The following is a 144,179-nucleotide window of genomic DNA, read 5'->3' as shown; positions in this document are numbered from 1 at the left end:
CTAGGCTACAGTCCCCATTCATTCAATCAGCAATACTCTTGGTGTTGCTATGATAGTATTCTGTAGATGCAATTCAAGTCTACAATCAGTAGATTTTGAGTAAGGGTGGGTCTAATATAATCAGTTGAATGGCTTTGAAAGCAGAGCTCAGGCTTCCAAGAAAAGGGGGAAAATTCTGCATATTTTCTTAATATATATCTCAGGAGAGATTCCTGAGATTCCTTCTGCTCCTCTGGTTGAATCCTGATGGATACAATTCCATTTATGAAAACCCACATTTAAAAATCTTGCTAATGAGGGCTGGGATTGTGGCTCAGTGGTAGAGTGCTTGCCTAGCATGTGTGAGGCACTGTGTTCAAATCTAAGAACTGCATATAAATAAATGAATAAAATAAAGATATATCAACATCTAAAAAATGGTTTTAATGTTAGTAAAAGTTGGCACAGTTCTGTCATATTGCACCACTATTTAGCATATATTGAAAAGATACTTTTAAAAATGATTGATTAGTTACAATCTGTGACTATTTAAGTGTATGAAATAGAGTATCCTCGAATTTAGTATTCTAATGTTTCTCTGAATAATGGAAATATGACCTCATGAAAATTGATGAGACCTTTTTCTATTATCAAAAATTATGTCAGCTTCAGGGGGCATCAGCATGATATATAAAATGTCTAACCTGAGAGTTGTGATAACCATATGCTTTTACTGAAACAACACTTGATCTGAGATGACATTCATTGTTGTTCTTTGGTGGTACAAGCAGCTGATGAAAGTGTGAAGTATAGTTTATAACTGAAAAATTTTTAAAAATCAGCTGATCTATAGCACAGTTATACTACCCATCTTTTAGGCAGGGTCATTTTTGATATTCACAAATCATTATAATTTAATGTAAAAGTTTATAAAAAGATAAGAATAATGATTGAATAAAAACATGATTTTAAAAAAACAATCCTAGAAAACTGTTATGTGCATTTATGAATATGTCAAAATCAGCACCAATATTAGGTATAACTAAAATACACTAATAAATTTTAAAAATATATGCCAAAAAATTTGATCCTAAATACCTGTTGCTGATATCCTTTCTAACTATAACAAGACAAATCCCTGCAATAATGGGAGAGTGTTATGGTCCACTGTCTTCATTGATAGACTCTGAATTTGTGGACTCAACCAACCACAGATAGAAAATATGTAAAGGAAAAGAACTGTGGCTATACTGAGTATGTACAGACTTTTTTTTTTCTTGTGTCTCCTATAAAATACAGTATATCGACTACGCATAACATGTGCATTGTGTACATTTACATTTTACATTATCTAAAGGTGAATTAAAGCATACTAGACTGTATGTGTAGGTTACATGTAAATTCTTTGTCACTTTATATAAGGGGCCTGAGCATCCATGGATGTGGATATCTGTGGGGTCTTCTGCCTGAGAAAACCTATATGTGCCCCATGGATCTTTCTTTGAATACAGATCATCCCTCTAATGCTATGTCTATGTAAACAGGTACCTTTTTCTTCATGTGAACACATTTCACCCTTTCTGTATAATTTGGCAAGTAGAGTTTTTCTCTTTTTTTTTTACTTAAATCTTGAGAACTTGGCCTATGTGAAAGTTTCCCTGCAGCCCCCTGAAAGTTAACAAATGTTGAGAACTTTAAAGGAGTCTGATAAAACAGACATAGGCAATTTAGCCTTGAACACTTAACAAGGAGCAAAAGAAGTACAGAAAACATGCCAATTCCCTTCCTACCTCCCGTGTACATTTTGTATGTTGAAGGCAAACATCAGCTAAATTTTGAAGCAAGGTGAAACAAACAGAAAATTAGATTTCTGGTACTGTTTCTTCCATTAAGGCTAATTATATGTCGATTCAAAACTAAGGCATATTTTAATTGGTGTTGAAACTCCATAAGGAAATTAAAGCACATTTACTTTTAATAAGTGATTTTAATTTCCTTATACTAAAATAAAATTGAATTAAAACTCATTGCAGAGACCAAGGCTTAGCCAACTTTGTTGGAATTCATAAGGGATATGAAGAAAGAGAATTCTTAAGTTAATCTATACCTTCATCATGAAACACTGGGTTATAAGCAAAAGAAACAACTTCAACCATATTAAGCAAAAAAAGATTTCACTTTAAGAATATTCAAGTATGTCACAGAACTAGGTAGTCTAAAGAGTCCAAATCCTAGTCAATTCCTATCTCTACTTCCTCTGGAACAGACACAGTTTCTGTCTTCCTCATTCTTTTCTTCTTCCACAAAGGGAGTTCCCCGTGTCTGCATTCACATGATCTCCATTTGTTTGTTTTACCTGTTCGTTCAGCTTAAAATACCAACAGAGACTTTCACAAGGGTCTCTAAACTCCAGTTCTCAATGGCTGTCATCTTAGTCGGACTCTATCTCAGTCCACCTTAGTTCTACTTTTGGCCACCACCCACCCCCTGCCCACTCACACACAGCAGGGGCCATGGCACTGGATTTTTCAAGAACTTGGAGAGTTTCCAGAGATGGAAATGTCAGCTAGACAGGCAGCTTCAGAGGTGCCCACCACACCTTCCTATCCAGTGAAAAGTAAATAAGGCCATAATCTCTGGATTAGGGAACACTTACATCCTGGCTGCCTGAGAAATTTTGATCTGTACTCATTTTTACACTGGAAATTGAGTACAGATCAAAATTTCTCAGTTTCACTTCCAAAGTGATCCATGTTTGGATGAACCATACAGATACAGCAGGTACCTGCCAGAACCAAACAAATTCTTTATTTCAAGGTGGCGATGTTGACAGCATGGTAGGTAAACTGCTATGGGGCTCATGACGACTTCCTATTGAAACTCTATATAATCTATAAATAAATATGTAAGAGGATGAATTTTATAGTTAAAGACCTGAAAATAAGTAAAGCTGCCATAAATGGCACAAGAAAGATATGAGATTTACAGAAACAAAGTATTTCAGGGGCAGGTGGATTCAAATAGCAAAATAGTTGGGAACCAAATCTCACTGCACAAGGGTCTACTGACATCAAGGTACCCATCTTTTTTTGAGCCCATCACTCCTTATAGAGGCTCTTGGACCTATTATCACAGCAGAACCAGGCTTTGGGAAGACAAGCAGGAACCAGCCCCCTCCAATGTCCTTCTCAAAGCTGCTCCTGTGGAACTACCTCTTTCCTCCCTTCCCTGCAGTCTGACTCCATCTGTCTTATGTCTTTGTTAGCCTTCTGGAGAGAATACAAGAGGTCCACTCATCCATGGCCAGAAGCTAATTTTGACATCGTATGCATGTGATAAAACTACAAGAATAGAGAAACATACCATCTTGGTGAGACTTCTGTCAGTCGAGACTCTTGGCTCTACATGACATCAACCTGAATTGTATAGTTACCCAAAATAAGAAAAATGTATTTTAGGAATACAGTATATAAAATCAATTAGAGGTATCTTTTACAATAGCAACAGGGTCTATTATCTAAAGATCAAGTGATATACAAATGGAAATTTTGAAAAGTTCTCATCTCTAGTCTCTGGAAAGTCAAGCTCTCTCCTATGATGAACTGGCTCCCTTGGTGTGCTGGAGAATATGGCAATGGACACTTGCCAGATGAGACACCTCACCCATAACCAGAGAGAAATGATTTACATTCTCTCCAGGCCCCCAATCTCAAATGCTCTAGGGGTCAACTATAATTGCTCCTATATGTATCAGGCGCTTATACTTGCACTATCAACTATAGCTTAATGTGAAAGCTATAAGAACATGGTAGCTGCCATTTTGTCCACCATGATTGCATTAGAGGTAAAGAATAAGGCATAAGGAGTATTTTTCCCCAAAATGTTCTTTTGGCTTTACAAGGTGGGAAGGCACTGGTAGACACTGTTATGTAAGTCCTTGTGACACAGAAAAAGAAAAGCTTGAACTTAGAATAGAAGCAAAGGTCAGAAAATAAAAGTGAACACACACACACACACACACACACACACACACACACACACACACATTAATTCCTGAGTGGGACATGATAGAGCCTGATGCAGTCAGTCACTATGGTACTTGTCCCTGCAGGCTATCACCACTGGCCTGGAAAACCAGACCAGCATTTCTGGAGTAAGCAGAATGGAAGACCTCTTAGCTCAGGGCTTCCCAAGATTCTCCAGGCCCTGAGCAATGTCAAAGACAAACACTTGGGCATGACCCAGCATGCACATTCCTCAATTGGTCCTATCAAATTCTCCTCCTGAGCAAATGAAAATATATCATTCTTTCAACAAAACCTTAGCAAAAAGAAGTTGTTTTTAGACACAAAAATTGATACTGGACCTATGGAAGTCACAACACTTGAGCATATAAACGGGTGGTCACCGTCTGTGATCTCAGGCTCACCTGGGCATTCTAGTCCTGAGCAGTCATTTACAGGTTCCAGAACAAATGATCACATTTTTCTTTAAAGGTCCTCTTCTCTTTCCACCTACCCCCCCCCACACACACATCTAGATACACATTACTTCCTCCCCTGTAAACTAGATATTTTGAATTGCTAATGGTAGAATTTTAGGCACTGTAGGTGGCACATAATGAATCCCTTTCAAATATAGAAGGATGGACCTGCTAATGAGGGATTCTTCATAGGTTAAAAGAAGGAATTATTTCGAAGAAGCCCAGAGGAATTCTAGCCTTCAAAGCTGCATTTTTCACCCTGTAGATAGTCATTAGGCCCCATGAACAGAAATTTAAAATCATAAGACCCCAGGAGATAATGGGGATATCTAATTTACTGAAGTCAAAATGCCTAGGCTATTTTTATGATATTATACTGCAGTTAATAAGGTGAACAAAAGATTCATTTAACCCATGAATTTCTAAGATATGGACCCATGTGTGCTAAGACTCCCTTTCAACCGTAACTTAAGCTTTTCAGGAGCCCCTGTTGAGAAATAGGAAACGTCTGTGTCATACTGGATATCTCAGAGTCATAGCTCAGGTGCTAGGCGTTTTAAAATGAATATTTTGGTTTCCATAAAAATATTCCTGATTATTCCCATTTTTCAAGTTACTTCTCGAGCAAGCCACAGCACTTTCTTAGGCTGGTTTCTTGACACAGAAATACACATCGCTCATCCTCCAACACAGACAGCCTCATCAGATGGCACTGTCTACATAGCATCTGGTTATAGAGTAACATCTGTTGGCTTCGGTCTTTTAGATTTCCTTTCAGGACCCTTGGGATCATAAATACATGCTTCGACATCAGGATTCTGCATAGGTATTCTTTTAATGTTTCTTATACAGGGAATCAGGTAGATATAGAAAGAGAAATAATTGCATATGTCTATCTTCCTTTCCTCAAAATTACAAGACTTCTCTGGAAGTAGTCTGAATTTCTGTTAATTAGCATGGTGGTTGCAGTTACAGAGGAGTACCACCAGATGGCGAAAAGGCAAAAATCACCCGAATCTAGACAATAAAAGAAGGTTCTTTGAGTACATTCTTTTGCCATTGAATAACCTTGGTTGGGAACACCTGGGTGAGTTGGACCCTATGACATTGGCTGGACAGTAAAACCATTGGACCTTGGCTTCAAACCATTCCATGAATATCTTCTCACTGCTCTCAAGCAAGGCCCTCTCAGTAAAAGAGAGTTTTGAACTATTCCTCAATGTGAAATGATTGGCCATGACAGGGTAATGGTATCCAGAATGTTAGCAATGAGTTCAGTAATTATTTAGAGGACTCCAAAGGGTAGGTTAGTGTGGTATATAGTATATAGAAAACTCCAGCCTCTGGAATAGTATGATTTAAAATCTCTGGAAAAAAAGGTGCTTCTCAAAGATCCCATTTCCATGTTAAATCATTCTCTCATCTGGACTTTTGGCTTTATAACTAATTCTGATCTGTTATTGGAAATGAAGTTTCTCTCATTTCTCCGCAATAACTGGAGGCTTTTAAAAAAAATAGCTTTTGTAATCATTTGCAAGGCTCCTGTTATGACATCTAGCACCACTCTTCTATATCAGATGCATTAACATATTCATGTTTTGTGTATATAATTTTATAGATCCATTACGGGGCAGAAAATGATTCTGGAGATCTATTTGAATCACATGCCATTTGAATCACAAACTTAAATAATATTGCTATTCAAAATTTGTATTGAATATGTTTTATTTCAGCTTTAAAAGTACATAGCATTTGATTTAAGTGGAATATAAAAAGGGGAATATGCTATTCTGTTATATCTCTGATAATATATTTGAAAGCAGATTTTAAATTTTTCTTATTTCTTTAATTTGGCAAGTGAATTTCATGCTGGTTTGTTCAAATCAGTGCTGATTTATAAAAGTTGACAAAAGGGCTAGTGAATCTATTTTCATTCTTGGAAAAATATAAAAGAGGAGCAGAAACTGAGCAGTCACCAAGAATAATCCTGTCAGGTAACCTTTAAAATTTTTTCTGCTTTGGCATAGAATCATATTAGCTCGATTCAGTGTAAAATATTGATGATAATAATATTAACAATAGCTAATACTTGCTAGCTGACAGATGTGGTGCTAAATCATTTAATATTCTCAGGGATGCCTTGAGTCATAGGTAAAGTAACTGAGGATTACAGGTTCTTTATTAAGTAATTTGCATATGACTTCAATGTTTCTTTTCCTAACACTTAAGCTTATTACTTTAGAAATTTTTAGAAAAGTGACTTATCAGCTCTTTCACAATTATACATGGATTAAAATTGGTTTTGCAATCTCTTGTTGAGTAAACACAGCATTTCAGAGTAGTCACAAATTGCTGAACATAAAATATATCCAAGTAAAGTTAAAATTTGAATATTTAATTTGAAAAAATTTGGAAACTTTGGTATAGGCCGTGAAGACATAAGTTTAAATAAAGGAGTATTGATTTGTGAAAATGTCTCCAAATTCCCATAGTCTCTACTAAGCATGTTAAAATTATATAGCTCTCCACAGTACTTTTCTGCTCTACAAGAATAGAAAAAAACTATAGCTTCCTCTTAACAACAAACTAAAAATAGAAAGATTCCAACTTATATATTAGATTTTACAAGGTAAAATGGATTATCTTTTCTTTCTTATGTTCTTTTTTGTTGTTGTTTTACTTTTGAAGATATTGTCTCCAATGTAGCTTGCATATTTACTTCTTACAAAATCTATTTGCTAGGAATTTTCAGATTCTAAAACAACTTCTTGATTTCTGAATATTCACTTTTTTGTGAGTGTAGTGTATTATTTCACCTCCTAAGATATGAGCTTTATCAAGATTTTCTTCAATTTACTGTATTATCTCTGTTTGCTTCAAGTTTCTTTCACAAGGTTATTTTGATATAAATCCTTGATATTAGAAGCTTTACTCAAATGTCTGGTAAGCATTGTTCTCAACTCACATGTTAAGTATGTTTAGTGTTTTATTCCTTTCAATGTGTTTATTAGTGCATTATAGTTATGCATGATAGTGAGGTTCATTTTGACATAATCATACCTGCATGGAATATAACTTGCTCCATTTCAGTTTTATTCTACTTTATTATATTTGCTTTCCATATTTTATTTATTGTTTATTTAAATTGGTACTTTGCAGATATACATAAAAGGTTAGGTTCTCTGTGGCATATTCATATGCATACATAGCATTATTTGGTCAATTTCATTCCCCAGTTTCTGCCTTTTCCCATCCCTCCTCCCATTCTCTCTATTTCCTTCCTCTACTCCATCGATTTCCTTTTTTTTCTTTTTCTTTTTTTATTGGTTGCTCAAAACATTACAATGTTCTTGACATATCATATTTCATACATTTGATTCAAGGTGGTTATGAACTCCCATTTTTTTACCACGTGTACAGATTGCAGAATCACATCAGTTACACATCCATGTTTATACATACTGCCATACTAGTGTCTGTTGTATTCTGCTGCCCTTCCTATCCTCTACTGTCCCCCCTTCTGTCCCCTCCCCTCCACTCCTCTCTCTACCCCATCTACTGTAATTCATTTCTCTCTCTTGTTTTTTTTCCCCTTTCCCCTCACCTCCTCTTATATGTAATTTTGTATAACAAAGAGGGTCTCCTTCCATTTCCATACAATTCCCCTTCTCTCTCCCATTCCCTCCCACCTCTCGTCCCTGTTTAATGGTAATCTTCTTCTCATGGTCTTCCTCCCTGCTCTGTTTTGAGTTGCCCTCCTTATATCAAAGAAGACATTCAACATTTGTTTTTTAGGGATTGGCTAGCTTCACTTAGCATAATCTGCTCTAATGCCATCCATTTCCCTGAAAATGCCATGATTTTTTTTAAGGCTGAGTAATATTCTATTGTGTATAAATGCCACTTTTTTATCCATTCATCTACTGAAGGGTATCTAGGTTGGTTCCACAGTCTAGCTATTGTGAATTGTGCTGCTATGAGCATTGGTGTAGCTGTATCCTTATAGTACGCTCTTTTTAGGTCTTTGGGGAATACTCCAATAAGGGGAATAGCTGGGTCGAATGGTGGTTCCATTCCCAGCTTTCCCAGGAATCTCCATACTGCTTTCCATATTGGCCGCACCAATTTGCAGTACCACCAGCAATGTACAAGTGTACCCTTTTCCCCACATCCTCGCCAGTACTTGTTGTTGTTTGACTTCATAATGGCTTCCATTCTTACTGGAATGAGATGGTATCTTAGAGTGGTTTTAATTTGCATTTCTCTGATTGCTAGAGATGGTGAGCATTTTTTCCTGTATTTGTTGATTAATTGTATATCTTTCTCTGAGAAGTGTCTGTTCAGGTCCTTGGCCCATTTGTTGATTGGGTTATTTGTTTACTTATTGTTTAATTTTTTGAGTTCTTTGTATACTCTGGATATTAGGGCCCTATCTGAAGTATGAGGAGTAAAAATTTGTTCCCAGGATGTAGGCTCCCTATTTACCTCTCTTAACCTCTCTTATTGTTTCTCTTGCTGACAAAAAAAAAAAAAAAAACTTTTTAGTTTGAGTATGTCCCATTTGTTGGTTCTTGATTTTAACTCTTGTGCTATAGTTCTCCTATTAAGGAATTTGGAGCCTGACCTCAGAAGATGGAGATGAGAGCCAATTTTTTCTTCTATCAGATGCAGAGTTTCTGGTTTGATACCTAGTTAATTTTTGTGCATGGCGAGAGAAAGGGATTCAGTTTCATTTTGTTGCATATGGATTTCCAGTTTTCCCAGCACCATTTGTTGAAGATGGTATCCTTTTTCCATTGCATGTTTTTAGCACCTTTGTCTAATATAAGGTAGTTGTAATTTTGTGGACTGGTCTCTGTGTCCTCTATTCTGTACCATTGGTCCACCCACCTGTTTTGGTACCAGTACCATGCTGTTTTTGTTACTATTGCTCTGTAGTATAGTTTGAGGTCTGGTATCGCTATACTGCCTGATTCACACTTCCTGCTTAGAATTGCTTTTACTATTCTGGGTCTTTTATTTTTCCAGATGAATTTCATTATTACTTTATCTATTTCTACAAGAAATGCCATTGGAATTTTGATTGGCATTGTATTAAACCTACAGAGTACTTTTGGTAATATCGCCATTTGATGATGTTAGTTCTGCCTATCCATGAATAGGGTATATCTTTCCATCTTCTAAGATCTTCTTCTATTTCTCTCTTTAGGGTTCTGTAGTTTTCATTGTATAAATCTTTCATCTCTTTTGTTAAGTTGATTCCCAAGTATTTTTTGCTTTTTAGGATATTGTGAATGGGGTGGTTGTCCTCATTTCCATTTCAGAGGATTCGTCGTTGATGTACAGGAATGCCTTTGATTTATGCGTGTTGATTTTATATCCTGCCACTTTGCTGAATTCATTTACTAGCTCTAGAAATTTCTTTGTAGAACCTTTTGGGTCTTCTAGGTACAAGATCATGTCATCCGCAAATAGTGCCAATTTAAGTTCTTCTTTTCCTATCTTTATGCCTTTAATTTCTTTTGTCTAATTGCTCTGGCCAGTGTTTCGAGAACTATGTTGAATAGAAGTAGTGAGAGAGGGCATCCCTGTCTTGTTCCAGATTTTAGAGAGAATGCCTTCAATTTTTCTCCATTTAGAATGATGCTAGCCTGAGGCTTAGCATAGATAGTTTTTACAATGTTGAGGTAACTCCCTGTTATCCCTAGTTTTTCTAATGTTTTGAACATAAAGGGATGCTATACTTTGTTGCATGCTTTTTCTGTGTCTACCAAGATGATCATATGGTTCTTATCTTTAAGTCTATTGATGTCGTGAATTACATTTATTGATTTCCATATATTGAACCAGCCTTGCATCCCAGGGATGAATCCTACTTGATCATGGTGCACAATTTTTTTGATATGTTTTTGTATCCAATTTTCCAGAACTTTATTGAGGATTTTTGCATCTAGGTTCATTAGAGATATTGGTCTGTAGTTTTCTTTCTTTGAGGTGTCTTTTTCTGGTTTCGGAATCAGGGTGATGTTGGCCTCATAGAATGAATTTGGAAGAGCTCCCTCTTTTTCAATTTCCTGAAATAACTTGAAAAGTATTGGTAATAGTTCTTACTTAAAGGTTTTGTAAAATACCGCTGTATACCCATCTGGTCCTGGGCTTTTCTTGGTTGGTAGTCTTTTGATGGCTTCTTCTATTTCCTCCATTGATATTGATCTGTTTATGTTGTGTGTATCCTCCTGACTCAATCTGAGCAAATCATATGACTTAAGAAATTTATCGATGTCTTCACTATCTTCTATTTTATTGGAATATAGTGTTTTAAAATAATTTCTAATTATCTTCTGTATTTCTGTAGTGTCTGTTGTAATATTGCCTTTTTCATCCCGTACACTAGTAATTTGAGTTCGCTCTCTTCTTCTTTTTGTTAGCACGGCTAAGGGTCTGTTGATCTTATTTATTTTTTCAAAGAGCCAACTTTTAGTTTTGTCAATTTTTTCAATTGTATCTTGTTTCAATTTCATTGATTTCAACTCTGATTTTAATTATTTCTTGCCTTCTGCTACATTTGCTATTGTTTTGCTCTTCTTTTTCTAGGATTTTGAGAAGAAGTGTGAGATCATTTATTTGTTAGTTTTTTCTTTTTTTTTTTTAAGGAATGAACTCCAGGCAATGAATTTCCCTCTTAAAACTGCTTTCATTGTGTCCCATAGATTCCGATATGTTGTGCCTGTATTTTCATGTATCTCTAAGAATTTTTTGATTTTCTCCTTTATGTCTTCTGTAACCCATTGATCATTCAGTAACATATTGTTCATTTTCAAAGTGATGTAGGATTTTTCCTTCCTTCTTTTATCGTTGATTTCCAGGTTTATTCCATTATGATCAGATAAGATGCATGGTATTATTTCCACATCTTTATAATTGCCTTATGGCTTAATATATGGTCTATTTTTGAGATGGATCCATGTGCTGCTGAGAAAAAAAGTATATCCACTTGATGATGGTTAATATATTATTCTATATATGTCAGTTAAGTCTAGGTTATTAATTGTGTTATTGAGTTCTATAGTTTCTTTATTCAACTTTTTTTTTTTGGAAGATCTGTCCAATGGGGAGAGAGGTGTGTTGAAGTCACCCATAATTATTGTGTTGTGGTCTATTTGACTCTTGAACTTGAGGGGAGTTTGTTTTATGAATGTAGCTGCACCATTGTTTGGTGCATAAATATTGATAATTGTTATGTCTTGTTGGTGAATGGTTCCCTTTAACAGTATATAGTGTCCTTCCTTATCACTTTTGATTAACTTAGGCTTGAAGTCAATTTTATTCAATATAAGGATGGCCACTCCAGCTTGTTTCCGAGGACCATGTGAGTGGTATGATTTTTCCCAACCTTTCACCTTCAGCCTGTGTATGTCTTTTCCAATCAGATGAGTCTCCTGAAGGCAGCATATTGTTGGATCTGTTTTTTGAATTCAGGTTACCAGCCTATGTGGCTTTATTGGTGAGTTTAAGCCATTAACGTTTAGAGTTACTATTGATATATGGTTTGTACTTCTAGTCATGTTTGTTTGTTTATTTATTTATTTATTTATTTATTTTCAATTTGGTTTGTTTTTCCCTCTTTGATTAGTTTCCCCCCCTTGCTTTACTGAGGTACTTCCCACTGTTGGTTTTGGTTGTTGTTTTTCATTTCCTCTTCGTGTAGTGTTTTGCCTAAGATGCTTTGCAGTGCTGGTTTTCTGGCTGTGAATTCTTTTAACTTTTGTTTATCATGGAAGATTTTTATTTCATTGTCAAACCTGAAGCTCAGTTTTGCTGGATACAATATTCTTGGTTTGCATGCATTATCTTTCAGCATTTGAAAAACATTATACCAGGATCTTCTCACTTTCAGTGTCTGTGGTGAGAAATCTTCTGTTAACCTAATTGGTTTACCCCAAAATGTAATCTGCCTCCTTTCTCTTGTAGCTTTTAATATTCTATCCTTGTTCTGTATGTTGGATATCTTCATAACAATGTGTCTTGGAGTTGGTCTATTGAGATTCTGTATGTTCGGTGTCCTGTAGGCTTCTAGGATTTTTAAATCCGTTTCATTTTTCATGTCTGGAAAGTTTTCTAAAGTTATTTCATTTAACAGATTGCTAATTCCTTAGGTTTGGACCTCTATACCTTCCTCTCTCCCAATGACTCTTAAATTTTTTTTAATGATATCCCTTATCTCTTGGATGTTTTGCTTATGATTTCTTACCAAAATTTCTGAGTTGACTAGACTCTTTTTGAGATGATATATTTTGTCTTCATTGTCTGATGATCTGACTTCTACTTAGTCTACTCTACTGGTGATACTTTCATTTGATTTTTTAATTTGGTTTATACTTTCCTTCATTTCTAGGATTTCTGTTTGTTTTTTTTTATAACCTCTATATCCCTGTAGAGTTGGTCATTTGATTTTTTAATTTGTTTGTGTAATTCATTGTCGAAGTGTTCTTTCATTACTTGCATTTGCTGTCTAATGATCTCTTTAAGATTCCATTCCATCTGAGTCAGGTATGCCTTGAGTTCTTTATTTGACCATTTTTCTGATGCATGTAGCATCTCTTGTAAATTTAAGCTGACCTGCACTGTTTGTGTTCCTTTTCTTCCTTTTTTCATGGTGCTCATGTTTCTTTCCAGCTCCGTTTGACTGCTGTGTTATTATTTTCTCCTGTAAATTTGTTTTGGTTTTGTATAGCTCTGAGATCTCTTCTTTGTGTTGGGAGACAATGTTTAGAGAGGTTTGGTTTAATTGTGATTTAAAGTAGATTCATTAGTTTCATTAAAGGCCTAAAGATTTTGATGTCATATAGAGAATTAAGGTTTTAACTTAGGATTTTATGTTAAGGTCGGGAGATGTGATGGTGTGGAGTTAGTATATCTTAGCTTCTTTAGGGGGTTGCTCAAATGCAAGTGGATATTAACAAGAGAATAGATAGGAGTATGTGGGGGTAGCTAAGGACTTAGGAGGACTGTAGACCGTCTTCCAACATTCACCTATTTGCATTTCGTAAATTACACCTCATCGGAGTGATCATGCTCAGGAGGAAAGATAGGGAAAAGGTAAGGAAGAAAATAAAAAAAGAGAAAGGGAGAGAAGAAAGAAAATAAAAGAAAAAGAAGAAATGATAAAAAATAATAATAAAATAAAGTAAAATAAAAATTAAAATTAAGAAAAAAAAATGCACTCTTAGGCATACTTCGCTTCCAGTAGATGGAGCTGTGCTTTTAGGACCAAGATTTTGCCCTCGGGGTGTAGGAAACAATCCCTATGAGATGGCTCCCCCCCCCCACCTGGTGTCTCTCCAATCCTGTTCACTTAGGGCTGTTCCTGGCCTGTAGCCTCCTCACTTCTCCCGCCAGCCAGGCCTTCCCCAGTGTGGTACCTATCCACAGTTCAAGCTACACTCTGGGCCTGCAGTTTCCTGGATGAGGAGCATGAGAATTGGGAACCAGAACCCTATTCTTTGGATTCCCTCTGATAGCCACACCCCCAGAGGCAGGTTTTGTTTTCACAGTTGGTGGGAGGGGGGAGTTGGAGGTCAGGTGTCTTTACCTTTCCCCATGCCTCTGATATTCACACCCACTCTGATATTCAAGCCCCCGGAGAGCCAGGAAGAGATTTTATGCGATTTCCCCGCTGTATGGCAGAGAGGATGAGTGTCACACACCTGTTCTATTGCTGAACTTGCTGCGATGGGGTTGGATCTGTCAGAAGCTGGCAATGGTGACGTCAGCTCCCCAATATGGTGGCCACTGGCTTCCTCGGTGGGGTGTCCGATGTGGAGGGCAGATCTGGACCGTTTCTCTCCCCCGTCTCAACCCCAGAACTCAGCCTAGAGCACTGTGAGGGCACAATTGGCAGGACCCCACAGAATCCGTAGCACCATTTCTCTGTGTTGCTAGCGCATTGGTGCGCAGGCTCCGGCTGCAGGGCAGGCCACCGATCAGTCAGCCTGAATCTCCAGGCGCACGGTTCACGATCATTGATCCTCAGGTGCTGAAATTCTTCCTCTAGGTTTCAGTGCACCCCAATTTTGCTGGACATTCCTAACAAGATAGCTTCCAGCGGTTCTAAACTCGCTAATCACCTGCGCAGTGATGCGGGACAGGGGGGTGTCGCACTCCATTTGTCGCCATCGCCCTGTTTCGTGTTTATTGAAGTATATCATCAGAGAGAAAGTATGTAAATAATAAGATTACAAATTAAAAATTAAATGTTCTATAGTAACAATTTATTGTAACCACTACCAAAATAAAAAGGTAAACTATTAACATCCCAATCACTAGAGCTTTCCTATCATTCTAGAGCTAATCACTGTGTAGTCTCCTAACACTACCTATTACTTTTTTAAAATATATATATATATATATATATATATATATAAATATATATATATATATATAATAGAATTATGCAGAATATGTTATTTTATGTCCAGCTACTTTTCCAAAGTTGGTGGCATTTCTTCACATTATAGCATACAACTTTAATTATTTATTATAATTGTGATAGTATTCAATTCTACTGCTGATATTCATTTGGTTTCTAATTTGAATAATGCACCTAGGAACATGTTTATATTTAAGTTTACATGTGGTTATCTGTACATGTATACTTACATATGGATCATTGGTTATGCAAATGCTTTACCTCTCTAAGTAATGCCCCCAAATTTCCCCAAGTTTTACTTTTCACAAGCTGTTTATAAGACTTCTAAACTTTCTACATTCTCAACAAATTTGGCATTAATTATCTTTTTTATACTATTGCTATGACTTACACGTCCTTGAAAATTAATGATTTGAGGCTCATCTCATATATGGCCATTTGGTATCTCCTTTTGTGAAGCAAAGAGTTCAGAATTATGTCTTTCTTTTTCTATTTTTTGGAAGAGAATGTATGAATGTGATGCTAATAGAGAAGCTGATTTATAAAACATTTTTAAATTACAATTCAATTTATTTAACAACTAATCAGCTTCTAAAATTTTTCAATTATTTAGATTCAGATTTGGTAAGCTATGGATGTTCTGTCTGGAATTTTTTAACTTCTAAGTTTTTAAGTTTATTTGTAATTTTATCATTTTAATATGCAATAAAATTATAAGCTCATCATTTTCATTAATATTAACTTTTATCCTTTTCCTTATCACTGTGACTTTATTGAAATTATCAATTTTTCCCCCCAAATGAATTTCAGTTTAGTTTACTAGTGGGCTTGTTTTCTATGTAACCATATTCTCATATTTATATCATTTTCTGTCTTCTATTTTCCATCAGTTCTGTTGCTATATTTCTACTTCTTGAGATGAAACAGTAGGTGAATGCTCTCTACTTAACTTCTTTTTAATATCTGCATTTATGTTAAAAGTTTCTTTAATCTTGGTTTTGGATGCATCTCACAAATCCCAATGTAGATTTTTCCTTAATTCAGTGCCAAATATTTTCTAATTTTTATTGTAATATCTTCATTCACTCATGGATTACTTAGAATATATATTCTTTCTAACTTCCAAACATATGGAGTTTCACTAGTTATCTTTTGGTTATTAATTATCACCTTAATTCTACTATATTCAAAGAATATAATCTATACAACTGAAATCCTTTCAAATTTGTGGAGACAGTGTGGTTGACCACATGGCCAATTTTTATAAATATTCCTTGCATACTTATGATGAAATTATATTCTAAAGTTATCATGAGTGATGTTCATGGTATGTTAGTTGGGCCAAGTTTATTAATGATGTTAAAATCTCTATTCTTAGAAATTATTTCATCCACTTGTTCTTTTATGTACTAAGAAGGATTACATTTTTCCATTAGTTTTCTTAATTTTTGTTTGTTTTCAGATTGGGTTTTTTTTTTTTGCAATAATTTTCTGGTAGAATAAATCCTTTAACATTATCTAATATCTCTCTGTACTTCAAAAATTTTGATTTTATTTCCACTTTTTCTGATATTATTATAAAAACAGCTTCATTTATGGTTGTATTTATGTGGTGTCACATCTTTTCATGAGATGACTTCCAGGTTTTTGTATGCCTATATTTAAAGCATAACTCTAAAAGTCAGTATATAGTTCAGTCTTGTAAATTTTTAATCTTATCTGATGAACTTTGATTATGGATGCTTATTCTATTACATACAATGTAGTATAGTAAATAATACATTTAGAATTAAGACTTACATCTTACTATTAGCATTTTATTTTCTTATAATTTCTATGGTTCTTTGCTTCTCCTTTTGTTGACTCTCTGTTGGGTTAGATGTTTGCTTCATTATACCTTTCCCTATTTACTAGTTATTTTAAAACCATTATTTCAGTGTTTGAGATTTCTTCAAGTCGAGTTTTGCTGTATCAAGTCTCAGATGAATTAGTCCTTTTACCACTGACCAAATAATGCAAAGATGTTAAAAATATTTAACTCCAAATATCCTCATCCTGTATCATATGCTTTTGGTCTAGCATATCTTAAACCAACAAAATGTTATGAGATTTTTATAGCACCAATATTATTTTATTGTTATTAATCTAATTGCTTTTTCTATTGCTCATTTTTCTTCAAAATTTCCTTTTGAATAGGCTTGCTGGTAAAAATTCTTTTCCCTTATGTTTTTCTTAATAATGCTTCATTTTACCTTTATTTTGGGGGAAAGGTCAGTATTTTTCTGCAAAGAATCAATGCTAAATATTTTAGACTTTTAGCTATTCAATTTCCCCACTATGGTATAAAGCACTCATACAGAACAAGTTCATGAATGAGCACAACTATGTTTGTTAGCAAAAGACTTGGCTTATAATTAAAAGGACCTGTGAATCATAGTTTAGTAAACTTTTGATAGGAAAAAGAAATACTAAATACAACATTTTAGGTCAGGGAAGATTTTATTTTTATTTATTTATTTATTTTGAACATTTTGAAAATGCTATTCTATTGTCTTCAAACTTTTATTGTTTTAGTGCAAAAGTAGCTATTTATCTTATTGGTAAACAATAAGCTTTTTTTTTTCCTTTCTGAGCTGGATGAAGACATTCTCCTCCCCATTGTATTTCTGCAGTTTTACTATAATAGTCCTAGGTTTTGTCTTGTTTTATTGATGGTTTTAGGTTTTCTGTTTTATTTTTTTTGTGTGTTTTCTCTTTAAAGTTATTTGGATTTGTAGACGTTCTTAAACCTGTAGTCTGATGTCGTTTATCATTTTTTGGAACATTTTGTCCATTATCTCTTCAAATATCACCTTTGTTATTTACTCCCCTCCCCTTTTAATCTGGTACATCAATTACCCATGTTTTTGATGGTTTTATTATATTACACATCTCATGTGTATTTTTATCTATTGCCCACCTTTGTTTCTCTTTCATTCATTTCCTTAGGTATATCTACACTTTTGTTAAATTACTTTTTGGTTTTTCAGTTTAGATTATTTTATAATTCAGTTTTCTACAATTTATCTTGTTTTACAACTTCCATTGTCTTCATAACTTATTAATCTTTATTTTATTTTCAGCAGCATATGTATTTTTTTAACATTGAAAAACTAGCTCATGTTATTCCATTATTGCTTTTCCTGTGGTCTGTTTCTATTCTCAGTTGTTTCTCTTGGTTTCCTACCATTTGATCTTATCTCTTCCTATAATTCAAGATATTTTATTTACTAAATTACAATATTAATTTGAGGCTATGAATGATAATATTATTTTCCTGGTAGAACTTAACAAATGCTTTCAGAAGGCTAATCTAGTTATATTAGCAACGACAGGTCAACTTCATCCAAGTAAGGATGGGGATGATTTGAGGATGTGCTTTAGTCGATTCAGGGACTGAACTATTTGTAGTTTGCTCTTATTTCTAAGATATACCCTTTTTCCAAACGAAAGTGCCACATTTTCTTTTGGGGGAGGTTTAAGTTTAAACTTTATTTCCCTAAAACTCTGACTCTAATGGAAGCTCTTTATTATCCCAGCCACTATTTTCACAAGTTTTCTAGAGTAGGAGCCAGCAAACTGTGGCCCTTCATTCAAGCCTGGTTTTTATAAATAAAATTTCATTGCAACACTGCTATGCCCATTCATTTACACACTATTTATTGCTGCTTTTAATACTGTAATGGCAGAGTTCATTAGTGGTGGCAGTGATCATATGGCCAAATATCATCTACTCTCTGGTCCTTTATAGAAAAAGTGGCAAGTCTCTGAGGAAAATGTCCAAAAGTTCTGAAAACCTTTCTTGACCTTCACAATCTAAGTAGCTCTCCGATGCATTCAAAGAGAATTTTTAAACATTTTCCCTAGCTTTTACAGTTGTTCTCAGTAGGGAATTTGTTCCAAAACAAGTAGTCCAGCATTACTAAAAACAGGATACCTGCCAGCTGTATATAAGTTTGACGTACCAAAAGCCAAATGGTTTTATTGTGTCATAATAAATGATATGAGGCTGCTGGACTCGTGAACTCATTAATTGTCTGGAGGATCCTTCATTAGCAGGTCCTCAGACCATGATGGTCTAGAGGGCTCATCTTTTGAACTAGTAAAGAAAACTGTACCTTTTCTCAAAGAGTTAATTTCTATGTCCTGCTTAGGAACAGAGCTGGGGGAAACTGGAGATTGTGAAGAATTCTAAAGTCCTATCCGTCAATGTCTAACTGATGTCTCAGTTCCAAGGTCATGCTTCACGTCTGCTCTCAGGTGTCCTGCGTAGTCCCACACTCCCAAGATGCACCTCCCTACCCAGAAAACTGTAGTTTCTGTTAATACAGAAAAGGGTTCATTGTCTGGCTTGAAATGGGACATCAGAGGAGTAATTTCTCCTTACTAAGACTAAGAATATTCTACTTTTAATCCTATCCTACTCCCCACTTTCTGAGATTATGGCTAAGTTAAAGTTTTAAGCTTTTCTGAAATTTCATAGGCAGTTGTGAACTTTCTTCATTCTCTTACAGCCATTACCTTGCCATTTATTCCAATATCAAAATTTCTGCATTCCCAATATCAAAATTTTTTTTGGTGGGGGGGCTACTGGGGCTGGAACTCAAGGGCACTCAATCACTGAACCACATTCTTAGCCCTTTTAAGTATTTTATTTAGAGACAGGGTCTCACTGAGTTGCCTAACACCTCACTTTGGCTGAGACTGGATTTGAACTTGCAATCCTCCTGCCTCAGCCTCCTGAGCTGCTAGGATTACAGGCGTTGTCTGGACACTCTTTACCTTTAGCTCTCTTTGGATTTATGCTTGCTTTTTTATTATTATTTCAGTAACTTTCCTGAGTAAACATATGTTTATTTAAGCATGTTTGACTGGAAGCTTCTAAATCTTTACAGTGAATGTCATATGTCTTAAAATAAATCATTACAATTCCATTAGTAATAAACTGTTAATTGCTTCTGTAATTCAAGCAGTAATAAAGCAAACCCTGCTTCTCTGTAGCCATAGTAATAATTACAGGTAAACATTGGGCTTAAAATTATCTTAAAAACTAAGTAAAAAATAAAATGAAAAACTTATATAAATAATGACTTCCTTCATATTTTTTGTTTCTTAAACCAAATTAGGTTTCTATTGCCATACAACAAATTACCACAAATTTTGAAACTTAAAACAGTACGCATTTGTTATCTTGCAATTTTTGTAGGTCAGGCACGTAGATGTGGCGTAGCTGTTTCCTGTCCTTAAAGGTCTCACCGACCGAGCTACAATCTGGGGATCTTCTTGGGGCTACAATGTCATCAGAGTTTCAGTGGGGGAAGATTTCACATCAGAACTCTTTCAGGTGCTTGGCAAAATTTATTTCCTTGGAGCTGCAAGACAGAGGACTTAATATCTTGCTAAAGGGTATTCTCAGCTAATGTAGGCACTTCTCCCTTTTTTGCCACATGGGCTTCTCCAACAAAGCTACTTATTTCATGACAAATTGCTTCTTCAAACCCAAGGACAGGAAAATGCTCCAGTGGGTCTTCTATCAACATAGAATCTTAGAGAATGTGGCAATTATGGGAGTGGCAGCCTATCACTTTTGATATCCTTTTGTTCCAAAGCAAATCACAGGGGACAGGATTATACAAGAGCATGAACACTAAGAAGTGCAGATCAAGGGAGACACATCTGAAAGTTTGGCCACCATATCAAGGTTAAGAGAATCAGAATAATGTATTCTACTATTCTTATAATGCTTTGTGCTTTTAAAATGTCTCCATATACATATGTGTGTGTTTTTTTTTTTAATGTATGTCTCGGATGTGTCAATTGAAGCTTAAGCTGTGTTTAGTCTAGAACTCAGAGTTTTCCATGTAACCTCAGAGCACTGGGGGGGCAGGACCCTCAGGGAGCCATTTATATTCAGGATGAAAGAGCCTCCAGGTAAAGAAGAGGCACAGAGTTTGGATCAAAGACAACTGGGCAGCACTAAGATGGCATGATTTTAAAAATAGCAGAGCAATGTCAAACAAACTGTACCATACCTTTAGGACCTAATAAAAAAAAAACTTACAGAATTTCAACAAAAATTGAAGAAAAAAATAAAAGCTTTTTCTTAAAATTTCTTTGGGCCACTACAGTGTGAGGCATCAACAACATTGGTGGTAGTGCTTCAGGTGCCACCATTAGGACACTACCTGTACTGGTGGCTACTCCCCTACTCCCTGGTTTTAGGAATCAGTGCCTCTGAGAAGCCCTTTGTGCCCTCAGTCTTGGATGTCAACACCCTTCATGGAGATGTGCACAGCCATAATAATAGCCTGACTTTGGTGGGTCCGAACATCACCTGCTGATTATCTACCAAAGCAGGTATCAAAGACAAGACAACCTAAGGGAGGAGAGAAAAATGGCTGACTGCATAGAGTAAACCCAGACCCTCAATTTTGGTACAAACTTAAAAATTAGAGAATAGCTCCAAAATACTCTTTGGAAAGAATTTAAGGAAAATTACAGCCCTCAAATTATGATAGATTAATGTAACAGAAAAAGAAATGTGATTTAATATCTTATTTTTATCCTTTCTGCTAATATTCTTGAAAAAAAAATATATTGTGTGTGAATAATCTCAATTACTGCTTAAAGACACACTGTGAGGTCAATATTGTTACTCCCATTCTCACCAGACAGATGAGAAAATAAAGTCCAGACAGAGCAAGGAAATTGTTCCATGAAACAAAGCTGTTAAGTGGCTGACCTAATAAGTGTTACCCATATATAATTTCTCTAGTCATAGCTGCTGAGACTGAACTGAGGATCATTGTCCCATGCAGCCCTGGGCCAGCCATACCAAATAAAACTGCCAAGAAAGCATAGTAACTGGCTTTCTCCATTCTCCTGGCCTAGACTTTCATTTCCCTGTTTCCTCACTTATTAAATCCCACCTATTTCAGTTGCTTGTCTTAAGTAAGACCCAATTCTTCTCCGAAGGATTCCTTCAATATAATATAGCAGGGTTCATCTTTTCTTTAGAGAAAACATCTTAAAAATATTACATTTTCAAAGACATTAGTACCTTCTTCCTCACAGCTAGCCTTTAAAATTGGAAGCAATAAATTCATAAATACATTGTATATATGAATAAAGTAAGGCTCAGAGCACTTCGTGGACTTGTCCCGCATGCCCTGGCTCAAGGTCATTGGTCTCAAACTTTGGAGTGAATCAGGATGATGGAGGAGACCTGCAGTGGAGCCTGAGAATACACATTTGTAATACAGTCCCAGATAAGGCTGGTATTTATGCTGACAATCTACATAACTCTATTTATTTTTTTTATTTGTATTTCTTGTATTTCTTAGAAAAAAAAAGAAAATCTTCATAAAATGAGAGTCAAGTGTTTCTGGTTTCAATATAAATATTTGCCTGAGAGAAAAGCAAAGATATTTATGAATCTTATATTTTTATATTTTCTTTAGATTAACTCATCTGATTGTCTTCTTGTGGTCTTAGCACAACAGAATTTTTCCTTACAAGATGTTCTGAACAGGTGGTTTTTAGTGAGAAGAGAGAATGTAGAAATAAAGACCATCCAATGAGAACAGAGACCCTTTGTTCCACAGCTTGCTATAAAGTAAGACAAGAGCAACCACCACTGAACTTTGGCAGAGATTCAAAGGCAGTCAGGGCAGCAGAAGGGCTGTAGAGTAGGAGAAAGTTTTAGGCATGCTGTGATTTAGGTCATCAATATGACAGCACTGGAGTCACTAGAGTCAGGCTAACTGGAAGCAGAACATCTTCTGTAGTTGGCTTGAGGATCGTACTGAGCTTCCTCTGGTTGGTGCTGAATTGGAAACAAAGGCAAAAGAAAAAGAAAAAACTGTTGACTAAATCCCAACCTTTCGGGGCCAATTCTGAAGAGGTTATGACTGGCTGGCTTCTTGTGATGGTTGCTGCAAAGGTCAGGATTCTATTTATTATATAGGGGCCAGTTATTGTCTGCCTACAGGAATGCTCCCAAGGATCTAAGCTAGAAGAGGCAGTCTCTAATTTCAGGGATAACTTATCTGCTAGGAAAACTAGGTCTAGCCATCAAAGGTGATGCTATTTTAGTGGCCCACAAAAATGCTCTACTGTCTTTCGAAATCAGAAGGAAAAAAAAATGAACTTCTAGGTTAAAAATATTTTAATGCATACTACCAGTATTTATGCCTTTATGTTAATTTAGTGTCATAAGACTATAAACGAGGACTATAGTATGGTAAAGGTGGTTTGGCAGTGGGAGGAAATCAGGAGGCTTGTAAGGAAGAAGTTTATTATATGAAGGGTCATCTTAGACCAGGCAGGGTCACAAGGAAAAGCATCAGTATTGGTTAGAAGGCAGGAAGGAGCCAAGTGGCCTTGAGTGTGGGACTAGGGGGGGGGGGTGTCAATAGACTAAAGCCTTTGTTGGGGTTTCCATAAAAAAAGGAAAGACTCTATAAACTATTTAGACTTGTTCCCTAGTTCTCTAGTTGACTGACACTTGGCTCTCAGATAATTTAGGGTAAGAGCAATATTTGCTCTTGTGTGAAAGACAGATAAGAAGGTCAAGGAGATTGCTTGGTTTCCATATGAAAGGCATGCTTTCATGGACAAATTCATTATCTTTAGTAATTAGCCAGTCCCTGGAGAGGGAGTCTTTCCACAAGCTTTCAATGCCTGAGCACCAAGAATACAGAACACAGAAAAATATGGTTAATACAGTTTGGCCCTGCGATGAATGGATGCCTAATAAGCATGCAGAATTTAAGAAAATAACATTAAAAATCCAGTTATTAAATATAATTTAAAATAATTTTTGTGGATAAAAAAAATCCCTGAAAATTAGGATACAGTCTTTTCTGGCCGGACCTGAAATCTAGACAGGATTCTGTTTTGCACAGGGCTTGAATGAGGAGTGAAATGTCAATATCCAAGCAGACAGAACTGTATGAACTGACATCACAAGTAACCCCTGTCTCCCCAGACTCAGATAACTGAAATGAGTTCTTTATTTGTTTTGTTGTTCTCCTTGTAGTACTCAGCCCTAGTTCTTAGCTTTAGCATGTAAACACTGATTCCCTGGACTCTACATATTTCTAGTTTTCAAATTTCTTTCTTAAAGCCATTTCTGACATTTATCTCAGCATCATTGCCTTGATCTGTTAACCACAAGACACTGAGAACAAAAAATATTTCTGTTTGTCTTGCTTAAAAAAAAAAAAAGAACCTGAAACTTTCTGAACTTGTATTTATAACTTCCCAAACTACTCGACAAATAACATTTACCATTCCAATGACAATAAGGGAATCCAATTTTGATTGCATCCTTTATTGTTTTTATTAACTATTATTCACTAATATAGTTAGAAGTATATAATATAAACAAGCATAGTAGAGGACTATTTTTGAAATGTTTCCTATTTTATTATGCATTTTTTTCATCTAACTTAAATCTTATTTTCAATATGGGATTTATCTAGTCTTTCTGTTTCATCCAACATCAAATATCAGTTTTAAAGTTTAAGGTACTCTGAAAATCTTCAGTTCAGACACTGTACTTTATTGTGGTCACAAAGCTTTAGTTACTGGTTTAGGGCTTGAAAGTTACCAAATTCTCTTTCTGTCTTAAAGAAAAAATATGTCAAGTTATATTTCTTTACTCTGCAAGCCTGAGGGAATATTTGTTTTCAGACAAGTGGCTTGGCTTGGAGTTTACCCTTTAGATATTCAAATGAACACTGTACTATATTTCTATTTCTCACTTTTTAGCTTCTTTCTCAGAAACTCTCAGTAGGTCAACAGTACGCGGTCACCAGGTTTTGGAGAAGATACTTGAATATTATAAATGTTCTTGAAGTTTTAAGATGATCAGCATCACTATGTAGAAAGGATTATTGATTTCTATAAGGAGTTTGGAGTTTAAAATTAAACTAGTGGGACAGGGGGTGGAATGAAGAAAGGAGGAATAAAGATTCTAATGACTTTACCTTGGTAATGGGTTCAAGATCTATCATTGGGAAAAAAAAAATGAGTAAGATTCTTGTCTTCATCAAAAATTCCTTTCAGGGGTTGTGGCTCAATGGTAGAGTGCTTACCTAGCACATGTGAGGCACCACATAAAACAAATAAATAAATAAAGTTAAAAAATTTCTTTCATATAGTGTCTGAAATCACAGAAAGAGAGAGAAGTGTGGCTGGGTAGTGGGTGAGGGAGATGAGAGACCAGTGTTGTAGATTCTATTGATGGTTCTCTGATACCTTACCTCTGGTTATTTGTTGCTGATAAAACCTTGATCTTGTCCAGAGAGGTAGTGACCTGCCTGAAGTGCTGAATCCTGGCCACTCTGGGCCAACTGTAACAAGCTTGTTCTCTCTAAGGCTTCCTGGGATTGGCCACCTGAGTCCCCCTGGTTTGAAGAGGATGCCTGCAAGAGGGCTAGAAGAGAAGTTTTGCTTTCTAGGTAATTAACAGGGTCAGGAACAGTGACAGTTTACTCCTTTCTTATCACCAACCATTGTTCTGCTTTGGATGTGAACACAATGTTCAGGGTCTCCATGGTTATATACAATTATAAAAAAGACTTTTCTACTACGGATACCTTTATAAGTCAGGGTTATTTTAACTGGCATCCAGATGTGTTCCTCATTACCAAAATGCAGCCCTATCTCAATTCAGTTAAATTACCCACATCTATACTGGGCTTTGGGATAACATTTTTAATTAAGAAAGTTTTACTGCTTCAAAATCTTTGAAAGCACCTGACAACACAACATCTAAGTTCTTCCAGATTTGCTTATCCATGACTCAGTGCTCCAACAAAGGCAACTCAAAGAAGTACTGAAAAGCCATTAATTACTACATTGTCTCCAGATGGGCAAAAGGAAGAGTGACTTCAGGTAGAGGTGGGGGCCTGGCGTCAGGGTGTACTGGGGGGAGGAATATAGAATGCTGAGGAAGTGGGGACTCAATGTATGGGCTTTTAAAAAAATTTGAGGGTGAAGAAAAAGAGAAAATGGTACAGGGCTAGTTCAGGGGGAAGCACAGTGAATGGAAACAAGCATGGATAGGGAAGGAAGAAAGGATCAAGGAAGCAAGATCCAGCCACAAGGTATTCTAGATGCTCTAGTCCTTGAAAACACTACCAATATTTTAGAAACCAAAACACATCAAATAAAAAAAGAAACCTATGTAGATAGAGGCTGAGTAGATGAGATATTACTTTTTAAAATTTTTTTTGTAGTTGTAGATGGACAGCCTGCCTTCATTTTATTTATTTATTTTTTAATGTGGTGCTGAGGATCAAACCCGGTGCCTCACACACCCTAGGAAAGTGCTCTACCACTGAGCCACAACCCCAGATCTGAGATATCACATATTTTTAACACCACAAAAATGCAGACATAACTTTGGAACATTTCTATAAAGTTTTCAAGATAAAGAGAGAATTTTTAAAAAGCTTTTCCCCAGACACCATCATGAATGTCTGTGACCCCAACTACTCAGCAATCTGGGGCAGAAGGATTCCAAGTTCAAAGTTAACCTCTGCAACTCAGAGGAATCCAGTCTCAAAATTAAAATATCAAAAGGACTGAATGTATAGCTCTGTTCTAGAGTGTTCTGGATTTAATCCCTCCCAAGTCCCACCACACACCCTCAAAATAACCTTTTCAAAAAACCCACACTATCATTTTATGTAGGCATAGTTTCTAATAAAAATATCTAATAATATGTCCTTAAAATCCTCTTTTAAGATATTTTGGACTTGCTTTCTATAAGCAAACTGTAGAAACTGCAAGTACTATTTTTCTCCCTGAAACCTCTGCAGGGTTAGCAATGCACTGAAGTTTGATTAAAAGGACAGTTCATGCAAACATAAATCCCTTAAAATATTTAGAGCACACAAGTTTCAACCCATCTTGTATTTATAAGACAACATTCTAAAATGAATACCTCTTAAGAAAGGAGGCTATTAGGTTGAGCAATGTCTTCTCTTCCCAATAGAGTATTAGACAAACTGAATATATAAATCTACTTTATGTTGCTGTATCAATGGCTGATGTTCAATGGACTTTTGGTATTAGGACTATAAATATCTGACAATGGAATGAACATCATGCAGAAGGAAATTGACTATAGCCGCAGAAGGTGCTCTGAATAGGCCTCCATGGAATTATCTGCTTAATCTTTGCTATTTTGTTTTGTCTTTGTTCCTTTTGAGAGTGCAGTTATTTTCCTTATATAGTTGGTGGGTGGTTTAGAAGGACATTAAGAGTGAGCTTGTGTTCTCATTGTGCCCACTGAGTGTTATCAAGCCTGTTGTGAAAGCTCACGTGTGATGTTGAAATCTATTAAAAATGTTAAAACAATCACAGTGAAGCCAACATTTACAATCCTCCTACTTTCCCAGTCAAACTTCCCCACAGATCTCCCTGTTAGGTCTTGGAGGTTACGGATAATTGACCAGAATATACAAACTCACTGTTTTCTCTTTTGTGTTCTCTCTCCTTTATCCTTCTCTCTGCATTTAATTTCTCCTTTGATTGTGGAAGGAAATGTTTTCAATCACCTGACACAGGTTGAAGTTTAAAAAGTATAAAGCTGGAATTTAAATCCTCAGCAGCGAACTTCTCATGATCATTGGCTATGGGGGTGAAGGTATTTCAACTTATTTTTGTTTTGTTTTGTTTTTGTTTTTTATCCTATTCCAACCAGTCATCAGAGAGCAATGTTACATTCTACTTGTGTACACATGGAAAACTGTAAAAAATTACCGAAGATAAAAGTGATCCAGTTTTACATCATGAAGTACCAGTGTGACATGCCCTGGGGAGAGGACAGTAGAACATGGAGCCAAAGAAAAGCTCCGGGGTGGAGATAGGACTTGTGTAGGACAATGTGGACCATAGAAGTAGATGGCAGAAGAACCCTGTTTCTTCCCTATAGATTGTTGGCCAGTTTAAATTGCCATCACAATTATAAAAGGAGAGAGGCTGTCACCAAAGAATGGCTTGCTTTTTAAGAGCCATCATGGTTTAATGAAAGGATCTAAAATGGGGACTGTGCTGGGTGGAAAGAGGGCTAGGAAATTACTAAAATATCTTGCCAAATTTTATAAAAATAAGCATTCCCCCCTCAAAAAAAAAATAAAATACCATGAAAAAGGATGTTCATTTCCAAGTATAGGGAAGTCAAAGGTCATTGCTCGGATGGAATTCAATCTCCTCTACTCAAGACATATTATTATAGGGCTCTCAAGGGTAGAGCAAGAGACGTGTTTCAAGGCAGCAGGCAAAAAGAACACCTAAGGGTGTCCCAATTTACCTGACAACAGACTCTTTAAAGGTCAGGAGAGAGTGGTATGAGATTTTTTTCAATACTAAAGGGGAAAAAAAGTCAACCAAGAATACTGTACAGGGCTGGGGTTGTGTCTCAATGGTAGAGCATTTGCCTGCCATGCATAAGGCACTGGGTTGGATTCTCAGTACCACATAAAAATAAATAAATAAATAAAGGTATTGTGTCCATCTACAATGAAAATTAAAAAAAAAAAAAAAGGAATACTGCACAAAGCAAAGCTGTCCTTCAGAAGTGCAAGAAAGAAAGATAAAGGCCTTCCTAGACAAACAAAAGCTGAGAGAATATGTCTGCTCCAGACCAGACTTACAAGAAATGCTAAAAGGAGTTAGTATGTTAAAAGATAGATAATATGGAAAGATGCAAAGGACATTAATTGGAAGAAATGGGAGTGCAAACAGAAAGCATTTTTTTTAGTATATTTTCATTCTCTTTTATGTGTATGTATGTGTGACCTTTCTTATCTTTAAAATCACATTAAGTTACTATCATTCCAAAATAGCTTATGACAATGAAAACATGTTTTTATGTGCTTAAGGTAACCACAAAACAAATCTATAATGGACAAACTAAAAATAACAAACAAGGAATCAAAACACACTACTGGAAAAAAAATCACTTAACCACAAAGAAGAAGACAAGAGAGGGAAGGACAAAAAGAAAAAAAAAATTAAAATAGAACTAAAAAAAGAATAAATTACACAATGACTGTAGTAAGACCTTAGCTATTGGTAATTAACTTATATGCAAGTGGATTAAACTCCCCAACTAAAAGACATAGAGTAAAGGAATGAATAAAAAACAAAACTTAACTATATGCTGCTTACAAAAAACTAACTTCTCCTCTAAGGTCACACATAGGCTGAAAGTAAATGGTTGTGGTATGATTTTTCCATGCAAAGTTAATCAAAAGGGAAGCAGAAGTAAGCACACTTATATTAGGTAAATCAGACTTGAAATCAAACATAGAAAGTGGGCACAAGGATGTTCATTACATGATAATAAAATGGTCAATTCAGCAAGAGAAAATAAAAGATATAAATAATATATGCATCTAATATTAAAGCACACAAAAATATAAAGCAAGAATTAATACATCTAATTGGAGGAATAGACTCCAATCTAATAATATTAAGGTAATTTCACACCCTACTTTGAGTAGTAAACCAATTATTCTGGGAAGAAAATTTAAAAATGGCAAGCTTAAGTTGCACTCTAGACCAAATAGCCCTAGCAGTTAACTAACAAAACAATCCATCCGCCAGCTGCAAAACACAACATTCTTATCAACAGCACATGGAATCATTCTTCAAGATAGATCACATGAAAGGCCACATTATTGTACCTGACTTTAAACAAAGTACACTCTACTACAAAGCCATAGTCATCAAAATGTCATGGTATTGGCCCAAAACAAACAAACAAAACTACAACAACCACCCTACTCAAGCACACATAGCAATGAAACACAACACAAAGTCTTGAAGTAAACCTAAACATCTAGAGCCAACTGATTTTCAAAAAAAAATCCCAAGAATATACTCTGGAGAAATAACAATCTTTTTAATAAATGGTACTTTTAAAAAAGAATATTTTCCCTCCAGGGAAGGAGATAATCAACCAAATACTGTTTGAGAAAATGTGATATAATTACATTCTCTTCCCTCATCTCTCTTTTACAGAGTTTAGGAAATTAAGGTCCAACAGAGTGAGTTCTTTTCATATTGTCAGACATAATGAGTAACTGTTCCTGGATCACTTCTAAAGAACTCTTGTTTGGTTGATGTACTAACAACCTCATCTAAAAAACCTGATGTGGTGGAGGTCTGCTACTGGTCATTGCATTAAATTCTTAGGACTGCTGTAACAAAGTAACACACATTGGATAGCTTGAAACCACAGAAGTGGATTCTTCCACAATTGCTGTTATGCTTTGAATAAGAAGTGTACCCCCAAAGACTTACATGTTAAAGCCTTGAATCCCCCATGCAGCAATATTCAGAGGTAGGACTTTTGGAAAGTTATTGGATCATGAGTATTTTATTTCACCAGTGGAATTATCCATGGACAGCTGAGTGGACTGCTGAAAATGATAAAGGCTGTGGGGATTGGGACTTAGCTGGAGGAAGGTCACAGGAAGCATGACCTGGAAGGGTATTCCTTTTCCTCCACCCTTTCCTCTTTCTCTCTCTGCTACCCAGCAGTGCTGTGAGTTGAAAAGCTTTCCTCTTCTATCTTTACACAGTGATGCTCTGCCTTGCTTCAAGTTCAAAGCAATGAAACCCACTGACCTTCTACTAAAAGTTCTGAAACCATGAGTAAAAAATAAATATTTTCTCCTCTAAGTTGCTTAAGCCAGGCATTTTGGTCAAACTGACTAACAGAATTTACAGGGACCAAAAGTCTAAAATCAAGGTGTCCGTGGGGCCGTGATACTCCTGTGACTCAGGGAAAAAAATTCTTCCTTGCTTCTTTCTAGCTTCTGGTGGTAGCTATTTATCCTAGTAATTCCTTAACTTGAGGAACATCACTCCAATCCCTGTCTCTTGGCATTTTTCCTGTGTGTCTTTGGGTTTACATGGTATATTTCCCTCTTATAATAGGAACACTAGTCCTACTGTGTTAAAGCCCACCCTAATCCCCTCAGCTGCAAAGACTACAGATCTAATTAGGTCACATTCACAAATATGGGGAGCTAGGAATTGAACAAATCTTTTAGGGAAACAAAATTAATTCATAAAGTTGCTCACCATTTTTCTCCCTAAAATAACTGCTTCCTTCTAGTTTTGTACAGCTATCATTCCAAAAATAAATGAATTCATCTTACTTAAACTCCATCAGTCGAGTTTCAAGTCAATCATTTTTCAATCATCCGGAATTCTCAGGGAGTAGGATGTGCCATTGTTCTACATTTTGAACTGTAGCCAAACTGGAAATAGTCTTAAATGGGTTCTGGGATTTGGACTTTGAATCATTGATAACTATTCTCTTGGACCTCCACATATCTGACATCTGACATAAATAAAAAACCACATTTTTTTCTGGCTTGTTTAAGGGCATATCTTGGGGAGCAAAGTCAAAACCTTCCTGAGAGAAAGATATATTACACCTATTGCTTTTCCCATCTGCAAAGCTGGCCATACTGTCATAAAAGAAAATTAGAGTGTTCTGTCATTATTTCTTCTTCCTATGACCAACTTCACTATTACCCAATTCTCTTTGCTTGGGAACGCAGAGTGAAACACAAAGTATGACATTTTGCTTAAAATGTAAGTCTGCCCAATTTTTATGTACTATTTCCTTAGATGATACCTACTTTGATCCTCTTGGATAAATGGATACTTTCATCCTGTTTTACCTTGATAAGAAACTTCATGGTTCTCATGGGAAATAACAAATTTTAAACAATCCTGATCCACAGAAAGGATCCATCACTTTAGCTTATCCCTTTGTTAATTTCCCCTGAAAATCTCTTAAAACCATTTGTTGAACTGCAGCAGAAACTAATATAAAGGTGGGGCATTAAAACTTTGAAGACAGAACAAGTAAACTAAATAGGTGAGTTGCCTAATTGGTCTGTAAATCTTCTTTTCTTCCTTTTTTTCTTCCAAAGTCTTTACACAATAATTCATCAAATTTTTAAAACAACAGTGGAGGTGAATAGGGGAGGAACTACTACCCCATTTAAATAAGGAGGCAGTGGTAGAATCAAAGCTTGGGTACAGGCAGGACAGCAAGGACTCTTTTGTCCTAGTCATCAAGGTTGGTCCTCTCGATGGGACCAGCTCCTAGAGGAGAAGTCCTCTGCACCCACTACAGCCAACTGCCAATATCTATATTTTCTCCAGGCTTGGATTCCAGGACAGTGCTTTACCAACTATGGGATAAGACTCATACTAAGTCATAAAAAATAGACTAAAAACAAAAAGGACATAAAGTGAAAGTTAAGAATCCATTTAATATATATATATATATATATATATATATATATATAGAGAGAGAGAGAGAGAGAGAGAGAGAGAGAGACCATTTTTCTATTTTAACACTATAACATAAATGCCATATGTTGATACATTAGCTATCTTTAATTAGAGGAGTGAATCTCACCCTTACGCTGAGTGACATGTCATTTTTACCCACAGCTGATGTTGACCTTACAAAGAATGATATTCTGTTATTTAATTCAGAAAGAACAGAATTTTATTCACTAAATCTTATGACCTACAAGTTTTCTTGAAACATTTGGGTTATCTAGAAGGACATTAGTAGCTTGTCACGGTGTGTGACATTAGCCTATGCACATGGCTGAGTGTGAAGGAGTCCTGCTAAATTTGGTTTGAAAGGCAGTCTGAAGTACTTAGCTTCCCCTTGGCATCCACCCTTCTGGTACTAGATTGCTTCTGAGAGCAAGTTTCACTCTCTTGACGGTAAAGACATTCTGTCCACCTTCTCCTTCTAGGCTTCATTTTCTACAAATGACATGGTATTGACTTCTACATGTGCCTCCTTCCATGGCTTTAATTCCATTTTATCTTCTTCCTCATTCTTCTTGGCAACCTTTGAAATGATTCCATTCAACACATTTCTGGCAACTAACTCCTGAGGCTCATGGACTGTCATTAAGTTACTGGACACTCGGTTTTGGCTGTATGTTTGGATAATGGCTATTAACAGATGTCTGAAACCGATCTGTCTGAAATTTTTATACCACTTTGCATTTTTCAAACCCTGCGTGTACAAGAGTTACCTTTGGCTCTTGGTTCTATTTGATTTTTCAAGATTCAAAACTAAATGAAGCATTAGCAACCTGAACAAACATGAGTTTGACTTTTGCAAGTATGCAGAGCTGTTCCCTGTGTGTACATCAAAACCTGAACCAAATATTAGCAATCAAGTGACACAGACACTTTAATAAACATAGCTATGTATATAAAGCATAGTAAAATCGTAAATTGGTATTGATCTCACGGGAAATTTTGTTCAAAACAAGAAAAATAGTGGAATCAAGTTTAGCGAGAAAAATCCCAGGATGATTATTGGACATTGAATGGATAAAACACTTGTTTGTTTTTATTACTTTTATTTTTTTTTTCTTAGAGTAAGTCCAGATTCCCTAAAAAGTCCCTCTATATTTTCAGTTGTTCTTGCCTTACACTCCTCTAAATCTATTGTTACATGGCCAAGTACACTGAACTTCTTCATTTTCTCCATTACAATATCCTTTCTTTACACTGATTGTTCTAATCTGCCTAAATGTTTTGACCTCTGTCTTTACAGTTTTATTTTTTCTGCTCATGCTTAAGATCTCACTTAATAGTAAGTTCCTCCCAAAAGCTCTCTCTGTGAGTACCACGTCCCCTTCCCCACACTCACAATAACCTTCTGCCCCCAACACACACTTAACACAGGGTCTTGTGAGTCTCTGGCTTGTCTCTTACTCCCTTTCTTACCCCTGGACCTCCCTTTCTTACACAACACACATACAAGTTCACTGCTGGATACTCAGACAATACTTCATGATTATTGACTAAGTGAAGGAAATCTGAATAATCGTGAAAGTAGGGAAAAAAATGATTGCCCAAAGCAGAAAAGCTTTAAATATCCTATTTCATTGAGTCCATAACTTCACTTTTTAAATGTAATATTTGACGAGACCACAGAATTTGATCTCCAGCTCTGATTTCTTAAAGTTTGTAATTATAAATTCATTCTCCCCATCTAACTTTAATTAGATGCCTAATTTTAATGTGAACACATCCAGACTCACCTGAGATCTTTTCCCTCTCTGGCACTCACACAGGAGAAACCAATCTCTAAGCAAGCTTATGTCCAAAGCCTGGGATCATCTTTGACCCTTCCCTTTCTCGTATCCCCAACATCGAATGCATCAGTAAATCTTCTTAAACCTGCCTTTAAAATACATTCTCTCCAAAATGTGACAGTTTCTCAAGATTTCCAAGCTACCACCTCCCACTATCATTTTTACAACCATCTCCTAACTGGTCTTCCTGCTTTCATTCTTGTCTATCTCTGGTTTACTCTCTCTGAATCAGAGTGACCGACCTCATAAAACACAAGGTAATCCATGACCTTCTTTGCTCACTATCATCCAAAGGCTTCACATCTCAGGGAGCACTGACTACCTTTTGGTAACTGCTGGACATGGGCAATCTAGCTCCTCTAGCTTCCTGCCTTCTCCTCTACGCTCTCTCTCTCCTTTCCCCAACTCCAGCAACATTGGTACCCTTCCTGCTCCTTCAGTGAATTCCACCACAGGGCCCTGGCTGGTTACACAATCCTCCCAGGAATGGTCTTTACTCAGACTTCACACTCCCTCATTTCCTTCAACCCTTTACTTAAATACTTTCTCTGGGAGGCCTTTCTGCACCACTGTTTGAAAAGCTGCCACTGGCATTGACATTGCCTTCTTATCATTTTTTTTATGTAGTAATTTTTGCCTTCTAATACATCACTTTTTTTATTATTATTATTTCTTTTGCTTCCCATTTCTCTCTCCCAATGGAGTATAAATTCCATGGGTCAGGAACTGTTGTCTCCTTTATTCACTACTGTGTTCCTAGTTTCTAGAGCATACTTAGTACTTAATAAGCATTCAATGGTATTTATTTTTAAAATGTGTGAAACTCTAAGAATAAAACTTTCTGCATGCCTGCAAAAAATTCATAGTGATTAAAAAAAAAAAAACAACTCTACAGAAAGGCTTTTATTTTTCCCAATGAGACAACAGATATTTTTAGAGTATCACATTCTAATATTTCTACAAATGGAATGTATTTTAACTTTTAAAATATATGTTCAGTGCAACCTCCAGGTAGCAGGTGACCTATGAAAGACACGAGCTGGAATCCAATGTTTACCAGGAAAATTCTGTCTAATCAAGTTGAACAAATCTTTTGCCCTTAAATTTCAGTATCTCAGACCTAGGAATTTTTTTATAATGTAAATTGCTCCCCATTTTCCCACATAATTCTCTATCAAGGGAAATTTTTGTGGATTTTTTGCATCCTTCATATTTTCTAACATCCCTGAAATTCTAGATTCCCTAATTCTAAGGCAGGTATCTTTATACGCAAGAAGTTCAACTGTGAATCAATAGTAATACTTTCTTTTTTTTTTCTGGGCAATAGCTTAAAAAAAGGATTTCTCCAGTCCCCTTGAATGGGAAACAAGTGTTGCCTGGCCAGAGGTGTGCTGGGCCATGGCTGGTAATGGGAGAAGCCAAAATTCTCAAGGCAAGATGAGCTTAAAGTGAATTGTCAGGGACCAATAGCTCAAAAAACAGACACTACCTGCAGTACTCACTCCCCACTTCTCAGTGTTGAAACCCCATTAAAGAAACCACTAGAGCATTGGCATAAATATTTCAAATAGAAGTTTATGGGAAAATGGGACTTTTTTTTTCTTTTAAATAGGCCTGGAAACTTGGCATTTGATGAAGCCCTAGGTAGATGATAAAATCCAAGATATTTGTCTATGCAATTTTCTGGGAGAGGATTTTCTTGCTTTATTTTGTTTAAGCCATATTACTATTTTAAGATCTTTAAGATCCATACAGTTAGTGTCCAGTAGATTTACTGAATTTATAACCACAGAATCAATCTCTTCTGATTTTGTTTCCAAGTATTTTCCAAGTTTTAAACAACAGGCTTTAAATTGGCCTATATAACATGCAGGTAGAGTCATTAAAGAATTCAACCTTTGATAAATCCTTTGTCGCCACCGGTAGCAAGAAAAACACTATAAATTGAACAGAAATTCATCATTTTGCTATTTACACAATAATGGGCTTAGTCGTCATTAGAGAAAGACCCTCAAGGGCCCACGTGAGTGTGATTGCAAGTAAGTTTCTGACCCTGAGGTAAGGCCCACGCAGAGCAGCCAGGCCAAGCTACCTTCCTCTTCTGAAGTGCTGAGATCCGCCTTGCCCAATGCCACACAAATGCAAATGTTGTTGTCTGCAATCCTGTTGCTGGATGTCTCCCTCTTCCAAATAGTCCTGTACTCTACAGAAACAGTGCCTTGCCTACCACCTGTGGGAAAGCAAGGAGACAGGGGGAAGTAAAGGTGAGCTTGTAAAGTCAAAATGATGACTTCAATTTGGATATGTATGCCTCTTGTGCCCGGAGATTTATTCTTCCTTCAGGGCACTGCAGTAAATATTTATTTCCTCCAAGGTAGGCCACAAATTAAATTGGGGTGACCCAGGTGAAGTTTTGTATTGCAAGGAAGGAAACAGAGAACATTCTCCTGGTGCACTTCCTCATTAGAGAAGTTACCATTCTCCCTAAAGCTTCTCATCTGTTGCACGATTCCAGAACCAAACTTATAAAAGGACCCTGTTGTGACTCCCAGGGCTTTCCTATGCCCAACCCCATCCTGCACCAGATGCCCCAGTGCAGGGATGAGGGTGAGCATTGATAGACAGGACTTTGCCAAGGTCATGGCTGCCAAGTCAAGAACACCTTTCCCTTCTGAACTAAAGGTTTTTAATCCAGGGGTTCGTTTATTTTCCAGGATTGCAGGAAACTCCTGGTACTTCTTGTCCTTTCCCCATTTGCTCTCATTTTCTGTTTCTTCGGCTTCCTTTTTGTTTTTCTTTTCATTTTATTTGTTTGCTGCCTTCCAGTCAGCTCCTCATTGAGGCTGTTTTTTAGGGCTGACTTGGGAAGAAAATATTTAAAGCTTGAATAGATTCATAATTTTTTTCAATAAACATGATATCATAATATGATAGTCACTGCCGATAGGAAGGGGAGCATTTTAAAGTGCCATATGCCTATTGTTGGGTATACCTCTGTGGGAAAAGTCAATAAAATGTCACAGTTAATTGGCATGGCTTTTCTCAAGCAAAACTATGTAGGCCATCCCCCGCCCCCCCATAAAGTATCATATGCCTTTCAACATTTCTACTAGAAAATTAAAGATAATTAAGTTCAATGAGCAAAATGAATTACAATCTAGAACATAGGAAAAGGGGAGAAAGCATAAGAGAGATTTAAAGATTATCAATGATTTGTCGGATTTTCTCCAGCAGACTAATCAAGTTCTGTGCCATGCAAAGGTCATTAACAAGATGTAGCTGTTTTAGTTAAATTAAATTGAATTTTTCATCCCAGTAACCATTCCAAGTGCTCAGTAGTCACACATTGCTAGTGGCTACAGAATAGGAGGGAGAAGCTTTAGAACAGCTCCTACTCCAAATCCTGAGTCATCCCCCAGATGAATCACAAACTTGAAGTTTGAGAAACACTGTCTAACCCATTCAATTATTTATCTTTGCCCTCACTATTATTACAGTACAAGACACTAAATTGATGTATAGCATGGTGAACTAGTGTCTGGTTCATATAAGAAAAGGCAATGTCAAATTCATTTATAATATGTCCTCTACTAATAAGAAAGCATGCCACCTTGGTTTTCTATAAATGCTCTAATTTTTTTTTCCTGATTTCCTATGAGTAAATCTTTTTGTTGTGGTTGTTATTATTGTTTTTTTTGTTTTGTTTACCTTCCCAGGTCTACAGCCAACTTTCAGAGGACTGGGAAGAAAGAACACAGAGGGCTGGGGAGCGTGCTTGCCTTCAGCATTCCCGAGGTCCAGGGTTCAATTCCAAAAGCAAAAAAAAAAAAAAAAAAAGGAAGAAGGTAAGTAAACAGAACCCAGAACCAAAAAGTTGGCATCGGTGTTCTTGTCCTCCTGTTGATCTTTTGGATGTTCTGTTGCATACTGTTTAAAACAAATAATGTGGCCTAATTCAGAAGTAACACTCACCACAGTGCATGTGAATGTAAGCGAGTTCAGAGAGAACTGAGAAAATGACTGTTTCACCAAGCAGTTTAGAAGTGCAACTCGGGTGCTGTAGCCACATTTTTCTGGATTCATCTTTTATATTATTCTACAAAACATGGGAGAAAAGGGCTGGTGAGATCCTCTAGCCAATATGAAAAACTAATGCAAGTGTGACAGCAGAAATGGCTCTAAACATTAGGATTGAAGAAACACTATGTCCCAGAGCTATAAATCCCTCCTTGAGACAGACTTCCTTGAGGACAGTAACTGCATCTTCCATTTCTGTATGTCGAGGGCCAAAACTAGTGTTTGGAACAGGACAGGAATTCATTAAATATTTGTTGAATTAAATTCCATGGAGCTATCCCTAGTTCAGGCATAGAAAAAAGGAAAGGGCTGTCTACTCTCTCTGGCCTGTTCAAGGGAGAAACATATCTAAATAAAAATTTGATTGTGTTCAAGTATCTATTCTAAAATGAACTTAGTTGCCCAGAGCATAAATTTAAAATTATCCCTAGTTCTGAAAATAAAGTAAAAATAGAATTATCTTTACCCAACCCTAAGTCAAAATATTTTTTTGCATTCATGAAATAAATTGTTGAATACTTTTGATATTTTTTCTGTCAGATATCTATCTATCTATCTATCTATATCCTTCCCTTGCTTACTTTAATGAAGCAATAAAAATAAATTATTAAGGAACTCATTCTCTGTTCATTATTAAAGACAATGTTCAAATTTTTATGCAGGAAAAATGAGCCATCTAATACAAATTTGACTCTTATTATTTCTGATATTTGTATATTTGTTCTACAAATAATAATACGTGGGCATCAGCAGTAATTCAATTTGTACTGTGTAAAAAATATGCACACAGTGCTGGTCATGCAGAAATGCTAAGCACAAGGCCAAGTGTCAGCCTGGAGACAGGCGTTTGATGAATCACCTTTGTTCATGCCCTTATTGACGTTTTCTCCTGACGTCTATGTGATTTCTCTCCATTGATTCCCTCCATGACCTTGAGACAGTCTCAATTGCTCTAATTTAGTTTCCTCATCTGAAATGGGATATTATGATTGGAGGGGCAGGGAAATGATGGGAGAGGAGGACACCATGAACAGGCCACCTGCAAAATGGGGGAGAATGAACCCAGAGAATTCCTTTGGAGTAGCTCTTGAATACAAATCTCTATTTACGATGTAGGTTCTAGACACACATCACATACCTAGGCTAGTTCCCATCTTCTTATTCTTCTTGAAAATATAACTCAGAAGGGAATCACATGAGGGAAATTTGTCTAAAAAAGAGCAACAAAAAACATTAGTAGAATCAACTCTCAGTTGTCTTAGAGCATATTATACCTGACAAATCTTGACAGCAAAAAACAATATTCCATTTCAATGCTTGCTTGGCTAACAGCTCACATCTATTTACTCTTAACTTGGCATGTAGCCTACATTCAAGCTCTAAAGTCATTTAGAAACATGAAACTTAGAGACGATTGGGGATGGAAAGACCTTTAAAAATCATCTGGGCCCATCATCAATCTGAATGTCTCTCCGAAGCTTGAACAATCCCATTGATGTGGAACCCACTACTCCCTGAGGCGACCTATTCTATCTTTGCACCAATTCCTTGCTGCGGGAAGAATGAAAGTAATGATTGTGCTTGAGCTGCATTTTTATGACAGGGTGATACACAAACTCTCCTTTCCCAGAGTAGGTTGCAGGGGAAAAAGAGACCATTTACGTAGGGAAAGGGAAAGTTTCCTATTCCGCTTTGACAAAAAAATAAAAAATAAAAAAATTTAAAAACAATCACAGTGTGAGTGAAGTCGTCTTAAGACCATAAGCAACCCCGTATTAAGATTAGTGAAAATTATTTTTAAAAACCAATAACATCCATATAAGGCGACTGAAGACACTCCCTGTGATTTGGGCTTTTAGTCTCAGGCTACAATACCTTGGGGCACCTCCTCTAACACAAAGCATGGACAAGTAACAGAAAGCTCATCTCCTCTTTCCTGGACCCCTATGATAGTCACCTCTAGTTCCCAGCATGCACACAAACCTTTGTCCCCTCTGAGCCCCCGCCGCAGGGACTATGTGGCACTTTGATGTTCCCATTCTTTTGTCTTCTTTAACTCTCAGGTGTATTGGACGCTATCTCTATTTTCTGGACACTCTTTCCCTCTCTATCACTTGACTTTTATTTCTACTATTGTGCTAATCCTCCTCATTTAAGATCCATAATAAATTCCCAATCAGCAAATCCAAAGAACATTTTCCAGGTCTTCTCCCCAGCAGACTTCAATGATGCCCCTCATTCCGTGCTCACTAGCTCTGTCTTAGACCCCGTCACTCAGTGCCACCACCTATCTGTCCCCCACTGTCTTGTTTAGTTCTGACTCTCCAGGAAGCACCAACGTGCCCCAAAGAGACACCTTAGTCAATGTCTTCTTTTGCTTCCTGTGCTTTTCCTGAGAACTCACATCTATTTTGGATTTTCTTTGTCACTTTCATCCCTCCAGACCTGGCCTCTCCCACAACTTCCTGGCTCATTTTGTCCCCATGAAGGGAGTAAGACATAAAATACTTCATGGAGGGGGGAAAAAAGGAATTAATGAGGAGGGGTGGGTGGAAAGATATCTGGAGAGGAAAAGAACATCTAGGAAGTTTGAAAAGCAAATTTAAAAGCTTAGAGGCAGCAAAAAGTGATATTGCCAAGCAATTAAATGGCAGCTGTTTCATTGAAACCAACTGAAAAGGTGACATTGATAAAACAGGAAGGCGAGACAGAAAGAGCAGGGTCATGTGAGGCCTTGTAATTCTGTGAAGGAGTTTACACTTTATTCTAAGGGTGCTAGGATATAGGAAGAGTACAAGGAATTACATGGCCAAATTTGCATTGGCTATAACTGGTTCCTTAACGCTAAGGCAGTCTGTGGGATTACAGGGAAAGGCAGGGATGTGGAATATTTAGAGGGGTATTCAGATGTCCATTCAGGAGATGATGAGAGAGTTGGGTTCAACAAAGGCAGTTGACATGGAGGCTGTGAAACAGAAAAGAGAAAGGATTGAAGAACACACAGGCTTCTAAGTAGGCTAACTGGGTGGATCACTGGCACTTTTACTAACAGGACAGGCTTGAGCGAGAGCAAGTTTGAGGCCCAAAATATGAATTAAGTTTTCTACATAAATATTAAAATGTCTTCTGGAAATCTCCATGAGATTATCTCACTCCTCAAGTGAGTCGGAACTTGACAAGAGAGTGTGGGAGGGAGGAGTCGTTGAAAGAAAAAGGAAAGTCAATGTGCTCCTACGAGTGGAAAATGGAAGGCAAACTGGACGAGCAAAAAAAAATCACAGCTGCCCTCATTTTCCTCCCCTAAGCCACTGTCCTTCCTCCCATTCAGTCTTTCATCATCCTCTCCCACAACTTCCTGTCTCGTTTTGTCCCCATGAAAGGAATGAGATATAAAGTAATTCATGGAGGGGAAAAAAAGGAATTAATGAGGAGGGGTGGATGGAAAGATATCTGGAGAGGAAAAGAACATCTAAGAAGTTTGAAAAGCATATTTAAAAGCTTAGAAGCAGCAAAAAGTGATATTGCCAAGCAATTAAATGACAGCTGTTTCATTGAAAATGAAACACAAAATATTGTGGACCTTTTCTAAATTCCTCATTAGTCTCTTTCTAAGAATGCAGCCTGATCTTCCTAATGAGCCACTTGTCCATGACTCCCTGGCCCTAAAATGTTCACTAGTGTTGGGTGCTGTGGTGCACACCTGTAATCCCAGCAGCTCAGGAGACTGAGACAGGAGAATCAATTGCAAGTTCAAAGCCTGTCCCAGTAATGGCAAGGTGCTAAGCAACTCAGTGAGACTCTGTCTCTGAATAAAATACAAAATAGGGCTGGGGATGTGGCTCAGTGGTTGAGTGCCCCTGAGTTCAATCTCCAGAACCAAAAAAAAAAAAAAAAAGTTTACTAGGTCCCCGTTTTCAAATTCCACAAGCTCTTTGGGATCTGCTTTCTCCTTTCTTTTCCATTTCAAATTTCCCTATATAACACCCTTAGGAGGCCATGACAGCTTCCCAGTCCAACCCAGAGGCGTTGAGTTTTCTTCCTTCCACACTTTGGATCATGTTATTGTCCATTTCACTTACCTACAATTCCTACCGACCTTGTAACTGTCTCTCAAAGTCTAGCAAGATGTGAACATGTCCATGAAGTCCACCTTGATCCCTCCTGTCCTAAGTGGTCATTTGCCACTCAGCATTCACCTGCAAGCACATTGTGGAATTTGTTCAGTGTAGGACCATCATACAGAAAAATGGCAGGAGGGAGCATTCGATCAAACAACTACTTAAAAGCACTCATTTTAAAGAATATGTTTACTGGGGCAACATTAAATAGGCCTGTGCTCTGGAAATGCAGAAATTTGAGAAATTCCCTCACTCCCTTATGCTCCCATGGCAAAAAAAGAACGTATCCTAGTTTTCCTAATTTCTCTTTCAGAGGATTCATCACTGATGTATAAAGAGGCATTTGATTTATGGATACTGATTTTATATCCCGCTACTTTGTTGAATTCATTTATTAATTCTAGAAGTTTTCTGGTGGAATTTTTTTTTTTTGGATCCTTTAAGTATAGAATCATGTCATTGGCAAATAGTGATAGCTTGAGTTCTTCTTTTCTTATTTGTGTCCCTTTAATTTCTTTCATCTAATTGCTCTGGCTGGAGTTTACTGCTATTTATAGCAGCATAATTCACAGTAGCTAAACAAGATGCCCTTCAATAGATGAACAGATAAAGAAACTGTGGTATATATACACAATGGAATATCACTCAGCATTAAAAGAGAATAAAATTATGGCATTTGCAGGTAAATAGATGGAGTTGGAGAATATCATGCTAAGTGAATATCATGCTAAAACTGAATGTTTTCTATGATAAGTGGAGTCGGATCCATAATGTGGGTAGGGGCATGGGATGAATGGAAGAACTTTGGATTGGGCAAAGGGAATGGAGAGAAGGTGAGGAATGGAGGTAGGAAAGATGGTGGAATGAGACAGATATCATTACCCTAGATACATGTATGATTGCACTAATGATGTGGCTACTTCGTGTACAACCAGAGAAATGAAAAATTATGCTCCATTTGTGTGCAATGAATCAAAGTGCATTCTGCTGTCATCTATAACTAATTAAAGCAAATAAAAATAAAATAAAAATAAATAGTATAATATAAATATTAGGTGAGGAGTGCTACAGATCAAAATAAATCTTGGAAAATTAAAAAAATAAAAATAAAAATAAACTGTCCTAGCATATTCTGAGATCCCAATCTCCCACCTGTTTCAGTAACTCAAATCAAATACAGCTCCATGTTTCTGCAGAAGCCCCTTTTTAATTTGCCTCTATAAAACAGGCTTTCTTCCTTGGCTTTGATACATCTCTCACTAATGAACATCCTCTCCACTGAAATAACCTAAATGAAATGATGTTTTTCATTGTCCTGTGCATTTTGTATTCCACATTGATTTGTTTTGTGAGACTGAATATACAAACCAACAACAACCAGACTCTCTTTAAAAATAAAACTCTGCCTCACAACCTGCAGCAATTTGCCCCAGAAACCATCCTCATATACACATTAACTCACCCAGGAAGCCAACCTGCTGTAAGTCAGACCTGCAGGAAGCCAGATGCTGTCCCTGGCAACAAATCAGGAAGCCAAACGATAATCCCTGTAGCAATCAGCCCCAAATGGCCAGGACTTGGTTAGTAACTGAAATCTTCCCTGATTTTTGGTCGATTATGTACACCTATGTAATGACATTGGATGCCCTTCTTCTAGTTGACCTATAGGCTACACCTGAAGTCATCTGATTTTTTCCACTTTTATGCTTTCTTGCTCCTCTGCCTGCCTTAGAGTCTCTGTCAAAACGCAAATGATGGTAGCTGCCTCCTCTGTGATAGCAAGTACTCAAAGCATCGTTTCTGTTTTTCCTGATTTGGTTGGTGCTTATTTCCATACATCAGCAGTATTACACTAATTAATTTCTAAATCTCTTTGCATGAGTGATAATGTCACAAAGCATGAATGATATAAAAATAAATTCACTACAGCCTTCCATAAGTAATAAAGCATTTGCTCTTCCTCTTTTGTATCGGTGTTTATCAAGCATCTTTAATGTATTACTTTCAAAAGGTAAAAGTGGATTAATAAAAATGATGGACATTTGTACCGGTACCTCATTTCTTTGATTCCCTTATTTCAAATGTTTACCTCCATCTAATTATTTATTTCCAATAAATGTTGGACAGGAGTTCTTAGTTCACAACAGTGCCTTTTTCAGTAAAATTGGCACTACCTTATACCATCCTGTTTTCAGCAAATTAATATAATCTAATTAAGACCGAAGATGAGTTTTGATCATTTCCATCAAATCTCCATATATTTTGCATTCAACTATTTTCCACAAAGGTGCGTATGAAATGACTTACCTAATTTATCACCATCTCGCGGAAGTACCGTGGTTGAATGGTTTCAGACCTGTTCCATTCTTTGCCTATTCTAAACTTTGCAAGATAAATTCATGTCATCTAGGGAAGACCATTCATATTTATTATTTCCTTTCTTTTGTTCCCTACTGTGATAGTTCTGCCTGTTCTCCTCAGATGGAAGAGTAAATGATAATAGGAATAATAACCCACATGATGCTAGCAGAAGCAGCATCTGTTAAATGCCCCCCAGCTTCTCTGCACTCTAGCATGAGAGCAATGCAGTCAGTGATGTGCTCATTTCCATCTTGAAAGTAGGACTTTACTCACCTCTACGAAAACTTCCCAAATGAACAAGTTGGCTAAGGATAAGAAATAGTAAATGATCAATTATATTTAAATTTTTAATTTCAATATCTTTCTGGATCTAAGAAAAACAATAAAAAGAAAGCCTTCGCCATCTGTACTTTTAGTCAGTTTGAATCTCAACAGGTTTCTGTTTTATGAAATTGATTTAACCCCAAGTGGTTTGGGGTGTGAAAGCTGGAAAGGCAATAGAAAGAGAGAACTTTTTTTTTAACAATTGCTGGAAGTAAGCATGAAAATGAGCTCGGAAAATTTCTATTGCCGTATAAACACATGCCTTGGAGAAATGTCAGCCAAATTTCCCGCTGAGAATTAATAATGTGTATCTCTTGGTGGTTCTGAGGAGCCACGCTTACCAAACAAGGGGAGAACTCACTTTCTTTGGTAAATTAAGAATAAGCCGCTCTTAACCAAAATAGTTGCTTCATAAAATAAAAATCCTAATAATTATTATTACAATTGCTTAAAAAAAGATTCATTAACCAGCAAAATCAACCAAAGCACTTTAGACCAAAGCTGAAGTCATGTTTTCATATTTTGATGTACATCAATGTTGTCATGAGAGTCCTTTTAATTATTGGCAACATGGAGCCAAAGTGTGTACAAAGGCTTTGGACCGGAGCCTGCTCCCTTTGCTTTGTTTTACAGAGCCTACAGAAGGCCTATTTGAACCAGTTATGCAAGAGGCCACCACCCTAGTCAGAAAACAGCACAGAGACTACATCAGTCCCCTGTCTTCACACTGGCAGAGAGAGGCCTCTACTCTGGAGCCTTCCCAGTAGCCTGGGCACCTTTGGGAGTCATAGCAACAGCCACATCCTGGGCCTTGATGTGATTGAGCTATGCCTTTGGCGGGCAGAGCTGAGAGCCTTGGAAAATGTAGACACAAACCTGCTTTCCAAGCTTGGGGAGGTCCGTGTAGGCAAGTTGATTCCATTGGAGGCTGACGTCCTTTGGTTCCAGGGTTTTACTTCCTTAGACTTTGGGGGCCTTGACAGCCTTAGTATGTAATCTCAGGCCTTGGTGTTGCTGGTCTGCATCTTCCTAGGCCCTTCTTGTTGTACTTCTTAGCAAAGTGCACCTTCCCTAAGAACTTGGGGGTTTATCTCTGAGATTCCCATCTGGGTGATTGACGTTTCTTGATGGCATCTCTGTGGCATTTTCAGTGTGATGGCTGTGTGTGATGTGGCTCATGGATTTGAACCTGTATATGTTTTAATCAGAGGCTTGTGTGTCATATCTAAGAAGGACATGTTTACATAACCACAGTCACAGGATATATTGCTTCTGATCTAGTAAACACTTTAAATAGCAGTTCAAGAGAATAACATTCTAAAAATAATTAAATGGTTATGTTTAATGGGTATAGTGTCAGTTTTTTGTTTTTTTAATTTGTTCTAATTAGTTATACATGACAGTAGGATGGATTTTGACACATTATACATAAATGGAGTGTAACTTCTCATTCTTCTGGTTGTACACGATGTAGAGTTAGTTATACAGGTGGTGTGATCATATGCCCAAATAGTTTCAGTTTTATAAGATGAAATGAGTTCTATAAATTGGTTTTACCACAATGAAAAGGTGTTTAACACCATTGAACTTAAAATTGGTTGAGATGGGTAAGTTTCATGGTTTGTTTATTTTACCACATTAAAAATATAAGAAAGTAAGTTAAATCAATTGGAATGTGGTTTTTAATGACTAGTTTTAATGTAGATCCTGAATGTACACCCCTGCCCTCCCCGATGCAAATGGGCATGTGAACATGTCTACTGCCAGTCTTAACTTTCATTAATCTCAAAAATCATCTCATTTCCAATCCTAATTGTCTATAAAACACACTATTCCATTGGCACATCCAGGTTGCTCAATTGGGGCAAAACTACTTTTCATATCCAAGTTGCTCAGCAACTGGGGTAAAACTACTTTTCATCTCCATCAGCTAAGACTTTCCCTTTCTTTAGGAATCTCTTGCTGCTTGGAGTGAGGTAGCTGGGTTATGGATTGCTAAGAGCCACAGCCAAATAATATGATGCATGGCATTTTTGGTTAAAAGGTGACGCCAGCTAGCCATTGAGATGATATGATTATGTTAAGATCTGCATTCTTATGGATATTGGACTCCTGCTGTCCAATTCGGCCTGCTCCGGGACTCCTGGAGGGTTCCCATTGGTTGGGAAAGTGCGGTAGGAGGGAATTCCAGAGGAGGGACTTCCTGTTGGGGAGAACACCATGTGGGTCTGTCGGCAATGGTCCTGGGAGCGTATGGGGCATTGGCGGCAGTTTCAAAAATAAAGTTTGTTCCTGCTTGAGTGGCTCGTGATTTTGTGCCCAGCCAGACTGCGGCAATGGATGAGAAAGAAAAAAGAAATAGTAGTGAGAAAGGAGAGTGAAGGAGAAGGGGAGGCTTTACAAATAGCCACAAGAGTTCCTTCTTTTCCTTTCTGGAATATTCCGAGAAAGAAGTCTCATTAAAAAGTTTATACTTTCCTACAGTGTGAAAGTGCCCTGGGAAACTGACCTCTGTGTTTCTAAGCCAAAGAAGACAGAAGAAAGATGAACGATTCAGGAAATCAGGCCATATGACTCTCTTACTCTGTTTATTTCTTTAGATTGTTTCAGTTTTGTGATCACACATTTCATAAGGTCCCTTTGCAATCTGTCATTTTACTTGATCTCTTTAAGTCTTTACCACACTCCTGAAAGAGGACAGATGACTGTGCTTGTCTCATAGATAAGATAATTTACACTGAGAGGAGTTACTTGCCTGAATTCAAACAATGAGGGAGTGGCAGGACTGAGGATCCACTGAGATCTTTTTACTCTAAATCCCCTTTATTTTCCACTTTGCGTAGGGTAACACATACTGAGTCACCATTTGTTTAATATTTCCCAGAAGGAGCTAAAGTGCCTCTTCCTTAGTTTTAATTACTTATTTGCTATAAAGGGCAAATGTCTCTACCGAGAACAGTGCTTATTACATCCAAATAGACAAAATAACAGATTTTACTAGGACCAAATAACTATTTATTTAACATATCATAAGCATAGTTCATTATAAACATTCAGAAGAGATTTTCCCAGAACCACAGGTGTGTGTTATAGTTCAATCTTCTGTAAGCTGTTCCTGGAATTGGTGGTGGAAAGAAACTTTTTGTTCCCTGTCCTGACTCTGCCCCTAGGGACACATGGAGTTCCATTTCCTGATTCTCTTTACATCCCCAAAGGTCACCCCAAAATGCAACTTGAGCCCTGACATCAACATACAAGTCTAGTGTTGTCCAATAAGGGACACCTCTTTGACATGTTCAAATTCTCCACTGCAGGGAGGAAAAAAATCCTGAGAATCAGCTCCAATCAAACCTCTGCCACGAATTGGGTGTGCATTGGCCACAAGGATCAGAGTAGATATTTTATTCTTTGGCAAATAAGAAAATTGAGTGTGCCTCCTGTGCTATGGCCTGCTTTAGCATCTGTATATAAATTCAGACCAAAGAAACAAAATCCAAGGTTTCACTAATAGGGACCATGCGATAGATAATAAACACCGGGACGACATAATTTAAAGATAAATTCTACCTAACAATCATGAAATTGGCAAACACTGAAAAATCTAAACATTTCAAGCAGGCAGAGAGAGAGGAAAATAGGAGCCTTCAATACCAATACATTCACATTAATGAGAAATTTGACTGCAACTATCAAAATGGGCACTGTGCTTCTCTGGGACTCCAAAATATTCCTGCCAATTATAGTCTCCAAGCAAAACTCTTGCTCATGCATCCTCAGTGTCAACTAAAGGAACATGTACAACATCTCTCAAAATGGTGCCTCAGGGAGAGAAAACTTTGGAACCTGAGAAGGAAATGCGGTAGATATCAACTGTTCATTTCCCATTTTTTTTATATGTAAAATATTTGGAGATATAATAATAAAAAATTAACATTCCATAAATGGGTGAAGAACATAAGACCCTTAAAGTATTCCCTGGACTTCTATGCATTTTTTTTACTTTAAAATAACAATAATGAAAAAATAGATAAGAAAATAAGCAGAACATAATCTTGCCCCTTTCTGAAAACAGAGGTAGCATGTTTCCTCCGATAGCAATCATTTCTCAAGGGTGACACCCCTCCCCCCAAGCTCAGGCTCCACTATTATTCTCACCAAATGAGATTTCAATATGAAAATGAGCAACAGGAGGAAGGGAAAACTGTACAGAATCCAATCTTTTTGCCTTCTTCTTTATTTCAGGGAGGTGTTGAAGTGTGTAGTAGAAAGGAGTTTATAAAACCAGGCTTCTGATACAGAAGTAGCTTTGGTGCGAGTGGGATTTATGGTTGTTACAAGCTTGAATTGCCAGCAATAGGAAAAAAAAATGATTGCATCTGGTCTACAGTTGGGTATGAAGCAGGAGCAACAGGAGTGTCCCTATCAGATAGCTCTGTGGTATAATTTTAGCATTAATTTTGGAACTGTAACCCCAAATCTAGTGTTCACTCTCTCAGAAATTCTGTGAGCAACTCAATTGCTTTTTAACCTCTTCTATTATGAACCATAATACAGATATTCAAATATGCAAATCAAATTACAGCTTAGTGGAATATGATAAGAATAGCCTTTGTAACCACTACCCAGGATAAGAGAGAGAACTTGCCATCTGCCCTTGAAGCCCATCGCCACCCCTCCCTCTAATTAAAAGTTGCTACCAATGTGACTTTTAAAGTAATAATTTGCTTGCTTGTCTTTATAGTTTCATCACCAGAGTGTATGTCCTTAAAAAGTATAGTTTAGCCGTCTTTTAAAATCTCTCTTTTAACTTGCATTCTCTTCTTTCTTTGTGTGCGCCCTCCTCTGTCTTCCTGCTATGCAGATGTTGGAGATGCTGGATAATTTGGGTGAGTTTCCCACAATACATGGTTTGCTGATCACAGATCTGTAGAGGAATTTTTGATGTTCCACCATTCTCTGTATTTCACGTAAATTGAAAGTTACATATAAATGATTGGTGGTATTCTGATTTAATTTTTCTAAATTATCTAATTAACTGGCATTGCATTCTTCCATCAGGAAGCTGGTAAAAACCATCTTTCGATTTACTGGCAATTGATTCTCAAATCCTATTAGATGCTGAAAAAGGTGATATTCAAATTCAATTACCCCTCCTCCAGTTATTAGCTAGAATACAGACATTTCTCTGCCTATGTTATGTAGTTACCCAGCAAAGAACTCATAATTTAAAACCACTTTCCTTTATTTACCAGGTTTCAAAATATTCACTTTGTTTCACATCATCTTCCAAAGGCAACCAATTAACTTCTTTATAAAGTATCATTTGAACTCACATATTTAAACATATGTTTACCCGACCATTCTAGTCATTCTCCTTATGGTTGTACAAACTTCCTTATCTTTAAGTACGTGGAAAGCTCTTCCAAGTTGGCTCCCAAGTCCTCAGCCATGATCTGAGAGCTTCAATGGAGTGTGCAGTGACATGATGTTTCAGGATTTTCTTGAATACTTTTGGCCCAGACCCCTGGAATCAAACATTATTCCAAGAGGCCTTTGTTTGCTTGTCTTGTAATTTGTTTGAAGAGGAAAATTATATTTACTAGGCTCCTTCTGGGCTCCAGGAATGCTCATTATTATCAGGTTAGTTGTTATTTGGGGCTTTTTCCTAGGAAGAACTAGAGTATGTGTGTTTGCATGCATGGAAACACACACATACACACACACACACACACACACATACACACACACACACACACACAATCTTTCCTAAGAGACTCAGTGGTGGTGTTGGGAGGTAGGCCTTGAAGATGTGCTCGGGTTATTAAGCAAGGTTAATGCCATGCCATGGGATTGGATTCATTTCCACAACAGCAGGTTATTATAAAGCATGGTTTCCCCTCACATTGTTTTCTCTTCCACACATTTCCACTTGTTCTTCTACCATAAGACCCTCATGAGAAGCCTAACAGATGCTGGCTTCATGCTCTTGGACTCTCAGCCTCCAAGACAGTGAGAAAAATAAACCCCATTTTAAAAAATAAATTGTCTTCTGGGTACGTCGGCACACACCTGTAATCCCAGCAACTTGGGGGGGCTGAGACAGGAGGATCACAAGTTCAAAGCCAGCTTCATCAACAGAGAGGCACTAAGCAACTCAGTGAGACCGAGACCCTGTCTCTAAATAAAAATATATAATCAGGCTGGAGATGTGGCTTAGTGGCTGAGTGCCCGTGAGTTCATCCCCAGTCCCCCACCCCTTAAAAAAAATCACCCAATCTCAATTATTTTGTTATAGCAAAAACAAAAATCCTTAGGCCCTTATGGCTTCAAAATCATATTTTCAACTCAATTTCAAAATAGCAGGGTGCTGACATAAGCCTGTTCATTTTATATCTATACCTCATTTCTCTACCCAGAGATACTGACTTTCACTAGAGAAATAAAATGTCATGTAACTATGTATTTGATTGATCTCACCTTATATTCAAAACAATCTCAGAACAGTACCGATATTAATATCATCAATCAAAATAATTATTGAAAGCAGTTAAATAATTTTGCTTGTGATTTTCAGGTTCTCTCTCAGTTTATACATTTACATAGTCAGAGCGTAAAGACACTACATAATATACCCTTCCCTTTATAGTCTTGTATGAGGAGACTCAAAATCTGTACTTCTATTATCCTTCAACCAAAAATCCTATATCAATCTCATATTAAGTATGTTTCATCAAGGCACAATTCACATACAGTTTATAAAATGATTTTTGATGTATACAGTCGTGTAACCACCACATGAAGCCATGGAACAAATCTGTCACTTGCAACAAGTGTCTCACTTTCATGCCTCTGGGGTGCTCCTTCCCCTCACCCGCAGCCCGTGGCATAGTTCATTTAGCTTTTTGAGACTGAATTTTTTTAAAGAGCACAATGCAATTGAAGTCTTCCTGTTTCGAGGCACCGAGTCCTGTCACTCTAGGGAGAGACCCCCTCAGTGATGCTAAATCTCCTCTATTGTTTGAGGTTGGCCTGTGCCCAAGCCATGCCCAGCCCTCCCCCCAGGGTCACAGGATGTTTCCCTGTCACTCCTGCCCCAGGTGCTCTGTGCAGAGGGTGAACTGAGCCTCTCTCAGCGCCTTGTGAGCTTTGATCCTTGCGGGAGAAAGAACCTGGGGGTTTCTTCAGTGCATCACCCTGAGGAAGGCCTTCCCCTCTACCTTCCTGCCTGCACTCTTGCTGCTGAGAGCAAGAAACTTCCAGCAGCAACTTCCTACAGAGAATGTGAACTTCCTTTATGGATTTCAGCCCTCCTGCTTTTACACACTCACGCGCTCCCACATTCTGCCTTTTCTGATTCCACGGAATATTTTTCCTGAATTTCTTCTACAACTTGGGTGAAGGCTCTGCTTTCCTCCCACCAGCACCAGGAGGAGGGTGCTTATTCCTCATCTCTGCTCGGTGGAACCCATCTTTCCTAAGCTCTCCGACTAACTGGTTCTCCTGCAACCTCAGCTCCTTAATGGGTTCATGAAATTTTGTGGCGTCATGGATTATCGGATTCTGTGTGTTTGCAGTGTGTGTGTTTGTGGGGTTAGGGGGAAGCCATGTTCTCTCCAGCTTTTGACCTTGAGTGGAAGACAGAAGTATTAGTATGTTCTTAATGAATTTCCTTTCTGTCCAATAAGCGAGAGTCAACTTTGGGTAGAAAGGAAATAACTAAGAATCATGATAAATGGAATAGAAAACCTGAAAAGATCATCCAAATGAATAGCAACTGAAATTAAAGTTCAATTACATGTGCCATGACTGGCATTTAAAACAATTCATGGATCATCAGACCCGCTCACAGTAGCCGTATTTCATGATTTTTTCACAGTTACCAAAAAACGTCAAACTCTGTGACAACTTGCATAGGTTTATTATTTAACTGGGACAGACTAATCTCCACCTAAAAGAACAAATCCGTCACTTGCAACAAGTGTCTCACTTTCATGTCTCTGGGGTGCTCCTTCCCCTCACCTGCAGCCCTTGGCATAGTTCATTTAGCTTTTTGAGACTGAATTTTTTACAGAGCACAATGCAATTATCAAGAAAATACTTATTTCCTTACACAGAAAGAAGGAAAGCACTTACAGAATTTGGTGAATTTGACAGAGGACACAGAAAGCATAACCTAATTTACAATTACTTAGAACTTTTACTTTAACCTGACTGCCCTACTGATTAAAGGTTAGTTTGCTTGGTCATAAATTTAATTTCCTTATCAAAGCAGAAATTTGATGTTTTATAGTATCTGAATAAACACATCACTTAGAGGTCAAAATAAGTTTATTATAAGTTCCCTTTCCTTAAAAGCTAATTCTTTTTTTTTTCAAAAAAATGCCTCACATTGTATTTATTATATTTTCTCTATCTTCAAAGAGGGGCTGCCTGTATTTTGTCACACACCAGCACCATGTCCATGAGGGTCCAGCACCAAGAACTCAGTCCAACTCTGTCTGCTCTGCTTGTCTCTGAGAATCTCCCTCTTTCTCCTCCAAGTCTAGTTTTCATGGCTTCACTATGGACACATTCAAACAGTATCATGACAGAGCCCAAAAGTTCTCATTTCCTACATTCAAGTGGATAACACAGGTAGTAAAAGTCATCTAGTTCAAAGTTTGTAATTCTTGAGAGACGGGCCGACTTGTTTGGGGTCAGCAATACCTCTGATCTACATCTGTGGCCAAGTGCCATGGTTATAGCTCTTGGTGAGTGCCCTGTGGGGAGAAGGCACTTTTCAGAGGAATGTCACCAAGAGTAGGGCAGATGAACTAAGTTGCTCCTTTGCTGTGAGCAAGCTATGTCATTAATACAGACCAAACACGTTTGTGTCTTTCCATGGTGTCAGAATTTACTGAATAACAATAAATTCACAGGTTACACCACAAAGATCAGTAGCAGTTCACTGAATAATTGTGGGTCACCTGGCAATCATAAGCCAGGCAAATGCAAGTTATTTTTATATTTCAATCTTAATTTCAAATATCTATAACACTCAAGTCGTACTTCAAACATACATATATATGTATATATAGGTAGTATGTATGATTCTGCCGGGTTCCCCAATATTCTGAGTATCATTATTTATACATATATAATATACCTATGTATATTATATATATTATATGTACACACATTGTGTATGTGTGTGTGTGTGTGTGTGTATGTTGTGTCTCAAAGGCTAAGGAAGCAGGAAGCTGAGCTGAGAGCAAAGGCAGAGAGCAGATATGAGTGCAAAGAGTCACTTTAGGTGGTCATATAAGATCAGAAACAAGCCAAAGCACTTGTTCAAGGCACAGAGCTGTCAAAGTCCAGGAACTTACGTAGTAGGCCAGGGTCCAGACAGTGGCAGTGTCACAGTGTCAGCTTCGAGAGGGCCACTGAGCAGTCACCACACAGGCGAAACTGCCCTCTGCTGAAGTCTGAGGAGAGATTTGAAGGTTTGTTGCTGTGACAACTTTCCTAGACAATGCTTGTGACAAGTGCCCGGGTGATGAGGTCAGGAGGCCACCAAGTTCAGTCTCAGGGTGCTCCTCCTATTTGCCACGAATGAGTGGGCTGCTTCATTGGGTGGTCTGATGTGTCTGATAAGCTCATAGCCTGGCTTTTCTGGTACAAGTTGGGTATGCCCACCTGTCCATGTGGTGGTCATTTTTATTAGTACAATTAATCCAACAGTTTGTGCCTGTGGTTGTGCCAGGCAAATGGCACTTGTTTACTCGTACAGACAAGGTGTCTCGTCATCCCACCTCTGTACTTAAACTCAACATGGAGTAGCTTTTGGCCAATTACTCCTTTACAAAATAGAGCAGCTCAGGTTTAGGCTCAGCCTGGAAGCTGCTGTTCTATTCATTTTGGAATAATTCAGAGAGGGCACAGCCGGCTCTCCATGTCCTTGTTCTTCGTGTTGCCATTTAAGTGAGTCTCCTGCAGGAGAAATGATTGTAGAAAATTACCTTGGTTTAATGTGTTTGTTATTTCCTCCTCTTCCTTCTGAAAAATAAAACTGTGTTTCAAGAATTGCAGAAGTTGGACTTTAGCTCTAGTGTACCTTTCCTGGTTATCAGAAGGCATCCATTGCCTTCCTTGGTTGTTCTTTGGCTGATTTTCAAACTGGAGGCAACTGAGTGGTCTTAACTGGCTTCCTCCACTGTCTTCCTTCACATTTCCCCTGGGCATCTCTGGAATTCCCCTCACTGTGTGCTTCTGTGACTTTTCCTTTGAGTAGCTAAATATCTGGTTTCCTCATATTCTGAAAATCATACCACAGGAACAAAGTATATTTATATTTGAATGTGTCATGAGTTCACCTTTTTCTGATTACTTTTCTGTCACCAATATCACTGTTCTCAGCTCTCTTTTGACTTATGCAGGGACTGTGGCAATCTCATTCTTTCTTATCAGATTAGCTTTTTAAAGATGCTACTTGTAGGTATACTACCGCATACTCAAGAGATCTTGAATACAAATAGAACAAGAACAATCCAAATCTCCTCTTAGTGATCTGCTTCTACACAAGGGCCTGGCGACTATCAATTGGTGCATTCTCAGTCCCTAAAAGTTCATAACATTTGTTGAATAAATGTTTGGTGAATCAAATGATGAATATGAAAGTAGATTACTGACTACTTACAACTGCAAAATTAATAGAGATTAATAAACAATAAAAATTTCCACCCCCAATATTTATGTGAGGTTCATGGTGGATGGCTGCAAATATAGGGAGCTCAATGGAAAGAAGTTATTCAGAGCAACATTGGTTTGTTTTTTTGTTTTTTTGTTTTTTAAAGAGAGAGTGAGAGAGGAGAGAGAGAGAGAGGGAGAGAGAGAATTTTTAATATTTATTTTTCAGTTCTCGGCGGACACAACATCTTTGTTGGTATGTGGTGCTGAGGATCGAACCCGGGCCGCACGCATGCCAGATGAGTGCGCCACCGCTTGAGCCACATCCCCAGCCCCAACATTGTTTTTTTAAAAAAATAAAATAAGACTTTAAGAAAAATCAGAACAAGTGAATCCTAACACATGGGGTTATTAGGAGGTTTAATAATTTAATATATTTAATTATATTTATATTATATAATTAAATTATATTTAATAATTTAATATATTTCCTTTTATTATTATAAAAGGAAGATATAACTGTCCTACGAATTGTGAGCAGCAAAGCTTATGAAAAAAAAGGAAAAAAATAGTTATAATGATGCTGAGTTTTTCCCAGGAGGAAATGTAAAAGAAAAAGATGGCAGGGGCCTTTGGAGAGGTCAGTGTATTTTTGTTAAGTGAATATCTCTCTCTCTCTCTTTTTTTTTTTTTTTGCTGTTATATAAGCCTTCTGTTTTGTCTTTTTCCAAGTGATATTTTAAAAGTAAACTAAGAACTGTTTTTTTGTTGTTGTTGTTGTTTTTCCCATTTTACAAACGCCTTCTCTTTAGTTTCTCCCAGGAGAGTTGACCAAGTACTGGAAGAGCAGAAATGACCCAGGAGGTAATGCTGGCCAACTCTTTACCAGTCAAGAGAACTTTGTCCCTTAATCTATCATATGGATGATGGTTAACTTTACAGTATAAAAAGTCCTTGTCTGTGCAGTAAATCAACAGAGGCTTAAAGATTTTTGAATGTTTACGTTATATAAAACAGTTTTTTTAAAATTCTAACATTGTTACTACTTTAAGAAAACATCTGTCCAACTTAACTAATTGTATTAATAAAGAAGAAGAAGAAGAAGAGAGAGGAGAAAAAGGGAATAATAGTCCATTTGAGACAAATGTTAAAATTCTAAGCTATGGCAAAAATGAATTTACATTAGAATGATTATCAATCTCATTTGTAGTTGATCAATAGTAACACAAAACTAGAAGTTACTATTTCTCCAAATGTGGTATAAAAAGTTAGTTTTTGGAAACTAGTAAAATTATGACTCTCATGTAGATATAAAAATGAACATGTGTTAATAAAAATTCTATTTTATTCATTGATATAAGAGGGAAAAAAGAAGATATTATTCCTTATTCAAAAGCAAAAAAGCACAGATTTACATGAAATAAATGAATATTGGATAGACTTACAAACCAGGATAAAATTGGATTTTCCAGAGGAAAGAAAAATTAAAATCACTATCCAACCAGACAGCAACTACAAATCTACTAATGGATTACAACTAATGACTAATTACAGAATACTTTAAAGACAATGAAGAGTGTGAGAATCACATAACCTGAAAGGCTATGCTGGAGACAGATCATGGTTTTATACTGAAAGAAGAACATTTCTAGTGTTTTCTTGAAAAGCAGTGGCACAAAGTCAGTGATAAACAATTCTCACATTTAGTGGACTCAATGTCACTCATTTTGGATATTTTCCAAAAAATGAAAGCAAAATCAGTGGCATTTTAGTGATCTCCTCCTTCTTGTCTTCACTTTCATCCATTACCTCCATGTTCCCATTTTTAGTTTTACTGCTTCTTTCTCTGTGACATCATCAAAGAAAGACTAGGGGATAGACAATTTGATATAAAATTAAAATGAGCAAATACCTAAGCAATAATACATAAACTAGACTTATGAATGTATTCTATACACAAAACGGTCTTCTCCAGGAGATAGGCTTTATGTAAACTAGTCTGTACTGACCACAATAAAGATTTAAAAAATTAAATGGAGTAAAGTATAATTAGGGGTCACCAATCCATGGCAAATTAGCCATCCTAGACTTATAAGGGAACCTGATATTTAGTAAAATTAGATTGGTTAAGGATATATACTGTTGATTTGGTTGGACGATCGATTGTTGGTTTTGTTCTACCATATGGACAACATGCACTCCTACTTCACCCAATAACTTCAAGGATTAGAAACAAGAAAATGGGAGTAAGTAGAAACTGGAGAGAAATAGAAAAAGATCAAAATGCATTTTGAAGCTTCATCTTATTCAGAAAAGCATAAAAAGATGATATGGACAGATGATTTTTGCCTTCTAATAGCTCATTGGGATGAGTGTAGAATTGATTTGAAAAATCACTGTCAGTGGAGTATGGCAGAAAAGCGAGGGGACCATGTGACAATCGCCATGCCACTGACCGGACGGCTGTCAGGTGGACTTTCAGGTCTCCAAGGAAGCTATACTGACCTTGCCGCATGCCTGCTGTGACTTCTAGACAATTTTGACCTATTTCTTGAAAACATGTGAGGATTTCTGGGTAAATTTAATATATCTCCTTTTCTTATTATCCAAGGAAGATATAACTGTCCTAGGAATTGTATGAGAAACAAACTAATTTATTCCTCTCCCTGAAAATATGATTAAACTACTGCACGAGAAACGGGGGAGGGTATCGGTAGATGGGATGATAAATCCTTGTCCCAAATGGGCCTGACCCTCATTCCAGGCAGGCACTGCTAATTGAGCTCTGTGCTCTTTATTGCTCAGCTGAGAGGTGGCCTCTGAACATCATCTAACGCAAGGTTCCAGGCAGCCTTTACCAAGCCTTTGAAAGCTAACAAGTACGTTTTAGCCGATTTGCCACCACTGACATGGATTATCAATTATTGATTCTATACCACAGAGACCAGAAGCTAAAAGAACCAGTCAATCAAAACCTGACTGGGAAAAATATGACTTCTATTTTCTGTGTTTTCATGAAGAGGTTTTTCTTATTGGCTTCACATTGTTCTTGGTTTAGGGTCCATTTAGTTGTTCAAACAATTATTACTGATCCCACAGAGGCTCCTGTGGGGGTCTCTGAGTATCCTAGGAAACGTGAAATATAACAAGAACCCAATTGGGGCGAGTAGGTAAATTTGACAACTACTGCTCTGTCAACACCTATACTTAGTTTCTCACCATGGGAGGTCACATCCTCTAGCATCACCGAGTTTTAGTGTTTTCCCTTTAGTCTGTACATTTCTTTCAAACCGCACTGGGCCTCTGGCTCATGTTAGCAGATATTGTCACATTAAGTCAGGCTTATGATCACTCCATCGATGGATCTTCTCTTGAGTACAGGACATCACTGCCCACCAGCTTAGCTCCTCAATGGTGAAAACCCTAGGTATCTAACCTGGTTCCTTGCTACCACATTTATATCCCTCTTTCTTGATTTGATAGCACAGCAACTCAACACTTTCTTATGCTTCTCGCCCTCATTTTTCATTCCTAAATATCATCATTCCTACAAACTGTATGTGATCATGAGCATTTTGGCTCATGACAACTTTCTATGTATCTTTATTTTCCATTCTTTGATCCCTCCCACAATCACAGGTAGGTATTAATCTGTGAAGGAACCAGATGGAGAAGCTGAGGACACAGGTCTTCCAAGATGGATGGCATCTGTGATTTAAGGGACTCCCTTTTCAGGGCCATACTCATGTCACCAGCCTCCTCTGCACAGAATGCTTCTGCCATTTGGTATTTCCCTAGAGATTTAGGCTCCAGCCCCATTCTCACGCTCGGGTTCTTAGACGTGCAACACTTTCCTTTCTCTGTTCCATTTTTTTTTAATTGTCATTTCTCTTCCTTCTTTAAATACTTAGATGTGGAAGGTGCTAGACCCTGCTACATAGAGACACGAGGAAGTCCTGCCTTCCAGGGCTCCTTCGTCCAGTGGAGAAAACAGTTGTCCCTAAAGGATTAGAACGTGAAGCACTGTGACAGTGTTATAGTGGACATTTTAAAATGGTCTGTAGGGGTCAAAGAAAGAGTGTTTAAAATACCTTGCTGGTTATGTCAGGGACAGCCTTGGTTTCCTCATTTGTATTGTATGTTACATGGATGAAATCATATCATTATAGGTTTGAGGGCATTGTGTATGTGTTTATTCTTGGTTTACCTCCAGCTCTACTTTCCTGTTCTCTTAATCGGCCATTCTTTGTACTGACACCTGGGGTCTTGTTGACCCTGGAGGATCTTCTCTTCCAAGGACAGCCATTCTTGGAGGTAGAAAACCACTCACCTGCAAACGCTCTTTTTAAAACAGACCCATCAATCCAGAGCCTGTACCTCAACCAATTTCCAATTTCCTTTTTTTTTTTTTTTAAGTTTGCACAGTCTGGGCCACTTTTCACCTGCTCTAATAATCCCTGAGAGATGGGGACCAAATAACCAGTGGCCTCTGAGCCCCAGATCCCACTGAAATGGTTCAAACTAGCAATCCTATTCCTGTTCACCTGCCTGGCTCACTCCTCCCCATAGAAACCACTAGACTCTCCTCCACTGCTTTTGCATATCCTTCTCCTTCCCAGACAGCCATGGGCTTCCCTGTGGGGCTCCCTGTGGCACGGCTGTCCCCTCTTGGGAACTGTGAGTAGCACACCCTCTGAAGCACTCATTTCCTGAACCTCTGACCCTAGTACCCTCCACTTTTTTATTAATACACTATATTTTAAAATACTGTCTTCCTCTCCCTACCCCTCTCCCTTCTTGTCCTCTCCATTCCCCTTCATGAGTGTAGTCTCTGTCATTAAAAAACAAAGACATGAAAAGAAACCATTATCACACAATCCACTCTTCCTTCACACACAGACAAGTTTTCTCAACTGCTTCCTTTATGCTGTTTGGTAGAGCAATGGAGGAGAAATCATCTTTGTGGCCAAAAACTAGAAAAAGGTAATTGTACACTACATACACCAATAGAGTTTATGATTTTTAAACTTAAATTTGTTCAATTTTTAAATAAGGAACTTTTATTTAAGTATGCAATTTCTACTTTAAAGCTGGAAATCATAAATGAATCTCAGATCCTGGCCTATGAAATGAGATTAGAAAATCCATGAGTTCATGAAACACACACACACACACACACACACACACACACACACACACACACACACACTAGGGATGAGTCATAGATAGATATTAGAATGAAGCGAATATGCCCAGATCCTTTGAATGAAGAAGATATAAATAAGGACAAATTCCTGCCTCCTCTATTATAGAATTTTCAGTCTAGAAAACCACTGTCTATTATGGAAAGAAAAGATTGAGAACATTCATTTAGCTTCCATTCTGAAAAGAGATTAGCTGAACCCACCAAGTGTTTTATGCACAAATAGCTATAAATTGAAATGAGAAACATAACAAACAAAAAAAGCAAAAATCACAAGCAGGAAAAGAACCTGCCTCCTGAATTATACACAAGGACCCTTCTGGATGTCCCAGCCTGCTGGTATTCAAAAACAAATACAGCCTAGCCAATCTAGAAAGATCCCTGTGAAGCCAAGGGAGTGTCTCACTACCCATTGGTAGCAAAAATTCAAGAGCCTTCAGGCTCCTTGAGCAGTTTCTTAAAAAGAGCAATGAAGCTGGAAAGCTTGCTTCCCTGGAACAAAGGAGGGCAGGGTGGTTCCAGAAAAAAACAGAAAACAGGCATGCCCTCCCAGTGCCACAGCTCATTAAGGTGTTTTATATTCAAGTGAAGTCAACAGGAAAATAATACTCTGCTCACGTGAAATGAGAAGAATGTGAATCATCAACCATCATTAGGAGAAAAGAAGCTGGAAATAGGTTTTCATGACCAAACAGTCATTTGCAACCTGAAAAATACTCTTGGCCATGTCTCATCCTTCAAAGCCCATTAGGGCGAAATGAATTCATGATTGTGAAATGACCCTTCTCTACTTCCTCAGCAACCTCGTGGAGCCCTGGCTCTACAAGTACAAATTAGAGTGCTGGGATCCAGCAGTTTACAAACACCCTGGCAGGGAAGAAAGAGAGTAGATGTGGAGGGCATTTAGCTTCCCCCTTTACTAGCTGGGTAGATTTAGGCAAACATTTCATCTCCACATCTCTGTTACTTTACATGTAGAATGGGAATGAAGATAAAGTTAAAAATCATTTCATTGACTTCCACGCTGTACGCCAGTTTATCATATAACTTATAAATTATTCTAATTATATGAAATTTACAAAAATGGAATCAGATTATTTGGACTTACTGGAAGTTTGCATTATACCAAATTACTTTCCCTTCCATGATGACACAATGCCTGACTTCTTACAACCCTGTGTTCTCTCTCAACAAGTATTTCTTATCTACTGTGTACCAGGCACCATGGGGGATTTAAAAATGATAACTTCAATGCTAATGGTAGAGATGCAAATAATATGTAAATAGTGCAATGAGTGGTCTTTAGTACCATAAAAGATGGAGGAACAAAGGCAATGGAAGTTTTTTGAGTAGCAAGACAGCGTGAGTTTTATAGCATGCACTTATTTTCTGTCACAGATGTCTGCCTATATTACAAATATCTTACATTTTCTCAAATGCTTTGTGCATATTAACCTCAATTCACCAGTTAAGATTATCTCCTTAGTAACAGAATAAATTTCACACAATGCTAAGTCAGTAAATAATTTTCTGAATTATCAACTGGTGGCTAGTTCTCATCTTAAGAGTATCACAATGGTACATACTCACCTAATATAGTTCCTTTGACAATACTTACAATTTTTTCTTTTTACTATTCTCTTTCAGTGTCCATGGAATGTTCATACCTGTCTCACACACTGCAGCCTGTCACTATGGGTGAACCATCCCCAGATGAAATGGGCTCAAGTTAGCCCCCTGATGTGAAGGGACCACTCTAGACATGTTCTCTTTAACCAGGTGCCAATTCAGGATGGCTAAAATTAATCATATCTGACTGCGGGTCCTGAGTTACCATGCAACTTTGGAACTAAAGGAGAATATAAGCTTTTTTATACATAAAATTTTAAAAATTAACATTTTTTTTCATTTATCAATATTGCCCAGGTGATGAATGAATGATCAAATGTCATATCCAATTCAACATACAATTTTGGGACTGTTACTTTGTTCAATTAGTATTTAATTGGTTGTTATGAATCTGAAGTCATTTTCCCAACTTTTCATTGTGAAGTTCAGACACACAGAAAAGTTGAGAGGAAAGTAAAACCATCACGACCATACCCACCACATAGATTCAGTCCCAGGCTACATTTTGCCATGATTAGCATGTATAGATTATGTTGCACCTACTTTTGATGAATTATTTGAAAGTAAATATTAGACATCATGATATTCCTTAAATACCGGATCATGCATCTCCCAAAAAAAGGTATTGGTCCTTCTGAATGTCAAATCCATTATCATCTAAGAAAACTAACTTTTTTTCATTCAATATCCATTCTGTATTAAAATTTCCTATGTTAAATCCCAAGTTCTTTTCATACCTATTTAACATACCCAATTTTTCAATGAATTATATGTTTTATACTTAAAAGAAAGTTGATGCCAGGTGTGGTGGTTCATGTCTGTAATCCCAGTGGCTCAGGAGGCTGAGACAAGAGGATCCCAGGTTCAGAGGCAGCCTCAGCAACAGCAAGGCACTAAGCAACTCAGTGAGACCCTGTCTCTAAATAAAATACAAAATAGGGCTGGGGTTGTGGCTCAGTGGTTGAGTGTCCCTGTGTTCAATCCTGAATAACCCCTCCCCAAAGAAAAGAAAGTTGAGAGGGTTGGGTGGATGGGTGGATGTTGTACTTAACCAAGAGTTTTGTGCTTAACCTTACATTACTAAGAATGGAACAGCCTGCCATACTTTGTCTCTCCACCTGTCGGGATGTAATACGAAGTATAGCACAGGATCATTCTTGAACTAATCTTCTCCAAAATACCTGAATCTAAGTAAATCTTTTGCTTTATTTCCAGGTAATGGAAAATATAGGTGTTATACCTTCTACACGAACACCTGGCCTGATCTCTTAAAGAGCCAATGTCATTTAAAACAGAGGTTGAGAGAGGACAGTGGGTAGATGCCCTAAAGTAAAAGAAACAAAGACAATGAAATGCCCTTGAAGACTTTTTCTAAGTATAAAATGCATAATTCTATGCAAAATGAGGTTGGCAAAAAGACAGAGTCTGCATTTTCTGCAAAATTAACAAAGTACTGGGATCAGCACACTTACCTTATGATACTGCTGAGAATTCCTTATCAACTCTTTCCAAGACCCTGGTTTCATGGATGCTGACAATGACTTCCAAGCCCCTCTGGATCCCAATTCTTGAGGATTGAGACTCTGGCCCTCCAGACCTCTTGTCTTGGCTCCCCAATAGTAAAATAGAACTTGATACAGGAGCTTTTGTGGTGGTTCAGTTGTTATTTATAGCAGAAGCAGTGTGCTTTGTTTAAACAAGGAGAAAATGAACCGAGGTTAGGTTTTATAGAGTTCTGTACTAACATGAAGTTGCAGGCACCAACTGCTCAGGTGGCCAGTGGAAGAAAAAAGTGTGCGTAGGGCAGGGAGTGGAATAGATCTCAGCACATCTAGTGAGCAAGTCCAGGTTGGAGGTTACTGAAATATGTAGACAAAGCTTACCAAGTCTGTGTCCCAGCCATTGCTCTGCACTAATGTCATTCTTAAATAAACCAAAGCACCACAAGCCAGAAGCAAGACATAACAGATTTGCCAGCTGTGAGCACACTGTTTACAGATTGAACTTGGGACCAAAATCATTATGTAGTATAAGTTATTACAGAACTCAAGAAAATATGTTTTGACAGAGATCTTATTTAAAAAAAAACAAGTAGCTAATATGGAAGCAGATTTCTCTTCTCTGTAGAGTATAGCATTCATTCTGCAATGATCTCTCTTGTCTCCCAACCACTTCAAAGTTTAGATTTGTTCACAGTGGATAATGTTTTTCTTTTCTAGGAACAAACAGGGCCTAAGACAAATGGAGCATCCATCTCTATGTACATAATGGCTTCAGGCTTTCTGGGAAGCACAGCCTCATCTCAAATGGTGCCAGGGAGAGTGGTAAGATTAAACCTTGATGTGCTTTATTGTCCTTGACTCTGAATGATTTTATTTATATATATATATACACACACACACACACACACACACACACACACACACACATACACACACACACAAATGAGTGCAGCATTTTATCTGTAATTAGTATTTTGTGTGGTTATAATCAGGTTGTATTCTTTCTTTGTGGACAAAGATAGGTAGCTTTGAAAGAAGTGACCTAAATCATAGAATAAAAAGTCTGAAATATTTTGCTCACATATATTATCACTAGGATGTAATTTCCAGTATAAGGATTAACACACTTTAAAATAATTTAGATCATTCTTTTAAATATATCCTACAGGATGTAAATAGCACAGTAATTTTATAGTCCTCAATTTTAAATACATGCATGAATAATTTTACATTTTATTTGTACACTTCAAAATTATATATTCTTTTTACTTGTTCCAAAAGTTCTATTCTGTTAATTTATGTTGGAAAGGTTTGTTGAGTACCTATCATATCACCTCATTTTTAAACAACTATATTTTGTTCTCTAACCCTTAACTCTACAATGTTATGAAAAATTATCTGGATTGGTTATTATGATTAATATTAAAGTGTGATTATTAAAAACAATGAATGCATTGTAATTATAAGGCTATTCTAATCCAAAGACAAAACAGGCAACGCTTCTCCTGATGATGTGAGTATAAGTAGGGATTAAATGACATTATGAAAGTAGATTTCCCTGATGTGATATTTTAAATTATACCATCATTCAGGGTTTTTTTATTAAGCATCTTAAGGGATGGACCAAAGTAAGACACAGATGGATGGCATGGAAGAGGAAAAGAAATATGGAAACCAAGGATCCCTTCACATCTCAACTGCAGATACCTTAGACAAATCGATTTCAGGAAGGAGCACATGTGGAAATTGAAGAGCTCAAAATGGGTAAACTTAATGCTTCTAGTACCAGAGTACACCTAAGAGAGTCTTCAAAAGCCCTCAGGGACATGAATACCTCAATTTGGATTGCTGGCATCGAATATAACCTAGGAGATCATTCCACAGAATTATTTTCCCCTGGGAAGGGTTGATGTCAATTGAAGGTCATGTTAAATGCAAAAAGATTCAGAAAGAAGAAAGGTGCTGGGGAGAAAAGGGCAGGTCCACCAAAGGAAAGCTCAACAATTATCTTTTTACCATATTCGAACCCAATTGCTACTATTCCCTGCATGTTTGCTCATTTTGAACTCTTAAACGTGAAATAAGTGTGCTTCTTGCAGTCCTTGAGAAGAAACTGGGTAAGTCCAAATGTAAAAGGGGAAACATAAAATAAGGGAAAATTCACTGCTTGGAGAAATACTCCGGGAAACTTTGTTTAGAGAATCATTTATTAGCTTTTATGTTTACCGTGCTTGCTTGTTCAGTTTTTTTCAGCTAAAAAAAAAAAAAATACCAGAGGGCTTGAAGGGAATCATCATTTATCTTATGTCTTGTCACAACTAGACTTAATTATCTTTTCGTCAATTATTTTAAAAGCACTTTGCCCTCCAGCCTTGTGGGTAAGTTGTGTTGGCATGGTTACCCAACACATTATTCCAACTGTATTGATCCTATAACTCTTCAGAGCAATCAGTTCCTTTTCCAATACCAGTCCAATCAAGGTTCAAAATTATAGACCATGATATCAGGTTCTGGGTCTAGAAATTCATTACCATGATGAGGTTTTTGAAACTAATGGCTAATTTCTCTAAATGGCTATTAAAGATTCAACAGGAAATATTAAAGAGATAACATAGAGGAGGCATCAGGCCTAGTAAACCACTGAATAATAGATCAAAGATTGTTTTTAATAAGTATATTGACTGTCAAGACTCCAAAGCCCTCAGCTCAATTGTTTTTTAAAATTTATTTATTTATTTTAATTTGATATACAGGACAGCAGAACACATTTTGATTCATTGTACACAACTGCAGCACAACTTTTTATTTCTCTGGTTGTACACAATGTAGCATTGCACCATATGTGCAGTCATACATAAACCTAGGGTAATAATATCCATCTCATTCCATCATCTTTCCTGCCCCCATATCCCCTCACCTCGGCTCAATTCATTAGCAAATATTCCTTCAAGCAAGAAGTGCTAACTGAGCACATGTCTGACTCTATGCTTGCACAAATTTGTCCCTACAGAAAGGACCTTCTGTCTTTAGAAAAACAGTTCTCAGAAGTTTACATTCTGGAAAGGGTATGGAAAGTTGGATGAGATCACGTTTGCCAGGTTCAGATATATCATTAAGGAAAATATGAAGAGAAGAAACTGTTCTATTCAAACCCCATTGCACAGGAGAAAGACCTCACTAAAGGAAACAAATGACATAGCCGTATGAATTCAATCATCTCATAGCTTCTGAAATCTCAGTTATCACATAGGCCAGTGATTCCCTTCTGTCCCCAAAGGGGACCTTTGGCAATGTCTAGAGTCATTTTTCTTTGTCACAATTTTCAGAAGCATTTTTTACTGATATCTAATGTGTAGAAACCGGGAATATTAAACATTCTGCAAATGCACAGGACAGCCCCAAAGCAAAGAATTATTTGGGCCAAAAAGTTGATAGTGTTGAGATTGAGAAGCCCTGGTGGAGAAAGTAAGGCTGTTCAACATTTCTGTATGGATAAAGAAGATGGCATCAGGATAAAAAGAAAAACAGTGTGATGGCTTTAGGGATCCATAAGACTACATAATTAATAATTTTATAATATTACTTGTTCCCATTTTGACTTTCCCCTGGCTCAGAATCCAAGCCCTTCATATTCTACTCTTTTTAAGAAGTCAGGGGCTCTTCAATCCAGCTCATTGCTCAGGCCTTCTCTTCAAAGCTGTGACCTCCTTTCCTAAATCCCATGCTTCATCAAAATATCTCATTAAATGTCCTGGGTTTTTCTGGGTATTTTTAAATGATAATTTTTCTAAAAAACTATTTTGAACCAAGAGCTTAAAATACAATGGTTGTTAATGGTTTAATACATATCCAAGTAGAATCAAAGAATTTTTAAATGAACAGAGTTTAGAGCTCATTTTTTCCTGCTACGATTTTTTAAAAATGAGCAGCAGAATTCTGGGGTTCTGGAAAGGAACCACAATGGAAATTTGAGGAACAAGAAGAAAAATAGAAGAGACTTCTTTCCAAGTCCTCTGTTCCCTTTTTAATTAAAACTCATCTTTTATTTGACATATCCTGGTGTTTTGCAAACTGCAGTTTGACAGGAGTCCTACCACCAAGAAGCAAGCCCAGAAAGCCACTAATCTCAACTGTTTTCTTTACTATGAAAAGAACCTGAAACTCCAGGAATTTTAAATACAGAATAAGAGTGAAAAATATAATCAATCCCAAAACTTTGGTTTTCTGACTACCAATCCAGTCACCTTCCCAGCAGGCCATGTTGGCTCATAGATCGTGATCACATTTGAAGAGGCTTTAATGGGTTAAGGTAAAAGAATTTTCAAGTCTATAATAGAATGAGAGTGAATTTTCAATCAGAAATCTTCTAACATCTTCAAATACTATGGAGTCCAAGTCCACTAACTCCCAATAATTAGGAAGTCAAATCAGCCCATTAAGGAGTCAACCAAGACCTCTACTGGTTTGCCTGACTATGTGTCCCCAAACCAACATGGTCAAAAAGGTCAGTTATGTCTGCTGGTTAGGGGACTACAAGGATCTGTGCCTGAGAAGCAATCAAAATCTCCAGAAGTCTGCATTTTGTTTGGGTAATCATGAGTAACACAGCAATAAATACAGTTGGTTGAAGGAAAATCATTAAGTTGGAAAAAGAAAGTCACGAATGTGATTCATCTTTTATTGGGACTGTCACAGAATCAATCCATTGTTCTGGTCTTCTTTGGCTACATCCTTCATTGTCTGCACAGTATAAAGGACAGATCTCACTTCACAGAAATGTCCATGAGGCTGCCCATGTGTCCTTCACAGTTGGCTCATTCCCAGTGGGAACCTCAGGGCTGATCAGAGCAGTGCAGATGCCACATCTCCTTTTGACATAACTCCTACAGAATTTAAAACCCATAACCACCCGTGTTGAGCATCCATATGGCACTTGAGGTCTGCACAATACTTTATTTCCATTTTTGATTGATCATTTCTTCAAACAAGTCTCTAAGGTAGGTTCATGTCGTCACCCTTAGATGAGAAAGAAAGAAAGAAAGAAAGCCACGTGGAAGGTCTGTGTCACACAGCAAGGAGAAGACTGACTGTCTCCAGGTCCCTTCTACTTCCATGTGCTCTAGTCCATATTGCTGTGGTGAATAGCTTCCGTTGCCCATCCAGAGCCTCCCTTCTCTGCCTTGGATGGGTCACTTCTACCAGTAGACTTTCCTGCATTTCAGTTTGGCTATTGCAAAGCAGTAAAGAGGAATTCCCAGGGAGGGAGGAGTTTAGAAGAAGAGTTTTTATTTCCCAGTTCTCAGCTCAGTCCTGTCTTGAATGCACTTTTTTATTTCTCTAGTATTAGGGATTGAATGGAAGGGATGCTTAAACCTCTGAGCTACATTCTCAGCCCTTTTAATTTTTTTGAGACAGGCTCTCGCTAAGTTGCTGAAGCTGTCCTCAATCATCTTGCCTCAGTGGCCCATATTGCTGGGATGACAAGTATGTACCACTAGTTCCACAGATTCCTTTCTAAGGGTTCACATAAGACAACTGCAACCCTAGTCACTTTTCCTTTGAAGGTCATGACTCTCTCCTTGGGATTGTACAAATGGCTCCCTCCCTTACCCCCTCAGGGCTAAAAGTGGCAATGAGCTCTGCTCCCTTATTACTAGCCACATGATGCTACGTTAGTCCTTTGCCTCATTTTACTCTGCCTCCATGTTTGTAAGTAGGTCCATGTTAAATATTCCTCAAATTACAGAGGATACTGCCTACTTCTGGCTGGGAACATACTGACTCACTAACTGAGGAAACATCTAAAACTGCCATGAATTTGCAAGTGGAAATTATTTTGAGCAAACCTGATATCTGAAAATTCAAACTTATCAAATTAGAAAAGTTTTAAAGAAAAATGAATGCATCCCTTTAGAATTCCTTAAAAGCTATGGTGCTTTCACCCTAAAGTTCATATGCACCCCCCCCCACACACACACACACTTTTGCTGAATAATTCAATGGTTTCATGGACTGCTTGAAGTTCACCTGAAGAATGTTATGAACACAAATTTTGGAGATGGCCTTGGGTGATGGTTTAGGTCTATAATGTCCTCCTAAATGTTCATATATTGAAAGCATGGTCCCCGAATGAAGCAAGTGTTAGAGGTGGGGCCTTTAGGCAATGAATATCTAAGAAGGCTCTGATCTCATCAGTGGATTAATCCACTTGGTGAATTAATCTATTTATAGCTGAATGGACTACTGAGAAGTGGGACCTAGCTGAAGGAAGTAGATTACAGAGAAGACAGGCATGCCCTGGAAGGGTCTCATCTTCTCCCTGGCCCCTTCCTCTCTCTCTCTCTCTCTGCTTCTTAGCTGCCTTGAGCTGAGCAACTTTCTTCTGCCATGATGGTTCTCCCTTGGAGCCAGCCAAGCATGGACTGAATCCTCTCAAACTGTGAGCCAGATATATATCTTTCCTCCTTTAAGTTATTCTTGCCGGGTATTTGGGTCATAGTGATGAGAAGCTGACAAACATATCTTGTGATTAATGTTCTTATTTGTGCATGAAGAATCAGAGGCATGTGTCTCAGGTCTAGTGGATAGTTACTGGCAGATATGTGACTGGAAGTCAGACACTTGCCTCTGAATTCTCACACACTAACACTCTTACTCCACAATGACCACAAATGTGAAACTCAGATATTTTTTAAAAAATCGCTTAGGGACTCCCTAGGTGTATTTCTTTAAATCACCCTCAAAGAAATGTGCTAATTCATAAAATAAAGTACACCTGTATGAATTCTATTTTGCAATACATAGAGTGAGAGATGTAAAGTGAATATAAAGATGAGGAAAGTTATCATTTTGTGCTCTGGGTTATTTTCACCAGCAGCAAAAACTCACCTCTGACTTATTTTTCTGATAAATCTAGGATTACCCAAAAGGCTAGAGACACTCATTGGCCTGAGGTCTTTAAGTTGAAGCCACCCTTTCCTGAGAACAGAGAGAGGAACACAGCAGTGAAATCTGCCTCTGAAATCTAGTTGCAGCCTATGGTGGTTTATCATACGGGGTCTGGGAGCAGAAGGAATTGTCCTCTCCCACTGTACTCACCACCACCCCGTGCCTTCTGGAGCTCTGTAAACTAGGAAGATGCAGGCCAAGAGCGGCACTGGCATCAGTGAGCTGGCACTTGGGATGACTTTGCCAAGATAGCAGTTCTAAGTCTTGTTATAAGCAAGGAAGCCTGAGCAGTTGCTATTAGGGATTGGCTGATCCGCTGAAGGCAGTATAAACAGGTTGCGGTAGGTGGACAATTTGTCTCTTACCCATAATTTCAAAATCCAAAGATCTCAGAAATCCAATTATTATATTTCTATGTTTGACACAATTTTATTTGGAGGCAAAATCTGACCTGAATGGACTCAAAGCTATGTATAAGCTATATTTATTTCACTTGGCATGAATGAGCATAATTTTCACTGCAAAACTATTATTTTGATGACTGGGTATTGCTCCAGCCCCTGCTAGTATTGCTATAATATATATGGCTTATGTATTGTATTACCTTTTTTAAAAAAATATTGCATTTTTAAAAAAAAACATCAGGCTCCAAGGTGTCAGATAAAGTATGTTAGAAGTGTATTTTCCAGAGCTAGAAGTCTCTGAAATAGAAAAGGAAAAAAAAAAAAAAAAGGATTTCCAGTTAGCTAGTCCCAGAGGAGAAAGGATGTAAATATGCATGAGTTAAGGGGGCCTTGGAAAGTTCTTTATATTTCAGCTATCCATTTCTAATATCAGGAATTCAACAGTAAAACTGTAATTCACCTAATTTTGTTCCCTATCAAGTAGACTGTAGATACCATAGGAAGAAAGCCATAGGACATTTAGACCTTTGAGTATGTTTTGAAAAGCTAGAACATTATTCAGAAGGAAATCCACAGGAGGTGGCTTTGTGAAGCACAGCAACTGTGCTAAAGGGGAAGCTTCTTGGGTATGGTACATCTGCCAAAACCCTAACTGGGGTCCAAAGCCAAATCGAAACTCACCCCGGTTTCATGGGTGCATATCACCAGGATAGAATACCATTGGGGATATTCTTTGCCATTTCCCTGTTGGAGTCCCAAGACCAAAATTTCTTGTCTAAATATGTCAAAAATGGCATGAAAGTCTAGGGTTCACCTAGGAAATATACTTCCCATGTCACCTATTTTTTTTTTCAGGGACCCTACATGTGCACAGATTGTTTCCATTCTTGCCATCAATGCTATGCAGTGTTACCTGGTGGGTGACGGTGAAGTAGACTGTGCTGTTGCTCAGAGTTGTATATCATGGTTCTAAGGCACTTCTGACACTTCACAAGGACCCAATTTCTATATATGATAATACCATGGCTTTAGTTTTTGAAAATGCCAATCATCCTTGTGTTGTTTCCTGTTACCAAAGGGATGAGCTCCGCCATCATGAGCAGAACTGGAGACAAAAGGGAATGAGGCACAACTGCTGCCTTTAAAGCACTAAATGTGCCCTATAGGACAAAGGCTCCCTGTAAAGACCATTCAAGTGATCACACCCTAGTGTTTCCAGAGTCACCATAGAAAGATAGGCTAAGCAGATTAGTATGAGTAGGAAACAGCACATTGATCCCCCAAAAGCTGCCAATAGAGTGGAAGCAATTAAGCCAAAAGCATGAGAAAGCAAGTACTTCACTCATCAATGACCAAACAAGAGCCAATGACCACCTCTACATGTAGGATCAGCAGGAAACTGAGTCACACCAGGCAGGGTTGCATGAAATTTCCTACAGGAAGAGAATTCAAAACTGGCTCCGTCAACATAAGAGAGAATAGCCTCATGTTTTAAATCACTTTTTTAAATAATTCAAAAAATTTAGAAAGCTATATATGAATGAAATTGAAACCATACTCTTTACATTCTTAAAGAGTCATTTCTTCTTCCTAGGTTCGACAATTCCTCTTTGCCAGTACGGTTTATACTTCCCATCATCTTCCTCTTTATCTCATAACATAGTGTGAATTCTACAGCACTGAAAGGAAACATTATTTCCTAAAAGTGTTCACTTACTTACTTCAAGTAGGACACAATCAAAAAGTGCCCAAGGACAAATCCTTTTGAATTGTTTGTTTCTGATGGGATTGCTACTGGAAGTCACAAGTCAAAACCTCATAAAAAGAAAGGGAAAAAAAAAACTGAATTGCTTTCTGTGTCTCCAATTTCCTTCCAAACAGATGAACAAACGAGAGAGCATCTGATCTACTCTATCCCTTCCCCACAAGCTAAATGAAACCAGAGTGGCAAGTAGATGATTATAGTGTGGGCATCATCTGAAATGGGTTATACAGAATTTTCTCTGGAATGAAAAGAGGCTGAGAAAACATGTTTCATTCATTGTATAAAATTTATAGCATCTTTCATTCGGTTGAAGTTCCATAAATTTTTTTTTTCAAAAACTTACAGTATATCTATCTATAAGAGCAATCTTACGCTCCATTGGCTGAATAAAGATGTAGCAATTTTTTAATACACACCAAAGACTCTTGAAGTGTCAGACCCAAGACATATTAACTGGCCAGATGAGACTGAGATAGGAACAAGTTACAGATGGCCTAAGTTAATGTTATCAACAAAGAATCAAGCCTTTGAGAGCTGGAGTGACAGCTCCGATGCTCTTCTTGAGATGATTTCTTTGCTGTTGTTTTTAGGAATTCCATTTTCAAGTCTATTATGGCAACCACTCAAAAGTATTTCTTAAAGACATATAGCACATTGCTTTTTGTCAATCTAACAGTCAGTGGGCCAGTGTTTGATAAGTAAGAAATTAGGATATAACTCTGCAATTATACTATCAGAATTGATCAAATTTATACCATTTTCCTTCCCAGCTGGTCTCAATATAAAAAACTAGCTTTAAAAGAACATATCTGCAGAACTACCGACAGTAGGATAGGCTTGTTTAGAGATCATGTTTAATTCTTAATTAAAATTCCAGGAGAATCTCCCTAATTGCTCCTATCATTTAAAATGGGAGTTACTTATAATTTCCTGGAAGAAAAAATAAAAAAATAGGAATACAAATAAAAATGAAAAACAAATAATAACATTACTCATTTAAGCACTAAGAAAAAATTGAGAAAATATATCTTTTTACGGTCTATTACTAAGAAAGAATGTAGGGGTGGAAATAACCAGTTCTATTTAAGATACGGATTTAAGTACCACTGGCCTTTCCCTCATCTCTCATTTAAATAATGTTTCCCATCTGCCATTTTTATTTGAATAGATGACAGTGAACCTCACCTCTAAAAGAATTCACCTCTCCGTGTGTTATAAGAACAATCACAACTTTAGTTGCTACTGAGACTCTGATTTGTCAGTCGTTAGATTCAGGAAGGTGCTGTTCATCCTCCTGATGGCCTGGCCTGTTGCCTTATTGATTGTCAAAGCATGTCAGTGCATCTAGTGTGGAATACATGCTCACTCCTGTGTGATGGATTGCCATTTGAATCCTGGAATGTGGAGTTCGACAAATTACTACTAAATGTTTATGCTTTACCTGTATAAAAAACAGAAACAAAAAAAGGAAAAAAAACAGATTAAATGCCTGAAAATGAAGTTATAAAATATCTTGAGTAAAATATTTTAGGAATTAAAAATGGAAAGCAAGATATCTGGAGCTAAGAATAAAATATATAAAATCACATTAAATAGATACATATATATAAAGCAATAGTCTTCAAACGTGAGTAATATCAGCATTTTTTGATGGGAGAAAATGTATATAGACTTACAATGTTGGCATAAATTAAATATGTACCAATTTTAAATATGTACAATTTCAAATCAAAAACAAATTTACAAATTAAAGATATACAGAGATACAAGATGAATAAAATTCAAAGTCATAATAATTTAGTACACAACATTTTGACATGTCTGTATCAACAATTACAATGTGAATATTGAATTAAATAGGAATTTGTACGCAATCATTTGGTTTTGACTTGTCTGCTCTATATTGTACCATTTAATGATTCAATTTTTTAAAAAACTGCATTCAATTTAACAGTTTTTTCATATGAAATTCACTTAGTAATAATCACTATTATTAGATCCACCTCCTTCATTTTTCTTATTAGCAAGGGCTAATAACTTTCGGTGGAATGAATTATCATGATCATAAACACAAATGAAAACACAGGCACTAAAGTCACATAGCTGTACTCTGCATAAACTTATATGAAAGAATTTTATCACTGACCTAAAAATCCAGTTAAAATATTCTATGCAGAACTTGAGGGTCTCTAAGAGTAAGTCCACAGACATTTAAGGATAGAGTTCAATGGAATCTGCTTTGAAAAACATGGTTATAAGGCAGTATGTCAACATCTACTTTGATAGATTTTCTTTTTTGTGACTAAATGAATATAGCAAGAACAAATTAAAGTATACAAAAAGTGGTTTCCTCATAACCCTATGATAGATGTGATGAGACATCTAATGAGCAATTAGGAGATATTCATTTTGTAAATTTGAGAAAGTAATTTATCATTTCTGAGTTTTATACTTTCCATTGGAAAAGAGAAGGAATTCAAGACAGTTTTATGATAGGATAAACAATAACAACAAAAATAGTCACCTAGTTATTCACTAAATAACTTCAGCTGGACAATTTTAGGGCAGTTGTTTATTGGTATGACCATGTTGGAGTAAGGCTCTTCTAGTTTCAGACTGATGGGGCTTAGACTCCCTAGCTTTTTGCCAATTCTGAAGCCATACTGCAATACCACTTGCAAACACTAAAGTTTCAGTCTGCTCTTATGAAGTTTTATTCTTTAATATAAATGAATGACCCCCAAATCTTCACCATGTCAGCCGAGGACCTGACTTTCTTAACAAGACTGCTAAAGATCAAGAAGTAAAACCAAGAATCAATAAATGGGATGGATTCAAACTGAAAAAGCATCTTATCAGCAAAGGAAACAGTAATGCGAAAAGAGAGCCTACAGATTGGGAAAAAATCTTTACCATACACACCTGAGATAGAGCACTAATCTCTGGGATATATGAAGAACTCAAAAAACTTAACACCAAAAAAACCCAAATAATCCAATCAACAAATGGGCTAAGGAACTGAACAGACACTTCATAGAAGAAGAAATACAATCAATAAACAAATATATGAAAAAATATTTAATAGTTAAAGAAATACAAATCAAAACTACTCTAATACAATCATCAAGAAAAAAAAAACAACAATAAATGATGGCAAGGATGGATGTGGTGGAAAAGGTACACTCATGCATTGCTGGTGGGACTACAAAATGGTGCAACCACTATGGAAAGCAATATGGAGATTCCTCAGAAAACTCGGAATAAAACCACCATTTTACCCAGTTATCCCACTCCACGGTTTATACCCAAAGGACATAAAATCAGCAAACTACAGTGTTGCAGCCATATCAGTGTTTGTAGCAGCTCAATTCACAATAGCTAAACTATGGAACCAATCTAGGTGTCCTTCAATAGATGAACAGATAAAGAAAATGTGGAACATATATTCAATGAAATATTACTCAGCTTTAAAAAATGAAATTATGGCATTTGCTGGTAAATGGATAGAGTCGGAGAATATCATGGTAAGCAAAATAAGTCAATCCCCAAAAAAACAAAGACTGAATATTTTCTCTGATATGCATATGCTAATTCACAATAAGGGCGGAGGGGGGCACTAGGGAAGAACAGTTACCTTAGATTATGCAGTGAGGAGTGAAGGAAGGGGGGGGAGGGATATGGGGATAGAAAGGATAGTAGGATGAAACAGACATTATTACCTTTTGTACATATATGACTGCATAACCGATGTGATTCTACAATACATACAATCGGAAAAATGAGAAATTATACCCCATCTATGCATGATATATCAAAGTGCATAAATGCATTCTACTGTCATGCATAATTAAAACAAATAAAAATTTAAAAAATATACTCATAAGAAATACAAATGAATGACCAATAAGTACAGTCATTTAAATAAAAATCTATACAATGCTAGGGAAAAAAGAAACTACATTCAAAGTACTAAAACATAAAAGATCAAACTCTAATATTGCCAAAGAGATTTGGGGAAAATATCATTAAAAATAAAATATTATGAAAAAAATAAAAAGAATTAATCTGTATAAGGATTCAATATTAGGAGCTAGGGATAAAGCTCAATGGTAGATTACTTGGCTTGCATACAAAAGGCCCTAGGTTCAACCACTGGCAACATATACACACAAATTCAAAATTAAAGTTACAAAAATACCCCCAAAATATGATAAAAATGAATAAATTCTAATATTTTTTCTTCTAGAGAGAAATCAGGTTTCCCTTAATGTTTTGGATGTAAAATTTCTTCCATAAGGCCAAGGCAGTCGGCCAAGAAGGAAGTGAATAAACTGTTTAAAGTAAATATGAAGAGTCATGGTCTGGACCCCAAACCACACCCCAGTGTAGCAGGAAGTCACATATCTGCTTCATTTTAACAACTCTGAACCCCAAGTCTCTCCCTGGGCTTCCCTGGTTGGAGATGTGTCATCTGTCTGCACTTCACAGCTTTAGAAGAAAGGTCTCTGCGATTCTCACACAGGGAGAAAGGGCTGTGCCTTTGTCTCCCTGCTGTTCCTACAGTCTAACCCACTGCTTTGTCCAAGCCAGTGTCTTTTCCATTGCTTAGAGTTTGATTCAGAACTTTTAAAAAACACATAATGTTAGGGTTATCCTGGTGTTGTACATAACTAAAAAGAATAAATAAATTTTTAAAAGCAGTCTTGGTCTTAGCATTTTGACATGAAAGATAAATTATAATTACTATTTGAATCACTTTATCTTCTCATTATAAGATCTCTTGTTTGTTTCAATTGATTGATTTTTCCATTAAAGGTCATATGTTTACATATCTTATATGCTCAGTAATTCTGAGTGAATGTCAGATATCAGAGCTTACATCTTGTTGCATGCAGAATACTGTATTTTTATATTCTTGGAAATGTTCTTGAGTTTTGTTCCGACACACTGTAAAGTTGGTAGGAAATGGTTTGCTCTTATAAGATCCTGCTTTTAAAATTCAATACACAGGATGAGAGCATCATTTAATCTAGGACTTAGTATCTTCCAGAATGGAGGCAAGACTTTTTTTTTTAAGCAAAATAAGTCATTTTTTCATTTTTATTCATTTATTCATTTTTATTTTTTAGTACTCTATGCAATGTCCCAATGTTCTCTGGCCTTGCTGGGAAAACACACTATGCCTTTCTGTGTGAGCATCTGGTACTGTTCCCTCTAACCCTTTTGTATGCTTCTTTGCCCAACCAGAGGTAGTCTTCTTCACATGCACACTCCGGTCTAGACTCTCATTCATGCCCCTGAACATTTGGCAGGGAGTGCCCATTGATGGCTAGAATCTTCTCTTTTGAGAACTCTCCTCTCTGATACTCTGATTTGTGAATGCTACTCATTCTTTTTTTCTCTTCTAAACCTCAAACTTTATTCTTTCAACAAAGTGAGTTTGCCACCTTCAGCCTGAGTGTTCCCTCAGGGTAGCACAACATGGAAAGTCTGTCAAAGAAGTAAATGGAAGCCCTAATATGACTTGCCGTTTTTATTTTCTGTCACTCGTCCTAACAATGCATCATTGCCAGATGTCCAGTGCCTTGGAAATTCTTAAGTATGTTGTCTATTTTTCTTGTTATTTCAGACAAGACGGCAGATCCTATACCTATTACTCTGTCTTGGCTATTATTATCTGTTATATGAAAAATAAATGTATTTAAATTTAAAATAGTTAAAATATTCTACTTTATATTTTCATTTACAAGTAATGAAGTACTTGTGATCATAAACAATGAAAGGTGAACTTTAGCCATTTCATCTTTCTCTTAGTATACTAATTTATTTTTAATATCAAACCTATTTTACTTCTGAAACACAAATTTAAATATTTTCCAATTTAAATGTTTTATACATGCCTAGCTAAGTAATTTCACACTTTTGTATAATGAATGGTATTTTTATGTAGTCGCCTTTATTTACATACCTCCCTCTTTCTCTTTTCCCTTTACCTTTCCTCTTCTGACCCCAGGTCTTAGTAATTTAAGAGGAATTCTTTAATATCTTTCTCTAAAACTATATGCTGAGTCCTATTAATGCTATATGTACTGAATCATTAGGCTATGTTTTCAAACATCTGCATATCTTATTCCTTAATTGAGGTTGAAAACTTTATTTATCTGACTGGAATCTAAGATTGAAACTCTTGATTATTTGTTTAGTTATAATCTTTCCCTCCATTTGTGGGTTTTTGTTTGTTTGTTTGTTTTACTTTTCTAAATTTCCTACAACTATCATGTTGGTCCTTCTGTCTTTATTCCTAAAATATTTTCTGCTTTATTTTCTTCTTTTTCAAAATTTTTGTTCTGTGCATTAGAAATTACTTCTAGGGCTAGGGATATAGCTCAGTTGGTAGAGTGCTTGGCTTGTATGCTTAGGTCCTGAGTTTAATCCCCACCACCACACACAAAAAAAAAAAAAAGAAAGAAGGAAATAAATTACTTCTATTTCATGAATTATTGCCTCCATCTTTATTAATTTATTCTACTTTTGTTTATTATTTTCTAACTTCATGAGTTAGACACTTAACTCATACATTTTCAGCATTTATTCTTTATGACATCAGCAAAACTGTTCTTCAAGAACTACTTTATCATTGCTGTGCAAGTTTTAATGTAATATTTTATCATAAATTAGTTCCATGAATTCTAATTTTCATAACTTTATTCTTCATGATTAAAAACTATATTTTAAATTTTGAATGTACATAAATAAGCCTTTGTGTCTAGGTGACATCAATACTTTAAAGTTTTTGCCCCAGAAAGAAATTATCTTTATTACACTATTAAATTAAAAAAAAAAACCTGCCCTTTATTCCTGAAGAAGACTCTGAAAAAATTTTCTTCCTTTGAGTTCTCCATATCTTACATTTTTATCCTTTATCTCCTTATATGTAGTAAATTTACTTACTTTGGTAAATAATTGATAAAAATAAAACCTGTGGTTACTGGCAGGCTGGTTTTATAGTTTTCAGCTTCTGTTGTATTTTATTCTTGGAAAAATGTCTTTTCATTTTTTTTTTCCTTTAGAATGTTCATGTTTCCTTGCAATCTAACTGTCCATTCACTGAAATGTGGGTTCAAAGTATGGTCTCCAAGGGAACACTTTAAACCTGGAGCCACTTTAACCCAGACGTGTAGCTTGGCATTGTTCTAGTTATATGTGCAGTTCAAAATACTTGCCTGGGGACAAGTTCGTTATAAATAATGCTGATTGTTCATTTCGCTCTCTTGGTTTGTTTTGTTATACTCATCCATGGAGGAAACAGGAATGTTTTGGTGCTGGTGTTCTGTTAGTGGAAGCAGTCCATCTTCATGAACCTAGACCCATCTACTCTTCCCTTGTCTAATATCAGGAATTCTTGGTTTGCAATTAGCATTTACTCCCAGAGCAGCCCTGGGTTTGGCATTAACTCTTTTCAGATCACTGATTTTGATTTGTTCTCTTTAGAAGTGGCCCGACTTTTCTGCGAGCTTACCATGACACTGAATTTTTGTTGTGGTTAATGTGAAAGCATTTTTTACTTAGTAGCTGACCCTACATTTTGGATTACTCTCTTATTCTCAGGCTTGTTAGTTGTGTATTCAGAGTCAGAGTGCTCTTCTTTAACTTCTCTACTAAGGAACAGACTGGCATGCATGTGTGGGAAGAGTTCACTGAAGCAATCCCAATGATGGGGATGGGCCATGTGTCCTGGTTGCCTTCTTTTCCAGACGGGGCTCTGTCTTCTTCATCAGCGGTTGATTTCACCACTTCACCACTGTGTGGAAACAGTGTCATTGGTTTCATCTTGCTCCTTTTTTTTTTTTTTTTTGTCTTTAGATCTCAGCTCTGATTATAGGAGTTTTATAAAATATTTCCATAGTGATGAAAAATAAAGCTGTCTATCTTGCTAAGGAGCTTGCAGCATAGAAATAGGGGGGCAGCCAAGCCCCGGCTTGACAAGCTAGTAGACTTCTCACAAATATTGGATCATCAATTGTTATCCCAGTTGTAGCTGAAGAAGGATTTGGCTTATCCACTTTGCTTCTTCTGGACACTTGAGTTTTAGTAAGAGTGTGTGAAGGTCCAGTGTCAATCTTCCCTTGGGAACTCTAAGTTCCCTGTGGGTAAAGCTCTTCCTAGGATCCAACATCCCTTGATCCTGACAGAAGAAGGCAGGTAATGTTCAGATTTCGGAGGAAAAGCTATGAGCCAGTTCTGACTGGGATTCTCCTCAATGGTCCAGTTTTACCCAGTAACCCACAGGGGCCAACAGATATGTGGCTCAGAAATACAGATCAGAATTGGGAGGAAGGGACAGGAAAAGCATTCTTGGAACACTCTTTTCCTCAACCCCTTTCTGAGATTGAAGTTTCTCACAGAGGAAGTATATACTGTGCACAGGACACTCAACTTGGCTTCCCACTATTTTCACAATCTATATTGAAAAGTAACTACTCCTTTGGTTGAATCAACTTTAGTTGATGCTAATAAAACCAAGTTGTTTCTTTCCATTGTCTTACTATTCCCTTAATATACTTTGTAATTTTTTTAAAAAATGAGAAAATTATTCACTCCAATGCTTTTTTTCCTAATTTTTTTTCCTTTAATCATTTCTCAATAAAATTTAATTTGAAAGTTTATATTTTTTGGTTGGCTGATTCTGGGGTTTATTTTTATTTTTACCATCAAGTGTCTTATAAGAATATTATTCTTTTTGTAAGATATATCTAATAATTTGAGATCTACTTTGGTTTGTTTCAAAGCCTTACTACCAGTAAATTATTAATATATTAATCCATTAATATTAATATATTATTGAGAGTGCTAATGAGATTAATCTATTATTAATGAGAGTGCTCTAAGTGCTTGGTCCTCACTCAGTAGGGTTAACCTTTTAAAAAATGGGACTTGTAAGATAAATAAATTATAGAAATGGCAGAAAGTAGCATTTCTCATGAAAGTAATATTCTGATGAAATATTATTTAAACACACCATTTCTAGTGCAAATGATATGTCCTATGAATCCAGAATTATTATTATTATTATTATTATTTTTAGCCCTATGACCCACCTGAGCTAAACTGGAAAAGAAACATTTCTATCAGGTGAAATTATTGTCTCTGTAATAATAGAGCCATGAGAAGATGGAAACAATACTCTTTTAAAATCTTAAAATCAAGCAAATAATCATAATTAACTTGAGACTGACATTAAGGCAGGGGTCAAAGAGATGTGCAACTTACAAGAATTGCTTAATTTTATATGACTAACCCCTTAGCATCACTGAACCTCAGACTTCACATCTATAAAATAGAAATAATTAGTAATATTTTTTTCTACCTCGAGAAATTGGCAGATGGGAAGGTGAAGGAGGACCATAATACTGAGAGGAGAAGAAAGGCCTGAAATCAGCATTGTGGCTGGAGGAGGGGAGAAGAGGTTGCTAGACTGTAGGTTTTACAGAGGATCTAGTCAGCTGGGCTGTGTTACCAACATTTTTGTAGATACCTAAGGATCTCCTTCCCTCCAACTCTGGGTGGACTTAACTCTCCGCCATGAGCAACAAATTGTTGATGAAGTTACACAATACAAGATTGTATCTAAAAAATGAAAATTAAACAAACCAAAAAAAAAGAAACTAATTGCCTTGAAGCCTTCAGTGTATCTAAAAATTCTACTGTATTTCTCTGTGAAAATAATTCTCCTCCTCCAAACACACTACAATACTTATTATAAATCTCATTTGTTCAAAATTCAGACAGTTCTCCTTCTGCTAACCTCAAAAGATACATTACCCTCTTACTTTGTAAAGAAAATTGAGGTTATTAGACAGAAACCTTAACCAAGCTGACAAACCAACCTCATCTGAATCCATTCAATTCATAGTTTCCAGTTTAGAGAAAGAACTTTCTCCTATCCAAGGCCGCTCCAATTGGGGGCAGGGGGCGGGAAACATATATTATTAGTCTTATAGCTCAACTTCTGTTCTCCAGTTGTTACTTCTTATTGTTATTAAGTGTTCTCAATCTGCCATCTTAAAGCCAACCAACAAAAAAGCAAAATTCCCTCAACCTCTCCATTTCCTTTGCTAATGCACTCTGTTTCGTGACCTTATTTCTCAATACATTCATCCTACACTTTGTTTCCACTTCTCATTTTCTGTGCACTCTTCAACAAGGTGCAATTTGATTTGCCAATCATTCATCTCCCTTATACCATTATTCTTAAGTTCATCACTAATATCCATATAATGGAAACCTATGGATTTTTCTTCATCTTCAACTCACCTCATTTCTAATCAATATTCAAACTTCTTGACTACTCCCTTGAAGTTAAAATTGACCTTTTAGGGATTCATTGATAAATACTTTCCAGATTTTCTTCCTACCTCTCTGATCATCTTTTCCAAATTTGTTCTCTTCTGCTGAAGGCCATTAAATATTGGAATTCTTCAAGACTCAGCATTGAGTTCTCTTATCTTCTCATTCCATGCTCTGTTCCTAAGAAATCTCATTTATTTGCAGTTTTAATTACTGCTTTTAATGTAAATGGCTCATAAACACCTATTTTTCAATATAAGCTTCTTTTCTGGGCTACATACTGCATATCTGAATGCCAACTTGAAATGCCTCTTAAATAACTCCTAGAAATTCAAAACAAACAAGATAAAAACCAAATCTGATTTTTTCTATCCACCCCTCTGCCAGAGTTTTCCAACATATTGAATAGCTTGCCATTCCCATAATTGTATCAACCCAGCAATGTAGGATCATCCTTGCTTTCCTCATACCCGCCTTCACACAGTCCTGTTTTATTTCCTATACAGTTCTTGAATCTGTCCATACTTCTCTACCTTTTCATTATCCTCCTGGTCCAAGCTACCACCATATTTTACCTGCTACCCCAAGGTACACCCACTCACCTATTTGCATTTACTCTGGCCTCTCTCTAACTACCAGAATAACATTGCTACCCCATTTCCCAACTGCTCCTTATTAACACTCTATAGAGTGGCTTCCCACTGCACTTAGAAAAGATAGGATTTTGTAACACGGACTCATAAGTCCCTGTATAGTCTGCTCCAGAACTACCACTATCTGCCCAGTCTCGACCCTAGTCTACATGTCATTGTGCCCTCTTCTCCTGTCTCTTTCTTAGTTTTTGGCCCATGTATGCTCACCTGGTTCTCTCACACAGGATTTCACATATGTTAGTGTCTCTTCTCAGAGTGTTCTTTCTTCTGCATATTGCCTGAATAGCTCCTGCTTGTCCTGCAGATCTCAGCCCAAGTATCATTTCTTTAGAGGAGCCTTCCAGACCTGTTTTCTTTTACAATATTTTTAAGGTGTCAATAGACCTTTATCTATCTATCTATCTATTTATTTATTTAAATATGATGCTGAGAATCGAACCCAGTGCCTCACACATGCCAGGCAAGTGCGCTACCACTAAGCCCCAGCCCCAGCCCTCCATGACCTTTTTGACTGATTGTAAACATAACTAATGCCATTACTGAGTTTTATAGCACTATCCTTCCTTAATATTGCATATCTGGAGGACTCCATTTGATTAACATTTCTCTACTCCACCAAAACCTAAGTTACACAAGGGCAGCAATCACATCCCCTCTTTTGGTTATGTTATCGCCAATATTTAGCATAGTTTTATAACATTTAATGTAGTTCCTGACATTTTCATTCATTATCCTTCAAATTTATATTGCAAATAAACATGCATAAGTATTGAGTCTATTATAAGTTGAACATTGGCACATACACAGAAATCCATGTTAATGTATGGTTTATAATAAACCCAGGCAGTAGAGTATCATATAACAGTGGCCCATAAACTAAGCATAATGTATTCCTTTAGTACAGTGATCCCTAGCTGATTTCATATTGGAATCATTTGAAACACTAAAAAAATGTCGACACCAGTCCTCCTGTACAAAGATTGTATTTTGATTGGTCGAGGTTGGGCTGAGTACTCATGGTTTGGTCAAACTGCCCAGATGATTCTTATTTTTAGATAGGGTAGACACCATGTGCTCTAAGGACAAAACTAAGAGCTTGGCCTAAGGTAAGGATGAAGATAAAAATAAAATTTAAGAAACAGGAAATTAAGATCTTTCTCATTTCTTTTTAATTGGTTATGGCTACAGCCTCTTCTTACCTTGGTAAAGGTCACCCAAAGTTTTCAGATCTCATTCCCTAGAATCTTAAGTGTTACTTTTCAAGAAAAAAAAAAAGGATGTTGTAGATGTATTTAAATGAAGGATGTTGACATGGGAGATTCTCCTTCATTTTCCAGATAGGCCCTAAACCTAATCACAGATCTTATTTAAAAAAAAAATGATACAGACAGAAAAGTACAAGGCAATGTAAAATTGGAGGCAGAAATTGGAGGACTGACCTAGGGAATCCTACAGCCACTAGAACAAAGCAAAGATAAAGAATTCATTTTCCCCAGAGCCTGTAGAGAGAAGGTGGCTCTGCTGACACCTTGAGTTTAGACCAGTAAAATGGGGTTTGAGCTTCTGGCCTCCAGTACTGTTAAAGAGTCCATTTCTACAGTGGGAAACTAGGACGGCTGTGGTAAACTGATACATCAGGACTATAGCAACATATATAGAATACTCTATGTACCTATAACAAAATCTCCAAAAGCCACAGCTGAAGTGTTAAGAGTAGAATGACAGTATTTCCCTTAGTCTGGCTTTTTCAAGTTCCATTCCCAGGAGTCCCCACACAAATGTCCTAAGAATTGATTGCTCCGTCTCCTAGATGATGTTCACCATTTCCCTTTCCTTTCCCATTCCAAGACATTGTGGCAATGTCTCTATCCACTAATGACTAACAGCCACCTCCTAAAAGTGCCATTATTGTTGATGCCCATCAGGGCAAAGGAAGATTTGCTAAAGCTGGAACCCATCCTCTGAGCTAATGAGTAGTTCCCAGGATTGTCATTTGCTAACAATATCCGTGTTATCAAGGAAATTCCTTAACATAAAAAATTATAAGAAATTATCATTTAAAAGGGTAGTGTGAATTTGAGATAATACTAACTGGCTTCAGAAATAATATCCACACATTATATGAAAATATTAGTAATTCCTCTAAGAAAACATTAAATCTTGCTCTGTTCAATGCTTCATTGCCCCAGACCTCTAATGTCACTGTCATTGAGATTCTGTACTCTATTCAGTTACATTAGAAAAATTGGGCTGCTCACATGCTCAAGGCCTTGGGTTTGATTCACAGAACTGCCAAAAAAAAAAAAGGACAAAAAAGAGAATCCTACATCTTCTTATATATCTATAACTATATATGTTGTTGATGAACCTCTATTATATATGCAGTGCTGAATCAAACCCAGTGCCTCACACATGCTAGGCAAGTGATCTACCACTGAGCCAGAGCCATACTCCAGCCTGTTCTCCTTATCCATGACTATTCACTTGATCTCTTTATTTTATGGTTCCCATGGTCACTTGCAATTCCATAACAAAGGATTATTTATGTTTTACCTATGGTCACAAATAAGAACTCATGTAGAAATGTTAGAAATATCTGATGAGACTGTTTTCCTCAAGGGCTAAGCATGTTTATTTTGCTTCTTCTTGTAAAATTGTTATTTCATTGATCACTTAACAACCAGGTGATTTCTCAAAGAACAAATTTACAGACTACGTTTGCCCCATGTCAGAATTTGTCAATCCTTCACCATTCTAAAAGGATTGATACCCAGGCTTACAGCATATACTCATTCACATCCATGAATCATATCATTAATAATGCCATCATTAACATTTGTATATTTAATTTCAGTGGTGAGCCTAAGGCATTTTCCCCTCAAGTTTAAACACTGTGTCACACTAATTTGCATTAATTAATTTATTACTCAGCCTTTTAATTAGTCAAGTAAATATTCATGAGACTCCATTCCTTGTCAAGATTTATAATTTGGGGCAACATAAATAAGTTTTACATTGATATTTACTAAAAATACTGCATCAATATTTTTAAAAATGGACAAATACACTGCTTCTATGTATCTTAATAATTATTTTAAAAAAGGACCCAGCACTGAAAGAAGATGGAGAGAAGTTGTTATGAAAAATTCTACCACTACAAAATGAAAATTATATGTAAAGTCAAGCTATTATCAGAACTGAAGATAATTTTCTTTACTTTCCCAGTTGCTAATGAAAGACATACTCAGAGAAGCAAGAGAGATAATTGACAGTAAAGATTATCAAATCCTGAGAGAGATTAGGTTCTGGAAACCTAGGGCAGCAGAGGCAGGATCATGAGCTGGCTGAGATTCCTGTGAGTGGTGTAAGACATGTTGAACATGATTCTTAATGACAGGAGATCTAATCACAACGGAGAAGAGGAAGAGTCCTATACTGAGGGGAATCCTAGCCAAGTGAGAATTAGAATGGAAAAAACATGCCAATCTTCATCTTTTTTTACAGAAGACTTAATATCATCAACAAAAATATAAAAATCATGATTTCTGGTTTTGCTGCCACAATGGTTGATTACAATGATAGGAAGTTTTGAATAGGTTACTTCAAAACAAAGTTAGGGCTCATAGAACTTTCACAAACATGTCAATAATTAGGGCTATGCATTTTTAATCCATTATTTACTAAGCATCCAGGAAAAGGTTCATCCAACTGCAAAAAAGATTAATTAAAAGATTAGGCACGGGAATGATCTGGCTCAAGATTTCCGAGATAAAAGTAGAAGACATGTTATACTATTTCCATTTTGGATGTGGAAATCTTAAGCCCAAGGAAAATTAATTATCTTCCCTGGAGGACAACAGAGAACAGAAATAGACTAAATATTTGACTCCTGTCCTTTGCTATTTTAAGAAATTTAAGAAAAATACGGCATATGGAGGAAATCTTTCATGTTTTCTTTCATCTTAGGGTTTTTGACTTTTTAAAAATGAACACCAACAGTCTCTCATCACTCTAAAATATGATTCTCCAACTTTCCCTGAGGTTCAGATTCATTTCTACAGCTTTCTCTCTGATTTACCCTCCTACCTGAGTGTCCTGGATCAAATTCTATCTCAGTATAATCAAAATAAAACTATCTCCTCAAAATACATCTGTGTGCAAAGGTTCATACATACACACACACACACACACACACACACACACACACACACACACACACACACTCTGCAAATTGCTCTTTTCTTTTCATTTCCTTTGAATCCACTGCAATCTACCCAGCTGCCCAAGTTAGAAATCTAAGCATTACCTTTGTCTTTCTCCACTCCATTCTCTGACGGCTGATTATTCCTCTAGGCCTTCTGGTTTTTCTGGGCTTTGAAATCATGTCAGGGGAGGATAGGAAACACACAGCACCACCACCTGTGTGCCTGACTAAGCCTATTTCCCTGACTAAGCCTGTGCAGACACATTAATAAATCATAACACCCTTTCCTTCTTATACCTGAACTCACTGCTGCATAACCCCTCAAAACAGCACCCCTGGCAGACACCACCCGGTGACTGCAGTCGACACTCATGAGAATTTGCCTTCTGGTCCTAGGTGCTGCTATTTCTTCCCATAAAGATAAAGACCAGTGTCTTCGGACTTTGGGGTTCCTAAATCTTTGTACAGAGTCCATTGAGCAGGGACCCAATAAGTGTGTGTGTGGTCTAAATGGAATCGATGGTATATTGTCTAATATTAAATTTCTATGTCGAAATTGTCAATCTATTCATTTATTATATGCTAAGTGTTAGGTTGTGACCAGATAGATAAATATTATTTTTTTTCTATTTCATTTTAAGCAGAGTTATCATAGCAGAATCTCAGCCTGGGTATTTAAATCTCTATCAGGAAGAGAAGAGTGTACCACATAGCCACAAGTTATACTATTTTGCTTAGGCTGTCATAACAAAATACCAGAAACTGGGTGGCTTGAACAACAAAAATATACTCTCTCAGAGTTCTGGAAGTTAAGAATACAAGATAAAGGTTTCAGCAGGTTGGTTTCCTCTGAGGCCTCTCTCCTGAACTATCTGACGGCCAATTTCCTGCTGTGTTCTGATGTGGTCACCACTCAGTGTATGTATGTGTGTTGGGGGGGGGCGTGTACACACATGTTTATTTGTTTGTGTGTCTCTGTGTATGTGTGTATCTTCTTAATCTCCTGTTCTTATACAGGCAGCAGTTAAATTGAATTAGGACCCACCCATATAGCTCTTTTTTGGCTTAATAATTTCAGTAAAGACTCTATGAGGTTAAGGGTTCTACATATGAATTTGGGGGAACACAATGCAGCAGATAATGAAAGATAATAAATGACAAGGATTTTCTAAAATAATCTAGTTCTTAAAAGGCTATATTCTGTGTGGATCCATTTATATGACATTCCAAGAAAGTCCAAACAAAAGGGAGGAAAACAGATTTCCGAGAGCTAGACATAAAGAGCTGATGGAGGATTTGACTACAAAGAGGTAGCAGGGGGGAATATTCTAGGGGAGAGGGATGGTGAAATTGTATTTTGATTGTGTTGTTTCCATGACCCTATGTATTTGTCAAAACTCAGAGAATTAGAGATTAAGAAAGGATAAATTTTACTGTATGTTAAAAATAAATTGTACAATGCTTGCAAAAGTATATATTATATGCTTCCTTTTGCATCTTGTTTATATGTACTATATATGTGTATCTATATCTGCAAAGTGGAACATAAAATTTGCATAATTGTGCATGTTTGTATATTTTTATAAATATTTCCTGAAAAATACAAGAAACTATTTAGAATGATAGATGGTGGCCCCTAAGGAGGAAGAGTAGAGGTCCTGACGTGGGAAGAACACTTTATTTTCATCGTGTCGTTTCCTATATTATTCAAACTGTCTACCATGTCAGTACAGTATTTTTCGGTTAAAGAAACACTAAACTAAAACAATATGCAAATGGCATGATGTTGGAACTTTAAAGCTGACTTAAGGAAACTCTCTTTTCTGACCAAACTCTAAATATCTTCTTTCTTTGAATATGAGCACAATTAGGTTACGAAAAGGTTCTGAAAGCTACTTGGCAGTAGAAACGATCTGGACGCTGAGTTGCAATCTTTCCCTGTTCCACAAGAGAGTCTAAGGATTACTCCCTGGTGGCAGCCACAGCCAAAAATCAATGAAGGTAACAGCAGCAGTTGTGCCATGGTGGAGACAGCCTGAGTTTCATCAATAGCAGTCAGCGCAACCTCTACAAGAAGAAAAGATCAAAAATATAACAACTTAGCACACAGGCTGTCCACTATGGTAGCTAGCCAATAGGAGAGGAAGGGATGGAAGGAGGGAGGGATGAACAAATGGACAGACGGATGAACAAGGACATCAATACAGTTTTCATTTAAACTCCCAATGAACCATTATAGCTGCAGAAATTAACTTGTCGCTAAGAAAACATTAAGCAGTATGTTGGGCTATGGGGCTGTGCTGTCTCAAATAACTAGACAGGGTTATGCAGTCTGCTAAAACAACTCAATGATGGCCTCACTGATGATGGATTTCAGATATCCCAGCTACCCAAAGCAACAGTATTTAGTATAGTCCAAGAAGAAGGCACTAGAACAGCAACAGTGTGGGCGGGGGAGGGGAGGGATAATGGTGATTCATCCAGGATTACTCTACCACTGAATTATAACCTCACCCTTTTTTATATTTTTATTTTGATACAAGGTCTAAGTTGCCCAGGTTGGTCTGGAACTTGCAATCCTTCCTCCTCGGCCTCCTGCATATCTGAGATTACAGGAATGTACCACCATACCTGGCCAGAACAGCATCTTAATAAAAACTTAAGCAAATTTTTGTGAAGCATATATGTCTGTGGGTGTGCACATCTGAGTGAACCCGTGTTTCCAGATTGTTTTATGCTTCTCAAACCGATTGCTTCTGAAATATTTTAAGGGAAATTTCTATTCCATTTTGCCTGTCTCTTGTTAAAGGGACACTATTTTTATAGGTAGGAGAACTGATTAATCCAGTGTGGGAAGGTGGCTATTTTGGGGCAGGGACACATCTGTGTATCATTCCAGATACTCTCTTAAGAATTTTGCCAGTGGAAACTTTTTTTTATAATTTTGGTTTGTTTTAACCTTTTATCGGGAGAGGGAATGAGACAAGGAGTCTAAATTACCAGTTCCACATTATTACAATTGAAAGGATGTAAATTCTGCATCAAACATGTGTGACCAATTGTATTTTCTTCCAGTTCCTTATTTGCCTTCTCGTTTTTTTTAAATGATGTCTTTCAAAAAGCACAAGTGTTGATCTCCATCAAGGATAATATGCACATTTTTAGTTTAGTGAATTTTTAATTAAATCTAAGAAATATTTGCCTACTTTAAATTTCCAAAGATAGTCTCCTATGGTTTCTCCTAGAATCCCTACAGTTTTTGATTTTATGTGGAAGTCTAACATTCTCTTCAAATTGACATTTGTGTAAGATGTGAGGGAAGAGTTGAGGTATATATTTCTGTGGGAATTTGCAGGGGGACCAGAATCCTTTAGTAAAGTAACTTTCTTTTCTCTGTTGAATCACCTTGGTGCCTTTTTGTTTCTAGAAAATTAACTGACACATATTTGTGGGTGTTTCTTTCTGGATCCTCTATCCATAGGCATTGGACTATCCATTCATCCTTAGGTTAAATCATTACAGTTTCCATTCATAAAGCATCATGGTAGGTTGGACTTATTATGGTTCCATGCTTATTTTGTTTTGGAATAAGCTGTCAAACAGATATCATTAATCACTGGTCAGAATGGCTAAACTAGCCACTGTACCCCAATTGTTAAATAATCATGGCAGAAAGTTGCTCTTAATGATGAATAACCCTCTTTAAAATTCTTATCTCTTGAAAATTTAGCCCAGTAATTCCCCTAGCATGCTGTAAGCTCTTTTCTAATTTCATATTTCTTTTAAGTGTCAAAATTATTTATTTGTATAAGTTTATCCAATTCCAGAAGTAGTGTTAAATTTGTTGAGTTCTTTTTATTTCTCCTAAATTTGACATATGGCTACTTGTTTCATAATGATTTAACGGCACTAAGGAGATAATAAGGTAAAAGAACAGGAAAGCACAAAGCCATATATTCAATTTTTTATTCTGTTATTAAAGTATGTTATTCATTTTTGTATCTTTTTCTTTGTTCTTTTTATTTATACATGACAGAAGACTGTATTTGGGTAGAATATACATACATAGAATATAACATTCTATTTAGGATCCCACTCTTGTGCTTGTACATGATGAGTAGTTACAGTGGTTGTGTATTCAAATACAAGGCTAGGAAAGTTACGTCCAATGAATTCTACTATTTTCCCTATTTCCTTGCCCCCTCCCTTCCCTTAATTTCACTTTGTCTAATCCAATGGATATCTATTATTCCCCTCCCCAACCCCTTTTTTTTAGGTTAACATCCACAAATCAGAGAGATCATTCAGCTTTTGGGTTTTGGGAATTAGCTTATTTCACTTAGCACGTTATTCTCCAGTTCCATCCATTTACAGGAAAATGCAATTATTTCATTCTTGCTGAGTAATATTCCATTGTGTATGTGTACCATATGTTCTTTATCCATTCTTCTTTTGAAGGATCCTAGTTTGTTTCCATATCTTGGCTATTGTGAGTTGAGCTACTATAAACATTGATATGGCTACATTACTATAATATGCTGATTTTCAAGTCTCTTGGGTATAGACCAAGGAGTGGGATAGCTGGGTCAAATGGTGGTTCCATTCTAAGTTTTCTAAGGAATCTCCATACTGCTTTCCATAGTGGTTTCACCAGTTTGCCATCCCACCAACAACATACGAAAGTGCCTTTCTCCCCACATCCTTGCCAACATTTAGAGTTATTTGTATTCTTTATAATTGCCATTCTGACTGAAGGGAAATGAACTCTCAGTGTAGTTTTAATTTGCATTTCTCTAATTGTTAGAGATGTTGAACATTTTTCATATATATTCTGACCATTCATAGTTTTCTTCTGTGAAGTGTTTGTTCAGTTCCTTTGCCCATTTATTGAGTGGGTTTTACTTTTCTGGTGTTAAATTTTTTGAGTTCTTTGTACATCCTGGAAATTAATGCCTTATCTGAAGTACTGGTGGTAAAATTTTTCTCCTGTTCTGTAGGCTCTCTGTTCATGTTCTTGATTTTTTCCTTTGCTGTGAAGAAGCTTTTCAGTTTGATACTATCCCATTTATTGATTCTGGATTTTTACTTCTTGAGCTTTAGGAGTCTTATTAAGGAAATCAGCTCTTAGGCCAGCATGTTGAAGAGTTGAGTCTACTTTTTCTTCTAGTAAGTGCAAGGTCTCTGATCTAATGCCTAGGTCCTTGATCCACTTTCAGTTGACTTTTTGTGCAGGACAAGCAATAAGGATTCAATTTCATTCTATTACATATGTATTTTCGGTTTCCCAGCACCATTTGTTGAAGAGGCTATCTTCTCTCCAGAGTATGTTTTGGCACCTTTGTCTGGTATGAGATAATTGTATTTATATTGTATGTCTGTGTCTTCTATTCTGTTCCATTGGTCTTCATGTCTATTTTTTTTGTGTGTGTGCCAGTACCATGCTGATTTTGTTACTGTAACTCTGTACTATAATTTAAGGTCTGGTATTGTGATGTCTCCTGCATCACTTTTCACACTATGGATCGAAGCCATGTACTTATTCTGATAATACTTACTAACAAGCTGGCCACTCAGTAAAGCTATGAATGTCACTCTGGTCTAAATCTAAAGACCTGAGAAACAGGGGAGACAATGATGTAAGTCCCTGACCCAACATGAAGCCTGAGAATCAGGAGTCTGATATCCAGGGGGAAGACAGATGCCCCAGCTCAAATAGATTAAATTCACCCTTCCTCCACCTTTTTTTTTCTATTTAGACCCTCAACAGATAGAGTGCCCACCTGCCTTATTGAGGGCAATCTCTTCTCTGTTAGTCGATTCAAATACTGATGTCTTCCAGAAATGCCCTCACATAACCATTCAGAAAAGAACATTTTAAAACACATGCTTTGCCAGCTGTCTGGGCATCATTTAACCTAGTCAAGTTGACGTTTAAAATTAACACCCAAAACCAGTCGATTGATGATTAAGAAGGTAGAAGACTCTCCATGAGATGACTACAAAATTTCATCCTAAAGGGTGTGAATAGAGACAGAAAAAACAAACTTGGGATGTTTTTATATTTTGTATCCTCCATACTCAAATCCTGTGAGATTTGCTAAATAACACATGTGAAATGGGTCAGATCACCTCCTCAGCCATCTTGCATGGTGCTTTCCCTTTTCCTCTTAATTATATAATGACATAATTCTCTCAATCATCCCTACAATTAAATAGGAATGGACAACGTGTAGGGAAAATACTAGGCAAAGGCGCATAGAGAGGTAAAAGATCTTAAGCCTTCCTTTTGTACAAAATGAACCGTAAGAATGATTTTTTTCCTTCCTTATATCTTAATATTTAATTTACGATTCTTTAGTTAGGAAGATATCATCTAGTGCTACTTTAGGTTTAGCACAGGCTAGCGGCTATACTTCCTGGGTATCATGGCTAAAAGTCGACGACATAAAATGCTCCAGCATATGAAGATTCTTAGAACTTCTGTTTACTGTAGGAATAAAGAGATTGGACAGAATCACAGCTCTACAAGTATCCTAAAAGGACCCTGGCCTTTGGTGGCACACATAATCCTCCAAGAACACTCCAAAATCTCTAATTGCTTATATAAAACTGATTGGGGCTCAACACTTAGAGGCTTATCTAAACTTTTCTTTAACCCATTTAAACTTTCAGCCAATACAACTTTTTGGGAGTATCAAATTTCATATGTTTGGAGAGCTCCCAAACCTGCAGATTAAACCTTGGTTTATTGTGTACAATATAAAAGTATTTGGTACTTGTGGTTTTCGAATCTATCTACACACACACACACACAAAAAAAAACCCTCCTATTATGCAAGACTGTGTGTGTGTGTGTGTGTGTGTGTGTGTGTGTGTGTGTGTGTGTCTTTCTACTGACTTTGGTATTTTTGCAAGGTGAATTAAGATTAAGATAATTTCCTCCTGAAAATTCTTTATTAACTTTAATCATTTACCCATCCTCTAATAAAGTTAATAAAACTTTCTTTTGCTAGGCTATAAAAAAGTGAAATTGCTCATCATTTGGGTTTTCTCCATGTTCTCTCAGCTCGGGTACATGAAAATAATGCAGCAAGTTACCATTGTATAATTGTACTTTTATTCTTCCTTTAGAGACATTTTTCCAATTTCCTTCTATTGGGAATATGCAAAGAAAAAAAACTCATAACTTCTTCACTTCCTGTGGGACTTAATAGCTGCTAAGCATAATAACCAAGCAGAATATTGTAAGGTATAATAATGTTTCCACAGCTTCCAGGAAGAAAATTTAATTTGATAGTCATGAATTTAAACTGTAGATCTGCAATGGTAAAAACTAAATGAGAATAAAAGCTTCAACAAGTGACTAAGATTGTTACGGAATATTTCATGAGTGGTCACTACAGAAGTGAATATTTATCAAGAAGTTATGTGTGGATATGCAAAATTTGTATTTTGGAAATTTATCAATCTTTATCTTTAGGGATTAGCTCATTTGGGGGATTGTCTTCATTTTAGTGTTTTGTTTTTGATATTGGGTCTACTTCAAAATGCCAGGGGGTTGGTGGTGTAGCTCAGGGCTAGAATGCTTGCTTAGCATGCACAAGGGCCTGAGTTTGATCCCAGCACTTCAACAAGAGCAACAACGACAAAAAAATCAAGCACTGTAGGACTATAGGTCATAGCTGCAGACACACTGGCATAATCTACTCATGACTCTAAGCCTTTGGAGAAAAGAGCAATGATTCACTCTACCTTGTTACTCTTCTCTGCCATCAATTATGCTGGGATAAGGAGAAAAAGGAGAGTTGTTACGTCTATAGATGAGCTGGAATATCTAAGAGGGAAGAACTGTTCCACATTATTTGATCAGAGTCTGTTAGAGGATGCCTATCCTGGACTGAAATCTTGTAATCTGCAAGTGGTAAACCCAGAAGGAATTAAGGGTCCAAGTGTTGGTCAGAAAAGGGGTTTCATACTCTCACTCCACATTAGGATGTTCCAGACACAGAAAACATCTGCACTACAAACTACTCTAAATTTTGCACAAGTTTTATGACAATCTCCATTCATTAGGACAGGTAAACATGTTTGAAATGTCTTTGTTCATGAGGGAAAAAACTGCAATCAAGAGAAGAGGGTAATCGTAGACTCATATATTGTATTGCTTTTTCACATCACTCAAACTAACCTAATCAACGCCAGCTGTATGAATTCTTCTAAAAATCTAGGTATTGTCTCTATACAAGGAAGATTTGTTGTTAAAAGTCCAAATGTTCTTACTTATCAGCTTTATAGATGTTCTGCCTAGCATTCTGTGAAGATTAAAGCTGAGCTGTACACATCTCAAAATGGAAATATGAAAAATACTTTGAATAGGAAAAAAATGAAGAAAATCTAATTAATAAAATGATGAGCCCTTTGTTGATTCCTAATTCCAAATCCAAGGTATAATAATTAGTACATATTCATGCCATACATCAGAGAAAAAGTGCATTTAAAGAAAAGAGAAAGGTCTAGTTATTCCAGACTTTTTGCTGCTATTGTTAAGTTCTGAGGATACTAAGATTTTACTTTCATTTTTTTGTGTAGTCACACCTACAAGATTAACCTTAGTTAAGAATGCAAAGTTATTCTTAAAACATTTGCAATCCTAGGTCAAAATGAGTGATGCTTATTATAGAGACTTCCTAATATAGGTCTATGTGTAGAACTCAGAGCTTGTAACTGACAACACTTGTCAAATAAAAGAGCTCACCCTTTACTACACATGCAAAATTTGAATCCATGACAACTCTAACATTTCTTCTTCACTACAATTCATAAGGATATGGAGATATAGACAACTATGGCTAAATTTATCATTGTCTTTAATATAAATATGAAATATAGCCTGGTGATAGGAAAAAATGCTAAGATAAAACTATTTGAAAGTCTCTACTTATCTGGACTGTGGATCAGGAAAAGAGATTTTCTTACCTGGACATGAAATGATTCGAACAACCAAACAAGCAAAACAAGCATTCATCAGAAGCAATTATATAGCTAAACACATTCTATTTACAAACAAAATTTAATAAGAGCATTTATACTTAGAAACACATGGATTATACATAAAAATGTATAGATACATGTTACACATGCATGTGTTTGTGCATGTGTATGTATGTATATGCAGAGAGAAAAAATACAAAAAGAAAAAAATGCAAACTAGCAATGAGAATATTAACTCAAGCCCATCTTTAGCCACATGAAATGATGCATCCACTTAGATTTTCCAAAGGTGTTCCTTTTTATTCAGTTATATTATCTATTTTTGCATAATATGTACCAACTCCTGATCCCTTACTGTTCTGCATCTAAACATTTACTTTCATGCATTAGAGAATGTGGTCAGATTGTGAAGCTATCATTTTTGTTTATAACTCTCTAAATTTTACATTTTATTTACAAAATTCTCCAAGTATTTATCATTTTTTCCTATGAAATGAGACATTCCTGTGTTGAAGAAATGTAAATATACCCACTTTCCTCCAAAATGGACTTCAATTCTAAAAGTTTCATATTTCATGTGCATGACTGAGACATGCATTACCCAATCACAACCTACAGTCACCCAGCTGCATAGCACACCAGAACTTTTCCATGCCACTTGGTACCCATTGGTAAACCTTTTCTCATCCTTTCCTTGGCCCTAATTTTAAAGTTAGGTTGTCCACTTCTGTGTCCAGATTTGCAGACAGTAAACCATATTAGAGAAGACTGGTGCGATTATGGGAAGAATCATTTGCTCTTTCCCTCATTAAAGGTGTGTAGGTACACATTGCTCCAGAAAAATATGTGACAGCATCTTTTAGTGGTTTGACACAGATTGTTTCCTTTATTACTCCTTGATGCACAGAAGTGACCATGGGTAAAAAGCAAATATATATCTGTGCGCTCACACGTGTGAGCAGGCGCGTACACACACACATACAAACACACGCACACAACATATTGTCAGACCTAATGTCCTTCACCACCTTTTAGTCAAAGCTGCTTCTAACATTTTCATTCATTGCCCCAACCCCATACCTATTTAACTAGAGTCATGTTATAACAATCCCGTCCCCAACCCCTCTCTTTCTCTGAACCAAAGGAACTTAGAGTATCACTGTGACCAAATTCAAGAAAACACAAGTGCAAAATCTGATCCATCAACATTGGGCACCATTTTAAGTTGGAACTATTGCCTTTGAAGAGGTATCTTATAAAGCTTTGAAGATATTCTGTCTGAACCGGTGGGATTTGTTTTATTTTTGTTTTTCACGAAAAATATTCACATTGCTTGTGATTGATTATTCATTACATTCAACTGAGGACGTTTTTCACTCAGGCTACCAAGAATACAGCTCCCAAGTAAGAATTCACAATTTACATGCACACACACACACACATATATAATATACTTACTTATACCATTTACATATATGTGTATATATGTATATATATTTATTATTCTCAAATATTGGCCTTCAATTCAAAGCATGTGGGTCTGAAAATACCTTATGCCTTTGAAAATTACTGAGCATAACTCATTATTCACTTCATAACATAAGTTAGTCATGAATTCATGTCACCAATCAGGATTTCCACTTCTTACAAGATGAACTCCACTTCAGGTCAATTAAGGCCTCAGTTGGAGGTATCTTAACCTATCACCAAAGATCGTTATAATAAAAATGAACCTCAAAAGAAAAATAATTGGGGTCTCAATCACTTTCTTCCAAGGATGATCCTTTTATTTTATGCAGATTTATTCTTGGGCTGGGGATATAGGTCAGTAGGTGGAGGGCCTGCCTTCATGCACAAGGCCTTATGTCCACTCCCCAGTATAACAAAAAAATAAAAACAGATTTATTCTCTTCTTCCCCGTGTTCACTTCTGTAGACCAAGAAATAATGAAGGAAACAATCTTTGACAAACCACAGAAAAATTACATTACCTATTTCCCTGGCACCATACCTACGTACTTTAATGAGGGAAAGATATTGATTCTTCCCATAAAAAACAAATATTCTCTAAGGTAGTTTATTGTCTGCAGATCTGGACATACAAGTAGATAGCACAACTTTAAAACTAGGGGTGAGGAAGGGATACGGAAAGCTTATTAATCAGTACCAAGTTGCATCTAGAGAGGACTGAGAAGTTCTGGTGTGCTATTGCACAGTCTGGTGACAATAGATAGTGATTGGGTAATGCCTATCTCAAAAAGCTAGAAGAAAGGATTTTGAACATATTCACTATAGGAAGTGATAAATGTTTGAAGAAATAGTTATTCTGACACCATTAAAATTTTGCAAAAGGTTAAAAATATCACATGCTACCTACTACTAGGCATGATTTTACGTTTTTATGTATCAGTTTAAAGCATTTTTAATTTTTAAAAATAAAATGAAAATTGGCTTCAGTAATCAACATTTGATGGAAACCAGCACCTTCCAACTATTTCCAAGTTTAAAACAATGATTATTCAAGTATAACTCACTGTGATAACTGAAGTAGATTTGGGAGTATCTATGTAAGCCTTGGTGAACGAGTTTTATTTTTTATGTAATATAGCAATGTTAGAAAAATAGAGTAAAAATGATAGAAAGGGTATTAAGTATTACATTTATATAAAACCTCCAAATGGTATTTTCAATTTTTTTCTTTAATGAGAAATTTGAGTTTGCTTTTGTGAAAATAGACTTTTATATTTGATTTTATGATTAAGCTGGCTCCAGGCATTTCCTAATCATGATTTTTAATGATGATCTTTCTTCAAATCCTTGAGAGTCACATAAAAAAAAATAGTTCATTCACATATAGATAATAAAAATTTTTAAAACCATTTTCTACTTTTATAGCTGCTTAAAAACTAGCAAATTGAAATTATATTTAAAAAATCTAAAAGCACTTCCTTTTCTATTTTTTTTTTTTTTTTACTAAGGTAATTTGAAATTTCTTATAGTGATACAAAGGGACTTCAAACCCCAAAATTGTATGTGGGATATTGTGAAATAACAGACAAGATCTAATTTTTGCTGAATTTGCTTCCATTTGGGGAGTGGTCAAAAGGCAGCTATTTGGATACACTAATAGAACATACCTATTACAAAAAGACACACTCAGGAGCCCGCTCCTAAAGTCACATCCTCCAGGTATTCTCACATGGCAAATCTCAAACTCACCTAGTCCCCTTGGAACCTTCTTTGTTCTAAACATAAACTGCTTCAGAAGCAACCTGAGTTGCTTTTTCTGGATGCTAAGGGAGATCTCCATAAGGTAGAGCATCTCCTTAGTACTCAAAAGGCCATGATAGAGCAAAGGCTGTCAGATATAGTTCCTTTAACTCCTGCTTGATGACCCACTGGTTCTCAAGGTATGATCCCAAGCCAACAGCAGCAGCTGCAGCACCTGAAAAGTTATTGGAAATGCAAATTCTCAAAATTCATTTGACTCCCTCACAGAACCAGAAACTCTGGGAGCGTAACCTAGCAGTTTATGCGTTCAATAAGTTTTCCAGGTTTTGTGATCCACACTCAAGTTTGAGAACTACAGGACTCAAAGAAACAATATTTCAAGGGGCATTCCCAATCCATACATAGTGAAAATTTTGGAAAGCTCTATATATGTTTTGTCGATGTGGTAGCTACTGAAATTATTTAGATTTCTCCATACTTGTGTAAGAAAGATCGTTAGAGTCAAGGATCATAAAAAGAAGTCTATTCATTGTATAAAAGCCATTGACTGTATTCTTTATTGTAGCTACATGTTCAAAGTTGGCTCAGGGGCCCAGAGTTGTATAGTGACACATTCCATTTAGGTATGGGCCACATAATCTGAGTAAGTCACTGCAAGGTAATATCATCTAGGAAGGACCATGCAAATATTTTCCTAACCAGCCTCCAAAAAAAAAAAAAAAAAAAAAAAACTTGCTAATTTACCTTCCATGATGTCTAATATTTCAGAATTCTGAGATCAGATATTCCACCTCCAGGAATGCTCCTTTAAGATCCAAATTCCTTTTCAATGAAGAAAACAGGATCATCCATCAACAACTTTATTTATAAAACTAATTTTAGATACAAAATGATACTCTGAGGAAATGGGATTGCCGCAGTCTGGCTGCAGCAAATTAACGGGGGGTGGGGGGTGGGGGGGTGGTATTTGTGAAGACTGATACAGCAAGAGTGGGAGCCATTTATTGTAGGACAGGAGGGGTATATATACATAACTGAATACACAGCTTATCTTAATTAACATAAACTAGATACAGAAGTCAACCAATAAGGAATCACCATCTTAATGATTACACACAGCTTAACCCAATTGACATAATCTAGACACAGCAGTCAGTCATTAAGGAATCTCTATCATCTTAATGGCTCACTGGCATTACTTCTCAAACCACTCCCTCTGGCAAAGTGCCAGGCGCCATCTTGACTTGTTTATGGACCCTAACATGGGATATAGGACAAGAATGGATGAAGTAGGAAAGAGAAGAATGGAGAAAAGAATGGTCACAGCAAAAGACAATATCTGAACGTTTGTGAGACTGCTCAGCATAGCACCCAAATTGAGCCATGCATTAGCACCCTAATGAGCCACGCAGAGTGTGGGCATTCAAAATAAGCCTAAATAAGGAGTTGAAGGAACAGGAAGAGGAGAGGAGAGGAGGATCATGGTGATTTTCTTGGTGTCCTTTCCATCTGCCAGTCTCTGAGAGCTTGCTTCATTCCAAATGTACCCACATTCAGCTCTCCCTCAGTACCACATCCCAAATTGAATCAGGGTCTTGATCATTTTCTTCACAAGAGGCTTCTTGTCTCCTTCCAAAAACTTACCTCTCCACTTTGCTAGCAGACTGAGCTCGGCACAAGGCATAAGTTAATATAACCCTTTGGCATGAGGGGAACATATCCTCTTTTATTTTGCCACCAAATCGTACCTCTTTGCCCTCCACCATACTTCTGTGATTTACATGAGATTTTTTTTTTCTAGTGAAAAGAGTAATGGAGAATTTACTCCAAAACATTGATATCGCCAACATAGAAAGATGGTCCAGCAATTTCTCAAAGGAAAATATAGATAAATACTAGTTAATAGGGACAATGTACTAAGCGCTTAATACATACTTGGATCTCTAATATACACACATGTAAACACATGTACACAAACACAATAAAATATAAAATAGGAAACAACTGATTGGGGAAAGAAAGATATTTTTGAAGACTGGTTAAGTTAGAATCCTGGCTGGTTAAGTTAGAATCCTCAAGTCTAGATTTAATTTTCAATTGTTAGTTATTTTAAGAGACCAAAGGCATATACATCAGGATACCTATTTTGCTACCCTTATTTTTCCTTGCACAACACATTTTACAATATTCTGGTTGGCAAGCCACTTCTGTGTCAGCATTTGTCTTCTGTGGTTTCAGCTGTCTGTTTGTGATATGAATATTTTTTCACATGTTTGGACAGGACTTTCCACCACCAATGTGTAAGGCAGATATTGGGGAGATCTTGCCTCCCATCAAACACTCTGTTTCCAAAAGGTGGAGCTTCCAAATCCCACTTTTGATCCAGCTTAAGGCAGCCATGATTGTGATAATGGCTTCTGATCCTCATTCCAGTATCTCGTTTGAGGAGGGTTTATGAATACAAACTGGCACAAATTTTGCATGTAGATTTCTCTTTGGAACTTGGCAGTCATTTTATAACTCTATTTGTTTAATACTGTAAAGTTTACCTTTTTCAGAACTTATGTGAACCCTGTCACATTTGAGGATAAGAGTTTATCGTCATCATTTTTTATTGCCGTCTTCCCAGGAGAGAAAAAAAAAAAAGATTACTAAACATGTTAGGAGTATTAGGGAGTTTGAGGTTGAAAAGGACAATTGAAGCGATATCTAAGGAAACATTCCAAGTTGATATTTTTCCTGCTGACTGGAAATAATCAAGATATATTCATAGAGATTATATCTTCCCCCATTCTGTGTTTTATAACTGGGACATTTGTCTGCTCGGAGTGCTTTTGTCAAGTCTGCCCTCCTCTTCAGTTCTCTACCCAAATGTCACCTTTGCAGGTGTCCCCCACTATTTCCAATGTCTTATCTTGCTATCATTTTTTATAGAATGAATAATAAAAATATTCAACATATTTGCTGTTTATCATGTCTCTCCTTTGTACAAGGACTCTTCTATGAGGACAGAGATCTTTTCACTGCTTTGTTTCTGTGTTTGGCACATGAGGACGCCTTGATAAGAATCTGTGGCACTAGTGCATGCATGGGTCAGTGAATAGATAAAAACAAAAAGAATGGTGACAAGTGATGATTTATCTGAAACAGTTTAGTTTGATAAGTGATTTGCTTAACAATAATTTGTGATTTGACAAGGAAAAGAAGTTAAGAGTTTTCAAATCAAGCTATCCTTTCTTTTTGTAGCTTAGAGATCATCTCTTGAAAGTAAAATGGACGATTGTTCAATATGTATTTGCTTTGTTCATGGTGTTGTTGAATTTATAACTACCGTTTTATTTTAACATTTTAATATAAAGTCAAAAATTTTTAAATTTTAAATTAAAACAGACAAGTTATATAAACTATTACTCTGTTAGGTCCAAGAATAAGATTCCTTGTCCTCATGACTCTTAACTTGCAAAAATGAAATAAATAATTTCCTTTTTTTTAGGTAGTGATTATCACTACTGACTGGTATATTAACATTACATATACTGAGACTTTTAAAGTCCCAACACTGACAAGTTTCAATTAATTTAATTCATATATACATTTTTTAACCAGATATTGTAATTTTTGTTTGTTTAGACTTGATAGAGGAATTCTTTATTATTTTGTTGACTATTGTATCTACTTGATTCCTTTAAGTATTGAGTACAGGTAATGTATTAGTCAACGTTCTCCAGAAAAAAGGAAGCAACAAGATTCCTATTATCTTATAGATATTGATGGGGGAAGCTGATTATGAGGAATTGACTTGTTTGGTTGCAGAGACTGAGAAGTCCCAATATCCATAGTTACCAAGCTGAGGACAAGGTCCAGCCAATGGTATACACTTCAGCTTTAATCCAAAAGCAGAAGGTCAGTGTCCAACTGTGAGACAGGTGGAGAGAAAATAAATTCTCCCTCTGTCAGCCTTGATAAGGCCCACTCCCACTGGAAAGACAATCTGCTTCCAAATCTGTACTTATTCAAACATTAATCTCATCAAAAACACTCTCACAGACAGACCTACAATAACTTTTAGCCAGCTCAGGGCATCCCCATGACCCAGTAAAGTTCACACATAAAATTAACCATCACAGTCATCAGTATGTTAGCACAGCCTGGCCACTGAATGACCAGGTTCTCCTAGTTTGAAACCTGCATAAACCCAGCCCACAGTTCATCACGTGGCTCCACAGCCATTCGATTTCTACTAAGAAAGAGCTGTTTTACCTCAAATAGTTATTTTACTCACCTATATTTTAATAGGTGGAGTGCAATTTGGATACTCAAATATTCAATTTTTATATATGGAGAATACCATTTGTAGTCATTCAAGTTAAAATAATGTTGATATTGTATCTCTTACCAGTTTTACAAATCTAATGATTTTGTCTTCATTTTACCTGGTTAAATTCTGGATAGCCATCATAGTTTAAATACATTATCTCATAAAACTAGTGTAATACTTTTAATGTAAATTAACAGCCAATATTTATTTCAGAGGATCCCATGTACAGTTGAGATTTTTATATATATCCTTGAGTATTAGTCTAGGGATTATATATACTTTAGTGTATGAATTGTGGAACAATATTTAGCACTTTTAGTGAACACTATTAGAAGTTCCTATATGCCTTTTTAAGAACTCTTTATAATATTTTCCCCTTTAGAGTATCACAGGGGACAAATGCTCTACCAAAAGTCTTAACTTTTCTGTCTCTGAAGCCTATTTTTTCTAGTCAGTCAGTGAAGTCTTCTCCAGTCCCATTCCTTTGGCCTTATTGTATTACTTTCAGATATTTTCAAAAGGAAAAATAATTCTTTGGGGACTGAACTATAAAAAGCTATGGTTTTAGTTATTGTAAAATAATATTAGAAATCAAATATGGATGTTACCTGGAGATTAAATGACATACTTTTGACTGACAAATGGATAGCACAAGAAATCAAAAAAAATCTTAGATGTAAATGAGAATAGTGATTCCACATATCAAAATCACTGGGTATGATTTTGATATGTGGAATCATCTTTGAAGAGCAAAGTTCATAGCATTAAGTTCATACATGAATAGAATAGAAAGATACCAAATAAATAACCTAACATTACATGTCAAGGCCCTAGTAAAAGACTAACCAACACCACATTCAGTAGAAGACAGGAAATAATTAAAATTAGAGCCAATATCAATGAAATTGAAATTTTAAAAACACTTCCAAAGATCAATGAAACAAAAAGTTGATTTTTTTTGAAAGGACAAACAAGATCAAAATTAAACCTGTATTTAAACGAACCAAAGGAAAGAGGAGAAAAATGACTAGTGAACAAAATTCAAGATGAAGAAAGAAATATCATCACAGACAATACTGACATCCAGAGGATCATCAGAAACTATTTTGAAAATTTATTATTCCAATAAGCTAGAAAATCTTAAAGATACTGACAAATTCCTAGAGACATATGACTTATCTAAACTAAACCATGAGGATATAGAAAACTTAAAGATATCAACATCAAAGTAATAAAATTAATATAGTCATCAAAGCCTTTCAACAAAGAAAAATCTAGGACTGGGTGAATTCTCAGCTGAGTTCTACCAAAAATTTAAAGAACCAACACCAATCCTCTTCATGTTGTTCCATGGATAGAAAAGGGAAGAACACTCTGAAAGTCATTCTATGATGTATCATCCTGATACCAAAAAAAAAAAAAAAAACAAGCAAAGATATATCAAGCAAAGAAAATTTCAGACCAATATCCTTGATGAACATAGATGTGAAAATTCTTAATAACCTATTGGAAAACTGAATTAAAAAACACATTAAAAATATAGTGTACCATGATCAAGTGGGCTTCATCCCAGGGATGCAAGGTTGGTTAAACATATGGAAATAAGTAAGTGTAACTCACCACATAAACAGACTTAAGTACAAGAATCAAGTAATTATCTCAATAAATTCAGAAAAAGTATTTGACCAAGTACAGCATCCATTCATGTTTAAAACATTAGAAAAACTAAGGAAAACAATTATTTCAAAACTGTAAAGGCTATATGAGACAAACCCAAGGCCAACATTATTCTGAATGAAAGAAAAATTGAAAGTGTTTCCTCTAAAACCAGGAACAAGACAAGAATGCCCACTTTCCCCATCCCTATTCACCATATCCTTGAAACTCTAACCAGAGCAATTAGGCAAGAAAACAAAATTAAAGAGATACAAATAGGGGGGGGGGGAAGAGCCCAAATAATCTCTGCTGATGATGTGATTCTATATTTAGAAGACCCAAAAAACTTCACTAGAAGACTGATAGAGCTGATAAATTAATTCAACAAAGTCACAGGATATAAGATCAACACTCATAACAATCATGTTGCCACTCCAATGAAGATCTGCTGAAAAAGAAATTAGGACTATCCCATTTATGATAGCTTCAAAAAAAAGAAATACTTGGGAATCACACTAACAAAAAAGGCAAAGGACCTATACAATGAAAACCATAGAACACTAAAGAAAATAACGAATGTAGACGTTAGTAAATGGAAAGACCTCCCATGTTCTTGGATAAGCAGAATTAATATTATCAAAATGGCCATACTACCAAAAGCACTACACAGATTCAGTGCAATTTCCATCAAAATTCCAATGACATTCTTCATAAAACTAGAAAAATCAGTTCATGTAGAAAAATAAGAGACCCAGAGTAGCCACAAAAATCCTTAGTGAGAAAAGTGAAGCAGGAGGCATCACAATACCAAACTTCAGACTATATTACAGAGCTATAGTAACAAAAACAGCATGGTAGTGACACTACAACAGGCATGAATACCAATGGAGTAGAAACACAGAGACAAACCCACATAAAATACAGTTTTCTGATACTAGAGAAATGTGTCAAAACATACCTTAGATAAAAGCTAGCCTTTTTAACAGTTAGTGCTGGGAAAACTAGAAATCCATGTGTGTAGAATGAAACTTAACCTCTGTTTCTCACCCTGCACAAAATTCAATTCAAAGTGGATCAAAGACCTAAGCATTAGACCAGAGACCCTGCACCTTCTAAAAGAAAATGTTGGCCTAACACTTTGAACATGTCCACACAGGAAACAACTTCCTTAAAATAGAATCTTAAAGTGCAAGAAAGATAATAAAAAATCAGTAAGTGGAATGGCATCATATTAAAAAGCTTCTTCACAGTTATTCCACTCCTCCATGTATACCCCAAAGTTGTAAAATCAACATACTACACGATGCAGCCACATCTATGTTTATAGCTGCACAATAACTAAGCTATGCAGCCAACCTAGGTGGCCTTCAGCAGATGAATGGATAAAGAAAATGTGGTATGTAAACACATGGAATTTTACTTAGCCATAAAGAAAGATGACATTGTGTCATTTGTCAGTAAATGGTTGGAACTGGAGACCAACATGCTAAGTGAAATAAGCCAGTTCCCAAAAGTCAAAGGTCAAATGTTTTCTCCAATATGTGGAAGCTAATCCAAAATGGGAGAGAGGGGGTGATTAAAAAAAAAGGTAAGAAAAAGAGAAAATAAAAAGAGGAGGGGGGAGGGAATTTCACCAAAATAGAGTAGATGAAGGGGATTGAGGAGGAAGAAGAGGGGATGGTGAAAGGGAAGAAGAATGAAATGAATCTAACCAAATTTGGTTGGTATGTGCATGTTTCTGTCATGGTGGGTCCCAGCATCAGGTGTATCCACAGGACACTAATTAAAAAAAAAAAAAAAAGGAAACTGTAAATGGATTGAAGAGGAATTGGTGGAAGAGAGGGAAGGGAGCAGGCTGGGGTATTGTTAGGGAACTGAACTGGAGCTGGTTGGGTTCCATGCTTTTGTCATTATGTCAAGGTATATCCTGGTGTTGTATTATAATTATAAAGAATAAAACGTAATTTTTAAAAAGTAAAGTTAAAAAAAATATGGGTGTTAGGGGTTCACATTTTATCACTTCACAGCATACTGGTAGTAAATCAATTGCTGATAGTATTCAATTATCACCTGAATATTATGCCCTTTGCTAAGAAAAAGAAATCCTCTCTCCCAAGAATATATATCAAAAAATACAGACATAGGACATATAGACAGCATCTCCATACTGTTAAGAGAGAATAGAAGTAAAAGGGAGAATAGCTATTTTTGATTATTTGAAATGTCACCTCCATTGAATTCTAACTTTGCAAAAAACATGAAACAAGACATAGTTAGTGTATATATATATATTTGATTTAGAATATATTTCTGTTGTCCAACCAATTTCTATCTCTCTCTCTCTCTCTTTCTCTCTCTCTCTCTCTCTCTCTCTCTCTCTCTCTCACACACACACACACACACACACACACACACACACACACACAATTCTACCACCAACTCAGGAAATTCAGAATATAGAAAAAAAATTAGAGAAGGTTCTACATTTTTCTGGAAGAAGTTTTGTGTCTAACTGCATTTAAAAATTCCTTATATAAACAATTACCTTTATGAACCTACATGATCTTTTTTCAGCTGAAATCAAAATAGGAGGGGAAAAAAAAAGAAGAGTAAAAAGCTACCAAGGGCTTTTCCTGCCTGTAGTTACCAGCATCAGCTCACAGAGCTCCACCAGAAGCAGGCGGGGAGTTGTACAGGGTAGAGTTGATATCTGTCAGGTTCCCTGCATCTCCACTGAGCTCCTGCTTCCCTGCTCAAAGCCACAAAATCTGCTGCAGCTCTGAAACATGGCCTGGTTGTTCCTGCCATATTACTACATTTTGGACAGCCGTCTTCTCTTTATTCCCTAGACCAGACCTAAATTTAGAATATATAATATCAGATATATGGCAAAATTTCCAAGACGCCAAGAAACCTGGAGACCAGTTAAATTGCTTTTCTGCTGGCCGTACAATTCTGCAAAAACAACATCACATTGTGATAGTCCAATGACACGCCTCCACATATCCACAGAATTTTACAAAATCGTTTTCTCCTTCTTGAACCCCTTTTGTGGTTTTTATGATAGCCACTCGCTCTTGGTTCTCATGCAAGCTGTACTGGTTTTCCTCATCACTGTCTCAAACTATCAAGTTTTAAGTGCCTCAGGCGCACACCTCAGATCTTCCCTCTCTGGCGTCTTTCCTCAGGTGATGCAATGCGTCCTGACTGCAGAGGTCTTCTACATATGTCTGATGCAGATTTGGTCTTGCAGCACAAATACATTTCTCAACTTTAGGCATCATTTCATTAAATAATACCAACATTTCCCTGGGAATTTTCATTACGTCCCTGGGCCTCCATATGCTCAAATCTAAGTCATGATTTCCATCACCACCATATCTTCCCCATAACCTTCTGTGACACTCTCCCAAGGGTTCCTTCTACTCAGAAATGGAACTCCTTCCTTCTAGATACTCTAGCCAAAAGAAATTCCCTTCATCATCAACTCTCCATAACCCAATCCATCAGCAAAACCTGTTGGCCCTTCCTTCAAAGCACAGATGCTACTGGGCTTATGATGAGGTCACATCCTGGAAAACCCACTGCGAGTTTATAAGTATGCTAAGTCAAAAGTGCACCGAACCCACTAACCGACCCAGCAGGATGCCCGAGCAACACAGCACAGGGTCGAGTGTTTCACACTGCAGGGTTGCTCACCTCCGTGCTTATCTACTGAACTGTGTTGCATGAGCACCATTAGAAAGATGAACACTTGTTGCATCCATCATCTGTGGGATATCATCTGTGCCCTGAAGCAGCCATCACTCTTCACCACCTCTGCCATTACAAAGGTCAAAGCCTCCCAGAAAGCTCCCTTAATTCATTCTTGCTCTCCACCCGTCCATTTTCATTCACCTTTCAAAATGCAAGTCAGATCACAATATTGCTCGGGTCAGAAACCTTGGGCGAGCCTTCATTTTACTCAGTATCAGAGTCAAAGTCTCTACAGGATCCTGTGTAATTTTTCAACTCCTCCTCCCTAATTTCATCTTCCACTACCGTCTCTGTTCATTCTACTCCAATCTCACTGATAGGGCAAGCACCACCCAAGACCAGACCCATACTTTTCTGTAATACATTTTTCTCATATTACTTTGACTTTAAATATATAAATGCATTGCTTAATTTAAAAAAAAAATTTAAGTGAAAGAAAATGGCTAGATATCCATCAAGCTCCACCCCTGGACCTTTTGAAAGTTTCCTTGGCATAATTTTAGAAATTCGACATATAATAGATAACTAATTATATTTTCCCTATTGAAGAAAATCAATTCCAAATTACTTTTGATTATTTCTATACATTCAATCTATTCTTGAAGGCTGACGTTTTGGGACTTCTGTTTTTGTTTACTTATTTTCCTGTTACTATTATTCACATCAATTTGGATGCCTTGGCTAGGTCAGAAATTTGCAGAACATGTGTCTTCATCCATATGTACATAAGCATAGTCACCTCCACAAATATTATATCACACACAGAGAAGATTATGCATTCATGCCCCCGTCTCTCTTGGAAAACACTGGGTAACGTGGGAAGAGGTAAAGACAAGGGGTTGCTCAAGAGGGCATTCAGAGGAGTTGGCAGACACCAGCTCTCATAAGACACCTGGGGTCATGGTACAGAGATACCTGACAGCTGTGACTGAAGGCCAGGGTCCAACTCAATGAGGGTCTGGATGAATAAGATACAACCTTGGATGTTAGAGGGCTCTATAAAAATCTGAAGAGATATTTTTACATTACACACTAGTCGATTAGACAAAGGTTGTAAACCAACATGAAAGAGCAGGATGACATTTTTTTTGAAAAGGAAAATTTTAAAGGATAATTTAAAAAGCACTTTTGCAGTGAAAAAAATGTCATTAACACATTTGATAAGTGAGTTACACAGTAAAATAGACTCAGTTTTGTGGGGTCAGTGAACTCTGCTGGGGCTTTTCAATCTTTATCATATATACAGATGAACTACGGATCTTATTAAAACGTGGACTGTGAGGCACTAAGTCCGAGATTAGGACTGAAATCCTGTGTTTCTAATAAGAGCTTAGGGGGTGACCAATACTACTAGTGTGTAAATGTAACTTCAGGCAACAACAGTTTGGAAGGTCAATGTCAAGCATCACCCAAGAAAAGGAGAAAATAAATATGTACAAGAAAAATTAAGGAGTGAATAAAAGTATAAAAATTTCTACATAAACAAAAGAAAGTAGGAAAAAATGGAGAATAGCCAGTATTCAAGAGAGAATGGCTAAGTATTCTTCAACAGGGAGGGAAGAAATCTGGATCTGATGGTGATGACAGGGTTCTGGTCTTTGAGCTGGTGCTTTGATGTTTGAAAGGAAAGGGGCATGTATATTGTCAGTGGGAAGGATGTGAACTATTGGGCTAAGGACAGATCAAGGTCAGTGGTGTCCAGTCATAGACACCCTCAGCTCCTTCTCTTCCTGCACACACAGGCTACTTTGTCCATCAAGACATGGGACATTTTCCCTCCTTCTTGACTTTCCAAGTGCTTCAACTAATAAAATGTGAATTTGGGTCTTCTCATTTCAAGCCGTTAGAAAACTGGCAACTTCTGCTTCTTTCTCTGAGAAACCAGTATCGTGAAAGTAAGAAACAGAACTACCTGGCTGGAGAGAGTCACCTGGATGGAGACCTGAAGCCCTCTTATGCCCCAGCTCCTGCTGAGCTTCCTGCCGACCGCAAGTTCATGGTCTATCCCTGTTCTGATAAGCAAAGGCGTCACCCACCTGAGAGCCCTGGCCAACCTTCAGAATCATGAGAAATTACCAAGATTTTTGGAAGTCATGGGCGATTATATCACAATAGATAACTAAAACGCTATTGAACAAGACATGATTGTCTTTTTAATTCGTGTAAAATCGCCGAGTTGGCAAAAAAGCAGATAGATCAATGGCACTATGCAAACCAGCATAAACGCTCATCAAACTTTTGAAAACTACTGACAGTTAATTCCAAAGAACGCTAAGGTAGTCACAAACTGGTTGCTGTGTTGCGGAAAATCAGCTAAAATCAGTGCTGCCATCTCATGCCAGCATGAATCCCCACAGAAGCCTTGAATCCGTTGTCTGTGTACCTCATGGCAGGTGCGTGGAAAGAAGTCACAAACTGGCTGCCAAGAAGCAGCAATCTGCTCTCAGGTGTTTTCCAAAACAAACAAATTAATTAAGTTGAATTTGATTCCAACAATAAAATACTGGGAAGCTTCATATAAATATCAAATTCCCATTTTAAAAAAAAAGAAAACTTGGCCAAATATGTTTGCTTTCCCATCCATAAGTGGCTGGAGCTGAGAGAAGCTCCGTCCTTGTGGCTAAATAGCCATCTTGTTCTTTGCCACCCTCCCCAGTCCTTATCTCTCCCCTAAACTGACTGCCTCCCCCCAGAGTTAGTTGAATTAGTGACCTTAACATACACTCTGAATGAGAAGCACGAGGTTACCAGGGGAGCAGTCACTGAGAAACAAAGCTAACAGAGTACCCCACTCACTGCTCTGCCAAAATCTTCTTCACCCAGAGGCGGGTCAGCCTCCTGAGGCAGTGGTTCCCTTTACTTAGGACTGCATTTCAAGCCTCTGCCAGGAGTAGACATGCCAGGTGGCTTCTAGGCACGCAGAAGCAGGGAAGATTGATGATCCTCTCCTGGCTTTCAATTAATTGCTATTTATATGTAATTCTACGAGGTCAGGCATTTTGTCTTGGTTAGCTGCTGTTCCCGCGGAGCTCAATCTATGTTGGCTGAGGTTGTGTGTGATGCCCCAGCACAGGCCCCTTTCCCCCGATGCTTAGCTTCAGATTCCAAATTCACTCTCAGGTTCTGGTCGAGAGGACTGTGGATCTTCTCACCTTCTAAAGCTGCAGGTTTTCTAAAGCTGCAGGTTTTCCAAATCTGTTGGGTGTATTGTGGGTTAAACTCCCTCATCTACACATCTTCCAGACATTTCTTAATGTTCTGGCTCCAAATTACACACTAACTTTTCAGTACAGCTATGGGTTTTATCTTATTTTTATATTTCTTTTCTCATCCCAATGGTATTTAGAGAAGCAGGTTCAGTTAGTTGTACTAAAACACAAATCAAGCTATGGCAATTTGACTGTAAATTTTATACCTAGAAGAAGAGTTCTAATGTTTGAAGGCTAATAGAGTTATTGTGAGATGTACAAGATCTCAAAGAATGCTCAGTCCAGACACTTGAAATTTTAATGAAACTAAGAGATAAATTTCAAATTCCAGAATGGAAAAGACAAGGTATTAGAGTTGATAAGAATTAAACTGGAAATACTTATATTATCATTGTAAATATGACCCACAAAACAGAATGCTTGTTTCTTGTTTATACACATATAGGTGACCATATTTATTCTTAGCTTTGAACTTTGGGGATAAAATTTGGTTGTTAAAAGTATTTAGATAAATCAAAAATGGGATTGTGTACCTGCTAAGCCAATGAAAATGAAAACCAAAACAACTGTCAATAAAAAAAAGGGACAAAGATAATGTTACAGATATATTAAAAGAAAGCATAATTTATAAAAGTATGAAAACTGTATGCTCTTAAAATAATGCTAAATGAAAGTAAGCAGAATACACAACTAATATATCTACAAATATAGAACATATATCTCAAGCATGCTTACACATGCAGTATTAATATTTCTATATGTATGTAGATATACATAAAAGTCCTATTTTAAATTTCCAAAATAATGAAAATAACTGGAAGCAAAACACCAAAATACTACCAACAGAGTATTATGTGATTTTATTTTTATTTTCCTTTCACTATATTGTTACATTATACGTAATCAACTTGAATTGCTTTCATAATAAAAAAAAAAACTTTCCTTAGAGCCTGTAGGAGGAGATAATTTGCTGAAGAGAAGTAAGTTTCAAAACCCAAAACTGACAAGTTATAGAAAAACTATGATAAAGAAGGTGACTGAGTAATGTCAAGACCAAGATCATAAAGATTGTGGTGTCGTAAACAAACTGTGATGGACTAGATATCTGTGTCCCTTCCAGAAGACTCATGTTGTAATCCACAGTGGTGGCATTAGGAGTTGGGCCTTTGAGAGGACATGAGGTCTTTATGGTGCGGCCCCTCTGAATGGAATTAGCCTCCTTTTTCTGCCACGTGAGAGTACACCGCAATTGGCGGTGGCACCATGACCTCACACTTCCAACCTCCAGAACTGTGAGAAATAAATGTTTACTGTTTAAGCCACCCAGTCTATGGCAATTGGTTATAGCAGCCTGAACTAAGAACAAACAAAAATATTAAAGAGGAGGTAGAGAAAGTTATATCTGACCAAGGTTTTCCAAATCTTGCCTAGAGAAACCTAAGCTCATAAAGCAAATGTGTTATTCTATATACATTGACTGGTAGCGGTGGGTGGGCAGTTGGTGGTTGCAAATATTATTTCCAAACTTACTGATTCAGGACAGACAGAGATTGCCATCTTGAACCTCGGCAATGGTAGATTTTTGTATCAATAACAAAAATGTGCAGGAAATTCCAGAGTAATTCTAAGTAGTAGTCACTTGAAATGATCTAGAATTGGAACAGAAGTCTTTCCTTACATTCAGTCTTGTTATTGATGTGAGGGACATGAGCAATGAATGCAATTTTTCCAGTAAAGCAATACCTCACCATTCATCCAGGCCTTAGCCTCTTTTCTCCTGGCCCACACCTGTTAAACTTCTACCTGTGCTGACACTTTCTGTGACCTCAATTCAACTGGTGGTCAGTGATCCTATAGTTTAACTACCAAAATCTGCCCTAGTCAAAAAGTACAACAGTTTATAGACTGAAGTTGAAAGAAGAGAATACCATCTTTTCTTAAGAATTCTTAAGAATCTAACTTTTGGTACAGGGTGTTTGTGTTGAGGTTTGTTGCTAGTAGAACTGTCAATATGTTCCGGTTCTTTAATAACTTTAAAGAATTATCTGCCAAGATTTTCATGAACCATCAAATTTGTGAATAAATCTATAGCACAGGATAAGCAAAACAATCTGGTAAATTGTAACACATGATTTTGGGGCACTATTAGAGCCTTAAAATTCTATCAATAGTTTGCTAAAATAATTAGTAATTGATCAACTCCTTTCCACACATCATTCTTCAATTTAAAACACTCTTCAGTGGGCCACACTAAAATTAAAGGTGACTAAATGTCGTAAAACATTAGGATCTCCTAGAATAGCAAAAGCTCAATATAAAAATCTCTAATCAATAAAGTTTTGCATTGTATAACACTTTTAATAAAAAGCAAGGATTTAACCACTTACTATTATTAATGATAACAGCAAGGAATGTGTATTATTATTTTGTACAATGTACTAATGTAATCATTTTAGATAGATAATCTCTGTAAAGACCCTATTTAAAAAAAAAAATTGGGTGGGTGCATGCTAGGGACTGAACCCAGGACATCACATATGCTAAGCTCAAACTCTACCGCTAAGCTGTGCCCCCAGCCCTTAACAAACCTATTTCTAAATAAGGTTACACTTTAAGTTACTGGGGATTTGAGTTTCAACATTTGGGGTAGGGGCTGGGGTGGTGGGAGATAGAATTCAGCCCATATCAGTTGCTTTCTAATAAGTATTTTCTTTAAAATATTCAAGACTATTTAAATATGAAACATTGTCAGATAATATCCCCCAATAAGAGTAGTTAAAGCATATATATACATCTACCTAAGAATAAGAACCCATTAGCTATTAAGAAGGGAGAAGGGAAAGAGTGTGGACATGACATCTGAATTCCTGATTACTAGCTGGTTCTTTCCCTTTTAAGATTCTAAGAGCTGAGGTCTGCAAAATTATGTCTAGACCTTCAGAATATTCCCTTCTCCTAAACTAAGTCTTCAGCTAGCAAAGTTTCTCATTAACAACCTCACAAACATAATCATCTCAGTGCCTAAAATAGTTTGTACTGAAATTGAAGAGGAGGAGGAGACCATTAATGCCTTCCTCATTAAACTGATCTAGCACAATTAACTATAAGCTTGCTTAATATTTTCTACTAAAGAGTAGATTGGGAATTATGATACATTCCTTACTACCTGGTGGGCTTTATTTACAACAAATAGAATGCCACTGTAATGTCTTAGCACTGAAAAAAAACAAAATTATGTCTTTGTAAAACTGTTCATTATATAACTCCTTTGCTGAAAAATCTGAGCACAAATTTAGAATTTACTATTCTAAAGGTGCTTAAATTATACTTAGCATGCTGAAGGGAAATCAAACCAATAAAGAATTATAACTAATTTACAAGAGAAAGAATTGCTGCATTTGGAATCTTCTCGTGTTTATATTACTCAAACTACAACAGGACTTCAGCACATTGTTTCATCTTGATTTTTCTTAAACAACAAGAAGCTACCCACAACTTAAGAAGACCAAATAGGCTCTAGAAGTAGTTCACTCTATTCCTAGAATCCTTGTACAATGAAAGGATTTGCATTTCAAAGAGGAACTGCGGAATTTTACACATATCCACACATCAACCAAATGTTAAGGTAAAATGATTCCCAATACAGTACAGAATTGAAGGGAACAAACAAAACACAGTGTTTTTATAGAGTGTTGGAAAATAAGTTTGTGAGAAGTTGATGATTCCATGTAAAGGGTTGCACAGTCAATAAAATTGAAAGAGTCCAGTCATCCCCACTGAGAGATTCACACCACTTTGGGAACAAGGAGGCTTTGAAAAACTCTACAACGAAGACATCACTTCTGTCTTCACCTCTGCCCATCCCCTCCCTTTCTCTCTCCCTGCTCCACTTAATCCTAGTGTTTTTGAAATCATTTTTCTACAGAACCAATGTGCTTTTAAGACTTACTGAAGTCTCAATGTAGAAAAAGAACAAGCCAGTTGATTTTCATTTTTAAGCATCTTCTACGACTCATTTCAATCCAAACATAAGCTGAATGTGGTCCCCACTCCTGTTTTTTTCTATCTGGGCATCAGTGGCTTCCTGCTAGTTATGTACATTCTGCATTAAGAAGGGAATCCTACACTGTGATGTATACCTTGACTAAAATCCAGTAGAGCTGGCACAAGCTCTCCTAGAGATCTGCACTTGGAAGTCTTGGATCTCTCTGCTGTTCTAACAACTTCAGGCAATGTCAACAGGAATATGTGACTTGATGTGTTTTCAGACCAGGGAGAAGAGCACAGAGAGAGCAACCTAGCCTTCTCCTCTCCCTCTGTCCACGTCCTGCCTTGAACACTCGGGTCTGGACATGCACTTCCAACAGTAGCAACCACGCTTCTCTCCACACCCTCCTAAAAGACCTTCACCATTTCACCAAATTGTGACTTGAACTTCAGATTGCAGCAGAATTATCATTTCCTCTAGGACATGTCCTTATATCCCCCATTCTGAGTTAGAGCCCACCCTCACACCTCGTCTTATCCATCTACAAAGCACAAAGTTATTTCCCATTTTGACACTTGTCACATTTCATTATTGTATAATGTATGCTTCTCCCAAACCTTGATTTGGGTCACTGTTCATCACAGTGCTTGGCAAACAATATGTGCTCATAAAATGCCAATTGGATATAATTTTCTGTGAAATTCTGCCATAACTATAAACCGGCTCTAGAATTAAATTTGAGATACAGATCAGAGTTGTCAGTGGGCTGGCTCAGGCTGGTCCTTTTCTCTACCTTCATACTCATTTTTCTCCTTGTCTCCCTCTCTAATAACATATGGTATAAATGTACTATTTCACAAACCTTTGTTGGGTGAGTCCATGTATCTGAATTAGGAAGGAAGAGGCTTAGCAGGAGTAAGAAGTAAGTTTCACAGATGCTTTAGAAAAGAAAACTCAAAACTTTTATCAGTATCAGAGTTAGAGTGAAGGGAAGGCCAAATGGTAGATGACTTCCAGAGTGCCTGTCTTGCAAGCCCAGGTGTGTCTTCAACTCACCATATGGAGATGGAGTGATTGTAGTAGCAATGTCAGGCACAGATATGAGCAGAGCAGCTTATATCTTGATGGAAAAGTTCATGTCGCCTTTGAAGCTTAGTCTTTTCTGGCTGTCCCCTAGGCATGTGAGAAATAGAGAATGAGTAAATGAAATGTCAAATAAAGGTCCACCCTAGGTACTTAGATCAATGGTAACTCCTTTGATAGTCTGGTGGGAAAAGTAGAATTGTTAAGAGATAAGTAGGCACCTGAGAGATTTTGAGGACCACTAATTTTGAGATAGAAAGAAATAAACCATGTTGAAATAAATAACACTGTTTTGCCCACACAGCCTTGCTAGTTATCTTTTCGCCCAAACACAGTATTAGCAAGAGGGAAGGGAAGGGAAGAATATGATGTCTGAGATGGTTTACATGAACAAAGAGGTCAGTCTGTGGAAAGTATAAAGAGCAAATTGAGAACCAAGATAAGTAGCATAAATCAGTGTTTGTGTGAAGGGTGAAAAGTATACATATTATCAGATCGAGAGTTTAGAGGGAAGGGGGCATGTTGTAGATTGTGAAGATATTTAAAAATATGGAGAGGTATAAGGGGCTGAGGCTGGGGCTCAGTGGTAGAACGCTTGCCTAGCATATGTGAGGCACAGGGTTTGATTCTCAGCACCACATATAAATAAAGGAATAAAATAAAGGTCCATACATCTAAAAAATGTTTAAAAAACAATATAGGAAACTCTTTTTTAAAAAAGATGTATAATGTTAAGCCAGGGTCACAGCAAGCCATATTTCCCATTTAATAGACAAAAAAGAAAATTACATTGGGGGCGGGGAGTTAAATGTCCAAGTAGCACAGATTATAGCTTTCCCAGGATGCCTAAAGATATTATGACAAAACAGGGTGTCCTGACTTTCCTACTTGCATATTCAGAGTGAGTGATGATGAGTTCTTTCCCCGTCCAACATCCAACATGTGCTCTGCTGGAGCCTGCTCCACATCATGGCACCAAATCCATCTGTTCAGAGAAATCCAGCTCAATGTTACAGAAGCCTTTTCCTCTCTAAGTTCTAAGGGTCTTGAAATTAGAATATGCTACCAACTATGACTACAATTACACACAACTCCTAGGAAAGGCCCCAATGAAGGATATGATAATGATGAAGTCATCATCTATTAATACCAATAAGTTTAAATTCTGGGATAGACCATGGTAGCAAATTTTTGTAAGCAGAAAATTTTGTTAATTTCTAGTAAGAGCTCTTCAGAGTAGGCTACATTTTATTTTTTTCTTCAATAAACTGGAACAGGAGACATAACAGTAAATGAGGAAAAGGCAGTTTATTTAGAAATGTATTCTGTATTTTAGCAAGAATTTCATCAGAAAGGGGATACATATGTTGATTAAAAGTCTGCATTACTCTTCTTGATCTTCAACTAAGCAGGAATAGATTTGTTTCCTAATCTTCCAATTCCCAGAAATGGGGAAAGCAAAAGATCTTTAAAAGAAGATTCTAATTATATATTTTTTTATTATAGCTAAGTATTTAAGTCATAGAAATAGCTGAGGCAATAGCCATTTTTTTCCTGTGGGGTTTTATATCTTTTTCTTCTCCATAAAACCCAGAAAGCTGAAACTAATTCTAGCCCATTGCCCTCCTGGTTGGTGCTACTTCAGGCACCTTTGGTTGTGACTGATGCCATTAGAATCACCTACCGAGTTTTGAAAAAACTCCAGGTGCCAGGGGCCCTTCCTCAAAGATTCTAATCTGATCCGTCTGGTAGGCGGGAGGGAGTAGTGGCATAGTTTTACAGTAGGTGGATTAATCATCATCCTAAACAAGTGGAGTGTTTTCCCTTTCAGATAATAAGAAGGTGAAGAGCTGTGCAGGGTGGCACATACCTGGAATCCCAGTGGCTCAGGAGGCTGAGTCAGGAGGATCTCAAATTCAAAACCCATCTCAGCAATTTAGTGAGCCCCTAAGCAATTTAGCAAGACCCTGTCTCAAAAGTTTCAAAATAAAAAATAAAAATGGCTGTGAATGTGGCTCAGAAGTTAAGCACCCCTGGTATATTAAAAAAAGAGAGAGAGAGAGAGAGAGGGGTGGGAGTCAGGGGGCAGACACTGAGAGTTCACAAGACCTATCTTCAGAAGCCCACTGCCCAGCAGTACTCTTGCCTAATAGCAATGTGCCCAGGGATGAGCATGGCGGGTTCTCTCTCCTCCTCCTTCTTTCATCCTTCAAGGATCCTTTACACTCCTGGAGAAATTCTAGCTGGGATGCATTACCCTGAGGAGCAAAACCTTGGGAACAGCAAACAACCAGAGCATAGAAATACTGGAAAGAGAGAAGCCTCCTAATTCAGCAGCAATTAACCATCCCATGCAGCTCATTAAGAGAAGCGTTTACCTATTAACTTTAGATAATTATTATCAAAACTTGAGATGTATTTATGTATACCAGTGTGATCAATTGTGCTCCAACATAATTAGAGATAACTCAATCAAGAAGAAAAAAATACACTTAGAGATTTATGTATCAGTAGTATTCATATATTAACATCTACATTTCTAAATATGTTCACTTTTGAACTCAGTCTGGCAGACAGCCTGGTTAGTAAAAGACCTCTAAGTATGAATGAACTTTATAAAAGGGTTCTTTGGGGATAGTAAAGATACAATTTCAAGAGAAATGGAACAATGGATATACTGTAATGTTAAAGCCTTTTTTGAACATTTTCCCCACTAAATATTGATACCCACTGCTAGAGTTCCATTCTCATAGACAGTATTTTGCTGTTCACATATGGTACAATTTTTTCTAGTCAGCATAATGGACATTCAGATTATTTCCTGGTTTTGGTTACTGAAAAAGTGGCTATAAATATTTTTTCATATATCTGCTTGTGCTCCTGTTGAGAACTTCTTTAAAGAATACACCTGAGGGTGGAATGCCTGCATTTGGGGCTGTACACAGATTCAATTTCATCAGATAATCTCGAACTCCTGGGTACTTGATACCATCTGAGTGTGAGCATCTCATATACTGGCCAACACTTGATATTGATGCTCTACTTTTTAAAATTTACAAATTCAGTTGAGTTACATGTGCTTCCTTTGTTACTAAAGAAATTGAGCACCCTTTCATATGTTTCATTTGGATTTCTTCTTATGTTAAGTACTTATTTCAATCTTCTATCCATTGTTCTGTTGGGTAGTTTCTCATTTTCCTATTGGAGTTCCTTATATATTCTAAATATCCATTTTCCTCAGTTATATATTTTCTAGTGTGTATCCACCCCACTTTAGGTCCTTGTGTAATTTCATTGCTACAAGTACCTTTAGATAAAACAGAAGCTTTGAAACTTTTAATCTATTTTAATTTAGTAATCCTTTCTCTATGGTTAGTAGTTTGAGTCTGTTAAAAATAAAAATACTTCCACAATCATGAAGATATCTTTGGATATTAACTATGAAAGCTCTGTAACTTTGGCTTTCACTCACTCAGAATTGACATTCTTATTTATGTTTTATACAGCACATGTTCATACAGAGTTGCACCCATATTTGCAACTCACTCTTCTGTTTCTTCTTCAATCTCCAGCTTTCTCTCTTGCAACACTTTCCTTTTACTTAAAGCACATTATTTTGGGTTTCCTTTAGAGAAGTCTAGTGGTAAAAAAAAAAATTCTTCATTTCCTCTTTATTGGTAAATTTCTTTATTATCCTATCATTCTGGAAAGACATTTTTAGCCAGTTTCCACAATTTTAGAGTGATGGTTACTCTCTAGGCACAACATTCCATTGTCTTTCAACTTAACTTTATTAGTGATGAGAAGTTAGTATCTTTCAGTCTCTGTCTTGTTTGAGGGCAACCACTCTTTGCTCAATGCCTGCTTTTTAAAATCACTCCTTTATGTTTGGTGCTTTGTCTAAGTACTGATTTTATTTAATCTACTTTGGATTTTTTTTGGGGGGGGAGGTTCTTGATATTTTACCAGTTCTTAAAAAGTTGTCTGCTCTTGTCTTTCCCTATGCTGCCTCTGATGTCCTGTTTTTCCTCCTGCTGATGCTCCATTAAGATACCGAAGACTTTTGAGCTCTGTGTTTCCTCTCTTGACCTCTCTCTCTCTGCTAAATCATGTATGCTTTTTTTAAGTTTTCAATTACTTTCCAGTTTACTATTTTTTGTTTCAGTTGTATTACAATGTTTACCTCTTTCACTGAACTTTAATTTTAAGAAAAACTTTTTTTAATTTTATTGCTTTTATTTCTAGAAGTCCTATTTGCTTTTTAAATCAAGCAGATTGGATCATTTCCATAGAATTTCCACTTAGTTTGTTATCAAATAGATTTGGTGACTCACATTATCTGAAATTTATCTTGTTTTTCTTTAAACATATTAAACATAGATATTTTATATTCAGCTCCTGAAAAGTCTTCAAGGGTCTTTTTCTGCTGGTTTTTGCTCCCTTATGTACTTGGTTATCATTGTGGAACACATTTGAAACTTGTGAAACTTAAACATTTGAAACTTAAAGTGGGTTCCTTTAAGATCTACATTTGCTCTGTCAGAAGCCTGGGAAAACTTTGTTAGCAATCATTTTAACTGAAATTTTGGATCTCAAAGGCAACAAAAATTTAAGCTGAAAAGTATAGATTCAAGTTGATGTTTCCAAATGCTCGTTAATGATATTTCCCAGTCCTCTCAGTCCCATAATTTGAGACAGCTGATTTATCTTGAAGTCACACTTGAGAGTGGCAGAGGTGATTTCTGGGTCACTTCAGCTTTATGAAGGAGGATTTTAAATTAGACCCCCTATCTACACAAGCCCCGAATTTTGCCTTTTCTTTTTCACCCAGACCTTTAAAAGGACTTCAAAATACAGCGGCTTAAGTTCACAGGCCCAGCAAAAGTCCTCATGTGAAAGGCAATCTCACTGTAGTTCTTTGTATTTCTTTGGTTTCCTTCCTTGATGAATTTTCTAACCTGAGAAGCCCTTGTTCTGTAACTCATAGTTTATTAAGAATCTTGAACTCATCTTGAATCATGGATTTTGCAGGGAAATGGATGGCACTAGAGCAGATTATGCTTAGTGAAGCTAGCCAATCCCTAAAAAACAAATACCAAATGTCTTCTTTGATATAATGAGAACAACCAAGAACAGAGCAGGGAGGAAGAGCAGGAAGGAAAGATCAACATTAAACAGATACATTAGGTGGGAGAGGAAGGGAGAGAAAAGGGAAATTGCATGGTAATGGAGGGAGACCCTCATTGTTATACAAAATCACACATAAGAGGTTGTGAGGGGAATGGGTAAATAAACAAGGGGAGAAATGAAATACAGTAGATGGGGTAGAGAGAGAAGATGGGAGGGAAGGGGAGGGGGAATAGTAGGGGATAGGAAAGGTAGCAGAATACAACAGTTACTAATATGGCATTATGTAAAAATGTGGATGTGTAACCGATGTGATTCTGCAATCTGTATTTGGGGTAAAAATGGGAGTTCATAACCAATTTGAATCTAATGTATGAAACATGATATGTCAAGAGCTTTGTAATGTTTTGAACAACCAATAAAAAATAAATAAATAAATAAAAGAATCTTGAATATTTAAAATTTTTGAATCTTTATCCAGCATTGCCTGGTCTCAAACAGGGTCTATCTAGGTACCTTCCTACTCCATAATATTACTGGAAAAGATGTCTTAAATGAATTTCTAATTTTTTAAAACTATTATTCTGCCATTCTCTATTTTCATTTGAATTATTCTGTTCTACCATACTTACCCAAGTTAAGCAAGTGGAAATTTGAACTGGTTTCATAGACAAAAATATTTTTTGATAAGTATTCAGTAGACATTATGTGTCTAAACATTCCCTTATTTCCAGTGAAATTTGGTTTGTCACTTTCTGAATTTGTATCACTCTTCTTGAATATTTTCTCAATATGCATTTTACAAATGACTTGAAACATCTTTTTCAGACTCCTTTACCAATTAATTAGACTAAATCTCTTGAGACTACACTTGTATTCCTCTTAATGATTTCATGTGGTGAATACTCATGCAATAGTCTGACCTGATCTCATTTTTAAGGGCAGAAGACTTCCAGAGATCTATTTTTATGTCTTTTACAATCTTGCTTCTAATATGTTCCAAAAATCCATTTGGAATAAGCACATCCTTAAAGTCCTCCTAACTTCTTAAACCATAGATGTCGCGGGCCAGCCATGGGCTGTGTGAACTATGAGCATTTGAGCATATGGGAGGACTGGCCTGATGTTGCGTGCTCTTTGGGGCGTACAACACACATGGGCACTCTCCTCTCACTCTACCTTTGATCCCACTCAGCACCTGAGATGGGCGTGACCTTCCAAGATGTCAGTCAATCTGCTGACCACAAGATATCAATCCCCTGAAACCTGACCCTTTGCCTTATTTGGAAAGAACATTCCATTGAATGTTCTTCTTCTGTGTCCTCCTCTATAAAAATAAAGAATCCAGATGCAAACTCTGTCTTTCCAACGGACTCCTAAGGTCAAAAACCATCACTGGACCCCCAGAAAAAGGTACCTTCTGTGTCTGTGCAATTATTTCGTGCCAACCCAAATTCACCGGGAATGACCCTGACTGATTTAGTCACCATGTAGAGGCACATAGATTTATAGGAAGATTGATTCACTCAATTAAAAACCCAAGTCTATGTTTGTGGAAATGCTAAATCAGATGAGGCAGGTATTCTTTTAGTCGTTAAAATTGATTGATTCTGCTAAGTTCTAGTTGATATTGTATTTAAAAAAAATACAGATTTGAAGTTTGCTGAACACTCCATTTAAATCCTGTAATTACATTCAGTGTCACCAATAGCAGTAGTAGTCAAGTGTTTGATTATGGGAACTTGGTCTGAGGAAAACACTCAGATGTCCTCAAATTATAATAATATGAAAACAAGACCTAACTCATCTAACTCGGAGTCAAACTAGAAACAAAAGTAGTTTGGATGTAGAACGTTTTGTAAACACTCATTTCATGCCATCCTTGATTTAAAAGCAACAATTGCTAATTGAAAGAGAAGGTCGATTTAAGTGGCTCTTTTGTGCTATACTTTCAGGCATCAGGAATAAAATATCTACTCTATCCAGAGGCATAACCTTTCTATATCCAAATCAATGGTCTCTGTTCCTCAGAACTAGGTATACTTTCCTACCTTCCTGAAAGGGTGGATGTTCTAAAGGGTCAGGGTCCCTAATCTTTGTAGGCCCTTGCAGGCCCCTTGTACACATACGCCCTCTGTACACACAAGACAGAAAGAATGTGGCAGTCAGACACTTATATCTAAGTGTTAAAACTTTTGGTGTTTTTTCATTTTATCCCTTTTCTCAGCTGCACCTTTCTTATTTTGAAACCTAGTAACACAGCAACATAATAGGAGGAAAAGAGAATAGCCTGGCCTTTGGATTCCTTCTGAAGGTAAACAAATCCATCCTGAAGGTAAACACAAATAGTAGTTAGGGTGAAGGGCTGCACCCTTCTGAATTGGTCTGTTGATACCGAATGCATTCCTCCTGAAGGACGAGGTCACATGTCCTGCATAAAGCAATGGCATTTAGAGAACATATTTAATTGTTGGGTTTAGAGGCTGGACCTGGAGACCTGTGAGCTTTGTTAGATCAAACAAACTGAGCACTCAGAGGCTCCATGAATGGGCCTGAGTGAAATCTCTTTGATTTGGCTCATCAGGAGACATGGCAGGATTCCGGTGCATATTTATCATTCCTGTGAAGTTGATGCCAAGTAAAAGCCTCATTACTTTATTTCTATTCCCAAAATCAATGTGGATGCATAAATGTATATGTATATGTGTGTGTGTATGTATATATGTTTTTGACTGAAAACCATCTATTTTCTTCTATTTGCTTTTTCCTACTAGTGCCCTGAAACTAAATTCTGCCCTCACAGATTGAACTGCCTTTTGCAGTTGTCTACTGTTTTATGCTGGCATTTCTGACACAGGGTCTTTAAATGTAGTTGTCAAGACCAACTCCAGCTTCTTCCTAATGAAGCAGAACACCCACACAAAAATAAAATGCTCATGTTTCCCACGCCTCCCAAGTTCAACAAAAGTATGCGTAAAAAGTGACAGAACATTAATTTGATTAATCAGATAATTTTATTTTGTGTCACTTATATTAAAATGCCATGTGTTGCTAGTTATTTTCTCCTTTGAATGGCAGTCGAGGTAAAAATGCTTCCTAGGATGAACAGGAATTATTTGGCAAGAGATTCAGTGCTACCATCCCAACATTTAGGAATGGAAAGTCAATTTTTCAGGACATTTTTCCAATACTCTTTTCATAAATATTTCTTAGATTAAAATTATACATAGCTCTTTTTTTGACATTCTTATTGACATTAAACTTGGAGAAGTAAAATATTCTGAGAATAAGGTGTTAATCCTCATATAAAATAGATTCACGAGAATTGGATTTATGGATCAATTTCATAGCCTCATTTACCAGGTCTTCAAGCTGGTTCCTACAAACACATGCATCTCTCTGGTTATTTAGAAATTACACAAAGGCTTTTGATGAGTGGAAGCTGAATAAGCCACAATTATTTTTACAAAAGTTTTGGGAATCTTAATCACTAAGGAGTTATTATAGACATTAAAAACATAGTCTTTCCTGGGCCCATTTCTTCTTGTTTCTCATTCTATAAGACTCTTTAGACAGGTTTATTGGTTCCCCAAGACTGCAGGGACAAAGTACCACAAAACTACAGTGATAAAGTAGCATAAATCTGAAGGTTTAAAACAACAGAAATCATCTCACAGTTTTGAAAGTTAAAATTCCAGAATCACGGCATCCACAGTTTTGTGCACCAAGGGAGCTTCAAGGGAGAATATTCTGTTCCATGCCTCTCTCCACTTGTGGTGGTTGCTGGCAATACCTGGTGTTCCTTGGCTTGTAGATGCAGTTCTCATGTCTCTGCCTCTGTCTTTACATGGTGTTCTCTCCAGTGTCTGTGTCTAAATTTCCTTAAAGGGAGACTATCCATTGGAAAACCCACTATGATCTATCAAATCATCATCTTATCTTAGTTTGACAACATCCACAAAGACTCTGTTTCCAAAAAGATTTGCATTCTGAAATTCCTAGTGAATATGAATTTTGTGAAAACTATTCCATTCAGTAAGTGCAATTTCATTTTCAGAAGCAAAGAGAAGAATGCAGAGAGCACTGAGCTGGAGGACCCATAACTAAGCACCGATCTCTCTCCACGTGCTCAGAAGCTGCCTTATCCTGATGGACTTGGGCAGCTCCTTTTTTGTTGTTTTTTAACTCAAGTATCCATCTACAAACACTCTCTTCATATCATTTTGGCTCTGTATTCTTTCCTCATTTTTGAACATTTCCCTGCTTCATGAATTTCTAAATCCATAGTTCTCATTCACCAAATCTCCCAAAATGACAGCAAAGAAAACCACTGTAGAGCTTGCCACTATAGCATGTAATAAAATCTAAGGGAACTTCCAAGCAACCGGGGGTGCTTGTTATCTTACTGTATTATTTTTATGTACATTCATTCATCAGAATCCATGCGGGATTGTTTCCAGGACCTCTCACAGATACTCAAATTTTCTGATGCTCATATCCATTAAATAGAATGGCATGATATTTGCATATAACTTACATATATTCTTTCATTTACTTTAGATTTTTTGCTTGATCTTTTAATTTGTTATATATGACAATAGAATGCATTACAGTTTATATTACACATACAGAGCATGATTTTTCATCTCTAGTTGTACAAAAATCAGAGACACATACTTTGTGTCTTCATATAGTACTTAGAGTAATGATGTCCATCTCATTCCACTGTCTTTCCTACCCCTATGTCTCCTCCCTTCCCCTCCCACCCCCTTTCCCCTTTGCCCTATCTAGAGTTCATTTAATCCTCCCATTGACCTCCTCACCCCCCACAGCATATTATGGATCAGGATTCTTAAATCAAATAAATCATTCGGCATTTGGTTTTTTGGGATTGGCTAATTTCACTTAGCAAGATATTCTCCAACTCCATCCATTTACCTGCAAATGCCATAATTTTATTCTCTTTTAATGCTGAGTAATATTCCATAGTGTGTATGTACGTGTGTAAATATCACATTATCTTATTCTTTCATCTACTGAAGGGAATCTAGGTTGGCTCCACAGTTTAGCTATTGTGAATTATGCTGCTATAAACATTGATGTGGCTGTGTCCTTGTAGTATGCCATTTTTAAGTCCTTTGGGTATAAACCGAGGAGTGGGATAGCTGGGTCAAATGGTGGTTCCATTTCAAATTTTCCAAGGTTTCTCCACACTGCCTTCCAGATTGGCTGCACCAATTTATAGTCCCATCAGCAGTGTATGAGTGTGCCTTTTGCCCACATCCTCATCAACAATTATTCTTGTTTATATTTGTAATAGCTGCCATTCTGACTGGAGTGAGATGAAATCTTAAGTGTAGTTTTGATTTACATTTCCCTAGAGATATTGAACATTTTTTCCTATATTTGTTGATTGAGAAGTGTCTGAGAAGTGTCTATTCAGTTCCTTCACCCATTTATTGATTGGGCTATTTGGTTTTTTTGGTGTTAAGATTTTTGAGTTCTTTATGTATTCTAGAGATTATTGCTCTATAAGAATTTGTTTCTAAATAGTAGGCTCTCTATTCACCTATTTCTTTTGCTAAGAGAAGCTTTTCAGTTTGAATCCATCCCATTTATTGATTCTTGATATTAATTCTTGTGCTATAGGAGTCTTATTAAGGAAGTTGGGGCCTAATCCCACATGATGGAAATTTAGGCTATTTTTTCTTCTAATAGACACAAGGTCTCTGGTTTAATTCCTAGGTCCTTGATCCACTTTGAGTTTTGTGCATGGTGAGAGATAGGTGTTTAATTTCATTTTGTTGCATATGGATTTCCAGTTTTCCCAGCACCATTTGTTGAAAGGCTCTCTTTTCTCCAATGCATGCTTTTGGTTCCTCTGTCTAATATAAGATAATTGTAATTTTGTGGGTTATTCTCTGCATCCTCTATTCTGCACTAATGGTCTACCAGTCTGTTTTGGTGCCAATACCATGCTGTTTTTGTTACTATTTCTCTGTAGTATAGTTTAAGGTCTGGTATAGTGATGCCTCCTGCTTCACTCTTCCTGATAAGGATTGCTTTAGCTATTCTGAGTCTTATTTTTCCAGATGAATTTAATGATTGCTTTTTCTATTTCTATGAGGAATGTTATTGGGATTTTGATGAGAATTGCATTAAATCTGTATAGTGTTTTTGGTAGAAGGGTCATTCTGACAATATTAATTCTGCCTACCCAAGAACAAGGTAGATCTTTTCATCTTCTAAGGTCTTCTTTAATTTATTTCTTTAGTGTTCTGTACTTTTCATTGTAGAGGTCTTTTACCTCTTTTATTCAGTTGATTCCCAAGTATTTTTTTATGCTATTGTAAATGGGGTAGTTTTTCTCATTTACCTTTCAGAGAATTTGTTTCTGATATATAGAAATACCTTTGATTTATGGGTGTTGATTTTATATCCTGCTACTTTGCTGAATTCATTTACTAGTTCTAGAAGTTTTCTGGTGGAATTTTCTGGCTCTTCTAGGTATAGAATCATCTCATCACCAAATAGTGCTAATTTGAGTTCTTCTTTGCCTATCCATATCCCTTTAATTTCTTTCATCTGTCTAGTTGCTCTGGCCAGTGTTTCAAGAACTGTGTTAAATAGAAGTGGTAAAAAAAAAAGGCATCCCTATCTTGTTCCAGTTTTTAGAGGGAATGCTGTCGATTTTTCTCCATTTAGAATGGTGTTTCCCTGGAGCTTAGCATAGATAGCTTTTAGGATATTGAGATATGTTCCTGTTAACCCTAATTTTTCTAGTGCTTTGAACATGAAGGGGTGCTGTATTGTGTCGAATGCCTTTTCTGCATCTATTGAGATGATCATATAGTTCTTATCTTTAAGCCTATTGATGTGATGAATTACATTTATTGATTTCTATAAGTTGAACCAAACTTGCATCCCTGGAATGAACCTCACTTGATTGTGGTGTACTATCTTTTTGATATGTTTTCCTATTTTATTTGTGAGAATTGTATTGAGAAGTTTTGCCTCTGTGTTCATCAGAGATATTGGTCTGAAGCTTTCTTTTTTTGATGTGTCTTTGCCTGGTTTTGGAATCAGGGTGATATTGGCCTCATAGAATGAGTTTGGAAGTGCTCCTTCTTTTTCTATTCCTGAAATAAATTGAAGAGTATTGGTATTACTACTTCATTAAAGGTCTTGTAGAACTTAACTGTGTATCTATCCAGTCGTGGTCTTTTCTTGGTTGGTAGGCTTCTGATAACATCTTCTATTTCATTGCTTGAAACTTATCTGTTTAAATTGTGTATATCATCCTGATTCAATTTAAGCAAATCATATGACTCTAGAAATTTGCCGATGCCTTCAATATTTTTTATTTTATTGGAATACAAGTGTTCAAAATAATTTCTAATTATCTTATGCATTTCTGTGGTGTCTTCTGTGATATTTCCTCTTTCATACATATATTAGTGATTTGAGTTTTCTTTCTCTTCATTAGCATGACTAAGGGTCTGTCAATTTTATTTTTTCAAGGAACCAACTTTTTGTTTTATCAATTTTTTTCTTTGTTTCTTTTGTTTCAATTTCATTGATCTCAGCTCTAATTATTTCCTGTCTTCTGTTTTTGGTATAGATTTGTTCTTTTTCTAGGGCTTTGAGATGTAATGTTAAGTCATTTACTTGTTGACTTTTTCTTCTTTTAAGGAAAGAACTCCATGCAATGAACTTTCCTCTTAGAACTGCCTTCATAGGGTCCCAGAGATTTCAATGTGTGGTATCTGTGATCTCATTTACCTCTAATTTTTTTAAATCTCCTCTTTGACATCTTCTGTAACACATTGTTCATTCAGTAGCATATTATTTAGCCTCCAGGTGTTGGAGTCGCTTTTATTTCTCATTCCATCATTCATTTCTACTTTCATTTCATTATGTGATAGAAAGCAAATATAAAAAAAAAGTACAGATACTACCCTGCAAAGAGTTACTTTGTGGCATAATATATGGTCTGTTTTTAGAGAAGGATCCATGTGTTTCTGAGAAGAAAGTGTATCTGCTCATTGAAGGATGAAATATTCTATATATGTCAGTTAAGTCTAAGTTATTGACTGTATTATTGAGTTCTATAGTTTCTTTGTTCAGCTTTTGTTTGGAAAACCTATCCAGTGGTGAAATAGATATATTGAAGTAACCCAGAATTATTTTGTTGTTGTCTATTTGACTCTTGAACTTGAGAAAAGTTTGTTTGATGAACGTAGATGCTCCGTTGTTTGGGGCATATATATTCATAATTGTGAAGTCTTGTTGGTGTATGGTTACCTTGAGTAATATGTAGTGCCCTTCTTTATCCCTTTGATTAGCTTGAAGTCTACTTTATTTGATATGAGGATGAAAACCCCTACTTTCTTCCACAGTCCATGTGAGTGGTTTGACTTTTCCCAATCCTTCACATTCAGTCTGTGGATGTCTTTTCCTATAAGATGAATCTCTTTAAGGCAGCATATTGTTCGGCCTTTTTTAAAAAAATATAATCTTCTAGTCTATGTATTTTGGTTGGTGAGTTTAAGTCATTAGCATTCAGAGTTATTATTGAGACATTATTTGTATTCCCAGGCATTTTTTTGTTTATTTTTGGTATTTAACTTGACTTGGTTCTCTTCTGATAAGTTTTTCCTTTAGTATAATACCTCCCTCTGCTGATTTTCATCGTACCCAAATTTTCTGATGCTCATATCCCTTAAATAGAATGGCATAATATTTGCATATAACTTATATACATCTTTTCATATACTTTTAAAAAATATTATTTAGTTGTTGATGGACTTCTATTATTTAATTCATTTATTTATATGTGGTGCTGAGAATCAAACCCAGTGCCTCACATATGCTAGGCAAGTGCTCTACCACTGAGCCATAGTCATATATATTACTTACAATACTTAATACAACATAAACGCTATGTACATCATTGTTACACTGTATGGTTTAAGGAATAATGACAAGAAGAAAACACGTTTAGTACAGATGTGATTCTTTTTCATGAATATTTTCTACCTGTGGAAACTACACATATCGAGGGCTGACTGTATATGTATGTTGTTTTTCTTCTGCAGCAAATGTTTAATTCATTTCCTTCTTCTAATAGGTTTTGACAGTAAAACCTTTCCGGATCATGTCAGCAAAGTCTGGCCAAATTTAAAACTGAGGTTGCATCAAGTTATATTTTAGCATTCGTGCTAATTGTCCAATGCAGCTTCCAGAAGCATAAAATACTCTGTCAAATAAAACAAGATGTTCTCTCATGCATTTGGTGCAACTTGCCATAGCCAAAGATTCCTTTAACAGGAACTGAAATCAGTAAGCAATTTTATGTCAGTGTTCTGTTGTTTCCCTGTTCCAGGTCAGTCCTATTCTTATCTGTGTGCCTGTTCTGCCAAGGACATACTTTAACCCTGTAACTCACATTCGCAGATGTTCTGCAGCATTTCATTCAGATATTAGCAATGTACCACAGTAGTCTCTTCCCTGTAGCAATTATTTTATAAATCATGTATTTAAAGGAGTTTGGATTAGAGAAACCAGCTCTCCCTGTGGCTATTGTACTGCTCACATTTTAGAAGTTTCATTTTTTTTTTTTTTGGCTAAGCTAACAATACGGTTTTAAAGAAGTAAATGGACTCATTTTAAACAATTGGTAATGATTTTGCCTTTTATGTTTCATCTCTAGACTATCCAATTTCTTTCTATTCTCCTAGCATTGAAAATAACAACCAGCACTCACATTTATATATTTTTATATACAACATCATTTGGTAATCAAGCATTATGAGAAGCTAGTTTTTTGAAGCATGAAATGGATATATAAATACAGATCTGTGACCTGTAACATCCAATTTCAAATCTTTTATCCAGAAATAATTTCCTAACAGGTAAACCAAGGTTAAATTTTATGTATTCAAAAACATTAGACATGTAAAGTGAATTTGGAAAGATTCAATCATCTTGCACAATAAGGGAAAACAATAGCTTAAAAGCCTTTTAGAAACATTTTATTCCTAAATTTCAAATTTTCTTTTTAATACTGGGGATTGAACCCAGCACTTAACCAGTGAGCCACATCTCCAGCGATTTTTTTGTATTTTATTTTGAGACAGGGTTTCACTGAGTTTCTTAGGGCCTCTCTAAGTTGCTGAGGCTGGCTGTGAACTCTTGATCCTCCTGCCTCTGCCTCCAGAGCTGATTACAAGGCATGCGCCACATGCCCATTGAATCTTTAGGATTTTGAAAAATAATTTCTTACATTAGAAGAAACTAGACAATATTAAAGATGGAATCATTAGGTGTACATTTTGAAATCATTATTATTTGTGGTGTATTTGTGTGTGTGTAGCTGGAGATTGAACCCAGGGCCTTGTGCATGTGAGGCAAGCACTTTACCAACTGAGCTATATCCTCAGCCTTGATATTCATAAAATATTTCCTGTGTCAATTTACTTAAACTTGCTTAGGGGGTCTAAAGAAAGAGGATTCAAATCAACTGAACATGCAGTGCATCCAAGCATGTGTGGGGTCAGCCTAGCCTGCTGTCCTTTAGCCCCACTGAGAGTACTACCACTCTTTACCTTCTTCTGCCCTCGAGGCTGAGAACACTAGGCTTGAGCAAATTTCCTACACCAAAACAAAGTTTGCCTGCCCAACTCCCATGAATACCTGCTTGCTTTAAAGAAATTGATATCTCACTTTTCATTATAAAAAAAATCAAAATGGACATCTTCCATACAACATAGATATTAATGTGTCCCCGAAAGCCACAATGATGCAAAATTAACTTGAAAAATCTCAGGCAACAGGATATGGCTAACAGAGAGATGCTCAGAGAGAGAGAGAACCCAGGGACCTGCCTCTTCATCAGATGTGCGAAGGGGGTATTGCACACTTATCATAAATATTTATATCTGTATGTGCTTAAAAAGTTCGAAGTTAAATAATTTACCCATTCTTGGAATATTCCTTCTTATACCTGTAATTAGAAGTGTTCAACCACCCACTCGCTCTACTCCCCACATTCCAGAGATTACAAGTGAGAACAGACCTTGCCCAAGAATTGAAGTTAACTTTTTTAAAGGCACATTTTCCCCCATCTTAAGGAGAGCTCATTATATGGTCTATGGCTCAGGATTTATATATAAAAAATTATAGATGGACAAAATATCTTTATTTTATTAATTTAGGTTTTTGGGGGTTTTTTTTTATATGGTGCTGGTAACCTAGGGCCTCACACATGCTAGGCAAGCACTCTACCACTGAGCCACAACCCCAGCTCTGGGCATATTTTTAAATGCCCATAATTTATGAATTGTACAGTTTATAAGGTAGAAGGGAAGAACTTCAAATGAAAGCGACCAGTACTGTCCAGCTGGTTGACTCCTCCAACTCTGTGCCCAGACGTCAGTATTTTACATGTTTGTATGTGTGTAAACCTGGGAAGTTGCGTGTGTATTTCTACGCAGCTGTCAATAATGTCCTAATGAACACACTAGTTGTTCCATGTAATCCCATTGGAATATCACCTTTCTTATCTGTGCAGATCTGTGTTATCTTATCTAGACAGCATCTTTGCCCCTTTCCTAGCAACATTTAATTGCTGCCTTACCAGCACAAGCTTCTACCTGGAACCAAAGTTCAAAAGTTCCTTTGATGCAGCACTCAAATTCAGATAGCATGCACTGTGTGTGTGTGTTTAAATATCAAAACAATTTTATACCATTTCCAAAATATCTGCTGTTTGAATTTTGTCTCCTTTGTTTCTCCCACTCATTCCAACCCTCCTATGATCCCCAGAATTTTCCCATAATCCACCAAAAACAGATTAATATCTAGTCTCAGTTGCAAACCTATGGCCAGAGCTCCCTGCAGTTAATCACATTGTTAATTATTTCCCTCTTTGAAAGAAGATATCAGAATCTAGATTAATAGAGAAACACATTCAAATGAACAAAGATCACTTCAAAACTAAAAGTTATTTGCAAGTTTTTTTTCAAAATTTTACCTTTAAACAAGCATCTAAGATTACATGATTTTTTTTTTTTGGTTTTCTAAAAAGTACTATTGTGAAAGTAGCATGAACTGAACTGATCTTCAGCTACTTTTAATTTTCATTAAAAATTTGACAGAATTATGCATTCACATATGGTAAATGAGTCTTTAGGTTTCCATAGCAACTTGATCACATCAGTAGAAAATAATATTTTAAAAATTTAGGAGAATTTCTCTTCTGTTCCAGTTCCACTGAGTTTATCATTTGAGATATTACCAACCTACATGTCCACCTTTGGGAATTCACATATTCTGGTATATTCCTAGCTTACTATTTTTGCATAAGAGAAACAACATAATGCTAACTTTGTTGAGTCCTGAGAAAATCAGCCTCCTAGTATGTTCTCCTTGGAGGAACTTGTGCTGTCTCCATAGTGTAATGTTGGGTGTCTCTTGAGGGATTTCGTATACTCTTCCAGCACCTTCCATTGGTTTTATTGGTATAGCTAAAGCACCTGAATATAGATGGAACAAATGTCCAAGTGCTTCATGTGAGCAGCTGACCAACTTCCTTCTTATGGTGAGTTTTTCAATCAATCTCAGTTTGCAAACTCAAGACCAATCTGATTGGTGACATCAAAGTCACCTGGGGCCCTTGTTAAAAATAAATGGTGTCCCCTCTCAAATGACTGAAATAAAACATCCAAGAGAAGATGCGACAATATTTAAGAAGCATTCTTACTGATTCACAGGCAGAGCCTGTTTGGAAAATTAATGACCTATTATTTAACAAATCAGTCACAAAAGTGGCTTGAGGGCTTTTAATTAACTAGTTGGTTGACTAAATTGACAAATGTTCTAAAATGGAATATAAAAAAGAAAGAAAAAAAGGTTGGGGTGGAAGGCTAGCACACGACTTAGTATATGCCTAACTGTCAGTGTGCAAGATACTGATATTTTCTATTTTTTTTAGAAATGTCAGTCATAAGCTACTTAATTGTGTTCTATGCCTTTTAAATAGATCTGACCCACAGATTTTAAAAAATGATATAAGGAAGTTTTTCAAACTTACATGGCTGATCCAGCCCACTTAAAATTTTCTGCTATAGCAGTATCCAGGTGATGCTCAGGCAGTGTATATTGTTAAATCTCCTCGGGTGGGTCTGGTGTACCTGAAAGATATACCCAAAGCCACGGTGTGGTCAGACCACAGAAAGTCAAACTTCTGTTGATATATCAGTATTGTGGAATCAGAACAGAATGGAAGGATTCCATAATCCAAACTTGCTGAGAGCCATAGCTGAGTCTGAATGACGCATGGCATTTTTGCCAGAACGGAGTGGTTGAGAGGTGACACCAGCAAGCCATTGAGATGATAATGGTTATGTTAAGCTGTGTATATTAGACCCCTGCTGTACGCCTACTTTGGAGTTCTGGAGCTACTTTGGAGTTCTCTCGGGGATTCTCGGAGAGTTCCCATTGGTTGGGGAAGTGCCGGAGGAGGGATTTCCGGTTGGTGGTTCCTGGAGGAGCCGCATGGGTGGGGTTCAGGAGAGTTCCCTGGGAGCGTGTGTGGGAATGTGCTGGTGGAGTTCAGAAATAAAGTTTGTTCCTGCTTCAGTGGCTCGTGATTTGTGCCCAGCCAGACTGCGGCACAAACTGAAGGTTCTCTCTTATAAGGACCAGATTATATAAATCCATGGGGCAGCAAAGTCTCCTTGATACACAACTTGGGAATGGACACTGACTGCTTATGTTCTTTGGGGCATCTCAATGCTATGCTTTACATAGTTCATCTTCAAATTGGACACAATATAATCAGTCTGGTTCCTAACTTCTGACTACCTTGTTCATTCATATCCCTACTTCCTAACACTATAATGAGCCCATCTTGATAAGTACTTAGGATTCTCTTAAAGTGCTACATTCAATCATCAGTAAATAATCTCTTTAATTACTTGCACAGATGATAAATCATATCCATCCATGATAGCAAGGACAATGTCCGTTTTGTCTTTCACTGAAGTGACCAAAATTATGTTGGGCATATACTGGATGTCAGTAAATATCTGAGGGAATTATGCCTATAAATTTCATTAAAGTATAAGAAGTTCATCTAACATCCCTTATTGGTAAGTTTTGGGGGGAGCCATAGCATTTTCTCATATATGCACAACATTAAGCATTGGATTGGATTGAGTCTAAATAAATCACAGATAGAAAAAGATACTGAAGCCAATAAGACAGTCAGGTATATTACATATGCAAATTCTCTTTTTTCTATATTGAGATAAATAAGACATAAGTATATCTAAATGAAAGCTCCCAATAACATGTAGGTACATTTTCTTTGCAGCATATATAACAGCAAATAAACTAAAACAAGCAAACAATGATGGGGAAGGAGAATCAAAATGTTCACAAATAGAGCTCTGGTTTAATGAATTATGGGGTGTTCTACTCAATACAACATTATGTAGTTATTAAAATTTATCAAGGATATAATACAAACTGAAAACATATAAAATGTAAAATTATTTTTTACGACTATGTTAAATCAAGCACTTGCCTAAAGGGAGAAGACATAAAACAAAAATTACACTGAAATGAGAGAAGAGTGTATATTTTTCTGAGATTATTTGCAAATTGTTAGGAGATACTTATAAATCACCACCACAGTCTCCACTGCCCACTGCTATAGCCTGGATGTTGAATGGACCTCCTAGCTTCAAGAAGAGGTCTTGCTTAACCTTCCTCTACGGCATGCTCCACTCCCTTAGCCCAAGTTTTTGGTTGGGAATAAATATATTCACTCAAGATTGTATTTCAGGGATCGGTTTTTAACCTCAGGCTTGGTACCAATTGTTTTAGCCTAGTTTTTCTAGAAACCATGAGCTCAAGCAAGAATTATAGTGTTAACATTTTATTTGTAAAGTGGAAGCCCTTGGCAGGGGGTAGGAAAAACTGGAAAGTAAACACAAGAACAACAAACCACAGTGATGTGACACATTTCCACCCTGGCCAGCACTTCACAATAGCTCAGATACACAGCAGGTCACCCAGCAGGTCTCAGGACTCTGCCAAGAAGGCTGTCTCAGTAATTCCTCAGGAGATGTGTCATGTTGAATGCCTGGTCTCTGCAGCAACCCTCAAAGCAGCAGCCAGCACCTTGGTGGCCCTATCATGTTACTTTGTATCTCATCTTGTATCCATCTTCCCCCTCCCACCTGATGCACCCCACTGCCCTGCACCTCCAATTAACAAAACATGTATCCACATGAAACTGGATGCCTCAGGCTCTCAAGAGGATCAGGACTGAGAAAGACAATTTGTAAATCGTTTCTCCATTTACCTTCCTCCCTCTTGGCCCCGAGGTGCAGTTGGGGGTGGGAGCCGAGACTCAATCAGTATCAAGGTTCCTGTATTTTTCTTGCTTTCCTTGACTGAAACCTTTTGAAGTGTATTACATGGAGACTAGACCTTGTGAGCCCTTGTTTGCTCATGGCGTTCAGTTCTCTTTTTTTTCTGTGATTATTGGGTTTTGTGCACGTTTGGGGTAAAGCAAGCTTGTCATCTGGGTTTACTCAGAAATTTTACCCACCATGCCACCTTGTAAGTTTTTAAGCAGGGGTTAAAATAACTAGTTTAACCTTTTCCATCCTAAACATACTCACACGAAACTATATATTTAGGGATTTTTCTCTCGTCAACATACAAGGGAAGGGACACCAGGCATGGGCAATCAGAGAGCCCACTCTTCTATCAGATTCCTCTTGTCTATTGTACATGCTCTTGATGTGCTCAGGATATCAACTTTTTGTGTTATGTGCTAAATATGCACCATTTTATTCATTAAACTTGATTTTGTGACACTCAAAAATTTTCCAATCTCTTGCAGTTGGAACTAGTAATTTTTTTGTGGGAATTCTTTTATTGCTTTTGACTTTTTCCTTATCTTGAGGTAAATACTTGAGTCCCCAAGACCTTTATCTTCTGTTGCTACACCTGTCCTTATGTAATGAATGGAATTTTACGGATGCAATTAAGGTTGCCAGTCAGTTGACCTGAACACAGGAGATCATACTGGATTCTCCAGTTGGGTCCAATATTGTTACATAAACCCTTAAGAGCAGACAAGTCTGGCAGAAGAGGGAGAGAAAGAATTGAGGAGCTAAGAGGTCTGGATTTACTGCGGCTAGCTTGCAGATGTGTAGAGCCATGTGGAAGGCATGAGAAGGAACCGAACTCTGACAGCTTCATGAATGAACTCTCACATCCCTCAGATCCTCCCCCCACAGCCTCTGGCTGTGAGCACCCCTCTGCCTACACTGTGATTTGGGACTCAACATCCCATAAGCAGAAAACCCAGTCAAGGCATGCTGGGTGATAATGAGTGGGGTTGTTTGAAGCCACTACATTGGTGGTAAACTTGTTATGACGACAACAAGAATTTGTACAATGAAGCAAGATTGTATAAACCCAAGAAAAACGGTGGGGTTTAGAATCAAAATGCGACAGACAGAAAAGAGGCCTTAGTCTTCTTTGTGAAATAAAAACCCTCCTTTTGTAAGGGGACAGACAGTTGTGAATGATGGGAACACGAAGTTAAGAGAATAGTCCTACAAAATGCACACACTGTGCTGACCCACACATGCTTTCTTTTTCCAAGAAGTAATTTACCTGCAGCCATGCTTGGCCTAAGTGGACAGAATATGTCACATTCATCAGCAATTTCTACCATAATCTGCAGGAGAAATGCAGGCCCCAAATAATGTTAATAGGAGGAACCCAAGTTACCCTGAAGGGGGAGACTTCAGTGTACCTTTTCATAGAACAGATCCCCAATTTCAGAGAGATGAGGATAAGTCCTCCTAACCATAAAATCTGTAAGGATTTATGGTAAAGACGACAATTAGAATTAATTAGCATGGGCCAAGGTGACCCAGAATTGTCATAGCAGTAAGGACTTGAAAGTCTGATGTCACCCTGATGTCACTCAAAATTCAAGAGGTGGACCTGAGCAGGACTCTCCCAAAACTTCTCTGGGATCCCCAATAAAACTGGAACACAGGAGAGGCACCTATTCCTCTCTACGGTGAGAGAACCCATTCTCTCTGTCTTGATAGTGTCCCATTTCCTATCCCTTCAATAAACTCAGTCCTGTTATTCTGAGCGTCAAATTTGGTCACAAGAATTGGGGTCTGAAGGAGAAGTGTTCATATTGCCTCAGTTTCTCAGAAAGTCCCAGCTCTGTAACACTTTCAGTTTAAAATCTGACGAAAATTTTATGCTAAATGACATAAACATGTTGATGGATTCTAGAAAGAAAACAAGGAGCTCAATGCAACATACCATCGTTAACTCAGGATTTTTTGCTTTTAATCATCAAATAAAAATCAAACCAATTTGACAAAGGGAGGAATATGAGTTGATTTTCTTTATTACATTCTTTTTCCTTTCTGCAATTTCATGCGGTTAGGCAATGGGCCTTGGGAAAGAATAATCTTTTCTGATTATCCTTAAGTCATTTGTTTTAGGTTTAGATTACTCGGTGGCTCTCAGCACTTTCCCATTTTCTACCAAGACAATGGTGACTTTCTATTACAATAGAAAGCAACACACAAAATTGCAAACTCACTCATGTTTCAGCCATTTAAAAAAAAAAATCAAAAAACTGTTCCTGAAAACAACTAAAAAGATTACACTGGCAATTGCTATAATAGAGGAAATTATCTCTCTTTTCAGTACGTTTTGTGATCAATAACTATCTTTCACTATCTTAACACAATTTTGGAAAAACACATGAGAAATATATAATTAATAGTTTTCTATCTCCTTAAAGCACAACAATGCAATTAAAAACCATCTCAAGGGGGAAAAAAAACTCAACACATATTCTGAATCTTCTAGGACCTTACAAATTATAACTAAGTTCTTTAATTTATTAAAGACTTTATCTAGTTAATAGCCTTAATTATTGGTCTAAGGCCTTCAACTATATTGTCCTTTCAAATTTTTTTTTAGTTCAGAAAATGATAAGCCACTCTGTTACACTCTGCCATGCTTTTTCTTGAAAAGAGAGAACTTTTTTCCTGATTTTTGATTCTCTCTCATTCGCCGCTTAATAAACTAAAGGGAAAAGTTAATATTCTAATGATATCAGACTCTTCAAGTGCCATAATTGTATAGTCCACTTACATATCCAACATATTCTCTAACAGCAGGTTACCTATTTTTAAAGCAGAATCATTTCTGGTGAAAGTGTAACAGGGTTACTATTGGAATGAATAATTTTCCTTTTTAATTCATATGATCATTAAAAAAAGAATTTCCCTTTATTTGTCAAAAACTTGCCTCTGAGGAGCTGAAAGCTCTGTGAAGATATAAATGTCAGTGAATTTCAGATCAGCAGCCTCAGAAAATAGGTCTAGTTAACACCATTTTAACCAACAGGAAACTTAAATGAAATGGTTGAGGATACATGGGGAATTAAGGGCACAGTTTCTCTTATCAGAACATTTTAAGCAAAAAGCCCAATTTCACCTTCGACTCTCTGGTAATCGAGAGAACATGGGGCCCAATGGTAAACTCTCTTTCCAGCTGGGTCCATCCACTAAATTCCCTTAATAATTGCAATCACATAAGGAGTGCCTCACCCTGAAATCATTTCCCCCTCTAGGGATCCTAGCATGCTTTCCACCTGAGCCATTCATTCCGCAGGTGTTGCTTTCTTTTGCCATTTACATTTTATGAAAAGCTGTCTTTTCAATTCTACTTAATTGTAAATGGCGGCAAAAGGAGAAATGGGGAAGCAAGGGACATTTTTTTGAGTGGCTAATATGTTCCAGCACTTTCACTATCTGGGGAAATGGGTTTCCTGAATGCTGTTGAATCAGAGAGTCAGTGGCAGTGAGTGGCACCTGCTCAAAGGTGGGGCTTGTGCGACTTTGAGTTTCATTCAAGAACAAAGAAATGGTTATATGTGTTAACATGCTCACAAAGGAAACTGTTCGGCCGCTAGTGCAATTTCTTCCCTTTGATTAGAGAAATACTAATAGCACATACTGTGAACAGGCTGTGTTCTAAAGTGCTTTTACATGACTGTTTTCATTATCACATCAACTGCATCAGTAGGTTGATGTTTGTTCTGTTTTCCAGTTGAGGAAACTGAGATCCAGTGAGGTTAAGTCATTTGTCCAAGTTTATCTGGCTGTACATGGTGGAGGCAGAATTTAAACCTGATCAGCCTGGATCTATAGCCCTAGCACCTGACCATCATTGCATGCCAACCTAAGTCTTCCCTACTAGAGAAGTTAAGTTTCTCAGATCTGACAAGACTGACTCACATGCATAGTGTCCCCAGCTGCTGTGATCCCTCCCATCTGCTGGGGGTTCCCACCCTCAGGAACTTGGAACAGAGCCACCTGATAATCTAATATAAACTCCCGTTTGGGGCACAAAAGAGTTTACCACTCTTGCCTAATCAAAGAATAACCTACAGCATGTGCTTTCTTCTTGCTAACACTTAGCTCACCAGAAATGCTGCAAATATTTACTATTAGGTCCTTGTCAGCCTCAAAGATGGCCCAATTTGTAACTGTCTCCTAGGATTCACACTTTTGTATAATCCCTTTCCTCTGCATGTGGACTCTATTTTCTGATTCATTTCTAATGAGCAGAGTAGAGCAGAAGTGTTAGGATCAGCTTATGTAGTCCATGTCCTCTATCTTAGGTTTGTTCTCCACTCTGTCTTGGATCCTGCTGCTCAGGGAGAAGCCAGTGCCATACATAAGGCAGCACTGAGGAGAAGCCCACGTGCTAAGGAACCCAACCGTGCCAAGAGCCACAAGAAGAGAGCTTGGAAACAGATCCTCTGGGTGGAGCCTCAAAATGACGCTAGCTTTAGCTACCACCCGATTGCAGCCCATAAGAGACCCTGAAAGAGACCCACTTGGCTAAGTCACTTCTGAAATCCTGACACACAGAAACCATAAAGTAACATACATATCTCATTGTTTAATGATTTTATATAGCTCCAGATAGCTAACATATAACAAGTGTTCATTATGTATCAGGCATAGAGCTAAGCACTTTATATTACATCTGCTTTTCATAAAAACACCAAAACCCCCAAGTATTATTATTTTCCATTTACATACCAGGAAGATGTGGTACAAAGGCTAAAAACAGCTGACTAGGTTCATATGGTTTGTGAGTGGAAGACTAGAGTTTTAATCCGAGTACTTCTAAATCTGGAGGTCTAACATAAGGTTGTACTCAATCTGTTGATTGACTCGTGGATTTAAAAACTACAAATTAGAATGAAAAGGCAGATCCCATTATTTATAGACAGTGGTAACAGATCTGTGGGAATCATATCCTGATGTTCCCATCAAGGCTAACTTGGCCTTCATAGGTGTCTCTTTCATTGCTCAGTTTAGCCTTCTGGTTTTCTTCTATGATCCATCATTCTGGGACTCTGATCCCTC

At 36.8% G+C, this 144,179-nt stretch overlaps 1 long non-coding RNA gene across 3 annotated transcripts; it reads right to left on the bottom strand.

Annotated features, from left to right (window-relative positions):
* Nucleotides 1–34,999: 34,999 nt before the first annotated feature.
* Nucleotides 35,000–88,539, bottom strand: LOC110597914 (uncharacterized). Of its 3 annotated transcripts, XR_013429554.1 has the most exons (6): nt 88,414–88,539; nt 63,961–64,174; nt 42,268–42,384; nt 39,327–39,398; nt 38,084–38,207; nt 35,000–36,341 (listed from the first exon to the last, which is right to left on the bottom strand). It is a non-coding gene; the product is annotated as an uncharacterized LOC110597914 (long non-coding RNA). The 3 variants fall into 3 exon arrangements; XR_002483710.3 differs by lacking the exon at nt 63,961–64,174; XR_013429553.1 differs by lacking the exons at nt 38,084–38,207; nt 63,961–64,174.
* Nucleotides 88,540–144,179: the final 55,640 nt, after the last annotated feature.

Source organism: Ictidomys tridecemlineatus, chromosome 13 (genome assembly GCF_052094955.1).
Source record: "Ictidomys tridecemlineatus isolate mIctTri1 chromosome 13, mIctTri1.hap1, whole genome shotgun sequence".
In the NCBI taxonomy this organism is placed as follows: domain Eukaryota; kingdom Metazoa; phylum Chordata; class Mammalia; order Rodentia; family Sciuridae; genus Ictidomys; species Ictidomys tridecemlineatus.
The sequence above is the reverse complement of the archived record's forward strand: the minus strand, read 5'-3'. Positions and strand labels throughout refer to the sequence as shown.